This window comes from Pavona decussata, unplaced genomic scaffold (assembly GCF_977016875.1).
Source record: "Pavona decussata unplaced genomic scaffold, jaPavDecu1.1 SCAFFOLD_128, whole genome shotgun sequence".
Taxonomy (NCBI): Eukaryota; Metazoa; Cnidaria; class Anthozoa; order Scleractinia; family Agariciidae; genus Pavona; species Pavona decussata.
This window is the reverse complement of record NW_028145542.1, coordinates 3,243,544-3,382,500: the sequence shown is the minus strand read 5'-3', so window position 1 is coordinate 3,382,500 and position 138,957 is coordinate 3,243,544. Positions and strand designations below refer to the sequence as shown.

Here is a 138,957-nt window from a genome sequence, read left to right as displayed (position 1 = left end):
ACAAATTTGGGCAAATATACAATAAAAAAACCAAGAGAGTTTCAATTGGAATAAAAAAATTTGATGGTTATTTTAATATAACATTATCACAAATTGGTTTACAAAGAAAAACTATTGATGTTCACCGATTTGTTTACGAATGTTTTAATGGACCAATTTCTGATGGAATGCAAATAAATCACATTGACTCCAATAAACAAAATAATTGCATTAATAACCTTGAATTAATGACTCGTTCAGAAAATGCTAAACACGCTCATGAAGCCAAGAAATATAAAACAAAGATTGAAATCACATCTGATAAGCCCATTGAATCAATCAAAATGGAAATTAAATTGGAGAAATCAGACGAAGAGTTTACAGAAGATGAAAAACAATTAATTGATAAAAAATACAATACAATTATTGAAAAAATCAAAATGGGTAAATTTCCATACAAAAAACAACTTCAAGAACATTTACCAAACATGGAATTTTGGTGATTTTTGTAGTTTAGTTTGTAGTTAGTGACCTTAGATTTCATGAAAAATAAATGGAATTTGAGGCCATGTTGCCACAAAACAGAAACAAATCAACGAAGCCGTCAGTCCTTCCACAGATGACTGACATGGATGTTGCCTCCAGTCTTCATCCATTAGCAAATCTGGAATCACAAAATAAAAATAATCTGTCGTATAATATTATAATGAACAAATCTAATCTATCCAAATTGACGAAAAATCAATTAATTGAATTATTAATCGCTAAACAAAAACCGGTTCCAATGCCGAGAATTAAGAAAGTGAAACCAATACCCTATCCACGAAAATCTGTCAAACAAATGGTAAAAGAGTACGAGAATACAATCATCAAGCCGCCAATGCAATTCAGAGATCGACCAATTGTTCAACCAAGAAACAACATTATTCCACCTCCAAAACAATTTGCTGATAAACCCAAAGCAGCACCAAGGACTAAGAAAATGGCTCCGATTCCTAAACAGAGAACTCAAATCACAGAAGTTGCAAGAGCATTCAAGGGATATAACAAATCTTATGAAGTTGGAATTAAAAATGAAACAGATCCTTTGATACAAATGAGTTCAACCAGATTAGCTATTGCTCATTTTATGAAACAATTATTAACTCAAATGAAAGGAATAAAATTTATTGAAACTTTGACAATTTATTTTGAACAACAAAAAGGAAACCAAACTGTCTCCAGAATTGGATATTTTAATAGTAAACCAAAAACAATAACTAATGCCAATGATTTTCAAGAATCTTTGGATGTTAATGTTGAACAAATTATGAATGATATTCACAAATGGATTAGTGAAGGTTCAGCTTGGATAATTAAATCAATCAATGGACATTACATTAATATTATCAAATATCAGCCTCTTACTGGAAGTTCTTACATTAAACTTCCAACTGAACTTCAACATCACAAATGTGGATTGATTAATCTCAAGAATAAAGATAATGAATGCTTTCGTTGGTGTCACGTTAGACATTTGAATCCACGAGAAAATAATCCACAACGAATCAAAAAAACTGATAAAGCATTTATGCCACAATTGAATTACCAAGGAATTGAATTCCCTGTTTCAGTCAAACAATACAACAAAATTGAAATCCAAAACAGTATCAACATCAATGTTTTTGGTTATGAAAACAAACAAACTTATCCAATTTATGTGTCCAAAGAAAAGTTTGAGAATGTGATGAATCTATTGCTAATCTCAGAAGATGAAAACAAACATTACTGTCTTATCAAAGATTTTAATCGATTTATGCACCACAAAACCAAATCACATCAAAGAAAACATTTTTGTATGCATTGTTTGCAATGTTTTTCATCAGAACGAGTTTTAACCAAGCATAAGGAAGTATGTATTGAAATCAATGGTGTACAATCAATCAAAATGCCCGAAGTTGGCTCCAAAATAGAATTCAAAAATTATCATAAACAAATGCAAGCACCATTCGTGATATACGCAGATTTTGAAGCAATCACTGAACCAATTCATGGTTGTAATCAATCTAACCAACAATCTTTTACTGAAGCTTATCAAAAACACACTGATTGCGGTTATGGTTACAAAGTTGTTTGCTGCTATGATGACAAATATTCCAAACCAATAAAATATTATCGTGGAGAAAAAGCTGTTTACAAATTCATGCAAGCAATGCTTGATGAAGTCAAATATTGCCGCAATACAATCAAATACAAATTCAATAAACCATTAGTTATGTCTCCAGAAGATGAAGACAAATTCCAAAAATCAACATCTTGTCATATTTGTGGTAAAAAATATGAACCAAATGATAAACGTGTCAGAGATCATTGTCATATTAATGGAGAATTCCGTGGCTCAGCCCATAATCAATGTAACAGGGATTTTACAATAACTAACAAAATCCCTGTAATATTTCATAATTTGAAAGGATATGATAGTCATTTTATAATGCAAGAAATTGGTAAAATTATTGAGACCAATACTTATGTGGATAAAAAAGGTGAAACCAGACAACACAAAATTAATGTAATCCCAAATAACATGGAGAAATACATGGCCTTCATGTTGGGTTATAATTTGGTATTTATCGATAGTTTACAGTTTATGAATCAATCATTGGCAAATCTTGCAAAAAATCTACCAGAAGATGCCTTCAAATATACCAATGAAGTTTTCAAAGGTCGTAAATTACAATTAATGAAACAAAAAGGAGTTTATCCGTACGATTATATGAGTAATTTTGATAAATTCAGTGATACTCAATTACCAACCAAAGATGAATTTTACAGTCAAATGAATAATACAAATATTACTGATGAAGAATACAGTCATGCACAAAATGTTTGGAATACATTTCAATTGAAAACCATGGGCGAATACCATGATTTATATCTCAAATCTGATGTATTATTGCTGGCTGATGTTTTTGAAAATTTCCGTAAAACATGTTTGGAATATTATAGATTGGATCCATGTCATTATTTTACATCTCCGGGATTATCTTGGGATGCAATGTTGAAAATGACTGAAGTCAAACTTGAATTAATCACGGATATTGATATGTATCAATTTGTTGAAAAGGGCATGCGTGGAGGAATCAGTTACATAGCCAATAGATACGGCAAAGCAAACAACAAATACATGCAAAATTGGAATCCAAATGAACCCAGTAAACATATCATGTATTTGGATGCAAACAATCTATATGGATGGGCTATGTCACAACATCTTCCAACTGGGAATTTCAAATGGTTGAATAAACAGCAAATAAAAAACATTAATTGGAAAACAGTTCCCAAAGATAACAAGATTGGATATTTATTGGAAGTTGATTTGGAATATCCTCATGAATTACATGACCTGCATAATGATTATCCATGTGGCGCTGAACAAATCAAAGTGACACCAAATATGCTGTCAGATTATTGTAAAAAAATTGCAGACAAATTTGGAATAACAAGTGGACAAGTCAAAAAGCTGATTCCAACATTGTCAAAGAAATCAAAATATGTGTTACATTATCGTAATCTGCAATTATATCGTGAATTGGGTTTGAAATTGAAGAAAATCTATCGTGTTCTATCATTTGACCAATCACCTTGGTTGAAGACATACCTTGATTTCAATACACGTCAAAGAACTAATGCAAAAAATGCTTTTGAAAAAGATTTCTTCAAATTGATGAATAATAGTGTCTTTGGTAAAACCATGGAGAATATCAGAAAACGAGAAGACATCAAATTGGTTACCAATGAGAAACAATTATTGAAAATGACTTCCAAACCAACATTCATCAATAGCAAAATCTTTAACGAAAACTTGGTTGCAGTCCACAAAATCAAGGAATCATTGACTCTCAATCGACCAGCATACGTTGGTATGTGTATCCTTGATTTGAGCAAAACATTGATGTACGATTTCCATTACAATTTCATAAAAACCAAATATGGAAACAAAGCCAAATTATTGTTCACGGATACTGATAGTTTGACATACGAAATTGAAGCAGAAGATGTGTATGCCGATTTTTGGAAACACAAAGATATGTTTGACAACAGTGATTACAACACTGATAATCAATATTTTGATGCAACAAATAAAAAAGTTATTGGTAAATTCAAAGATGAAGCTGCTGGTGTACCCATTGTTGAATTCGTTGGTTTGAGATCCAAAATGTATTCATATATCAAAGAAAACAACAATGGTGGAAAAACAGCCAAAGGAATCAAAAAGAATGTGATCAAAAATGATATTCAACATTCTGATTACAAAGATGTGTTGTTCAATGAGAAACAATTATTCCACCAAATGAAAACAATCCGCAGCAACAATCATCAATTGGGTAGTTACACAATCAACAAGACATCGTTGTCATGTTTTGATGATAAACGATATTTGCATCCCGATGGTGTATTTAGTTATGCTTATGGGCATTATGCTATCCAATGATAGTATCAACTTGTGATCAAAACATTGCGACAAAAACTTGTGACAAAATTGTGATTTTATTGATTTTTTGATAAATATTTGATTTGGAGACTTTGACTCATCTTTTGTGATGAGATATTTAATTTCAATGTTTTTGGTGAATATTTGGTTTGTTTTTTGGTGAATATTTGGTTTCAAGACTTTGTATTATCTTTTGGAAAACATTTTTGTGTAATTATATTATATACTATATTTATACAAAAATGAAATCCAAAATATTGAAAAAACCAAAAGATGTTTCCAAGCAGGTGGAATCATCTCTGTGCCAATTCCTGCATTGCAAAGATGAATGTGAATTTTGTGGATATCATGATGAATCCAAAGTTGAGAAACAACCATCAATGCCTGATTGTTGTGGATCACAGAATTTGAAAAACATGGAATGTCAATTAACGTGTGTTGCTTGTGGACAGGTTGTTGGTGAAGAATACAAAACAGAATATATCAATTTTCATGCCAATTTGTTCAAAATATTCAAGAAAACAGTGTATAATAGAAAATACCATTTGTCACATACATTAGATAAAATTATTTTGAAAAACAAAATTGAAATCGGTTGTTCAACCAATTTCAAAATTCATAAAATATTCGTTGAAATAAACAAAATACTGCCACAAATCAATGGTAAAAGAAAGAGAATAATCAGTTTGAAATATCTTTTGCATAGAATATTGCAATTGATGAAAATTGATTCTTCCCAAATTGAGTTGACAAAATCCAAAAAAACAATGAAATTATACAATGTTTATTGGGATAAAATTATGGACATTATTGGCCCCCAAATCATGCACATTATTAATCAAACATGAGTGAATATCTGATATTTTTTATCATATTTGTCACCCCATTTATCGACAATCGGCGAATTATCCAAAATGAAATCATCATTTTGAGTAAGCTTGTTTGTCAAATCATCTCTATCAAAATGTCCATTTCTCATTATTTCTTTTATTTCATTTAATAAATGTCCATAAGTTTGAAAAGCATATTGGCATTGATAAAGTTTGATTTCAACTTTTTTATGCTTCATATAAGCTTGAATTATGACAGACACCGATGATATTGCCAATAATGAAGCTCCACTGGTTGCAACCGATGATGCAATACCACCAGTTGCAAATACAATGGATGAAATATTACCAGCAAACTCCCATTTTTTGAATCTTTTGTATGCAGTTTTGTACATCCACATCTTTTTGTGATATGACATGTAATAAGCTTTCAATTCATCAATTTCTTCTGTTGATAATCGATTTGAAATATGATTGAAATCAATTATTAATTTCTTCTTTTGCATATATTATATGGTTATCTTATTTTTGATGCAATAATAGAGACCAGTTATTTGACCCAAAAGCATGCATTTTTTCATCCAAGGATATGTTTTTTTCTCATTAATGGTGTACATGTATCCTTTGTCACGATGATATCTGTTGTAAAATTGGCCATAAGCATCATGTAATATTCCATGTGATCTGATATATGGTTGCCAACCAAATAATCGATGGAGAATAGCTGTTAACCATCCATCTCCAGGTCCAATTAATCCGATTCCATCATGAATTAACTCTTTGTAAACTTCATCAGGTAAACCTGTGTTGTAATGTTTTTCATACAAATATGTGAATATTACGATACTTTTTATCATGCATTCCTGTCTGGGTAATATTGGAAGACTCAATTTACGGTGAAAATCTATCATCGATGTTCGAATGTGTTCTTGTAATTCTGACAATTCTTTCATTATACAATTTGATTACAATATTTTTATTCATTATTGTCAGGTAATTGTATCCTAATATATTCAACAAAATACTTCATTATCCAATCAGATGGATGATTGTTGAAGTAGCAATAATAGTTTTCAAATGTCACATCAAAAAAGAATTCCAATTGATCAAATGATGATGACACCAAATCGGATTTGGAATGATGATATCTGTCATTTCTCCTGATATATGTGTTTGTCACAATAATCTCTTGCAATGTATTGATTCCTTTAATGTCATCTTTACTCAATAATTTTATCCATTTGTAATTTGTTTTTGGTATTGTACCACTTTTTCTTCCTATTCTCATTGCAACTTGATTGTTGAGAAACGTTACAGCTTCCTGAGCTTGTTGAGCTTTAAACTGAGCCAGAGCTTGTTGTATTTGTGTTTCAATATATGGTTTGATGATGTCTTCATTGTTGTTAATTAATTGTTGGAGTGAAATTGCATGATTTGAATTAACTCCATCTTTGATAACTAAATGTCTGTTTTCTGTATCCAAATGACCATCATCATTCACATGGATAGATTCTCTATATTTGAATCCATCTGGTAAGTTGTCATAAGTTACTATGTATTCTATTTTATCTCCATTTTCATCAAGAATATGGTTTCCATTTTCATCTTCAACGTATGGCATATCTATTATATATATAATGTTGATAATTCAAATTGATATTTACCTTGAAAACTACTCACTACACGTCGTCCATCATTTTTATCAATAATGGCAGCCATTTCTATACTATGTAATTTTGCATTAGTTGTCATACTATTAATTCCTGATTTAATTGACATTGAAAAAGTATGATGTGCACCCCCTTCTCGCGTCACAATGGATACAGCAGCATTTGTTACTGTTGAAGTTGTTGAAATAACAATTCTTTTTAATCTTATTTGTTCATAAACAATCATATTTGTCCCCACAAAATTTTTAAAAAAACCAAATTTTATTTCACCTTCAATTGTATAATGACATTCAGAATTAACCAACACACGTCTATTAATTGCATCTTGATCAAGTAATGCATCACCAACATTTATGATACGATTATTGTTTACATTAACTATTTTATTAAAATTTGTATGATATCTTTCAAAATAATCAGAGTATAATATTTTCAATTCAAAAGTTCCATTGATAGCAGTTCCTGCTCCAATATTATCCAATATTGACATAGAATCAATACTGACAAATTTTCTTGATTTGGGCAAATCAAATGTATTGCTTCCACTTATTATGTTTCCAATTCTGTGGTATGTGTCAGTGTTGGTTGTTTCACCTTGTTTTTTCCCATTTATCAAAATTTGTGCGTTTGCAACTTGTTGATTGCTTTGGAAAACAATGGAGTATAGATTGAAAAAGTTATTTCCATCAGCAGCGATTTGAAAATTATTTGTTGGATTTGTTCTTTGGAAAACACCACTGGCAATAGTTCCAGTGTATTTCGTTTTGAATAAGTTGGTAAAATAACCCAAATTCATTGCTTCAGAATCAAATATCGGATTTAATAAACCAGAAATAATCTTATTATTCATATCCATATTGACTTTCATCTCCATATCTCCATTTTTATATTCAAACATTACATTGTCCAAGCCATCATACACTCCTGGATAAACGCTATCTGACCAATCTTTGACACCGTAAACAACCAGATGACATTGTACTGGAGTCGCTGTAGCTGTTCCATGCATCGTCAAATAGATGTAATTTGGAGTTTGTTTGCTGTTGTTATTGAATTGAACCAATAGCTTGCTATAAGCAGTGAAATCACGCTGTACAGCTTTGTGGATGTATGCTTCAGAAGCAGTACATGATAATTGAATATTAGTCATTTCCGGTGGGTAGAATTCAAACACAATTGTGTATGTTCCAATAGCAAGAGTATAAATATTGAAACCTATCCTTGATCTGTAATCATTACTTCCACTGTCTTTAATCAATGTGATATCATAAGCTTTTTTATTCTGATGTGGGGATTGATTGAAAGCAGCTATTCCATACACTGTGATATTGTATTCTGAACTGCTTTCATCAGTATCTGTAAGATATTTGAATTCATTTGTTTTATGGCTGCTGACAAGATGACTTTGCTCCAATTTGTCATCAAAATATTTTTTGGTAGTAGCATCATTATCATCAGTTGGTTGAGCCATATCTTTTATTTGTTTATTATTCATATCAAGGTTTCCAGTCATTGCAACACTTCCATCTTTTTTCAAATATACACTCAAATCACTTCCAACAGATGGTATTTTAGCTATTTCTGTATCAACATATGCTTTAGTGGAAGCATCATTGGGATCGGAAGGATTTCCAAGAACGATTATTTTATGACCTCTCATATCTAATTCACCACCAAGAGCATTGGGTGTTAACCTGTTGAGAAAGTTATGATCAACGTAGTGTTTATTAACAGCATCGTTATCATCAGTTGGTTGAGCCATATCTTTGATTTTATGATTGTCCATATCGAGGTCACTATTGGAGACTTTTTGCAAATATTTAGTATCACAGAAACCTAAATTAACGACATCATATGTATTTTGTATATTGGCTCCAAGATTAGTAATTTGTTGATTACCCATATCCAGATTTCCAGTCATTTCAACAGTGCCATCTTTTTTCAAATATGTAGACAAATCAGGTGATGGTATTTTTTTAATCTCATCATCGACATATTTTTTATTCGCCGCTTGATCGTTATTATCAGGTTTTAAAACACTAATATCAAAAAATGTTTTCCGTCCAGTAATATGTTGTTCTGTTGATGTAACCATTATTTCGCTTTTAGCTCGTCCACCATGGCCATCAAAGTTTTTCAAATCTGGTATATTAAGATGAATGTTTTCATAAGACTGATGCTCAGTTAATAATCGTACATCATTGGAGCTGCCAGCCCCGTCTGGTGTGTCTTGTAGATAAATACTATTGGTATGAACACTTCCACTGTTGCTGTAAATTACTGCTTTATTAGCTCGCACATCACCAGGAGCATTATCCAACAATTGTATTTGGCTCTTTGTGACAACATCATTGGGATCAGCTCCTTGTTTAACATTAACAAGTTTTTTGTTTTGTATATCATAATTTCCATTTGGGGTTAATTTAAACCCTATTCCTTGAGGCCCAGCGGCTCCTTGAAGAGGAACCGTTGTGAAAGAAGACGATGAACTATGTTCGTTGAATATTCCCATTTATATCATTTGGTTATATTGTTCCATAAAAATTCCTGTTAATTCTCTTCATGGGCTTATCAACATATAGAAATGAAAATGGCTCTTTGGTTGCTTTAATGTATTTATCCTTTTCGACACCCAACTCACGGGATATCAGACCTCTTTCATTGCTGCTAGGAAAGTCATAGACACAGAAATGAGAGCAATTGAGTCGAATATCTTTTGGTGTTTTGTAGAACGATTGGCTCAGATAAATAACAGAGCAGTTTTTGTGTCTGCCACGAATGAAATAATCAATCAATGGTTTCTGGTTTTTTTCACAAATAAAGTCATCAAATATGACTATCTTCTGGGCATCTTCATCCTTCAATTCCTCCACTGGAATTATATCATCATTGCTACAAACAAGGACATTATACCCGACACTATTTGATATATCAGTCAATGTTTGTAGCATATCCTTGTATTTTTGTTGCTCCAAATTTTTGGCATATAAATGTATTCTATCATAATACAAAAGTGGTTTCATCAGCATATGATACAATAAATTTGTCTTTCCAGATCCTGAATTACCACATATTAACATCCGAAACGTGTCACTTGGCATGTAACCATACAATCTTTTGAAATTAGTGTTTTTATCATGTCTATCATAATTTGGGATTTCCATGTATATCAATACATTATATAAGTTAATAATATAATGGATCTACAAAGATTAAAACAACTATCTGAAGCCAAGATTAAGGCTGGAACAATAACCAAACAAGTTAGAGATACATTGAAGGAGTACAAGCATGATAAACAAGATTTACAACAAGGTTTAACAGAAACTTTCAAACCAATTATTAAAGCTCAAGAGGAAACAAAACAAACAATTGATGAAAAACAAGACAAACTGATTGAACAATTGGAGAAAAACCAAAAAGCGTTGACTTCAGGTTTGGAAGACATTGCTATGTTAACTTATCAGCCTGAAACACAATCACCAGAAGCAAAGCTACCAATTGGCTATAAACCATTAATGATGTCACCTGATGTTGAATCAAATTTGGATGCTGGTTTTGATATTGATGAAATCCAAAAATTGATGCAATACGATCTTGCACCTCCAAGTTCTGTTCTCCAAGCTTCTATGCAAGGAGATATTGACATCAAGGATTACGATGCTAATATTAGCAAAATGTTGAAAAAACTTGGAACAAAGAAGGGTCCTTTATCCAAGGGCCAAGGAAAGACCAAGAATAAAGACAAAATTGATAAAATAGATGAAGATATAAAATTATTGCAAAAATACAGAGGGCGCATTAAAATAATCCCAGAAGGAATGAAAACCATCAAAAAAGGTTCTGGTTATACGCAACCAAAGAAGAAATACAGCAAAAAATTCAAGAAATTGGGCTCTGGTGTTGTTTATTTCAATGATGCTAATGATTTGATTGACAGAATGGAATTGCTTGGTGGATCCATTTTGGCTGGCAATAATGGAGTCAAAGAGGAATTTTCACAAATAGCCCATAAATTGAATCAACTTGGCTTGATAAACAACAAACAACTCATTGATTTATTGCAACAATATATAATTCGCTAGGACGCGGATTATTCTTGCATAATATATAATCAAATAATATATGCAAGAAAGAGCGATACATATTTCATCTGTTAACCGTCAAAAAATAGGTCGAAGTCGGCCTGAAGACTTTATTATCAAATTTGATCCACCATTGAAGCTTGACACAACAATGAGACATGAGCTAGCTGTTGATCGAGTGTCAATGACATACTCGTGGCATAATGTCAATGCAGGATACAACAATAATACAATAAAATACAGCCCAGATAATGGTACAAAATGGAAAACAATCACATTTGTTGATGGAATGTATTCATATGATGACCTTGATGATTATATCACTCAATCAATAATTCAAAATGGAGATAAACCATCTTCCAGCAAGGGCATCAATCTATATTTTGTGCTTTCATCATATAGAGTTGTCATTGAGCTGGACAACCAATGGCAGCTTGATATTAGAAACTCTAATTTTGGAGCACTTATTGGATTTGAACCAAAGTTAATTAACCAAACTGAACATGGGACAAAATTGCCAAATATTACCAATGATATTGACATTTTGGACATTAATTGTGATATAATAACTGATAGCCTCAGTGATGGACGATTCACAAATACACTGATAATGATACCCACTGACAATTTAACAAGGAGTTATCCCTTTACTTTTGAGCCAAAAAGAGCATTATACAGCCCAGTTTCCAAGTCAATTATTTCAGAAATGGGGATAACAGTGACTGACGCTTTGGGTCGGCCAATTGACTTGAATGGCATTGACTGGTTCATGAGCTTGATTCTCAGGTCTAGTTTAATATAATATATCAATATATGGTACGACAAAGTGAATTTAAGCCACGTTTTGACCCAGAATTGGGTCGTTATGCGATGAAACATATCCATGGTGAAGGAATTATGGATGTTTTCAGATCAGTTGGATCAAAACTTTTCGGAAAAACAGCAAAAGAATTAGCTAAAAAAGGAGCCAAAACTGCAGCTGAAAAAGCAGTCACCAAAACTGGTGAGTTTGCTGGTAATAAAGCAGGTGATAAAATAATTCAATTATTGAGCAAAAAACAACCTTCCAAAACAAAATCAGTGACAATGAGCCAACCAAAAATGGAGCAGCCACTGACTGATTTTCAAATAGCTGAGAGAGTTAATAGGATGATATCTGGTGGAAAACTCAAAAGAAGGAGGAAATGAAAATAATGTAACATATCTGTATAAATGAAATCATTCAGAAATCCAAAATACATTGAGAGATACGAAGATGTCTTCTTCCAATTGGAGACACCATTGAATACTGGTAATCCAGGAAATAATAGGTCACAAAAGAAAGATGGTTATCGTTTTGTTGTTGACAACACAGGAGAAGTGACCCCATTTGATTGGTATAATGCAAGAATATCAGTTGGTTTTAAAGTCCAAACAATGCAGAATGCAAATATAGCAGCTGAAGACCATAATGGTATTGTTAATGGTTCACACAGTCTTATACATGATTTCGATGTAAGATTGAATGGTAAAATGGTATATGATTGTAATGATGCAAATCATTGTGTTAATATCAAGAATCTATTGGAATATAGTCCAGGATATGCTCAATCGACAGCAACAAATGAGTTTTTCTATCTGGATACAAACCGACACGCTGAAGAACGATCAGCTGAAGCTAACTACAATAAAGGATTTGCTGTAAGAAAAGCACTTTTGGGTCTTTCAGTGGTTGTCAATACAGAAATACCATTGAATCGATACTCATTCTTTGAAGCATTGATGGATGAGTTATTGCCATCAACAAGATTGGAATTAAATTTGCAGATTGAATCTGATACTATTCTAATATGGCAAGCTGGGGCTGATTGTCGTGTAATTATTACCAGAATGGAGTTGATTGTACCAAGAATCACTTTCAATTCAGAGGGGCAATCACTGTATATTAGTCAGTTTTTGAATCCACATAAATGGGTTTATTTGCGAGAAAATATTGAGAGAAGTAATTCTTCAACACAAAGAAGTGGTCATTTTCAGATAACAAGTGGGATTTCAAAGCCAAGGCATGTATTTGTTTTCATTATCAATGATGCAAATCTTGCTGCACAAACAGTAAATCCATTTTTGTACAATACATTTAGTGTATCAACAGATCCCAGAACATTGCTAAATTGTCATTTATCTGTGGCTAATGGCAATGAATATCCTGATGTACATTACACTCCAGAGGCTGATTTGACTCGAGTTTACAGAGATGTCCTCAAATATGTGCATGCAAATAATGAATACAGTCAGGGGACTTTGTTGAATATCAATAACTTCAAAACACTATTTCCATTCTTGTATTTCGATTTGACAAAACAAAAAATGGATATCAAAGATGGTACCACAAAGCTGACATTCCACTATGAATTATCTGGCACAACTGCAACTGCATATTCAGTTTATGCATTGACATTATACGAGCAAGACGCTGAGCTCATTCAAAAAGATGGCAAACTATTGTTTCGATAATTAATGTAACGTTAGTTATATAAAAGATATGACAACTTATCATTCACATGGAGTAAACCTATCAATTGGGCAAAAAGATAAACTAGCAAAAGCATTAAAAAACAATTCAGCAATAACAATAAGATTATCAAATTCTGAATTAACTGGACCGGATCAGCTGATGTTAACCAAAACACAAATAAATAGGCTGAAAAAGGCAATGCAAAACAAAACTGGAGCAGATATTAAAATAAGCAAAACACAGATACGAAAAGCTGTACAACAAGGAGGCAGTCTTTGGTCATCATTATTCAAAATTGGCACAAAATTACTACCAATGGCAACAAAAGCAGTTGGACCATTAGCTACTGGAGCACTTTCTGGGCTTGCAAATGTGGGAGTCAATAAAATATTTGGTGGTTTCCTCATTCCTCAAAATAAAATTGATCAATTAATAAAATACAAAGATTGGCTCACTGAAGCACAAAAGAAGCAAATTGTCAATGCAATACATACTGGTGGACAGATTGTAATTAAACCAACTAAGACACAATCAGGAGGTTTTTTGGGGACATTATTGGCTTCAATTGGCATTCCAATGGTTTTGAATGCATTAATGGGTAAAGGCTTGCAGGTGGATAGAAGTAGATCCAGAAGATCGGTCCCAGTTTTTGTTCCAAACACAACCAAAAAAGATGGTGGTTTGGTCCTACCACTTAATTATAGACCGCCTCCATTTTTCGGTACATGGGATCAGTATGGTAAAGGGAAAAAAAAAACCAAAAAAGGAAAAGGTCTGTTGTTAGGCAAAAACAGTCCATTCAAGGGGATTCCATTAATCGGAGACATTCTGTGAAATTCATAAATAAACCACTCAGTAACTTTGAACTCATTGATTGGGTCAAAAAACTCAAAATAAAACACTTCAGAGGCATTAACAGCAGAGATAATCTACCACAAAAGATGAAAAAAGATGAAGTTGGTATCATTAACCTGGATTCACAGATTGGACCAGGTACACATTGGGTTGCGTATCGAAACGGAGACAAATATGTAGAATATTTTGATAGTTTTGGGTTAATTATGCCAAAAGAAATTATGCAATTCATGTCAACAAGTGGCAAACGATTAATGTATTCAGGTGATGAAATCCAGGAAAGAGATTCAGTATTATGTGGCTATTGGTGTTTGTATTATTTATTTGAGAGACAAAAGGGTACAAGTATATTGAAAACAATCCACAATGCACATTTTGACATGAACAATCAAAGTGTCAATCATAATTTTATAATCCAATATTTTAAAAAATTATCTAATTAGTTTGTATAATGGTTGATATAAGATATTGTGAAGAGTGTGATGAATACACAGAATTTTCAGGAAAATTATGTTTATGGTGTACATTGGTAACAGATTCTGAGTCTGACTCTGATGATAATTAATCTAATATAGTGATATAAAATGGTCAAATCATATTGTGTTAAACAAAAGAAAGAAACTGAATGTGTTCAGCCTTCAGGTTACAAGCAAGCCAAAAATGGTCGGCTTATGTTCTTCTGTACCTGTGCTGAATGTGGTATAACTAAAACCAAATTTGTTAAAAAACAGGGAAACTAAATAGCCCCTCTGAAGGGGGGGGCATAATGGATACTTTAGCATCAACTGGTGCTGATATGTTAATTCAACATGCATTACCATGGATGGGAAAGAAAGCAGTTGAAATGGGTCGATATTATGGTTCTGAAGCACTTAGAAACCCTAAATTGCAGAAAAAAGCTATTGATTATGCTATCTCTAAAGCAACACCTTTTGTTCAAAAGACTGGATCAGAGATGTTTGATAAATTATCAACCAAAGTAAGACCAAAAAGAAGGTACAAAACTGACCGAAAAGAACTTGATGGTGGTAATTTAGATACAATTTTAGAACAATTTGGCACACCAGGTAAGGTTGCATCGAAGTCGATGGATGTTGTTGGAACATTGATTCCATCAACAAAGGAAGTCTTTGATAGATACAAATCCGGTGACATTGCCAAAAGTGCATTTAGCACAGACACTGGCATATTATCGAGTCAATTTTGGTCTGGCAAGGCTGGGAAAAAGACATTAGAAAAATACAAAAATTATCCATGTGAAAGCATGGTAAAAATTGGGAGCAAATTTCACAACACACCGAAATGCTCAAGCTATGATTCAATTGGTTGGCACCCACCAAATTGGGGTGAATATGAAAAGGGAATCAAAGGACGACCCAAAAGCGGTGGCTCAATTGATATACACAAAATGATTGGTAAGCTCCCAAAACCCAAAGCTGGGTGGGTATTACCTGGTCATAAATACACTGGCCCATACAATGATTTGGAAAATCAAGTCAAATATAACCCCAAAACAGGGCAAATATTGGAAATATACGATAAACCAACAGGCAAAACAGATGCAATAGCCATGCAACATGATGTTGATTATTCAGTCTGCAAAGATGACAAAAAATGTAAATTGAAAGCTGACAAAAAGATGGTAAAGTCATTGGATGCTGTTCCATATTCCGAACGACAATGGGGACATTGGTTGGCAAGAAATGCAATAAATACAAAACAGAAACTGGGTCTTGGGGTTCCAAAAAACGTCAAAAGCCGTCGGGTAAAGAGGAAAACTGGCAAGAAAAATTAGCTAATGAGCTGCATAAACCCATACGGCGTAACTTTACTCAGCGGCGTGTTATTGTAAATAATATTGATGAAATATGGGCTGCTGACCTTGTTGAAATGCAACAATTCAGTAAATGGAATAAAGGTAATAGGTATCTTCTCACGACTATAGATGTTTTCAGTAAATACGGATGGATTGTTCCATTAAAAGATAAAAAAGGTGAGACCATAACGAAAGCATTTCAAAGCATATTCAAAGAGGGTCGAAAACCAAAGTATCTGTGGACTGATAAAGGCTCAGAGTTCTACAACAAACATTTCAAAGACTTGCTCAGTAAACATAACATTACACTGTATTCGACTGAAAATGAAGAGAAGTCATCAGTTGTTGAGCGCTGGAATCGAACGATTAAAAATAAAATGTGGAAACGATTCACTGCTCAAGGCAATACAATGTATCTGGATATTTTGCCTAAAATATTGAAGCAGTATAATAACACTAAACACAGTTCAATAAAAATGACACCGACAGAAGCATCTAAGAAAAAGAATGTAGGAACTGTTTACTTCAATCTATTTGGCAATTTGAAGCAATTATCATCTTTGCCAAAATTTAAAGTTGGTGAAAAGGTTAGAATATCAAAGTATAAAAGAAAGTTGTTTGATCGAGGTTATACAGAAAACTGGTCAGAAGAGGTCTTCATTATCGATAAAATACAATACACGAATCCGATCACATATAAACTGAAAGATCTCAATAATGAAGAAATTAAAGGAAGTTTTTATGAACCAGAATTATTGAAAGCTAATCAGGAGATATTCAGAATCGATAAAGTTATCAGGAGAGATTACAAGAAGAAACAAGCTTTGGTAAAGTGGAAAGGATACAATGATACTTTTAATTCTTGGATCCCAATCAAGGATTTAGTCGATTTGTAAAATCATTTCACGGTTTCACGAGTATTCGATAGCGAGTCGATTCAATAAAAAAATCTATTGTTGTGTGCAAGATAAATGATATTCTTACCTCAAAAAGCGTCTACAAACATCAGAACGATGAAAGTGGAGAAATAAATGTCCAAAAAATCCCAAAACAGGAGCCATAAACATTAAAATACAACCTCTTCGCAAAATGGCAACAAAATGGCCGACACGTGTGTTAACAAACTAGTGTCCAGTCCGCTTTGGGTTGTGTGCATGAAAGCGCATGCGTGTTAATCCAAATCAAGCAATATACAGAAAAATAGCACCACAAGTGTAAAAATTTCAGAACTGAGTGTAATATATAGGTAATCGGGCCATTATTATATTAGTTCACAAACTCTGGTGAAGCTTTAGGGTGGTGTCAGCTGGCCCCTGACTGAAACCTGTTTAACGGCTTGTGCAGATGGTGAATTACTGAGTAGTGTGGGATGTCTTCCAGTAAACGGTACCTCCAGGGTGAGCCCGCTCAGGCCCTACTGGTTTACAGCGGGGTGCTCAGAGTTCGTCCCAGGACTCAACCTCGGTCCCAGAGGTAAACTGGGAAAGGGACAGCCGCCTTGTCAGCGGCGGGAAAAAGACCTGGCTGGGGCCAGGCAAGTAAACAGCCAACCGAGCACCCCTCGTTCAGGGTTTTTGTCCATTTTCGTGACAAGTCACACAACGTCACGCGTGACAGTAACGGCATCCAGTCACACAACATCCATAATGATTATTTTTTTATCCAAATTGGTGTTCAAAAATATTGTATTCATCATTCAAATCAGCGATTGATGAGTTGGTTGGATTTAATCGATGAATTTAAGCTAAATTTAGGTTTTTAGGTTTTTGACGTCTCCGTTGCAGGAGTTCATTGTTGAATTCAAAGGCTGAAATAGTATTTTATGTAGTTATTGGGGTGAGATAATGTGTTGTTTATGGGGTTTATAAGGATTTGTATGGGATTTTTTATCATTTTTTTGAAAAGTGGGCTCATACACCCAAATATCTAACTACTTTCGACGGAATTGCCGCCATCAATTAAAAATATTGAAGAAAGTTTGTTTTAATTTTAAATTTGCTTTGGAATTCCTCTAATGGTAAAAAGCTTCCACTGGTATTTAAGATATCTTGCACAAAGAGGACTTTTTGATTAAACCAGGATTTCCAAAATAACATGTTATTTTCAATAGTTATTGCTTCATTATTCCATAATAGGAATTCGCTGTGAGGAAAAATGTTAGTTATATTCTTAATTTTGCAGAAATAATGTAAGAGTTCTCGATAAAAGATAGGTATATTTTCGTTATTAAGGTTAATAGTCCGTGGGCCAGAAAGTGAAACCCTCCCCCCATCTCGGGATTTTTGCAGACATGTATCATTTTAAACCTCTACCCAACGGTATTCCAAAAATCGATGTTTGCACTTGATCGATTGGTGGGTGTGGCCGTATGGCGCCATTCTTTACTTTAATCAAAGTACCACAGGCTACCCAGCCCGGAATTTTACAAACAATCTTCTTAAAAGCTATTATTCATGGAATTAACACACAAAACTACCCATACTTACTCTTCTCCATCTCCTCTGTTAGATGATACCTTAACTTGCACTTTTAAGCTTCAAAGTTGACTACTGCGCATGTCACAAAGTTCATTCAGCCTGTGCAAGGGGTATATGTGAAGTGATGCTTAAGAATTACTCATGTTTCCTTGCTGTAAATAGAACTTTCACTTTTAAGCTTTAAAGTTGACCACTGCGCATAACACAAAGTTCATTCACCTATTTAGACTGTCTGAGATCAGAAGCCGCTTTGATTTATTGGAAGCTATTTTAAGACATAACAGTAATGTTTGTCTCTTTGACATTTGCAAAATGAATGAAGCACCTCGCAGAAATATTCATTTTACTTTTTATTTTCGTTGATTTAGAACTTTGATCCTTAAAGCCTTTTCATCTTTTCCCTCTTTCTCCATTACGCCCTGTCTGTAAAGTTAAAATCCTTGATCGTGCCAATTTATGTATTGACAGATAAAATAACAATCAAAAGAATTGTATGAAACATCCGAAGCTTTAGGTCTCTGGTAAACAAACTTTATTTATTTAATTATTTATTTATGTATTAAAAAAACCTCTAATGTACAATTTCAAAAACATATCTTCATTGTTTGTTTACTTGGCATGAGTGTTTTGTTGTAGCACTTCATTGCCTTCCATCACCTGCAGTGAAAGAGACAAACATTACTGTTATGGCTGAAAGAAGCTTCCAAAAAATCAATTGAAAGCGGCTTCTGATCTCAGACAGTCTATGGCCGGTTAAGACAGGTTAGACGACATCTGGTCAAATATTCTAGGCAAATTTTTGCCAGCCAGGTAAGTATACCATAGGTCATGCTATCAACGCTTCACAAATGTTTCCGACCAGTGAAACGCAAAATGCCGGCATCTAGTGGCAATTCGGAGCCCGAACCGGATGCTGTCAAAAGGCACAGATTATCAGGACAGTCAACATCAACACCATTGCGCCTAATGTCAACTGATAGGTGCCTTTTTTGCGACAAAAACCGTTTACGGAAGTTCGGAAAAGAGGAGCATCTATTCAAGTGTGTCACAAAAACAGCGGAAGATGTAATAAAGAGAGCCGCAGAGACAAAACAAGATGGAGATACTCTGCTGAAGATACAGGGTATTGACTTAGTCGCCAAAGAAGCGCATTACCATGCCTCATTCCGTAAAAATTACACTCAATCAGTAATCAGCAAAGAGGTCCCCAAAGAGCAGGAGTCAAATGAGGCCCAGATAGCCATGAAGGCAGCCCACAAGGCTTCTTTCGACAAACTGAGCATGTTAACAAATCAATCATATCAGGAGGTAATGTGGAGAGGATGTCGATGCTTCGTGAGCGGTACCTGGCTTACATCCTACAAAACAGTCCTGACTGCTATTATCCTGATTATAGACTAGATAATCTTAAGTCAAAGTTAGTTAAGCAGTTTGGAAGTTCAATCCAGTTTTGGCAGCCAAATTACAGAAGCGAGTTTGTGTATTCATCAGACATCAAAACGGTGGAAGCAATCGGAGTGGCATTTGAAGCGGCGGCTTCTGAAACCAAGACACTTGAAGAGGCAGCATTCACTTTTAAGAAGAGCTATTCAAAGTGCGCACATCGAATCTGAAGAAATGCCACGGCTTCCATCAGCAGATTTTCTTGTGAGTGATACGTACTACCCCCGCCATGCCTTCAAGAATTTCTGTCCAGTTTACTTGCCGTCAAGAATGATAGTTCTGCAAGTAGACAGAGACTGATATCTTCGTTGCCCAAGATGTCTGTAAAGCAGTTACCAATGGACAGTGGACAATGCCAAAACACCTACTTCTTAAAATGACTTTGAGGCATCTCCCTCCCCACGAGCTTACCTCTGTGCCCGCGTACAGCCGTGCAAGGGCGAGTCATGACTTTAAGATAAGTCTACCGTTCTCTTCACTTGACGCTTACAAACACTCATTTTATGTAAGATCAATCCCAGCATGGAATGCATTACCACCTGACATCGTCAAGTCTGGCTCCTACTCGGAATTTATTAGTTCTTTATATGTTCTGCATGTATAATTTAACCTATTGTGCGTCCGCTGGCCGCTCCATTGCCGGATTAGCTTTGCTAATGGCAATTATGCTAATTAAAGATTAAAGATTAAAGGCACTTGACTGGCAGTGCTGGGATTGTAACGCTGATTAATCGATTTGGCCATTGTGCTTCCTACTCGCGGGTTCTTCAGCTAGAAACAGCTATGTGCAAAGCTATTGATGAGCAAAAAGGTGTTATTCCATTCACGATCAGCCCAAACATGACGTAGTCACACACCAGTGTGCTGGGACAACTTCGACTTGAGGGAGTAAACGTCATCGGGCCCAAGCACAACACATACTGCTCACGGCATTATCATTCAGGAAGTTGTCAGAAGATACAAGAAATGATATAGTCACTCCTACAACATCTGATCAACCTAGAACAAAGGGCCGATCTGTTCGATGCTCCTCAGAAGTCTGATGCCTGATGCTGTATTTGAAAGCGCGGATCTGTTTTGAAATTTACGATGGTGACGCGTAACCAGTCGACCCCATTACCTGATGAAGACTAGCAGTAAGGAGTCGATACGTTGCGGACCACATCCAGTGACTACATAGTGAGACAAGCAAATCATACTGATTGTTTCCAGTGAATCTGAAGAGGTTGCAATCTACAAAATCTAGTAAAGGTGCGTTACTGCTCTGTTTTATTTACAGCAAGGAAACATGAGTAATTCTTAAGCATCACTTCACATATACCCCTTGCACAGGCTGAATGAACTTTGTGACATGCGCAGTAGTCAACTTTGAAGCTTAAAAGTGAAAGTTGAGGTATCATCTAATAGAGGGGGTGGAGAAGAGTAAGTATGGGTAGTTGTGTGTGTCAATTCCATGGATAATAGCTTTTAAGAAGATTGTTTGTAAAATTCCGGGCTGGGTAGCCTGTGGTACTTTGATTAAAGTAAAGAATGGCGCCATACGGCCACACCCACCAATCGATCAAATGCAAACATCGATTTTTGGAATACCTTTGGGTAGAGGTTTAAAATGATACATGTCTGCAAAAATCCCGAGATGGGGGGAGGGTTTCACTTTCTGGCCCATGGACTATAACATTGTAATTACATTTCAGAACGAACTGCAGACCACCATAATCAGAGAAATAATAATTTGGAATCGCTTTCCATGAGTCGTTAGTATCGCTCAAAAATTTACTTATCCAGGCTAGTCGTAATGATTTAACCATCGTAGCAAAATTGACGAAATGCAGTCCTCCCGCCTTGGGCGGTTGGTAAATGACCGCTCTCTTTATTTTTTTTTTTTGTTTTTCCACAGGAACGAGAAAAGTTCACTTTGAACATTTTTAATTATTTTGGCTGGAACAGAAAGCATAGAGGCTGCGTAAACTAATTGAGATACACCTAATGATTTAGCTGGTAGTGATTTTCCATAGAGCGTGAGATCTCTCGAAAGCCATAAGTTGAGTTTAACTTTCATTCTCCTAATTTTTTTGATGAAGTTTTCCTCAATATTCTTCTCTTCGTTGTACGATAGGAAAGTTCCAAAGACTTTAATTGGATCTTTCGTGGTTTTGAAACTTAGTACTTTAGAGTTGCTGTTTTTCATTGTTCCTAACCACATTGCCTTAGTTTTCTTTTCATTCAACTTTAAGCCTGACACATTCCCAAATGACTCGATTATGCGAAGGTGTGATTTAAGAGACTCTGGGTTGTCAGTTATGATAGTGGTGTCGTCTGCGAATTGTGAAATTTTCACTTCTTGGTCACCCGGAATTTGAATACCTTTACATTGTGGACTTTGACGTATCTTTAATGCTAACAGTTCCACTGCAAGGATAAACAGAGAAGGACTGAGTGGACATCCTTGTCGTACTCCTCTTGATATTTTAAAGTAATTAGTCATGTACCCTCCATTTAAGACAGAACTTTGTATGTTGTTATAAAGTACAGAGAACCACTTTCTAAAATTCGGTCCAAAATTAAAGGCTTCTTAAGTTTTTGATATGAAGCTCCATTCCAGGGTATCAAAAGCTTTTTCAAAATCCACGAAAAGGAGGATAATTCCATTATGTCGCTCAAAAGTCTGATATTTTGCCCTATATATCTCCCACGAACGTAACCAGTTTGATCAGAGTGGATTAAATTTGGTAGAAATTGTTCCAGTCTCCTAGCTAGTATTTTCGAAAGAATTTTGTAATCCAAGTTGAGCAGAGATATAGCGCGCCAATTCTTTAAATCAGTCAAGTTAATATCCTCTTTGGGTATTAGGGTTAATATTCCCCTTCTTTGGGATATTGACAATTCACCTTTATGAAATGCCTCGTTAAATGAATTAAGTAGATCTTCCCAGAGGAGACAAAAAAAAAATTCGTAAAATTCCTTGGTGAATCCATCTTCCCCGGGAGACTTATTGTCCGCGAAGGACGCTAAGGCAGCTTTTAATTCTTCGAGGGTTAGTTCTGTTTCCAAAGGCTCTTGTTCCTCTTCGCTTAATTGAGGGATATCAAGACCTTCAATAAAGTCTTCAAATTTATTATCGTAATTAGACACCTGGGTGCTTTAATCACCAAATTTAGAGGTGTACAAACTCTGGTAAAACGCTTCAATTTCTTTCTTCACTTGCACTTCATCTGTCACTGTCTCACCATTTTCCAATTTCACTTCTCGAATCAGTTTTTTCTCATAATTCGTTTTTTCTAGATTAAAAAAGTACTTAGTCGGCTTTTCTCCTTGTTCAAACCATTTAACCTTTGATCTAAACATAGCTTCTTTTCCTCTTGTTTCATGTATTATTTTTAATTCTTCTTTAGCGGCTTCATATTGTTCTAATAATTGATGGTCAAAGACGCCGCCATTGCAAATCTTGTGATCAAGTTCTTGTAATTTGCTTTGAAGATCTTCTTCTTTGTTCCTTAATTTAAATCTCTTTTCTTTTGAATATTTAATAGTTTCAAAGCGTAGTTCCATTTTTATTAGTTCCCATAGCAGTTGCTTTTCGGTTACTTCAGAATACTTTTCTAAAATTTGCGGGTATTTAATAGTGACGAATTCTTTGTAATATTTGTCTTCCAGTAGGGTGTTATTAAACTTCCACACGCCAGGTCCTCTTTTAAATTCATTTTTGATCTCAAGATTCAGATAAATTGATTTGTGGTCAGGTGCTACTGAGTAACCGGGGTTTCTGTTTTCCTTACATGATTAGAGAGAGGACGAGAAATAAGAAAAAAGTCTATTCTCGATCCCACTTTTAAGGGCTTTGACTCATAAGTAAAAGATTTAGTTGTGGGTTGCAATTGTCGATAAACATCAACTAAGTTTATTTCTTCCATAAGACTAACAAGTGCATTCCTGTAATTTGTGGCTTTCCAAGGTTGGCCGCCGCTTTTGTCAATTTGATTGAGAGTGGTATTCCAATCGCCTGAAATGATGACTTTTGAAGTGTCCGTTTTCGACGCTAGGTGTTCACTTATTGTTTTAATGAAATTATCTTGGTCTCGATAATCCGTGGTAGCATAAATATTTAAAATGAAAAAAGGTTTATTTTCTATTATGACTTTTGCGATTATAAGTCTTCCTTCGGCGTCCGTTGAAATGCTGCATAATCGAACCGAGGTGGAGCAAGGATTTTGCAGAATACAAACACCTCTCGAGTGCGCAGAGCCGTGAGAAAACAATATATTGTTACCCCATTCTGCAGACCACACTTTTTCGTCTTCAATCAATGAGTACGTTTCCTGTAGACAAAAGATTGTAGCTTTTTGCGCTTTCAAATAAGAGAAAATTGCTCTTCGTTTACTCGTATTACGTAATCCTCGCACGTTTAGTGCTAACAATTTTAATTTATGCGACATAGAATAATTAGGTTAAAGTTAGAAAAACAAAATTAGTACTAAAGCGTGTGATATTTTTCTGGTTGTATTTTGAATTATGAGGAAAAAGTAGTAGATCCCTAGATAAACTGTTGTATCTATGTATGTAGAGATCGATCTCATGGTAGAGCTTTCTGAGTGAGTAGGCAAAAAAAATGAACACATATGATATCACATCCAAATAACAAAAATAACGGCACACATAAAAGAACAAAATTTAAATAAAAACAAGTAAATGTGATGCGCATCTTTCGCTCCTCTCAAGTTGCACTCTCATTCAGTGCAAAATCTTCTCCAGTTACTCCAATTAAAGATTGTCTAAGTCATCAAGCGAAAAAATTCTTAACGGCGATCCTTCTGTTGATGTCTTGACGAAAATTTTTCCGTCTAAAGTCCAGGCACTCTGGATGAGTTGATCTTTTCTCATTTTATTTGCCATACTAATGATGCGACGGCGGTGATCGGTGAGGTTTTCATTGATGAAAATACGTGGCTCGCGGCCGGCTGCAGAAGAGTAGTTTCTGGATGGAAATAAATCAGCTGCTTTGATGTGCCTCAACTTTGTTCTGCTTTTGTAAAGTTCAGTTTTGACCTTGTGATTTAGAAATTTAACAATGATGGATTTGTTTCGAGTGTTTAACTTGTGCGATATTTCAATGTCATCCGACAGAATGTGTACATCCAGTGCTTCTGCTAGCTTTAATACCACTTCTTCGGTTGACGTATATGCATCTTCTGGTACTCCGTGAATTTCTAATGAGTTCTTTCTCGTGTATTGCTCCAAGTTGTCGAGTTCTTCAGTTAAATGGTCAGTCTCCTCTATCGAATCTGCTAGCTTCTTCTTAGTATGCTTTAGCTCTTCTCTTAACAAGAGGTTCTCTCCGTTCTCTTTCTTGGTGGATTCCAGAAAGGTTTTGGCGGACTCTAACTCGCGCTTTTGTTCCTGGTACGCGGCCTTCAATTCCGTTAATTCTGTTTTAACTGACTTATTCTCCTTTAAGATATTTGCTATTGACGTTTGAATATTCGCTGGCATTTCTCTAATTTCAGTTAAGCGAGGTTCCGAATTTTCTGTCGACTCCGTATTCTTTCCTGCTTCGCTCGCGGCCATGTTGCTTCGTTTGGCGTCACTGAGTTCTTCTTCCACTTCTAGAGAGCCTCGCTCATTCGTTCTTGCGCCCTTTCGTCATCGGAGTTTAACAGGTACCGTGTTTTCCATCAGATTTAAACATTTAAACGATGATTTTAGCCAAAGATGAAGGAGTAAGGAGACAGATTTTGCTCCGCTTAGGTGACACGTCCGACTCGGACGAACGCACGCATGCTCCTCCCCCGTGCCAACGAACAATGCAAAGGGCATTTTGGAAAAATTGAGTAGTGGTATGCACATGGCTGGGTGAGAGATGAGTCCCACCCCTGCCACGTTTCAAAAGCTCTGCTAGTTTCTCAACAAAGCTCCTGGGCTTCGTAGCTTACAATGTTCAGACTGTATCCTTTTTCTTCATCCCAGGTTGTCCAAACAGTAAGCCAGGCTGGTCTTAGTGCTTTTCTTAATGTTCGCATTTCCTGTGTCTCAAGTTCTTGTAGCTGTTTCGCGTTACAAGCGGGAAATCTTTCTGCCACTTTTCAAAATTAGAAACATTTCGGTTACCCTGGAAATTGTAATTTTTACATGTAAGTATTTCAAATTTGGGTGAAATACTACTGTTCTTTAGCCAATCACATTTCAGAGATTTTCTTTATTACTCAGCCTGTACTATAATGATAACTTAAATTAAGTTTGAAATTCAAACTCACAAACTGCACCAATAAATGTCATCAGGAGTTCCTGGATCCCTGTTCTGATCCTGTTCTCTCTCGCCCGGCCCCTGTAGTATTTTTATGACCCTAAGCCTGCTCCTTGTTTTCCTTAAGTTGCTCTCGTTTGCTTAATTCTACAGGAACTTGGAAAATCGGTCTTGCATTGCTCAACTAGTGTAAAATAAAATTTAGAATATATAATTAGGGTTAGTGAAAAAGGTCCCCCAGCTACCGCAGTCCACAACTCTATCTCAGTTCCCAGTCCGTTCACGTTTACTGACTTTTGATGAACACTTATACGACGTACTTACTGGTATTCTCAGCACACGCAAATCAAATAGGCTCCCGTAGCCGGATAGGGCGAAGGAAACGGCGAAGGAAAAAAGCGAGCCGAGTGAAGCTGGCCGAGGGGGGCACTGGGAGAGGGGAGCCTACGCCCCCTTCTTCAGAGCGGAAAAACGTTCTGCGCAATTTTTCTGCGCATATCCGTTCGCGGTCGCAACTAAACTGAAAACGCTGCCGTTCGATTCTGTTGTATTGGTCGTTGTATTGTTGAGCAGTGGCTTTTGTGGTAAAAATACATTTTATCATCTACGTTTTGTCCAATTTCATCAAATATGCTATAAAATCGGACCGGGCATTTTACCAACACCGTGTAAGGACAAGAACGAAAACTGGACTTGCGGTTTAGGTTCCGGTACATGACTATAAACACAGCAAAGGGACACTTCTGGTAACTATGCTACCCGAGCTTCATCTCTATTTAATTCTCTATGTTTCTCATTACAAGACAATTCATATTTGGCGTCAGCACAACTGAAATTGAAGTAAGATTCTATTTAAAAAGTTGCAGCTGGTCAACCTCTGCTCACTGGATGCATTTATTTATTTATTTTTTGTTTCTAAAACAAAATTGCGCGACAAGTGAATGATGGCAAGAGTGCGACCACGGAAGGCCTTGTGAAACAAATTCAAATCCCCGCTAAGCACAGTGACAAAAGGGATTATTTGCGAAGTTTCCGTATCTAAAGATAGTTTTCCTGCCTTCAGTTGACCTGTGCAGACAAACATTGTTACACATCAGTTGTGTAATTGACCTGAGCCTACTAGATAGATGCACACACACCGTGTCAAAAACAAACTTTTTTATTGTGTTTATCAACTTATAGCTAATTATACTAGACCGCAAGTCGCGAAAGCTAATCGTGGCGGGCAGTGAAAGACAAAAGAAATATACGATATATTGAAGAGACATAAACTAAACTAAATAAAACAGTACAATATACTAAGGGGAAAGTATCTGAAGTATTAGATGCATCGCATGAAATTGTTCCCTCGACACCGATATAAATTAGATCCTTGCGAAAAAATTAAAAATCCACTCTAGCAAACAATTATATACTTTGGCAAACTCAGGAATTAACGATTAACTATTTTTCTACTCAGGGTTTAGCTCTCGACCTTAAATATTCAGGGGTTTGCTTATATAGTTGCTTTTTGTAAAAAGATCCGTGACAATAACAGACCCGTAGAGGCGATTTGTTTACACGCCGCGGGAACAATGAAGGTTTGAAAATCTTTCTTTAAGTCTAAGAAGCCCTAAGAAAATCGAACCACAGCAAGGTTACATCTGCAGCTATCTTCTTGTGTGGGATAATTATCGCTACTTACCGAGATATCTGCGGTAGCATAGTAAATTGTTGAAAATAAGAAAATTGAAATTGCCGCCATTTTTGAAACTTTTGGTGCCCCTTTGGTGCCCAGCCCTCACGCAGAGTTCGCGCATGCTTTTTGCGTTTTTCCGCTCTGAATCTCGGCACAGTTTCCCCCCGGCTCGCTTCGCTCGCGGTGTTTTCTTTCGTCCTATCCCCAACCGTAGCCTGTTCACGGGCTAAAATCAAATCAGAGTTTCCAAGAATCTCGATCCGCGTGAAAGTAATCATGCCTCTTTTTGATCTGATAACAAACGTTAAAGAAGTTCCTGCAAATTTTCATAAGGAGACCACAGAGTTAATCGCAAGTCAACTGGGAAAACCTAGTAGCGTAAGTGCTGTAAATCTAGCCACATTTGTAGAACTAAGCTGACAGACCTCCCAAGTCTCATGCGTGATTTTGCCATGACACTCAACGGTTTTCAGTTCATTCTCACGGTCTCACGACGAGACACAAAAATCTCACGATAAACAGAGTCACAAGCTGAAAGGATTCAATTTCCTTCTATAATTTCATTGTTGGCTTGCTTAGGTGACTTTCTTGCGCCAATTCTATGCAAATCAATCCATAGTTAGTAAACAATAGTAATAGTTCATCCATCTGTTCGCTGGAGTAGGGTTTTCAATACTAGTCTCTCGCATTTTCTTCACTCACGTTTTCAACATGACGGAAGTTGCTGCGCTGCTAAGGTCCACACATGTTTTAAGTAATTTATAAGCAGGAAACAAGCATTTTCTGTTGATTAGCACCTGCGTTTACTTGGTTTTGTCTGCCGGTCGATCAATCTCCAGATTTTTACTGATCCTCCAGACTTTTTTTACCTCTGTCACCAGATTTTTGGTGTTTTGAGGTTGAAAGGTCTGTAATGCGTGGTTCGATTCTACCTGTTACCACCCCCCCCCCCCCCGGGCACACCCCCGGGAAAACCCAGCCCGTCTGGCCCGGGGGTCGGGAATTTGCTCAAGCGGTCTTGCCCAGGGGTAGGGGAAAAGGGCAAATCAAAATAACTACTCGCGCAAGGACTTATGGGGTGACACAATGGCGGCTACTGGAACCACGCGGAAAAGGCCACGTTTTTCATTTTTCACATGTCGGAAATTTGCAGTCAGAGAGCTGACGTAGACCTGATGAAAGAAAACAAAAAGTAATTAAATTCAAAAGATAAAAGAGGAAAGGATTTCCTCCAGAACAAAAATTAATAATGGTTTTGTTTTAATGGAATTCACCCGCTTCAGCTTGTTTCAGGCGCAGATTTAATGTTGTAAATATACTGAGTTAAACATTTTGATCTTCTTGTAGAAAAGCAATTTATTTGCACTGAAAATACAAAAGACGTTATTCCATATTGTTTCTAGGAATTTAAGAGTTGTTTTGTAGAGATACATTTCAATTTTTGAGGCAGTTTGGTTGAAACGCCCTCCTGGTGTATTAGTCTGTGTGTCAAGTTTTATAATATTCACTTTACTTCGGAAGGGAGTTAATTGTTCTAAAAGTTTAGGACTTTTCAGATTCCTGGTTTTGTTTAAATAAAGAAATAAATCATCAAAACGAAGCAGTTTATTTTTAGTCCATGTCATGAGTCCCGGAGGCGGGGAATTGTCTCTTTCTGTGTGCCCGGGGGTGGGGAATAGGACGTCAAGTACACAAATGCCCGGGGGTGTGCCCGGGGGAGGGGGGGATGGTAACAGGTAGAATTAAACCACGCATAAACATACAAATACGCGCACGATATGCACGATAGGCTAATTTTCACGCGTAAACAATATTTGAAAACTTCGAAAATACAAAATTTGAAAATTAATCCTTAATTCTCAGCGAGTCATTGCAATTACGTGTTTATAACATCAAGGGCAAAATTTACAGACAAACCAGGAAAAGTTTTGTTATACAGCTTTTTAATTGACAAAGGTTTGTCCAGAAAAGCGTAAAAGACAATGCCGAAAGGTAGTTTGGAAAATACCCAATAAATTTCAGTAAAAGCTCAGAATCCATATTGCCCACCATCTCAAGTCTTTGCTTTATGGTCAAGGTATTATGGATTCTAAGCTTTTATTGAACTTTATTGGGTATTTCTCAGACTACCTTTTGGCCTTGTCGCTTACGCTTTTAAGCTTTTTTTGGACAACCTTTGTCGAAACAGCTGTATACGGTCGTAAACATAAAATACAAGTTTAATTCATGAGCAAACTAACGATGACTAAACCAAATCTTAGGCATCGATGGTTGTGGTCGCACTACACAGACTACAGGGTTAAATCGTGATTAAGGCATGCTATAAATAACACTTTAGCTAAAGTTTGTGTGTGACCACCAAAAAGTCTATAAAGTGTGAAATAGTAGGCCTTAAATCTCGAGCAAGCCAATCATTTGCGAGCTCAAAAATTACTGCTGTCTGGTTATTTTTGGCATTGAAATTGCCTTTTTGTCACACATGCAAGAAAATGTTTGATCATGCCATTGGTCCTATGCCCTTTTTACAAGGTTAGACAAATTTGAAACAAATTTGAAACATGTCCATTTCAAGTTAAGAACAAGAATTGATCCACTAAATGATCATCAAGTTATGTCCCAACATTGCCTGCTTTGATGATTTTGAAGTAATTAAACACAAACAAGGAAAGTGGTAACGAATGTTTGGTTTATCAGCAGAGTTGATAACTAAATGTAAATTGGCCAAAATAAAGAGATTTGAGTGCTGACGTTTCGAGCATTAGCCCTGCTTCGTGGTAGTCTACGTTGTGGGTCAGCAGCAACATTTGAAGCCTTGTGAGGCAACAAGACCTTCGTTTCCCAGATCGATAAATTGTGACTCAAAATAGTGCCTCCAGGAAACACGAATAATCGTCGACATGGAAAATTTCAGGAAAGGTTTAAGTCACTTGGGGAACGGTTTTTATAGGTCTTAAAAAATTTTAATATCAGTCAGGAGCCCAGTGAAATTTTCAAAAGTTTGCCCAAGATTTAAATTGCTGCAGTTAAGCCTATGGTGTTTATTCTAAGGCAGTCCTTTTAAAGCACAAGAACGACACTTATCTATGTATTTAAAATCAAAATGCCAAAATCTGGAAATCAGAAAAGACTATTTATTTTTAGTTTTTTCTTGCTTAGATAGAGGGGAATATTTTAAACCAAATGCTTCTACAAATGGTCGATCTCTTTTCAGCGGTCATTTTGTTTCACCAATTTTCCTGATCCTGGGCAAATCCATTTTTAAATGGTACGAAAAGTTTGGGGTCAAAACGTTCTTTTTAATTTTTGTGTAGTTATGATCTGCTGCAATTAGCACGATTTATTTATGAAACACGTAATTCAGTTAAAAAGAAAGTTGTTTGGCTATGAAATAGTGTAAAATAATAAAAGTAACATGTTTCTTTTCTTTCTTTTTTTCTTTTTCTGTGTAACTTGTTGTATGCTGATTGGCTTGTGAGTAGGGGATTTTCGTTCTTTTGGAAGAGCAAGGGGCGAGAGATGTGTACAAATGGTGACAGTATTTTGACAGGTACAAAGCATCATGGGGAGATTTGTTGTAGAGATTTGTTTACTTTACGCTTTAAAGGGACTGCCTTAGAATACTAATGCCATAGGCTTAACTGCAGTTATTGAAATCTGAAGCAAAGTTTTGAAAATTTCACTGCATGGGTTCCTGACCGATGTTATAATTTTTCAAGATCTATAAAAACTGTTTCTTTCCTAAGTGACTTTAACCTTCATTGAAATTTTCATGTTGGTGAATTTTCCATTTTTGTATTCCGGATTCTGGATTCCAGATTCCGGCCCTTTAGGTAAACCCCCACTATTATGTTTGGTTATCATTTGTTGGAAGAATTGGTAGCGAGGTGAAAGCACTTGGTGGCCATTACATGTGATTTAATTCAGTTTTTCAACCAAACAAATCCGATCCAAGTTTTTAGCTTTAAACAGGGCTTAAAAATTCAAACTCCAAAGAACTGAAATCTCAAGTGTTTGACTGATGACCCCAACAAGACCTTGACACTCGATATTTTTCAACCATCACTTGGCCTAACTAATAATTGTAATATCATGTCAATTACCAGGTCACCCTTAAAGTTTCCATCTAGCTATATGCTTTGTAACAGTCTGTAAGAACCAATTACTTTTCATTAATACCTCGGTGTTTTTGTCCAGGGTAACCTAGAAGTGGATTGTCATGTCAATCTGTTAAAACTAAGGCTACAAAGAAATGAGGCCTACTACATGTATGTAGAAACGTTTCTCAAAGTATGTTAAGACCCAAGCATATCACAATTTATTATTCTTTTGTGAGACCTCATATAGAATATGTGTCAGATGCATGGAATACTGATATAAGACAACACATAAATGGACTGGAAATTGTACAATGATCTGCTCCCAGGAGGGGGGGAGGGGGTGGTCCCCTATATGGCCTATACGGGGACAAGCCGCTGGATAGGGTGTGGTTTTTGGTCCCTCTGCCCTGAACTGGGTAATGTATAATTTCAAGCGAGTCTGCCCTAATCAATCAATCAATCAATCAATCAATCAATCAATCAATCAATCAATCAATCAATCAATCAATCAATCAATCAATCAATCAATCAATCAATCAATCAATCAATTAATCTATCAATCTGTCAATCAATCAATCAGTCAGTCAGTCAGTCAGTCAGTCAGTTAGTCATTCAGTCAGTCAGCCAGTCAGTCAGTCAGTCAATCAATCAATTAATCAATCTTTATTGTTTACACATACTTTATATTGTATCGTGCTACATGATCTTTTTAGAAGTCGTGTGAATCAGGGTCTGGACCCATCCTAGACATGATATGGCTGCAAGACTGTTGTTAAGGATTTCGTGAATCTGAGATCAGAGACATTTATCTGTATTAATTTTATTAAACAGGTCATCACTCAACATTAGATCATTTTCAGGACAAGTTATTAGTGCTATTGTTTTCAGTTTTATCTAAATAGGGTCTTAAAATAGAGGGTGTCGCCTTACACAGGGTAGGCTGGTATTCAAGGTTATTTTGTCCGAAACAGGGTCGGGCTTTCAAACCCTTAGTGGAACTGTATACCCAAACATGGGTCAAATTCCTGTTTTTATAAGATTTGCCTGTTCAGACTATTTACTCAAGATTTTCCGGTGTTACCATGCTGCAAATATTATGTAAAAAGCAGTCCATAATCTAGCACATTTAACATTTCCACCATCAGTCAACCTAGCTCATGGTGGCACTCATTCTAGCCTTAGACCCCTTTGCCTAATTTCTCTTCTTTCCCTCGTACAATCCCGTTAAGGAACAGCCTAACTATGTCTGCCATTAATGCAGAGTCAACTGTAATTGTTTTTCAAAGGAATGCTCTTAATTAGTTAATAACTAAAAACAATATATTGTGTAGTTGTGCAAATTATACTCTATTGTTGCAAGTAATGTAATGATGTGATTAATTCACATGTTTATTTATTTACTTCGCCTGCTATAGTTTGCTAGCTAGTTAGACATATATATTTTTGTTCTGTTTTCTTTTCCCCCTGACCGCTGCATGTTTAATATTCTTTATGTCCTGTATAGACTGCTAGGATTATTAACCTGAAAGAACTCTTTCTCCCAGGCACAAAAATAAAGAAACCAACTTAATGTAGAAATTGCATGCTAAGCCAATCAGGAGCAGGTATTTTTGCTGCTCGACCAATCATTAGTAGTTTTGTCCTTGGTGAATTCTCAGTGAAAGAAAAGTTAAGAAAAAATGGCCTCTATATTGACCAAGCAGCATTCAGTAATTTTGCCCTCTGTTATAAAATTTTTAAAAGAGACCAGTTATTCATTGACATGCAAAGTGTGGATGGGTACTCTACAGTTTAGCAGAAAAGACAAAACATGCTGCACCATAGTGCAAATGAAAAATAGCTCAGTGAAGGGAAGTGCCAAGAATGCGCATTGGAGGTTAGAGTGAGGGGGGCGGGGGGTGGGATCCAGCACAACACCTCTTTTAACATAGCTGGGAGTCACACCCTGTAATTATCATGACTTGTGCCACATAGCTAAAGCAAAGTTTAAATGTTAAACTAACTTGAGCAGTTTACAAGTCTGCTGGAACTGCCTCACTGGTGGAGCGTTTCCTTGTATTGTATGTGTTCAACTGAACACAAACCGAAAGGGGACTCTGGAAATAGTGGAGTATTTAATATCTGACATGATAGGAACATAATTTGACAAAACATATTCTATGTTGTATGCAGGTGGTTGGAGTTCATGTCAATGCTGGAGCGCAGTTGACTTTTGGAGGCTCAGATGAAAATTGTGGGATGGTGCATCTGTATTCAGCCGGCAAGCTGGGGCCAGAGCAAAACAACTCCTATACTAAAGCCATCTCTGATCACCTTGAGAAACATTTAAAAATTCCAAGTGGCAGGTATAATTTTTTGGTCAAATTACTTGCAAATTCATTGGGAATTCTTTATATTGGGTCATTGAATTTTTTTTTATGAACAATTCTGGGCAAGGCCAAAGTATTTCCTATTTCAAAATGTGTGATTTTCTTCAACTGTTTGGACCACACCCTTAAATCCTCCAAACCATCATGTGTCTACCCATTAGAAAAAAATCAAGAAGCTAAATTGGTGGAAAGACCAAGGTGAAAGGCCTTAACCAATTTCATACCAAAAAGGCTTAAAACCCACTACCTTGATGACGCATGTACATCTACCTGTATATACTACCCCTGATATTTGCCCAAGTTAAAAAGTTTTTCTTTATATAATTTAAAGACAAAATATGGGGCAAAAAATGACTGCTAAAAACTGTATTGTTGTCCCAACATTTTAGGAGTTTGTCTCCTCTGAAAGAGTTCTCTTTAGAGTTCCCTTTTTTGACTTTTTACAAAACAGATACCTAGCCATGTTTTAATTCTATGCTCTTAATTTATTGCTAACTGAATTTTTTGCATCATTCCCTTTAGGTTGTTAATTTGTTTCCATGATATTGCAAGAGCTGACTGTGGCTTGAATGGCAAAACCTTAGCCAGTTAAAAGCACACGTCGCTCCAGTCTTACATTTAGCACATGGGATGATCCCACGGCCGATCCAGAAGGATAGTGTAATAAAACCTATTTGAAGTAAAAAGTAAAGAATTAAAGGCATTTGCAGAACAAGCCATCACTGACCAGGGAAACTATCTTTTGCATGATGGATATATGATGATTACAAATTAAAGGACCCTAGTCAGCCTCGCCATTATGCCATCGAAATTATTGATGTTGCATGGTGAAGTGAAATCTTACTGCTTAACTGTAAGTTGTGTTCCTGAAAGTATGTTTCATTATCTTTAGTAGTTTCACAGTGATTTCGTTCATTTTGTTCATAAATTATAATTGCCAAACTCTCGCATATAAACAACAAAAAAAAAAGGTGTGGCTGACTAAGGCCCTGTAGGGACTGTGCTTCCGTTTACTACTGCACATACTTTCTGCGCATCTTGAGATGGTCTGATTCAAAGGTAGTTTGGTACAGTTTATGACTTTATTGCATAACAAGAAGCTGTTTCCAGCTTATGCTCGGGCCATATTTGACTGTGTGGTGCGTAAAGCCTACAATCTTTTAACAGTGATAACCTCCAGCATCGCCAATTCCCCCAAATAGACAGCCTGCGAGCAAGCTCTCTTGGGGGTGGCTCCTCTTTCCCCCTTCCGCCCCCCACCCCCAAGTGAGCTTGCTTGCAGGCTACCAAATAGATAGCTACAAAGATATAGTGAGGCAATAAGTAACCACCAGATAGCATTGCATTTCTTGCAGTCAGAATGAAATACAGGGGAAAACGACATTTGTCATATGAATGCTTTTTACAATCCCTGCGCTTTCACCCTTACGTTTTTTCATTTGTACGGTCCTAATATGTATGTGACACCGGGTCAATGAAAAATAGTAATTTTCGGTATGATCTAGACCTGGGGGAGGGGGTACTCCCTTATGTGACCTTAACGGGGACGTGCGGCCTGATAGGGTATGGTTTTCAGGGTGTTTTGTCTTGAACGGGGTATCTATTTCATCGCTTTCTGTCTTAAAAAGGGTATCCCTACATGACCTAATGGCTTAAACAGATTGTGATTGCCAGTGCAGTAAAATACAGTAAGAAACTAGTGTATTCTTATTTCATTCTAGTCATAAAGAGGGTGTGATTTTGGGTTAAATGTCTTAGAAAGGGCCTGAAAATTTTGAATTGTCTTAAACGGGATAGGGAAATCGGAGAATTGTGTCTTAAACAGGGTCAGGGTTTGAACGCCCGGGCCGCACCTCCCTACCCAAGCATCTGTTGAGTACCCCCCTCCCCCCGACGTACGTTTTTCAATGTTTCGCTGTTTATATTTTCAAATGAATTTCAGGGGAAAGCATTTGTTATACACCTTTCATTTGAAGACAGAAACCTTTTCTACATTGATTGTTTTTCTATCAGCCGAGGCTGATTTAGTTGCCAAATTTTCGGTTAAACAAAACTAACCTTGAGGCACTCAGGTCAGCCTAAAAAACACTCCGGTTAGCCTAAGGAGCACTCCATTTAGCCTAAATAGCACTTAGGTTAGCTTAAATAGCTCCCCGGTTAGCTTAACGGTTAGCAGTTTATGTTGGGGTTGTTCATGCCTCGCATGTTTTGTTCATGCCTCGCACGTCTGGCTTGCATATTGTAAACACTCCTCACGGCCCGAAAACAAAGAACGCGACGGAGAATTTAAAGAATTTGATAACACGACAGAAAACGTAACTCGTACCAGCCGAGTACAAAAAACGAGACCAAGAACAATAGCTTGTGGCCCGAAGTCTTATCTCTTGGCCCATCGTAACCCCAAAAAGAAAAAAGAATTTGATAATGCTACTGAACCTTAACTTGGTCCGCCTTACGGACCGAGTAATTATCCCACCTAGTCACAAACTGTACAAAATACCTTTGAATTAGAACAAAAACAAACAAAGCAATAAAACAACAGAACTCTGTATCATGTTTTATTTTATTTCCGATATGTTCCATGTTGTCTGATAGCAACCTTTCAGGATAGAAGACACTTCAACAGTATATAACCTAGTTACAGGCTAAACAAATTCAACTATTGTACTTCACCATTGATCAGCAGCCTGGGGAAAAGGTATAGTCCTGTGCTCTTTACACCTTTGGAGACCATGCCATAACCTCAAGTACCTGCTATTCTAACCACATTTAATTTGTGGTTAAAAGGTTGTTACAAAGCACAATAACAAGCCACTTATGATTTAGACTGCAGCATTATTGTGTTACTGGTTATCTTCAAAAGGAAATGGCAAGATGACATTATTATTGGTGTTCAAGCAAACAAAAATCTCCAATTCCCTATACTAAATTGCCCTGCTATAGTTTACTTAAAGTTTGACCCTTATTACAAGAATGATTGTTAGGCAGCTAATTCTTTACTAGTTTTAAGTTGTAACTTAATCCCTAACTGAAACTTTTAGCTGTCGGAGATACTCTAATACTGATGGTCGGCAACAAACAGGCTTTGTCCTCCAGCTACACTAGATCCTCCTGTAAACTTGCCTTGGCATGCAGCCCCATTAGCAGCAGCACGCTTAAGAAACTCTTTCTGACCAGCTGTCACTTGACCTGCCTTTCCACTCCATGCCTTTAGGGCACTTGCTTGTAAAGCTCGACCAAAGGAAAAGGTCAGGGCCCATGGCTTCTTACCTGTAGACAAAATATATTATTATTATTATTATTATTATTATTATTATCATTATCATTATCATTATTATTATTATTATTATTATAAAAGGTCACTGGACCTCAAGCACTGAAAGTGTAAAGGCACATCACAACAGTACCTTATCTAGTTGAAAATTGGGAAAAAAAAACTCCAACTTTTATTTTGTAATAGTTTCAGAAAGAAATCACATGAAGCAACATCTGACACGATTCAACTGAGTGCGTAACTCAGCATTTCATCCACAAACTCAAAACTTGGAACCACGTTAAAAAGAGATGTCATGTTCCTGTCAAAATCACAAAGCAATCATTTCCCACTGTGATATATACATGTATGTATATATAATTCCCATGCAAACTCATTGGATGAAACACTCCATGTGTTGCTGAAGCAGACATTGGTTAACTCAGATAATAATAGTTGTCTGATATAACCAAACTGAGATCATTCCTTGAATTGCTTGTTTCATTTTCAAAAAATTATTTTTATTTTATTTATCTATTTTATTTGTTATTTTATTAGCTTCGCCAACAGATAATACGTGACAATGATGATCAACAACTTACAGTATACAATAAGAACACAATATGGCAAGGAACCCGCAACAGTGCAAGGCAATTGCTATCCTATAGTTTATCACTTTTCTTCTTTCTTTTCTCTTTCAACAAAATAAGGCTTCAAAATATGGTCAGACTGAACTGTATAAGAGGTCAATCTTCATGGTTATCTTCAAGAAGTGCAAATGACCTTTCAAGAAATAAGTATCCTGCACAATTTTTTGTCAAGTTTCAAGGGTCTTTGCATTATCAGTTTTTTTCACATAGTTGCTTTAGAGCCTCAATTTTTTACAACCGTAAGAAAAAATCGGGCTCACCAAAAATGATAGGCTTGCTGTCTTGAAATATCTTCAATCTACCATCCCACCACCCTGGTATTCAATGCTTGAATGTTTCACATGAGCACTGCACACTGTGAAGTATGCCATGGAACTTCAACCCATTTGTGCTGCTTTGTCTCTCATCTTTTAAAGGGACAGTATCATGCTATTTTTAGTAACACATCGAAAATCGGAAAGACGCTATTCGGTTGATAGCAGCCAAGATATAATGACAAAATTCCATTAAAAGACTATCAGAATGCAAAGAAACTATCCACGGATATTTTCGCAGGTAGATGACCAAGACAGAGAGGGGTTCAAATTTGAAAACGTCTGGCGGACGTTTTCAAATTTCGCTGTTGTAATGCACTAAAAATCACCGTTTGTACTATATTTTGGTTCAACCTTTCGTCTTAGAATCACTATTAATATTTCTTTAAATTAGCGATTGAGAAATTAATTAACACAGTGTTCAAAGTTTAAATTTAGTGAATTTTGGCCAAAAATCATGATATCTCCCATCGATCTCCCATGATACTGCCCCTTTAAGCTAGGAGCCAATAACCTTTGTTGCTTTGGGGGTGACATGACCCCCTGCCAGACAGAGATCAGTAAAGACCCATAAAACAACAAAGAAAAATCGGGGCTACAAGGAACAAGAGGGTACTTACCTTGATACTGGTTGATAGCATTAAGGTTGACAGATGCTTCTTCCTCTGACTGTCCTCCAGACAGAAACACAATCCCAGGGACAGCAGCTGGAACAGTGCGTGACAGTGCTGTCACAGTAGCCCTAGCATTCTGCTCTGGGGCATACTTGGAGGGACAGCTTTGGCCTAAAAAACAAAGACAACTATTTCTTGTATTTATACTCAAACAATTGAAGGTTTCTATTTTGTTTTTTGTTTATCTTTCGTTTTATCTGTACAGGTGTAGGTAGTCTAAAATCAAAGAATTAGCCAACAATTTTCAAAAAAATGAAGTTACCTAAGAGAAGCATGCTTTGTTTGAACCAACTTTCAGCCTTAGAGAAAGTTTGTTTAGACCTTAATGGAAAACAGATGAAGACTTTTTTAAAAATTTGATAAGAGATCAACCTTTCTAGAAAGCAATTTTTCAATTTCTGCCTTTAGAGCTGAAGGGTGTTTTGAACCAATACAATCAAATAAGCACTTATCTTTTGCTTCGGAAAATATTAAAGCTCAGTTTGCAAAACTTTTTCCCCTTTTGTTCAACTCTGACAGCAATTAACTTCCAGCTGCATTTGTACTTTGTGATGTCTGACACCAATGACCTTAAAACAGCTACTGTGCAGGGTAATTTCGATTTCACAATTCGTGCAAGTTGTTAAGATTGAGTGGTAGAAATAAAGCAGTACATTTTCGTCCCTTGTGTAATTAAAAATTACACAGTAAATCACGCCTTATCAGACTTTCAAAATTAATGAAGTTGTTTGTGCGTCATCTGGTTTCCACTGACCACAGAAAGTCGTCCACGACACGTTGTCACTTTCTGAATTTTCCCAAAAAAATCTTTTCTATAGACTTTACAAACAAAACATCTCTCACTTTGGCATGAGATCATTGGCCATTGCTTTTACGAACAAATGTACAGATTAAGCTTATAATTTGCAATAAATATCTATGTTTGTATACGGTTTAAAATAAATTTCCAAAGAATAATTTAAGTTTAAAAAAATGCTGCAAAGTCATGCTGGAAACAAAGGTCACAAAGTTTATAGCAATTATCCACACAAAGGCCAATATTCAGTATCTAAACACAGTTCTTCTCAAGAACAGAATTAACAGCAAGAACTTTGAAACTATCTAGATAAAGTGCAATAGATCATATTTTCTGCCTACCAGCTGTGACCATGTTGGGTTTAAGCAGAGTTCCTTCGAGGTAGACATGATGGTCGACCAAAGCTTTGTACTGAGCAGAAAGCACAGCTTCCGTGACTTGCTGACACCGCTCCAGTGAATGATCACCATCGCACAAAACCTCTGGCTCAACGATGGGTACAAGACCGTTCTGTTGACAAATGGTCGCATAGCGAGCGAGGACATTTGCATTTTCTTTCATAGCCAGCTCCGAGGGAGTATGCTCGGTGATTTTCAGCACACAACGCCATTTGGCGAAGTCGCAACCATCCTTCTTGTACTGGGCACACCTCTCAGCGAGACCGTCAAGGCCTTGCGTGGTCCCTTCTCCTGTTGTTCCAGCAAGCGGCACAACGCCTTTGTCGACTTTGATACCCGGGATTATTCCCTGATCCCGCAGCATTTTCACAAACGGAGTTCCATCATCTGCCTTCTGGTAAACCGTTTCATGGAACAAAATAACACCACTGATATAGTTAGCCATTTCGGCGCCTGAGGTGAACAGAAGTTGGCGATACTGCCGACGGTTCTCTTCGACATTCTCCACTCCAATTCCAGCAAGCCGTTTGCCCATCGTGCCTGTGCTTTCGTCTGCTGCCAGAATTCCTTTGCCGGGAGTCACAATGGTTTCAGCGATTCTCTTCAGCTCCGCTTTCAATTCTAAAGTTAAAGGAGCATCCATAGCGAACAGCAAAAAGTCTTTCGATTCTCGAAAAAATCGGCTCGATACGACCTCCACTCGAATGCAAAATGTAGAGAACGAAGGTCCGTCGTTCTCAGGGTTTTTACCTTCTTATGAAACGTTTTGATTGGTCAGTTCAGAGAGGGAGATGTTACTCTCAACCAATCAGAGCTTATCTTAGAACGTAATCTTCAAAATTCTTTCGAACGTGACAACTGACTCATTAATTTATCAGAGCTTGTGTAAACGTGTCATTTTGGGAAAATAATTTCCGTTGGTTGTATCCTTTTGTGTGTACTTTTGTCTCGAGTTTTATATGTAATAACTCTCGACGAAAAAAAAAAATCAGTCCCTTTCAAGTGTAAACTGGTAGACTTTTTGTTTTGAATTATGAACTCAAAGCAGAACTTCGCCCTGCATAGGGTCTGGCGGGCCCAGAACTCCCTCTATCTCCGCCCTGCATAGGGTCTGGCGGGCCCAGAACTCCCTCTATCTCCGCCCTGCATAGGGTCTGGCGGGCCCAGAACTCCCTCTATCTCCGCCCTGCATAGGGTCTGGCGGGCCCAGAACTCCCTCTATCTCCGCCCTGCATAGGGTCTGGCGAGCCCAGAACTCCCTCTATCTCCGCCCTGCATAGGGTCTGGCAGGTCCAGAACTCCCTATATCTTCGCCCTACTAGAAAGAGCTCTTTCTGCAAAGTTTCATCGTATCAGGTGTAATATCAGCTGAGAAAATGTAAGTTAAAAAATGAAAAATTTAAAGACGTTTGTATGACTGGGAGTATGACGCATACCCCCAGTCATACAAACGTCTGTAAAGTTGTCAAATTTCATCTTACATTTCCTAGGCTGATAAAACACCTTATACAGTCGAACCTCCCCTTGCGCTCACCTCTCTTAAGCGACCACCTCTCATTAGCTACCACTTTTCCAAAATTCCAAAAGTTTTCAAGTCAAATCACTATAGATTGAACCTCTCGTGACTCTCGTAGGCGACCACCTCCTGTAAGCGACCACTTTTAAAGATGATTGTTTACAAGTTTCAATTGTTTTTAACCTCCCATAGGCGACCACTTGACACACAATCTACTGTTTCTCTCACGGGCGAAAATTGCAAAATGTGTCGCTGTAACAGATTGGCCCGGGCATATTGGCCCACAGCATGACAGCGGACGCTGTATTCAAATCTCACAGCCGGAGATACTGAAAACGTCTGCCGAAAAAGCTTAGCATTGAAACAATTGATAACATAGACATGCACTATAGTGTACACTGAAATAAACTTTAAGAATCCCTTGTAGGAAAGAAACTCTTTTATCTTGTAAATAGCATGAATGTACATGTATGAGCGGTGATGACTCTCTCAACTTTGTATTACTTAACAGAAAAGTAAACAAACAAACAAACAAAGGCAAAAGTTGTAACGCTTGAAATGTAACATTGCAAAAGTGCCGTTTACTGTTTGCTCCTAAATCAGGCAGCCTAAAGAAAAGTTACTACTTTGGGTTCCGATAAGCAGTGGCAAAAGGGTTTGGTCTCCGCAATTGCCATATGTAAATTACCCGAAATTTAGACTCCCTGTGGTCAGACCTCTGGTAAGCGACCACCTCCCGTAAGCGACCACCGTATCCTTGAGTTATGGGTGGTCGCTTACGGGAGGTTCGACTGTATGCTGAAACTTTGCAAGGTTACTAAAGTAAAGGTGCACTTTCCGTTGCTGGTATCAATTTTTCATTCAGTTCAATTTTAACTCATTAAAATCTGCTGGCGCCATTTTGGAGAAGGGTCTACTGAACTTTTGACTGAAGCTTTTTTTTTGCTTACGACTGTGACATAGCCTCTCTCCGTTAAGACTTATCGGGCCGGTTGCTTCAGATGTATGACGACGAAAAATACGACTCTTTAAAAGGTTTAGGCTTGGATATCTGTGAAAGAATCTTTCGAAATTTGAAGAATTTCTGTTCTCTAGAATAATTTCAGAATTTTTCCCTAAATTTTTGGCACTCACGTTATGAAGGTTAATTTTCAGGACGCATTCAGAAATGCTATTTGGGAATTATGTTACGAAGAACGGATTTTTTAATCTTTAAAAAAAAATTTTGGGGATAAAACACAGACGAGTTGTGGATACGGCCTGGAGGGTGTGCGTGGGGGAGGAGCACTTTGTCAAGGGAAGTACTGGGTAAGAATCATGAGGATCAGCGGTAAAGCGCAGGAACAAGATGGCGACGAAACTTCTTCAAAAGTGTACGGTTTTCAGTGGTCGTTGTATCACAATTCCTTCACAGAAGCCAGCAAATTTCTTGAACAAATGTAATTTTAAGGTATGTAGATATAATGACTAGTGAGGTTTCGTCAATATACACTGTTCATCAATTTTGATCTCCTGTTGTTACGTTGTTGTTTTTTTCTGCAAACCTTATTCTAAAGCGTTTTTATTCAATATAACGGTGTTTAGTTAGACAACTCATGTTGTGCATTCTTGTAACCAAATGGCAACGTAACACGCAAAGCAAAATCTGTGGAAAGGAAAGACAACCAAATGTCAAATGATAACGAGCAATATATAATGAACTTTGGATTAAGGTGGCTTACTACAGTTTTAATGGAGTATAAGGGCACAACTTTTAACTCTTTTAAAAAAGGTTCCAAGCTGTTTTTCCCTTCACTATTTACTGTTTGCTTAAGTCTTTTACGATTCTATGTGAAATTTGAACAATTAAACGTCAACAAATAGCCAAAATGAGCGACCGAGTATCCAATGAGAGACTGGGCACTAGTAGGTTAAGTCACGTTTTTCTCAAATTCTACCCGTATGACCCCACCTGAAAATTTCAGAAATAAGAAATTGGGTCTGATTTAACATTCATGCAAAGTAAAATAAAAATCTGTGAGACAGTTTTTGCACAAACTAAGAGAATGTGAAATCAAAAATAGCTCAAAATCTGTCTTACGGATTTTTCAAAAATTTTGGCTCCAAACGTGATTCACTCGAACAAATCAACCGTGAAAATTTCATCGTAAGTTGTAAGGTAAGGTCTCGAGCAATCCTCGATCAAAGACAGGTTTTTACAACCTCGGACGAGAACTGAATTGCGCATGCCCTTTATTTAAGCGCGCGCTCATGTATCGCCATGCATCGCGTGCGAGAAAGGTACCGTAAATTAGAGCTCTTTTACCGAATGTTTATCAATTTTTTTTGCCATATTTTTTTGGTCCTAGGCTTGATTACATGTTTGAATGGAGTTTTGAAACTATCGCTACATATACCAAAGAGATTTGACGCCTTTCAAGTGCTGAAGTGGTTTTTGTTACTTCTTGAGGTTACTTGCGTCATTTTTGCACGCGCGACAAATACTGACGTGTGGGAGGCTATCATAGCGCGCGCTACTAAGTCTCGGAAAAAAAAACTGTAGTAAGCCACCTTAATGCCACCAGCATTGGTGCCACCAGGGTGGTGAGTTGAGGGGGGGACAGGGATGGGGGTATAAAAGGTAGCCCTTTCATGTACCTTCCATAGATAAGGGTTCTCGTTTCACATATACAGCTACAGTAGGAAAACTGCATCCCTTTTTGTTCGGTTTGTTTGAGATATTTCAAAAGGTCCTATTTAAATACCTAGTAAATTATAGTTTTCCCTACCATTTGCTTAGTGTCAGCTTGTGAAATCCCAACCCTTTTATATACCTTGAACCTGAAAAAGGTAACCCCTTTTGGGTGGATTCTCCCTGTAGAGGGACTATGCCTCCCCTACCCTCCCCTGCAGTCCAGTTTAGATCCTCATTAGCATTCTGCTTCCAGTCGGAAATGTTTTACTTATTTTCCTGAATGAAGTATACCATCCTTAAAATCAATAATATTGAAGACCAAGACTGGTTGTGAGTGTCATTTTCTATTGATTGATTAATAACAATAAAGATATTTTAACAGGGAGCCCACATTACAAAATGTTAAATAAAATGTGGTTTTCAGAGGGGCCCTGCATGGGATAAATTACAATTTAATAAAATGGCTAAACAGTGAAAGCTAAGAATTGGAAACATTAAAAATTAAGATTTCAAATAATCAGCATAAAAATGGAAAATTCAAGAAACACTCCTAATGTGTCTTTTAAAAGCTGGAATATATGAAATATTTTTAACTTCATCAGATAAGATGTTTCAGTCATCAGCGGCTTGACATATAAAATGGTTTTGGCCCCAAGTGCAACATGATTGGGGTTTACAAATGTTGTTTTTGTTTTGAGTATTGTAAATTGCGAGTGTCTTTATAACTATGAAACTTGAAATTCCAGTCAATCAAGCCATTTAAAGCCTTAAAAAACAAAATCAATCCATGAAATCTTCTTCCTTTTCATCAAGTTATCCCAGCCAATCTGATCAAGTTCCTCGCTAGCAGATGAATGCTTTGGCATATCAAGAAAAATTTTGTCAGCTACATTTTGCAGCACTTGGACTTTTTTCATCACATTAGTTTTTTTCTCCCTACATGACATCCGCGTAATCTAACAAGGGTATTATTGTTGATTTAACAAAACGTTCTCTGATATCTCCTGGTAGGAAACACTTTATTCTGCGTAGTAGGCCCAACCTTTGCAAAACTTTGCTATGGAGGTATTCAACATGGTCTGACAAAGTCAGGTTCTCATTTGTAATTACACCAAGGTACCTATAAGAGTTTAGATGATCCAATGTTCTTTCATTGATTGTCAAGGCCACATCACTAAAATGAGTAAGTTTCTTTGAACCACCAATGAACATACAGTTGAACCTTTATAAAATTTTTTTTTTTTTTTGAAATGGCCCTGTATTAAGCGACCACCGTCTGTTAAGCGGCCAGTTCTCAAAATTCCTGATTGTTCGCTCATACAAATGCTGCATTTGTTACCTGTGTTAGGTGGCCACCTCTTTTAAGCGGCAACGGCCACCCTACAGCAGTCCTATGTTTGTCTTTCTTTATTTTTTTACCTGTATTAAGTGGCCACCCTTGAATGGAAACTAAGCCATATGTTATTTTATGCGGTATTTTATTGTGTTTAAAATGCGATCCAGCATCACTATAAAGAAATAACATGCACAAAACAACTGCAAGCTGATACTCGGCCGTTTAATATCGTTAACGCTTTTCAGATGTCTGCAATGTGCTGAAGTACAGTACCATATCACGAACGCTAAAAAAAGTTTGTTTTGAATATGCTTCACTCTTTAGCAAGAAATTCCTCTTTGAGCGTAACAACTATGAAATGACGGAATGAGATATTTTGTTGTGAACTGTAAGTCATAGAAAAAGAGCACTGTATACCGTAGAAGAGTAGAGGACAATTTATTGCATAGAACTTTTACACAATGTTACGTATATTATACCATTAAGTTACAAGTTGGCACTGAACTTTGTTTAAAGTATTGATCGCTTGAAAGAGTGTTGATTGTCCTATTGTTTCCTTTCATAAAGTGTTTTTGTATGATACGCCATAATTGAAATTGACATTAGACAACGCCCATTGAGTATTTTTAGTGATCCTGTATTAAGCCGCCACCTGTATTAAGCAGCCAGTTCCTCAAGTCCTGAGGATGGCCGTTATATACAGGTTCGACTGTAAGTTTCGATTTCAAAGCATTTAAATATGTCAGTTTATGCTGGTAGAGCCATTGTGCTAGCCCAACTAGATCTTCATTTAGCATGGTCTGTAATCCAATACTTATAGCTGATTCTGAAGAACAGTGTAGGGCTGTCATCAGCAAATAAGGTAACAGAACTGTTAAGAAGAACATTAGGCAGATCATTGACCATGATAAACAAATAAAGGCCCCAGAATTGACCCTTGAGGAACATCCACTGACACCTTTCTAGTGGAGGACGTAACCTGTCCAATAACTGTTTTGTGACACCGAGAAGAAAGGTAAGAATTGAACCAGGCCAGAGCAGTGCGAGTTACTCCTATATAGTCTTGAGCTTTCTTAACATGATGACATGGTCAACAGTTGTCAGTATCAAAGGCTTTCTTTAAGTCAATAAAAAACCACTCCATTCACTAATCCTTTATCCATGTTCCCTAGTACCTCGTCTGCAAATTGAGTCAAAGCCAGACTGGTAGATCTCCCACAGCCAAAACCAAATTGATTAACGAAACATTATTCAAAGCAAGGTAGTCATAAAGTTGGGAATGCATAGGTCTCTCAATGACTTTGCTAACAGTGGGGAGGATGGTAATCAGGCGATAATTATCTTTATCAGTTCTATCACCTTGCTTAAAATTTGAACGATTAAATTCTGACATTGTTTTTTATCAATAATAATTATTATTATTATTGAACACATTCCATGTTTTCATTTTTGTTTTAAAGATTTTTACAATTCATCTTTCCCATGCAAGAAGTGATGATGCTAGTAAAGCAGGGCAGACGCAGACAGTTCCACAATCAAGGAAGGCACGGCCAAGGACAAAGTCACCATCCCACAAATTAAGAGCACGTCCTAAAGAGTCAGATGAACATGTAAGTCAATGCAATTGGTGGTCTACTGTACATGTAGACCCTGTGAGTTGTTTATTCACATTTAAAAGCACATTGCAGTCTTTCAACTCAATTACGTCTTTCTATTCACAATACTAAAATCCAGATCGTTCTATATACAATAAAAGGTGGGAAAATATATCATAATAAACCAATAAGAGACATAACTGTTGCATTTACAATGTAGAGATGAATAATACTAAAAATTATTGCTGTAGCAGCGTCAGCTCCGTTGTCGGAGAGATCCGTGAAACTCAAAGAAAACTAAATGACTCACAGGTTCCACAAGGCAGAGAGGTTTATTGTGCCAACTCTTACAGCAATCCTGTGTAGTAGGACATGTTGGGGCGAACGCTCTAGACTAGCAGTTTCTGAGTTAAACAGCAATAATTGATCCCGTGGTTCCCGTCGGTATAAAAGCTAAGGACACTTGACCTCTAGCAGAAAATCCTTGTGATGTGTTGCGGTTACAAAAGGGAAAATATCTAAAAATACCATGAAACAAAACTAAGGCACGTGGGTGCCGTTACAATCGCCATGGCTAATGATGAAAAAAGATCTAAACATAGCGATTAGTGTCTGGCAGATAATGTAGAGATGACAGCCCTTTCTAATGCTTCACTGTACGCTGTTGAATACGCTCTATTTCATGTTGATATTCTAATTTCCATCTATTTGCTTACAATTGAATCATGATTTACCACTTTTGTCTGGCCTATCTTGAACTTGGTAATCAATGTTAAATCAGTGTATGACATTTGCAGACTGCAGACTGCAGACCGCAGACTGCACACTGCAGACTGTAAAATAATAACCCTATAACACTGTATACTTTCGAAAATTCTCAGACCACCGCAATAATTTATTTAGGGGCGAGATATTATAAGCTTAATAAATCTCTAAGAGTTTGGTTTTCACCCTGAATACGCCCATTACTCATTAAATAACCAGCATCACATTAAGAATTATACTAAAACTACCCACTAGAGCCTTTACATGATGTTATTTCCTTCGCGCAAAAACATTGGTTCAGTGCGTGTTAACACGAAATGGTTCTGCGAGCGGTGTTCATATTATTAATTGCAGATCGAGCGGATAGCATCTGTTACACATGGTTTCTCATTCACAGTATTTAGATTCCTTCCACATCACAAATACGGCCGACGATTTACTTCCGGTATTCTAGGGTTTAGTTCATTTCTGGTATATTCTAACATTCCACAGACAAATTACTCAAACAAATCGGATGTCAATATCCCACCGCATTCCGAACTTTCTTTGCTGAAGAATTACTCAATAGACAAGTATTAGTTGGCTACTTGTTTTATCATACAACGATAACCTATTAAGAAGAAAAAGAAAGAATCGTACCGAGAATCCGTCGAAACCATTTCTTATGAACCTTTACAGCCAAAGACAACTTGGGAACGAGGTTGTTGTAACTTTACGCGGGAAAAATCAACCTCGTCGATTTCCAATTTTTTTCCTTTTGACGTTGCTTTATTGATGATGACGTCACCTTTATTCTTATGTCTCAATGTGTATTATTTTACAATTAACAGTCTTTGGTCTGCAGTCTGTGGTCTGCGGTCTGCAGTCTGCAAATGTCATACACCGATGTTAAATTTCCTGTTTATCAAACAATGTTTGATAATTTATAGAGAAATACAGGTGTAGATGGTTCTTTGAAAGAACTTAATCATGCCAGCCTGGTGTACATTTTCATGAATTTGGATTAATTGTCTGTTCAAGATAATGTAACAATTTCATTATAACAATTAAGGGGAAAAACTTTGTACAATATTAATATGTATATTTTATTTTTTAGGGTTTAATGCACTGTACTGCTTATGTAACCGGTGAGAGATACAATATTCATGGTATTCGTAATTATTTGAGCAGCATGCCCAAGTACCAGATTACTTTTATGCCAGAAGGTAAATATTGAATTGATATGACAAAAAAGATATTAATTATATTGCTTAGTCAGGTTAAGTTGGAAACTGTGACACTGTTGACAGTCCTTCTGTTCTTTTGTGGCCAATTTGGTAAAACTCTGGATCTGAGCCCTGACCTTTTTTTATTGCATTTGAACCTCTCCACAATGGCCACCTTGGGGACAGAAGAAAGTGGCCGTTGTGGAGAGGTGGCCGTTATGGGTTGGTAGGGGTGTAATATGACACCTTTTTTTTCGGAAAGTACAACATGTTTATTATGGCAATCCAATCTTAAATAATATATAGAGGTGAAATACACAATAAAACGTAAATAATGTTTCGAATCAAAATGTTAAAAAGACGAAACGAGCAAGGTTTGCAACATTAATTCGCTATATTATTGTAGACAATTTATGCTTACTGCAGCATATAAATGGACACAGTCAAAATACGTATATCATTAAAATGGATACAGAAACGTAATGTTCCAAAGTCAAATGTGGATTACTGCATCGGTTTATAAAAAATGTGTTTTTGACCCGGTTTTTTGACAAAAAAGTACTGTACTGGCCGTTGTCGAGAGGTTATTTTGGCAGTTGGGGACGCACTTTGGTGGCCGTTGCCGTTGTAGAGAGGTGGCCGTTGTAGAGAGGTTTAAACAAGAGCTAATTATGGACTGTCCGCCGGGACAAAAAAATGTGGCCGTTATAGAGAGGTGGCCGTTGTGGAGAGGTGGCCGTTAAGGGAGGTTCGACTGTAATTTATTTTCGAAGTACTTTGTTCAAGGTTTACTGTTTTTGACACTTATGTCCAGAAATGCACCTATTGTAATTACCTTGAATTTGGGTACTTTAAATAAGACAGACCTTTTTGTCATTTTCATATGACTTTATGTTGACAGAATTATTTGTGTTTTAGGAAGAATTTATGGTAGGGGATACCTTGTGTTGTCTATCATACAGTTCATGCATCTCATTAGTAAGAGTGTATTTCTGGACATAGCTTGTTTTTGAAGAGGCGTAATTAGTATTATTGAAGGGAATTAATTAAGTTGCATTTTAAATTTGGTTTGCTTTGAAAAGAAAAACAGCTTGAAACACTAAACTAACAGGTTAAAACAACTAACTCTAATAGCTGTCCATGGAATTAAATTCAGGGAGGGCTTATTAACACTGAGAAAGATTAAGTGGGATTTTGAGATTTGGGGTGCGTTATATTTGAAATATTACCGTATTTCTTGACACATATAGTTACACAACCCAGTCAGGCGATAACAGTTCAAATTGGTTGACCTTGTTTAAAGTTCTGTACATCAATTACAGCAAATCCTTGTATCCTGAGTGCATTTTTATTAATGAATTAAAGTATTATCAACTCTTGCATTTTTTTTGCTATATCATTTGTATTTGTCATGCCCACTTCCCCTCGCTGGTTAAATTAAAGATCAGGGCCCAGTTGTTCGAAAGCCAGTTAACGCTAATCCCCGATTAAAAGTTAACCGAGGTTTTCATCTCGCTTGTTAAAAATAACAGCTGCTTTTAAGCTAAGGGCAAAGAAAAGTCTAAAACTGAAGGGAAAAAATCTTTTGGAGAAATGCTTATTAAAATTGTATCAAACTTCACGTTACTCCATGATTTGCTCAATCAGGCTGTGAACAACTGGGCCCAGGAGCTAATGGCACTTGAATGTACAATTTACATGTGGCTTTGAGCAGCTGTGTTCCTTGACACTGATCTCATGGTACATGTATATATTATAATATATTACAATCAGGAAAAAATAGTTCAGGCTTCAGAAGTGATTCATCGTTTTATTTGAGCGCTCTTTGAAAATTGTTCTACACAAGGAATATTATAATGTATTATATATGCCACTCACTGATTCAATACAAGCCACTTTAACTGGCCCAGCATGTAGCAGGCAGCACTCAGCACCTGGAAAATACTTACATCTGCCAACCTTTTTCCCCTGAACTGTGTATATTTGTGTTGTTTGATAATTTATGCATTAAATAAAAGTCTGGTAATTTAACAAAGATGACCATATGAAATTGCAGATGAAAGGAATGTCCTCCGTGTGTGTATCAAGGACAAGAATGGTGAAAACACTGCAGATGTGTTTTTCTTCAGGTATAACTATTGAGCATTCCTTTCACTGGGTTATTATTTATTTATCAGTAAGTTCTTTGACTTCCTTTGTAACTCATGGTTCTAAGCTTAGCTGGTAGATCACTATCCTAGTTAATTACTGATGTTTACTAACTGAGGAAAAATTCCAGTACTGCTAAGAAAGAGTGGTAAGAGAAAGACTGAGTTATGATTTGAAATATGCCTTTGCTGATTTGTGGGGAAGGGGCCAAGGAACTCACCAGAGGTGTAGAATAATCTATTAATCCATCTCAATAAATTGCATGTACTAAGATCTTGGCGTTACAATTAGGGACAGTTGCAGATTACCAAATTAAAAGTTGGGTAACTTCTAGTTTTAAAACATTAATGAGTCAGAAAACTTAGAACAGTCAAGGGCTTGAAGGGTAGTTTAAGGTGCCTTGATAATTCACTGTTTTGTTTTGTTTTGTTGTGCTTTTTAAACAGGTGGCTTGGCTCAGTGGTGTTATGGAATGTTTCTAGCTCTGAGGTATGAAATAATAAGCTAACTGCATGGAGCACAAGCATCCTGGCTTAATTCAATCATAAGTGTTGTGTGGCTACTTATAGTGAGTGCAAAGAATAAGAATTTCACATAATTTAGGACGCATTTTATTATAAAGTACAATACTCAAAGAATGGTTACATTTTAGGATTTCATCTACGACTTATAAGTTAGAGCCACCTTGTACCGTATATGAAAAAACAACATGTAGTAACCCGGCCAACAATGTGGTTAAACACAGACAGAATTTATTACAGACGATACGCAAGTTACAGAGCGCATGAGGACCATGACTGGTATGCTTGCAATGTCACATTCTACTGTCACGCTGTACAACTCCAAATTACAACACAACACCACAAGAAAGTGCTACTCATTTGCTTATATTTGAATCCATGGTCATATCCACAGACTCAAACATTAAAACCATCTTGTGGAGCTGCATAATAAACAGTGTTACTAACAGGAGAGTAATGTTCAGTAGCTTTTATGGCCACTCTTCAGCACGTTGTTCCTACTGTTCCTACCTTGTACAGCATTACAATAATAAACAACACAAAAAGGAAAGCAGTTACCTGCTACAGCTTTTATTAAAATAGGTACACGTCTGTAAGATCATTAATGGCCTCAAAAGTAAGAACTGGTTACTTTCAAATTTTTCCCCTAGGAGAAATACTTAATAAATGTTGCAAAGCTGTTTCAGGAAGGGGGATTTGAAACAGCACTTGGTGAAACAGAGGATGAACAACTTCTTTATTCATACTCCAAGTGAGTGGATTCACAATAATTATTATTCTCAATAATTTGGTTTGGACAGCCAATAATATAATTATTTACTTCAATGTAAATATATACCATAAATTATATATATTATGTATTTTTTTTGTGAAAACCATTCTTTTCTGTGACTGTATATTTTAAATTAATTTTCCTTGATGACATTTTTGTCTTAGAAACTCCACTTCTCTTGTTAATGGAAGGATTGTATTGAATGAGAATTCCAAAGAGGACCACATGGCTTTGGAAAAATATGCTTTCTCCAATGCTATGGCTTTATCTGGTATGAAAAACTGATTTTAATTTGTAATATATATATTATTACTTTTTGTCACCATCTTCTCTCTAATCTCATCAGTGAAAGAAAAGGTATTAGAGGGTTTGCATGGTTGCCTGGTAAACTGTTAAATAGCTTATCAAGGCAATTGTATGTGTAGGACTTCAAGAATAGGTTGCATCCCTATAGTTGTTCTGTAAGCATCTTTGCCAAGTTGATAATGTAGAGATGCATAAAGAACAACTGAACTAGCATTGCAACCCAGTTGGCTATGCTGGTACCTACAATTTTGCTCTTGTGGAGTTGCATGGCTATAACTTAGTAAAAACATTTACCATTGCCTTGGGAAGACTGCTTCATGTTTCATTTTTATCAAATTATGGTATTTATACTTGAATGATAAAACCCCAGCTCTGGCATTTACTATCACTGAGTTCATGAAGGGGATGTTGTTTCAAACTAAGGCAATTAAAAGGCAAACACTCAGAAAAAATGTTTTATTATGTGTATTGACCTTAGTGGTCTGAATAAACACATCCTTTGTGTAGTGCTGTATAGGAAGTAGTCCAAGAGGAATTTTGGACTAAAAAGACAGGCGTTTCGTAAATATGGTACAATGATGTTTTCTGTAATTCATTCAATGACTACTCTTTTGATTTGCAGTTAAACTTGCTATTTGGGAAGATGTGTTAGACCAATATGTACAGTCCATAAGATGGGTTCCGGAGGTCAGTAATTAACTACTGGTAGATAATTATAATTTTCATTAGTTGAATGCAAAATCCCCTCAAGTCACAGAATAGCTTTAAATTTCCTGTAATAGTGCCTACATACCTGCCAACTCTCAGGCCTGCGGGTTGAAAACTTCAATCTCATGCCAGCTCATGCTTATGGACCAGTTCCTCACACCTGGCTGAAAATGTGAGCTATTACAGTTTAAACTGACACACTTTCCAAAAACATGTAAACGCAAACCAATGCGAGAAATGAAACGTCCATGTGAAATGAGTAAATTATGATACTTTCCCCGAAATCTCTGATTTTTGAAGGTCCATATGGTGGTTAATCATTTTCTTGAGAACTTCAGAATTATTTGCAACGTCTTTGGAAATCTTCGGGTGTCTTTGGAAGTCTTCGGAAATTTATGGATATGTTAATGAGTTGTCTTTGAAAATCCTGGAACTCCCAAGATAAAAATCTGACTCAGAAAAAGTTGGCAGGTATATAATATAACAATAGAGTTGATGTTCGCAGGCGTAAATATGTTTTTGGCCCGACTCAGGCTCATTTTAGCCTAAGCTGCAGGCGAGGGCTAAAATGAGTTCTGAGAAGGGCCAAAAACATATTTACGCCCAAGAACATCAACTCTATTACTATTATAATACTTTCAGAGGGCATTAACAAAAGGAATCAAAGACAGTACAGTAAGCAATCACGATATCTTCTGTGAACGCTGCCGGAATCGCGTTGGCGTTTATTTTATTGTACAAAAGCTTTTCTAGTCACAAAAACTTAAAACTTTGGCAGAACACCGCAAAATTTGTCAAAAGAATCTTTGCTTCTAAGTTTTCAAAAGGAAAATAACAGAATTTTGTAAACAGCGAAGAAATAGTCACTTGCGACTGTTAAAATTAATTATGCAATTGCTTAACTAAGCGGGTTTCGTTCAAAGGAGACAAATTACACTCACTCGTCTCTGGCCGTGGGGCTACTACAGGCATTATTTCCACCATCGCCCACAGTTTCCATATAAAAGTCCTCTTCATCTAGCTCAGACGACTGAGAATTTGCTTCTTCGTTAGGTTTTCCATCGATTTTGTAGCTCAAAACAATTTCTTTGCAGATGGCAGGGCTTCCGGTCAAACAAGCAAGAAAACGGCGCGAACAGTTGAATGGCTTCCAGTTCTGATTGGCTGGCTACATTATTTTCTTCTTTCTTATTGGCTCAGAGCAGCTGGCTAAAATATATTCTAGCCCGCAAAATACGCCGCAATGCCCGATGAAATTATTATAATAGATATTAATGAGCTTAGTACGCAGTAGGTTGTGTGAAAATAGAGGATAGCAAATTATCCATGTAGGACCAGTGTGGCAACTAATTAGACACATCCTGATTTGAACTTGCAGCCTACCTCTTTTTGTTTTTATTTCATTACCAATTAAAGGACTCGACAACAGTTTAAGTCAAATTACATAAGGTAATCAGGAGTCTCGTTGGTTACGCACTAATATTTAGATATCCTTTTTCCTCAGCCATGCTAGTTTTTTCATGGGCTCTTTTTACTATTTGATCTGAGACGTTAATTAAAGAGATTTTTCTATCACTTTCCCTAAGAACTCAAGATATTTTAAAATAAAATTATTTTTATGTTGTTTATTTATTCATTCATGTACGGTCAAATCTCCATGAGCAACCACCCCTTGTAAGCAACCACCTCCCATAAGGGAACACCTATCCAAAACACCAAATTTTTCCCAGTCAAAGTCCTATAGTTGGAACCTCTCGTAAACAACCACCTCTCTTAAGTGACCACGACCACTTTTTGAGGTGACGGCATTACAATTTTCACTGTTTTTAACCTCTCGTAAGCGACCACTTGACCCATGGTCTGATCTCCATGTTCGCTGTATGTACTACGCTACTCAAAGTTTACAAGGAACTTTTAGTAACAACCCAACACTGCTCGTATTGCAACTAGGAAAATGTATGCAATAAATTCTCGTCTAATAAGTAAATGTGTCAATCGAGATCTGTTCCCTGTCAGAGACTCCCTCTGGTTGAACCCTCGTAAACGACCACTTCTCGTAAGTGACCACTAAATCTTGGCATTTTGGGTGATCGCTTACAGGAGGTTCGACTGTATTTTATTTAGTTTTGCTCATTCATGTACCTACAAGTGTTAGTTTTGTATATTTAATTTCTTATTATTTCTTATCACAAGGCTCCAACAATTTCGAAGAATTTTTTCTTGTTTAAAGGACCATTATTTTATACAGCAGCTCGTCAGCAATCAGTCGATCAGTTTATATTTTTATCTCCTATTTGAAAGAAAACAAAAGAAAAAAATTCTGCCAGATTAAATGCCAATCCTAGAAAACAATATAAGTTGTAGCAAAACAAAATAAATAAACTAGATAAACTAGAGAGAGATTCACATCTTGCATAACACCATACTTATCATGTGAAAGATTTATTCAAGTTTGCTTTACTGAGATGGGATATTCTTCCTTGGCTGATATACACTGGCATTCTGCAAAGCTCACCTGTTGTGTTACTAATCATTAGCAATTTCATCATATTTCAGGCTTTGAAAAGAGGAATAAAAGTTAGGATGTCAAGGAAAGAAGTTCTAGAAAAAACAGGAGAACTTATCTCCCTCAGGTTGATATCTAAGGCATACATATGTATAAAGCTGGAACTTATCTGTAGGGATAAAAGGAGGGCCAATGGAGTTCTTGGGAAGAAGAAATAAATTAACCAGCTAAAATAAAAATGAAATAAAATAAATAAATAAATAATTAAAACTGGGATAGGGATGTAGTACAATTTAAAATAAAACAAAATAAATCAAAATAAGATTAAAATCTGGGCGACACATCAAAATCAGACAGACAACTGAACCATCCAAATAATTATTAAATTTTTATTACAATTAAATGTTGGAATCCCACACTGTATGAAATCTCAATCTGCAAATACTCTGGTGACGTACCCTTCATACAGCTGTTTGTTCATGGTGACACGACTCTATTGTCTGTCTGTTCAATCACAAGGTTAACTGTTCATTCATTCGTTCAGTTTACAAGGGTTGTCATTTCTGTTCGTTTACTTAGCGGTTTATACGGTTGGTTAGGGTGTGGTTCCACTTGTCTTTGTGCACAATTTGGCACAACACTTTTGTTAGTCAAAATCTTGACTGCTCATTCATTCATTCATTCATTCATTCATTCATTCATTCATTCATTCATTCATTCATTCATTCATGCATGCATGCATGCATGCATGCATGCATGCATTCATTCATTCATTCATTCATTCATTCATTCATTCATTCATTCATTCATTCATTCATTCATTCATTCATTCATTCATTCATTCATTCGTTCGTTCCTTCGTTCATTCGTTCATTCGTTCATTCGTTCATTTGTTCATTCATTCGTTCGTTCGTTCGTTCGTTCATTCATTCATTCATTCATTCAATCAATCAATTAGGGCAATTCAGTTGTCTGTCTGGTTTTGATGCTTGGCCCAAATTTTAATTTAATTTAATTTTAATTTATTTAACATTTGACTACACCCTACCCCTCCCCAATTTATTTTATTTTAATTTTGTTCTTTTCCGAGATTTCCTACGGCCCCTTGTATCCCTATAAATTTCTTAGATGTTTTAAGTTATTTAAAGAACAGGCTTGAGTGACAAGTTTCTTGACCAGATTAATAAATTATTATAAAGTTAAGAAGTAAGTTACAAGAATTTCAGGCTTTTGTGTTTATACTGCCACATTTTATTCAGCTACTGATTACTAAAGGCTGACAGCTTGCCAGAAGGTCAAAGTTTGTGTAATGATATGCCTGCACTTTAATCTGTGATGAAAGCCTTTGTTGTTAGTTCTGCTTGTTTTCTTCATTTTTTTTTCTTGTTTTTTCATGTACTCTTCCTCGTTTCACCCTCCAATGGTGAAACAGTCTAGCGGTGTATTTTTTTTTTCTGCAGAACACAATCAATTTTAGAATAGTTTAGTTGTGTGGAGTATTTGTATCTATACGTTGAAGTGTTGATAAATGAATTTCAGAGGTGGATTTAGGAGATATGAAAATACGGTATGACTCAAGCATGGACGCCAACCCCCTTCTCAACTACAAAGAAGGCCAATTCCATAGCTAATAGTTCGATTCTATATATATTTTGAAGTTCAATCAAGTGCTTATATTTTTCGTAGTCTTTATTTGATGAATTGAAGTGTGCTTTTTGTGTTTCCATGCTGGCAATGAAGATTGAGAAACCCTTTGAAGTCCCAGTTGTTCCTAATGGCAAATCATATCAGTACTAATTAACTATTTTCTTACGTTGCACCTTGCTGATGATGTTAATTGTTTTAGGTACAAGATCAACCTGTCATCTGACCTTCTGATGACGCCAGATTTTTATTGGGATCGGCCAGAAACCCTGGAAAACTTGTACGATAAAACTTGCCACTACCTTGACATCTATAAAAGGACAAGGGTAAGACATTTGATCTATATTAATCTGCAGTTTAACAGGTAGATGGTTCACCTGGGTTGAAACCTTTTGCCAGTCCTTATACCCATTGGCTCCTGGCTATGAGGGGACTAGACTCCTTGTATCACTTGTGACTGCATGCCTTTTGCGCCATGACGTGTCATTGGAAGAAATGTGTTGGAATATTTTAAACCCGTTGAATAAATGAGAATGAGGTATTAATCAGTGAATGACACAGGCATACTCGGAAAAAGTCCGAGTGCCCCTATCAGGAGTCGAACGTGGTAGATCATCCGAACTAGTAATCGGAAGGTCTTAGGTTCGACTCCTGATAGGAGCACTCGGATTTCCTTTGTCCGAGTATGCCTGTGCCGTTCACTGAATAATACACCATTCTCAATGTGTCATTTTGCCACAGACAGCCGATAAACCAGGAAACCATCTTACAAAGCATGCCTAACTGAGCTTGATAGAGTGAATTGAGCCAGAGATACACACCTAAAAATCATTGTGCAAATGCTTACTCACACACAAAGACAGCCATTAAAAGTTTTGGTTAAAACGTTTCACATTATTCTCTGATGTTTAGGTGGGCGGAAACTTTTTCAACGTGAATAAAGGTGACTGAAAGGCCAAAAAAATAAATAAATAAAATAATAATAATAAAATAACAGAAGAAGTTGAGAGGGAAAAAAGAACTTGGCCATCTCCATCTTTCCTCGAAATTTTGCTTTTTGCAAGTTTATGCTTTGAGTGAAATCCTTGATATCATTGCTACTTTATTGGAGTTCTGTTCGGGTTTTCAACACCTCTCTTTAATATGTAAGTATTGTATATTTTTCATGCGCAAACGAACATGTTTGCAGTTTGTTCAATAACAAAGAGAAAATGATTAATACCCTAGCTTCATTTAGGCTGTAATTTATTGAAAATGAAGTTCTTTTTTGATGCCTCTTTCACAAGGTGATGAATGAGAAATTGAACCACTGTTCAGAAATGGTAGAGTTACTAAGGACGCATCTGAGTGAAAAACATTCCTTCAGACTGGAATGGGGCATTATAGCACTTATAGCAGTTGAGGTAGGGCATAGTTCACGCAAGTAAAATCAGTTTTCATTGTACTGATAGGTTATTTTTACTATTTTACTTCAAAGAAGGCATACCATCAGATTAGTTGAATTTCTTTGGTAACTCACACTGTCTGTTTGGTTGTTTTTATAGGTGCTATTTGAGACAATATACTTGATAGAGAGGTACTTCCCCTTCAGATGACTTTGGCTTTTTAACAAGAAATAAATAATTTAGAAACTCAGCTTAACCATCCTTGTGTTCGATCAGCCCAAATCTCATAACAACACTGAGAACATCGATGGATGATTTGGACCATGGTTTCGGCGATGGGGGTAGAGATGTTTGCTATGAAATAGCATTGTAACAAACTTTCTTTTCAATTTTTTTTTATGTCAAATAAAAAGTATAGGCTTTCTAAAAGCCCTTTCCAATGTCATGTTAAGTTGGTTTTGGTTCCCTCGTTGGAACGGACGACTTCTCGCTTCGTTCATCGCTCGCTGTCGTGACTTCGTCAACCACTTTCGCGACTTCTTCCCTTAAAGAGGTCGACTTGTGGTATGTCTATAAAAAGTACGAAAGCTATGAATCCACTAATGGGCACTTTTGCTTGTAGACGAGCCATAGTCGATCGTATTGTACCATAAAATCAGACTATGTACCGCTAAAATACCAGAGCCTAAAATCCTTCTGTAAGGTTGTTAGCTGTTTGAAGCTGTCAGCTTGGTGTTTCAAGCTGTTCTTGTTGTCACACAACCAATTTTGCAAAAGCAAAATTCTCCCCAAAAAGAAGCCCCGCCGAAAATAAATGTACTGAGAAACCCAGGGTTTATATTCAGAATGTCACTGTATTTTCAATATGTAGATTAAACTAACTGTTGTGTAATCAAAGATTTTGGAGTCCGTTCGAAATGCCTTTTTGGGGAACTACAATATGACGTCATTCAAAATGGCGACGAACATACACCGAAAAGATCTGCTGATGTGCAGAGGACACGCACATGACAACACGGGCACACCAACAGCTTACTCCTTCGTCGAACGCAATAAACGCGGGGTTTGATAGTGAAGTGGTGAATAGACTTATTCACTGCGTCCCTGATTTTAATTCCGGACTTGTGTTAACTAAGTACAGTGGAACCTCGATTTAACGAACCTCTATTTAACGAAGTCCTCGACATAACGAACGATATTCCATGTCCCGGCCAAAGTTACAGTAAAATGTATGGAATAGAACCTCGATATAACGAACCTCGTTATAACGAATTCTTCGATATAACGAACATAATCCGGAATCCCAAACGTAAAATCTACCTCGATAAAATGAATTACAATGTCAACACTTTTAAATCGCTACTCTGAAAGTGTCGTTTCTTTGTAAACAAAAGCTGCGCGTCTGCTCAAAAGTGAAAATAATTGCTACTGAAAGCCACCATGCTTAATAATGCATCTCAAAACGCGGCACTTCTGGGTGACGAAAATTGCATTGAATTGCGTGTCAGAAGTCACCTGTGTTACAAATCAATCATTAACTATGACCTCGATATAACGAACATTTTGGTCGATTCCCCTCAAGTTCGTTATATCGAGGTTTTCGATATAACGAACCCTCGATTTAACGAACAAATTTGGCCGGTCCCCAACGACTTCGTTAAATCGAGGTTCCACTGTATAGCTTGGATTTTGTGGAACTTTCTGATTCTCGCCTGGCGGCCGGCGAGGGTTTTTATCAAGAGTCCTGATTCACAATTGATCATGTTGATTTCGAAATTCCAATTCGTGATGAAGATACAGAGGATCGACCTGCATGAAAACCATGAGTGGGTAATACAGCTTTCCTGCCTAAATATAATTAATTTATCAAGTAATCCACCACATATTCTCGCTTTCGACATTATACCAATACTCGGTCACTGATATCCTATAGCGGTATTCCTCAAGTGATATATCATGCGGTTACAAACAAGAACTCAACATACTGTTGATAGGCAGTGGCGGAAAACACTGAAAAGTTTACATCCTCGAAGCGCACAGTTTTCGTCAAGTTTTCTTCTCGGGAAAACTGATCGCTTCTCACAACAGATAATGTCCGGACAAATTTCTGTGAATATTTTCGGGTTATTTTTCTGAAATTCACTCATAACTCATAACTAGTTTCCCCGGGGCACTCAACAGTTCATTTTGGTGGATATCCGCTTCTTTTAAAATTTGTTTCCTTCGAAAAAAGATAATTTCAGATGGAAACGTTGGATTATTTTTGCAAAAAGTAAATGTTCCAGAAAGTGGTCATTTGACGTCCTGGTCCAGTTGTTCAAAGGCCGGAAAACTTTATCCAGTGGATAAGTCACTATCCGTCAGTTTCAATCTGTTCAAAGATTCAGTATTTCCTCTTGTACAAGCGAATATCATTATGCACACTCTAACTACAGTTAAGTTTGGGAGTGTACGAAAACCTTGGACAACGTTTAACGTGAAGTATATTTAAGACCCTGAATAGTGCCTTATCCAGCGGATAAAGTTATCCGGCCTTTGAACAACTGGGGCCTGGGATGATCACATGCGTTTGCAATTTCGTTTAGTCAGTCTCAAGACATAACAAGGTTTACTTGCAAATTTCTTTTTGCTCTAGTTCAGGTCTCCGAGCTGTTTTTAGGTGTAGCATTTGATTGATATTAGTACGTTGCGAGACATGGCTTTTTTTTGGGCAAACCTTTGTACAGATGACATCTGGCCTACCCACGAACATTCCTAGAAGCCTGGGGCCAAATTCACCAAGCTCTTCTAAGTTAAGGTATATCTTAAGTATTGGTTCTTGACAAAAGTTTATTGTTGGAATGATAATAAACTACTGTTCAAAAACAATACTTGTTACATATTAAATAAAAACCGTCATACTTCCTCTTCCACCAAGGCCTTCAAATGCAAAAAATAAATACAATCGACTGTAAAAGCCTTTCTTTCAAACTAATTTGTTTATTGTAAACAAATACAGAAACGACGGGAGCAAGGAATGTCTTAAAAGTTTTATTCATGTCAGAATAGCATAATTTACAGTCTTTCTTATGACCTCTAAAGCCCGTACCACTTATATACCCTTGAATACCTAAGTCTGTCTAACAAGGCCTTTATACATATTTTTACCTTACATGTACTGGTCTTTCAGTATAGTGAACGACATGAACGGTGCATTTCATTGTGACGTATCACTGTTGAAATTTAATCCCGTACTACTGATCTTGTACATTATGCGCCTGAAAACGTTGAAGCAAGTCGTTATATTTTTCGGTCCTTGGCAATCGAAACAACATAGGTTTATCTAACATGTCGCAATATTCGGAGTATATCGCAGTAAACACACCCCGAACACTCTTTGTATTTGATGACCATACCAAACCAAAATCTGCCCTAATGCCTCCAGTTTAATTTTCGTGGGGTAAATCTAATCCGGCAATATCGCGCAGATTTCGCGGGTTCGTTCAAAAACTGAGAAAAGTACAAAACACACAAAAATGATTTTATCGCCAAAAATATGTACAATGACCAGACGCAACTGTTCACTGGCCAAGTCCTTACTGCGTTACATTTGTGTTATGGCAGGCTATGGTTTTATTTTCGCGATGTGTAATGCGTGGACATAACGACACTTAAAACTCACGCCTCTAGGCTTTAGGGTAAACTAGTCTACCCTCAAGATTAACCCAGTTGATATAACTATTGGGAATTTACAAGTCAAGTAGGGTTATTGGATGATATACTATTAAAAGATTTGCTTTTCAAGACGATTAGCAGCAGCACGGATTTCAGTGGCCTTCCACTTCACCTACAATAATTAGAGTTCTCTTGACAGAAGGAAAGTTTTATTCAACTACTGAAGGGGTCCAAATGGTAAAGGAATCATCACTCTTGACTCCATTCGACGGATGAGTGGAACTAAAACACACAGAATAGAAATGATAAATATAAATCGGTAATTACGGTAATAAAGCGAAACGTCGCTTTAATACTTATCGTGTATAAATAAAGATGATTGATTGATTGATTGATTGATTGATTGATTGATTGATTGATTGATTGATTGATTGATTGATTAAATAATTGCAAGGATATCTTATCCTTACCAGTATTAGCAACGCAGTCATCCCAGCCAGGCCTGTTCCATAGATTGTGCCTAATTTCCTGCCTGGTTGCAAGGTCGTCATAAGCTGTGAATAGACAATCAGTCGATGAAAATCAATGAGTCAATCAACCTCATTCCCAGGTCGTTTCATCGCGTCACCCAATCAATCATTGAGAGAGTCATACAGGCCCTTCGAAAATGACGCCAAAACCCTCAATCTCCCTGAAACAAGTTCTCAAGCATTTTTAGATATTAAAATTTATTGCACAGTGCATTTCGTTCCTTAGTAACAATATCACCGTTATTATTATTATTATTATTATTATTAGTTCTTTTTTGTACTTTTAACTTGTAAATATCGATTTTGCTCGGAATATTTCAATAAGGTTTAATTATTTTTAATTATTATTATTATTATTATTATTATTAATTATTATTATTATTATTATTATTATTATTATTATTGCTTTTTATTCAGCTCAACCTTTGTCGTCGGTTTGTCACGTATTCAGTTAAATTTAGTCTGAAATGTCAGCCGTCTCCTCCCCCTAACCCACAGGGGGCGCGGGAAAGAGAGACGTCTGAATTCCGAGCGTTATAATGTCGTCCGTTGACGTCACGTACTTTTGCGAATATAGTAGGTAGTTTTTGATTGGTTCTTCCCTGATTGAAATAGATAACCATCTCTTATTGGTCGAACTTGCGAAAACAGATATTTCATTTCGGCGGCGAATATAAAGTGTTGACAGGCAAGACACAACTCGTAAGTTCCTGGTGTGAAAAGTGACTTCTCGTTTAACGTGGTTTTGCTCTCGCGAGTATATCTCTTAAAGATTTTCCTTTCTCGAGCCGGGTGGTAAGTTGTGAAGATGGGAAGAATTTTATTTCGCACTTTCTCGTTTTGTTGTAAAGCCGACTTCCCTTCAGTGAATTTAAAAATCTCACAGGTAATTTTTTTTCAATGAGATTGTGTTGATAGCCTCTTGCCTGAAGGCGCGTTTTGAAGTTGGTGGTATTGCAATAGAATAATTTCACTGAGTAGTTGGTTCTCAGCAGTCGCAGCGATTCTACAATCATGCGGGGTTTAAACCTACAGAGACCTTCAAGTACACATTTTTCTTCCTGCCTCCCACCGGGGTCAGAAAAGGACTAATAAAAAATGAAGCCTTGAGACTTCTTCGAAACACCTGCAAAATCATTCTATTACAACATCATCCACTTCAAAACGCACTTTTGGGCTAGAGGCTACCCTCACAATCTCATTGAAAAAATACCCTCCGATTTTCGCTGAACGGAAGTCGGATTTACAACAAAACGATAAAGTGCGAAACAAAATTCTTTCTTTTGTCACAACTTACCACCCGGCGTTGCCTAACCTCAAAAACATCTTGAGGAGCAAATGACTTTTAATTCAAAACCAACCATTGCTTCGAGAAATATTCTGAAGGACCTACTCTTATTTCATACAAAAAAAAAAAGTCCAAAAAAGCAAAACCATAACGAGAAATCACATTTCATACCACCATACCACGTTAATATGAGTCGTGTCTGGCCTGTCAACACTTTTACTAATAACATTTATCGGAACATTTTTCAATTCATCTTCGGTGGAAAACGAAGTGCGATCCCGTTCATACATTCTTGATGCTTTGTCTTCAAATTTTAGGGCTTACAAAACGCACACAACCTCCTACATTTTGCATGCTGCAATGCTTCCATGCGCTTCCATGACTCGTGGCCCCCATTTGGTTTCAAAGGTTTTTATTTATGCAAATTTGCATAAATTACTGTGTGACGTCAACGGACGACATTATAACGCTCGGAATTCAGACGTCTCTCTCTCCCGCGCCCCCTGTGGGTTAGGGGGAGGAGACGGCTGACATTTCAGACTAAGTTAAATTCAATCCCAATTAATTTCAATTTTGGGATAAATGAGTAACATGAACCTGAAAGTGAAAATGATTCGTATGATGTTCGCTTGGTTTGCTTTCTTGATTATTCAACATGTTTAATGTAAAATGAAGTAAAAAGGTACAAGTACAAGGTCCATTTCAAAAGTTTGCGTTTTCATAAAAAGAAAAAAACAAAGTAAAGATTAAAAGTTTTCTGCGCCCCCTCCCCCCCCCCCACAAAAAAAAAAAAACGTTCTCGGGTCGCCTTTTCTGTCCACACGCAAACAATATGAAATACGATAAAGAAAGAATCACATGACCACTCATTTTCAAAAAGAACTGTTTACTACATTTTGTTGTATGACCTGTGTGGCACAGATGCCTGAACTCTCAGGATGGGAAAAGCAATTATTACTCAGGATCAAGGGCTTCTTCATTGTGGGAATTGTGTGTGTAGAGATTTAAACGACTTACTTTTTTGTTTGAAAGAAGAAAAGAGACATTTCGTGACAATTTTACGGTGACAATTCACGTGAACGATGCGTGTGAAATGACCATATTTGGTAGTAAGAAAACAAGCCGTATATGAAGAGCTTTTTGGCGGGATTTCAGATGCGTGGCAGATGCGACGATTGTCAGAACCGATTACGATTTTTGATGCGAGAATTTCGAGGGCCAAGAGATTGTAAAGAGATGCGAATATTCTGAAGATATGAATTAAATATCGTTGTGTTTGAGCTATCGATACAGATTGATACAGTGGATGAACTACAGATTTTTTTAAAATGATGTGGGACACTACACGTGTATCTGCTATATAAGTAGTTATCGAAAAATAAACACAGAACTGTGTAAATTAAGCATGCTTCCGGATATGAGTGACAACTGGTAACAGATTTCTAGCACTTTCCAGAAAATACAGCATATGCTGTAATCTCTTTTTCCAGTCCTCTAATTTGGCCAAAACAAAATTTCCCGACTTCTGAGAATTCCCAGTGTCTATACAAAACCTGGCATTATATACAGTCAGTACGTTTCGATCACTCACACTGATTTATGACTGAGATGGAAACAAATCAATTTAAAACTCACCCCATATGTGATGAACCACATACAGTTCACCTATCTGAGAAAATAAGCCTGCCACAGCGTCATCTTCTTTTTGGCGGATAAGAATCGCCTTTCCCCTGCAAAAGAGAAGATGAATTGAAAAATAGTGATCAGAAACAAAAACAGGCACAATACAAGGGAACTAAACATCTTGATGAACGTTTTCAACGTCGTTACCAGGGCTTTTCCCTTGTAAAGTATGAGGGGCAGGAAAAGACCCTGGCATCGGCTGATCACGTGCTCAATTTAAATACAGTAATTTAGAGACGGCTAATTTATGCAACCCGCTGGGTAATACTCTATTATCTTGTTCAATTTTGACCAGGCTAGTGAATAATTTCGTTGATTCAAATATAAGAACATGGCTAAACAAAGCATCATGAACTCATACTTTGTCAGCAAATGAGAGACGGAAATTTATGGTGGTTCAGAGCCTAGCCTGCATAACAGGTGCTTATTGAGCCGAGCGGGAAGAGAGAGACATTAAGCCCAAAGCGTGACTCGCGAGCGCGGAGCGCGAGATGAGGGGGTTACTTTTCTCTCCCCCTCATCTGGCGCTCGTGCTTAATGTCTCTCTCTTCCCACTCGGCTCAATAAGCGCCTGTTATGCAGGCTATTCAGAGCCATTCCAAGCCGACTGAGTACAGATCTATAATTTCTGCCATCTTGCTATGCTAATTATAGTAATAATGCGCAAAATTCAAGACTCAATGCAGCCTGCATGGATAACACGTGGTTTATTTAGCCTAGTGTAAAGCGAGAGTCGATTTCACACATTATGCATAATTTGGTCATCGCTAATTTATTAAACCCAATTTTCGGGTGTTTTTATGGCACTTCAGTCACCAGCCGATGCCAGGGTCTTTTCATGGGAATGAGGTTGACAGGATCTTTTGACATTGCTGATGCTAGCAGTATGCAAGACACATGCTACATACAGTGTATGAACCTAGTAAATGGTAAGTGACTATAGCGCAGTGGTTAGAGCATCCAACCAGTGTACAAACCACTTATTCACATCATGGTTTTCATAGACAAAGGTAGAGATACAGTAATGTCAGCTGGCTGGAACATACTCTAGTTTCTGTCCCCTGAATGGGATGCTGCACCTGTAATAACTGACACCAACTATTCTACCTAGCCACACAATTCATCCCAATGACAGGTGTTGATGAAACAATTGCAGCTTTCTTGTGTACAGAAAATCCTTCACTTAACAATATGTACCATTTGCTTTAGCTACATGTTGATTTTGATGAGTTAGGCACAAGGTGTGTACCCTGCTAGCAGAGCTTTTCTTACTGGCAAGTCTTTTAGCATGTATGAAGTCGTTCGCGTCTCTGGTTAGATTCCCGGCCCGAACCAACACTCAGGGTCTTAAAATAACTGAGGCGGTAGTGCTGCCTTTGCTCTGTCATCTGCAGATGGTTAGACTTTCTAGTCTTCTCGGATAGGGCCGAAAAACTGTAGGCCCGGTCTCACCTTCACTGATCACCCTTGTGGGACATAAAAGAACCCACAAGGGATGTAACAAATCTTTGGCAGTGACCACCCCACTGTCTTAGAATCACATGTTTGTTCATTTCACTGTATATTGTTTCACAATCCTAAAAAGGAGTGGGACCAACGAATGGACTGACAGAGGCACCCATTGGCACCTGTATAAGCTGACAACCAGTCCTATTTCCCCTACAAAAATAATTGTAAAACAGACATGTCTGCTACCTGTTCATCTAGACCATCATATCACGAAAGAATGCACTGTGATAAACTAACTTTTGTCTTTGAACTGCCTTACCAGTTGTTTCCCCACTCAATGAGAGTACCAGGCTGGTGATAAAGTAAAACAAGAATTAGCTTTTTGATTTACAACAGTGGCTATTTAATCTGGCATCAGAGTACAATGTCTGCAGCCCTAGCTGCTGCAGATAATGTCTGAGCAATGTTGTTACCATCAAAATTATTCTTGTTCATTCCTGATGTGCTAAGTAGACTACAATAATATATAGACTTGGATTTTGAAGTAGCTGTGGTCTTTGAATAAAAACATACAGTCAAACCCATCATAAATAACGAGTGTCCGTATTAAGCAGGTGTGTCCGTAAACTAAAGCGGGGTTTCACTGTATCGTTTAGAAAGTTATGACAGCTTCATAAATCTGTCCAAAGGAAGAGGAATTTAAAAAGGATCCCCTAAGTCAAGATGAATCCTAACTAGAAAGGACTGGCTCTGGTTATTGAAAGAGCAAATAATTTTATCCAGTGGATAAATTGCTTTCCAGCAGATAAAATGTATTCCAGCTAGTACATTTTATCCACTGGATAGCAACTTATCGACTAGATAAAATTATCCAATCTTTGAATGGGTGGAGCCAGGTACTCTTATTCAACAATAGGCTTTCATATTCAAATGATCAATATTTGGTTTACATCTGATATTAAATTGTGAGTGCTTCATGAATATGGCAAGGGTTTCGTTTCAGGCCGGACACCAGACACAACATCCGGTTGTTTGACATGTAATGTCTGGTAGTTCACACCCAGTTCACACGGTAGTTCACACTCCAAATAATATTTTTTTTTAAGTGTAAAAATCAGTTTGTTTTGCATTCATTGATCAAAGGTAGAGTTGATTATTTTGCTCACTTATGTAACACATACAATTGGAAAAAAAAGAGATAATTGCTGTCATATATAATAAAATCATTATTCATTATTCCCCATCCCCTCCCCCCTCCCCTGCCATCTGTAAATCATGTCATATCAGGGATTACACCACTCTCTTTCTGATTGGAATCCGTTTTGGAATCAAACTATTAATAATCAACTTTATAATTGCCAAATCGAATATTTTTGTGTGCATTTTTTTTATACCTTAAAAGACCCTCCCGGTTAACCAATTCCGGTCCAGGGAATGCAGGAAATTGCATTTTAGAGAGTCCCAAAAATTTCCCGGGGGAGCATGCCCCCGGAGCCCTTAGAAATTTGTGCCTCTGGCACTCGAAGTTTGCGCCTTTGGTGCTCAAGTTGGAAGTCCGCCGATTTAACCTCCGAATCCGGTAATAAAATGTTACCAAAAGCCCTGACAAGGTGCCAGGTCTAAAGGCAAAGTTTGTTGGCCAGATATATTTAATATCCAATTAATATGTATTTTAGTAATTTGAAGAACAACTAAGGTCTCAGAAATTTGTATTTCAATAACAGAGTAATTTGGGGGTCAATTCAATTGGATGTATTTCAGAATATTTGAATACAAGTCATATGAAAATCTGACTTTTTAAAATTCCTCGTATGAGGTTTTGAGGGTACCTGAGAATGCACAATATACCGTGAAAGCAAGCAATTCTAGATATACATTTTCCCAAATTAGCATCAGACTTGACATTTAAAGGGGCTTCCATTAAATGGAATCCCCTTTAAATAAGAATAAATTTTATTCTTATTCTGGAATACACAACCTTGGACAATATTATTACTAACAAGATACCCATGCAGACTTCACATGATTGTACCTTAGAAATAATACACCCAGTATAAACTCAAGTCATCACACCTTTAAATGATATGTCCTCAGTTCGTAGATGTGGCTTGGAGGACGAGCTTCTGGTTCACCAAAGAAAGAAAACTCATGAAGCAGCTGATTTTCTCTGTTACTTATCAGAGCTCGCCTCTTCCTTGCAAACTCAAGAAATTCCTAACAAGTAATATTAGTAACATTATTTATAATCCATCCAGTAAAAGATATAATCTGCATGCACATAACTGGTAGCGTAATATATTGCAGCATTATACCATGCCTGAGAAATAGAGACCATTAAATTGTCTTCTGGTTGTCCTTGCAAAGTGAAATCAACAAGATCTAGCAATATTTCTTGACTGTTTTAATAAAACAATTTATTATTCCACTCTGACACACTTGTTAGATGTTAGATGATTATAGCCAACTTGGCGCTACAGTCACCTTGTTGACTATCATCTAACATCGTTACTTTTTAAACACTGGATCATCATATTGCAATTCCAGGGATTTGATTGGCTTAGCGGCCATGCTATATGAGTCATTGTACCATGCCTGAGAAATAGTGACCATCAAAATGGTCTTCTGGTTGTTCTTGCAAAGCGAAAGCAGCCATAACTTACAATATTTCTTTATAGTTTTTAATAAAACAATTATTCCACTCACGCTTGTTGGACAAGAGATGATTATGGCCAAATCGGCACTTTGTGCCTCGTTGGCTATCTGATATCTCATATCCAACGCGCGCTCATGGAATAATTGTTAATTATACCATGCCTGAGAAATAGTGGCCATCAAATCATCTTCGGGTTTAATTAATTCTCAGATTAAATGGTCGTTAAACGAAGAGACGTCAAGTGCTCTAAAAGAACACACTGATCAAGTCCAAAAATTAATGCATATTTTCTCATTTTCTCAAGTTCCCACCTTGTTTTCTCTGATGTACTGTTTTGCCTTCACCACTGACTTGTACCCTCCTGTGTACTTCCAAAGGTGAACTGAATAATCAACATTGGTTTTTAAGTTATATGGTTACAGTGAAACTAAAAAAAGATTCAAAATTTAACTCTCAGCTTTCAAAATATGCACTGCCAATACAGTGCCAAAAGAAAGGACAAGTGAAAAACTCCAACACTACAGTTTGTAAATCAGGATAATACTGGAACTGGTTTCTAAAAGAGCAGACAAAGTTTGCTATCCTTATCCAACAGATAAAATGAGAAGAAATATATACATTAGGTTCATCCACATTTATAAACTAAGATTTTAATTATTCATTGGATTATATTACCCATTGATTTTGTAGTAACCATTAGGCCTGTTTAACAAATACAGTTTTACTAAATACTGCCATATTTTTGAATTTGACTTTTTTGGATTTCTTCGCCTAGAAATTCCACTAACCATTCTATATAATTATTCATTGTACACTTACTTGCTTGATCAAGTCGTCCAAACATAGTTGTCCAGGCTCCAACCAACTCTCCAGGAAATTGATCATCTTCACTAAGTTTGGGTAAAGTGTCTCCTCTGGAAAAGAAATATAATTCCAAACCTGTCATTCTAATACTTTGAATCCAGCAAGAAAATTGGAAATTAGTAGCCTTACAGGTAGGTAAGTGTCAGTAGTAAATTTCTTATCTAAAAGAGCACCAAGGAGCAGGGGTGGTGCAGTGGTGAAAATATTCACCTAACAAAAAATTTGGCCCAGGTTCAATTGCAGGAGTTGACATCCACGTGGGCAGAGTCTCCTACACTGTAAATATCCTCCTCCAAGGGTTTTTCTCTGGATACTCCAGTTTTCCTCCCTCCAGCAGACAAACACCAACATTTCCAAATTCAAATTTAGACAGGAAATAATTGTGGATGACAAACCATGCTGTAAATGTGTGCCTCTCTACACTCCTATAATTTCCTATAAGATCTACATTTTACCAACATTAACATCTGAATCTTTGATTGTCTATAAATAAGATACCCGGCATTGAATCACATATGAAACCTGACAAAGGTTTTATATGGAATGGACTTCAAAACACAAGTACAGCATGTAACCATGGTTTAACGAATACAAATGACTGCAGGTAGGTAATTCAGTACTTACACTAAAGCAACATAATCTTCAATGCATTCTGGTTTTACGTCATTGACTACAAAATAAGGAAGAGAACAAGGAGAGAGTAGTTTGCTTCTTTCATAGCTTAACACTATTTTTGGTTCAACTTTTTCAAACCAGTTTCATTTCATTTTCCTTTGTTCAGAGATTCAAACCCTCCCAATTCAGTCAGAAGTCTTCGATTTGATGTCTAACCTCCCAGTCTCTTGATTTTTATTACATTCTCCCAAATTATTTAAAAGTCTTGGTCCTAGTACTTTTTGCAATATCACTGTGCTGGAGAAAACATGACAAAACTGCCATTGAAGTGTCTCCATCATGCATGGTAATGGTCGCAGTTGTTCAGGCTTGTATAGACTGCATTCACACCAGTTCCAAAAATTATAACAGACAAGCAGGCTAAAATGATGGATGAAGGAAGTTGACCCTCAAAACAAGTAGGTAAAGAATACTAAAACCAGCCCCTTCAAAGACGGCATGGGTAAAGGCATGTACATTCCTCAAAGCTTATGTTACCCATGTTTTCCCTTTGATGGCAAAGCTGATAGTCAAGACTTGCTGGTTGCTGGTGTGATTTGTTAACATGAATTTTACTGAAATTTGTGAATTTTCTATGCTTTGAAGGGGGAGGTAAAGAAAACCTATTTATCGTGTTTAGGGGTTGGAATCGGGTCCGGATAATCTGCGAGCCAGCGAGGCATGCGAGCCGTGCGAGCCGTGCGAGCCAGCGAGGCATGCGAGCCATCGGAAAATATAAATTTTTAAAAATATTTTAATTGGAAATAGTTTGTTTTGTTATTGGAAACGTGCTTTCAATCGCGAATATGTTAAACCGCGATGGCTCACGCGGCGGCCATGTTATTTTGGATGCGAACAGTCTGGGTCGAGGGAGAGCGACAAATTTTGACTTTCTCTCCCCTCTCCGATAGTCTTTCTGTCCTGTTTCGATCGTGCGAACCGTTCAGCGTGCTCGTGGCCGGATCTTCATAAAATCTTCCATCCTTGTGGACAATCCAGTCAACAACATGAATTTCAAAAAATCCATGCTACAGATTTTGCATCTAAATGCACTCTACCCATCGGCTTTTGTTTCATTGGAGAAAGATCTAAGCTGTGTGAGTTTATAGAGTTTATTGTTCACGTGACTTACCGAATATGATCATGACTACCGAAAGTGAAGGTGCTGTAGCGTGGGGCTCAACTGTCTGGCGGTGTTTCAAAACATATTTTCTTTCTTTTATCCCTCCTTTAAACCTCTTAACATTACACTCAATTTCAGGTGAAATCCCCCCTTAAGGAATAACTTTCCCGAAGCTTTTTGGGCATTTACATCCAATTTACAGCACTAAAAGCACTAAATACATCCGTCTGATATAGAAACAAGCTACAACGCGCTTTTAACATGTTTATATAACAATTGAAAAATATGAAAAATAATTCGAGCAAAAATGCTCCCCCATATCTGCTCCCCCCTACCCCCCTCCCCCCTTGTTTTCGGCCTATAATTTCATAAAATTATTGTTTTTATTTCGAATTGCCGCAGAAGTATTGAAATCATGGATTTCTTGACGTCAATGAGCTTGCAAGTCGGTTGCGTCTTAGATTTCTTGAAAAGTGTGTCTTAAGCAAGTAGAAATATAATATGTTCTTGTTGTCATTTTTCTGTACGAAAATATACTTAACGCTTTAAATGCTGGTGTTCAAACATTAATTGTCTTTTCACATTGGCTTATGGCTGTTTGCCATAAGCGGTGCTGTTCAAACCCCGTAGAAAGTTTTCGATTTTTACGATTTTTTTTCACATGGCTCGCATGGCTCGCAGCCATGGCTCGCATGCCTCGCATGGCTCGCTTGTATGACTCGCATGCCTCGCATGGCTCGCTGGCTCGCACTGTATCCAAACTCGTTGGAATCTCTGTATCTCATATTCACAGCTATAATCTGGAACAAAGGAAAATAAATATCATACTGGTTGGTAAAATAAAAAACCAAAATTAACGTTAAAACCGGCATGTATCAACAAAAATAAAGAATGTTGGCTTATTGCTCACGTATTGAGCTAAATTAATTATGTTTATATATTCATGTACATGTTTATAAACACGTATATCTTAATCTATCAAGCATGAAAATCTTAATGTAAACCTTACTTCAAATAACGTACTATAATGGCTAGTAGCAGCACTTTTACAAGTGCGTAGTAATTTAACTTAAATTAAACTTAATTAAGCCTTACATTCAAACTCGTACAGGGTCCCACGTTCTGTCAAAACCTTCGAATGAGCATCTGTTGCCTTTTCTACAGACCCGGAACCAATAATTTTTGAAAAAAAACTTTGTGAATCCTCGTTTCTTTTATAGCTGGAAATTGACAGAGCCCTAGCAGACACAAAACTTTCTCGAACAGGGAATAAAGATCGCCGTAACAGCGAGAATGCTCGTTTTGTCACTGATACGGTCGCCATCTTTAATTCAATATTATCTTCATGTAAGTCACCTTGAAATGTATCACTTTGCTGTTGTGAACAAATTGAACTTTGGCCCAGGCATACTTTTGCTACTGCACATACGTTCTGTGCATCTGGAGATACTCGGGTTTCCTATGGGTTGTGCTTTAATTCGATTTAATACCAAGAGACTATGAGTCTCTTGTGCTTACTAATGCAGGGACATTTTTGCGCGGTTTAAAACTAAGCGGAGAAAGTAGAACTCAGCAAGTTCTTTTAGAATCCAAAATAAAAATCGGGGGTAACAATGTATTTCTCAGAGATAATTAAGCTTCAATTTGGAAAAAAAACGCCATACATTGCTTTCTAGAATAATTATTGCTTAATTATCTCCAAAAATTGCGTGGTTACCCCTCATTTTCTTTTTGGATTCCAATTGCCCTTGCTAAGATCTGCTTTTCCCGCATAGTCATAAACCGCGGTATTGGTAGAAACCGTCCTTAAATTACGTGATGGAAACTTTTAAGTGGTTCAAACTTCACGTGTGCAAAACCCTTCCTGCAAACCTCAAATTAAACGTAATTAACTGGTGTTGATATTTTTCATTGCTGTTCAAGTTGATTTCATTCATAACCGACACAACCATTTAGCCTTTTGTTACCTAGCGACGCGTATAAAAATTATACGTGACGTTCGGAATGCATGCGAAGTAAAATGTGATGCTTAGTGAAGTCATACGCCGCACACTCAAACACTCCACATGGTCGGTGCCCAATTCCCCTGAGGTGAAATTTACTGTGTTGAATTGCTGTTTATTCCCGTACTTTTCAAGGAGGATAATGATCGTGTATAAATAAAGGACATGACGATGATGATGAAACTAAAAATGTAGGTATCATTCCGAGAAAATTATTCAGTGTAAAGTAAGCGTCTCTTTGATATGGTCGCAACCACGATAGCTCTGAAGGATTGACACATCACTGATCTTCCCCGGCTGATGGTGTTTTGTTACCCATATTGCATATTGTGAAAGCGCAGTGTGACTGTGTGGCCGCCCCAAACTTTAAAAACAGTTGCCATGCAAGGACGCCTGTGATGACGTTCAGTTTTCATAAAACGTTTTTCTCCTCAGTTCGAAACCGCGACGCGTACAATAGAGCTTACTCAATTCAAAACGGGAGTTGTACATCATTCTCTTACTTACTCAACTGGAGAATATGGCTTCTCCCCAAGTCACCAAGTCGCTCTTCAAAGCTCCTGATCTTCTTGTTACTCGTTTCCAGCGGATGCCAGTTAAGGTCGATCTGTGAACTCTTTGTCAGTTGAGCGTTTCGACTCTTCCTTGAGTTCAAGCAAGTTACTCCTGTAGCTTTTTGTTGCATTGTCTTTCATTAGTTAGCCATGACGTAATTTAGCGATTCTAGACAGCAAATTCCAAGTATGTCAGCTAGCAGGAGACTTCTAACTTCACTTCGGACCGCTTGTGGCGCCATCGTCAGCGGATCGATGGTCGACCTCTTTAGCTTAATGTAAAACCGGAGAAGCTTCATTAGTCTATTTTACGGAATTTTTGTTTTATGCCGGTGGTTTCGGAGAACCTACAAAACCGCCGGCCCGTAGAAAGAACATCGGAAATGTCCCTAAAAATTTCCCCTAGCGACAAAAACGATGCAAAGGAGGACAAATTGAATGAATGAATGAATGAATGAATGAATGAATGAATGAATGAATGAATGAATGAATGAATGAATGAATGAATGAATGAATGAATGAATGAATGAATGAATGAATGAATGAATGAATGAATGAATGAATGAATGAATGAATGAATGAATGAATGAATGAGTGAATGTTTATTTCCCACAATTATAAATAACATAATAAATACATATTGCAATTCACATTGAAGTCGGGAGGAAGACTAAAAAAATTATGTAAGTTAACGCCTATATCATAATCATTGAAAGAGAAGGAATTGCTTCATTTTCTTTTTGAAAACATGTATAGAAAGAGATCGTTTTATTTCTAGAAGAGTTTTGTTCCATGTATCAACTATCTTACTTCTTAAAGAGTATTTTCCATAGTTGGTTCGGTTAAAATACTTATGTAGATGTTTTGAATTCCTGGTATTATAACCATGGACTTGTGTGTTTTCAATGCAGAGGTCACTGAAATAGGTGGGTAACGATTTACTGATAAGACTAAAACTGAAAGATCCGATTAGTAGGTCATTAATGAATTTGTTGAATATTTAAGACACCCATCTTTATAAAAAGAGGAAGAGATGGTGCGGTATATGGAGAGAACGTTATGGTACGTAGTGCTTTTTTTTTGTAATTTGAACAATTTCATTAGCCTTGTGGGGTAATTATTTGCCCAGACGATATTTCCGTAATGCAGGTAAGGGTAAATCAAACTATTGTATAATATTTTCAATAGTACTTGACTGACGTAGAAGCGAATCCTACATAGCATACCGGTGGTTTTTATTATCTTCTTAGTGATATAATCAATATGATTCTTCCATGTTAAGTGCTGTTCAATTATAATTCCTAAGAATTTAGTTTTATCTACTCTCTGGATCTCCTTGTTATCAAGCTTAAGAGTCAGTGATTTTTTTTAACTGTTTCTTTGTTGTTCTAAATATTATGTAATTATCGAAAATTATTAATTATGGTTTGGACAGATAACTGAAATAATATGGATACCCAGAGAAAACTAATCGGTGGACCTGAAAGTTGAACTCGAGAACAATTTAACAGTCTGAGACTGACTGTACATACACTGAGAGTTCGGAAGAATCTGACAGCCTTTTCGTTCAGACGAAGATTCAGAACAGAGTAAAGTTATCAGGATTCAGTTTCAGAGAAAGATGTTTGGCCGTACGTGCGGACGGCAGCATGCCAGCCCTATGTTGATCTCATCTCTGACCATTCCAGCTAAGTGTGTGGATTTCCGGAAACGGATTGGAGAAACGGTCTAGAGACTGAAAGTCCAAAGTTTTGCGGTAATACTCTGAAAGAGTATATTTTGAACATCAGAAACTACTAAAAACCGAGACAACTTAGCATGCTGCTTTGGCTACAGAGTACGTCATGAAAGTTCTATCATGCTGTTGTCATTGTTCAGGAATCGATAACTTTGTGCAGTTTTTAGAGGATAAATTTACTATCATATTCATACAATTTGCACCTTGCATGCAAGACGATTCATATAAAATACCTGAAATCATGTTTTGAACTTCGAAGCAGTTTTATTATACTATTATGTTATGGTGTTACTGTTCAACAATGTTGAGCAGAATGCAAAGTTTTGTGCCACTGAGATTTGTAAGCGTACAGGTTTAAAGTTGAATCCTGCTACCTGCAAGGGCTTTTGGTGTCTAAAATCAAGGCCCCCCTTGATTATAGACAGGGCAGACCCTGTCTGTAACCAAGGTCCAAAGAAAATCAAGGCCGGTGCTTGGAGTTTTGAATTGAGACTGATCTGTCTTGTTCATTTTCACTGGATCAGTCGCTTTGTATGCTCCCAATATAATTGTGACGCTTTAGTTTTTAATCTGCTAACGCTCAGTAGGGAATTGAAGTGTTCACATTCACTACAGAGCTACTTCTAGTCCTCCGATTCATAATTTGTGTCAATAGCCCGGGGGGGGGTGGGGGGGGGGTGGAAACTCTCATATCATGGAAAAGATCGAGGATGCTCGTCGGAAATTTTGAATCAAACCCCTAAAGGAAACCAATTTGGGCGTTGCCCAAGCTTTTTTGACCCCTAAAAGAAACCATTTTAAAACACAGACAAATACAAATTTTTTAATTTCTTCGCGTGCAACCTTAAATGAGACCTTCATGCCTAAATATAATGGCGTTTTGCCCAGAACACCCTAAGTGAGAGCAAAATCCGAAATTTACACCCCTAAGCGAGGCAACGAGCATCCGCGCCCCTTTCATATGAGAGTCCCCTCCCCGGCGGTAATTAGTGCTAGAGGCACAACATTCGTTGTACCCTATATTTGTACAGACCACAAGGTATTCTATTCTAGAGCCAACGTCGGAGTGAAAATGTCGAGGGAGAGAGTTTTTTTTTTAAATCTCCGCTTTCAGTGCGAATGAACGTGATTGATAAAATTATTGTGGTCGGACGAATGAAACAAAATGAAAATCGCCAATTTCAAATAACAATTGTTCTACCTCATTTAACTTACTGATATTTCGTATGGGATTTTTACAAATCATCGAACAAAAGGAAGCTTGAGCGAATACAAAAGCGAGAGCTGAGAGCAATGAGATCCTAGTCTGACACATACGAAGAACACTGATTGGCTGCCTCGTTGTACAACAGACTTTTGCAAAATATTGAAGTACTTATTCAAAAATTCAAACACGGCCTCACACTTGTTACCGTTTCGGAACAATGATTTTATTTTCTCAAACTCATTAATAATTCTTCAAGAGAAAACGAAGAAAATCACTACTGTGACCCTGGTTGGATATGTGTTCCAAATTACCATATAATTTTGCCAATTTTAGCTTTGAATTTCCCCAACTAAGAATTATCGATCAATTGAGAAGCCATGTCAAATACATATACCAGAAATTGTGTTTTCTCGGATATTCAAACACCTCGGCGAAGTCCGGTTTAAAAAAGGAAAACGCGGCTGCGCCTCGTTTTTTCAACCTACTTCTTAGTGTTTGGATATCTGCTGAAACATGCTTTCTCGTGTTTGCCCCCCATCAGTATATTACCTACCATATTTTAACACTACACGCTATGGCAAACATGCTGCTATAGGTACCTTGGATCATTCCTTTGGTCAAAACTTAGTAAAGTCCAAAGAAATTCGCCTAATTTAGCCGTTTTTAGAAACAAAATAAGAAAATTGAATCTCTCTGACTACCTTTCTAATAACAGCAATTGCTGTAACCTGTGCAGCCAATAGCACAAAACTAAAAATATATTTTGTACATTAGCTTACTTACATTTCGCTTGTTTTATCTTTTCTAGTATTGTAACATATACAACTAGTATCCCCATGTACATTTACCGACATTATAGCTTATAACTTGTTTTTAGAACTCTATCAATGTATTTTTAAGTAATGTTTAAAAAACGAGTAGCAGTGTTTTATCGGGTTTAAAACCACGACGCGCAGCCGAGTGGTTTTAGACCCGATAAAACACGTGCTGCGAGTTTTTTGAATTGCTTAAAGTGCCCCTAATCCTTCAATTTGTTTTCTTTGGTAGATTTCCATTTCTTTCAAGAACTCATTTTCGAAAAAAAAATTGAGAAATATTGAATCCTTTTTTTATTACGAGCGAAGGCAGTCTTGTCGATATTTTCACCTATCGTTCGCATTAGTCTCCCACTCGGCCAAATGTGTCCAAATATGGAGCGTGACGTAAGAAAAGGACATCGTGCAAAAATATCCGAAGATTCGCGGTAATGCTCCAATTGTAAACAGAGAAAATGGTTGAAAAATGAGTGGTTTTTGGATGCAGCAACTCTCAAAATGTAGAGAAAGGAATCAGCATGCATAAGATTCCTTCTGAATCCTTCTGGTGTCCTTTTCTTACCTCACAGCTAAGAAAGTGTCAAGTATCGGACGCTTCTCATTGGCTCGTTCCTAATGAGCCCACGAGACAAAAATTTGTCCAGCGGGGCTTAAAGCGCGCAAAAATTTAAAAATTCCAGTAACTTTTAGCGCTCGTAAAAAAAGGATTCAATATTTCTAAAAAAAATTTTCGAAAATGAGTTCTTCACAGATATGGAAATCTACCAAAAGAAAACAAATTGAAGGGTTAGGGGCACTTTAAAGACATTCCTGGAAAAGCGTGTGTCAATAGAGTTCATAACAATTACGCTTTTGTGAACGTCGGAATTAAATTAGCATACGAGAAAAACACCACATACTAATGAGGAGTGTTTTATCAGCTGATAAAACACCGCATGCTAAAAACACCTAATAAGGAGGAGGTTTATCGATATAAAGACACTGCACGTGATGTATTATCGACCATTTCATAGGTTAATGGGCTTATAAATTATTAATGAGTTTTTGAACTATCGTGATCTATCTATCTATCTATCTATCTATCTATCTATCTATCTATCTATCTATCTATCTATCTATCTATCTATCTATCTATCTATCTATCTAACAACCGCGTGCGTGGAACCTTTGCTGCTTTGTAAAAGTGGATATTCATGTTTTTAATTGTGTTGCATATACAATCAACCTTTATTTAAACACGATAAAAGTTCAAGCGATAACGTTTGTGGGGTCATGTATCTACTAAAATACTAACAATAAGAATAACAGTTTAAAAGGGTTATTAATAACAAGGCCACACGCCTACCACGTGTTTTTAAGTCTTTTCCCGATTCTTTTAGTGCAGAGGTGCTGTAAACAGTATGTCTTTAATAAATCGCCCACGTCTTATGTGAACGAAGTGAGTTTAGTTTCCATTAAAAGGTGATAGAATAATAAAGCACTTATTAAGGTTAGGGAGTATGTTAAACAAACCCTTTTATGACTTCCCCCGCATGATGTGGTATGTGTTAAGTGGAGTCGCTAACCTTGAGTCTTCCGGTAACGAAGGGAAATATTTTTGCAAATTACAAACGTTTAATTTTTTCCAACCAAATTTGTACATTTAAGTGTGTAAAAAAGAAACCGCCCTAACTTTGAAAACAAAACAAAAATGCTCAAATATGTTATTGCAAATTCAGCTAACATTTTCTTTAATCGATTCGCCTCCCCTATTCAATGTGAGTTCGAGATATCGAGGGTAAAATTATACGGAAACTTTCCCGTGCCACTTGGGTTCGAATAAACCGGCAGGGATTTAAAGATATCCGAGGTGAAATACTTAGCCTTAAAAAAGGTTCGAGAAAACGGGGAGTTCGAGACCGGACTGTGCTGTATGAATCCCAGTTCAAGTAGCCTTGGTCGCGTACTGAAAGGAAAAATTCGACTCCCCAAAATTTTAAAGGAGGGTGGTGAAAGTTGACTGTACTTGACACATGTTAGAACGACATTGCAGAGAATAAAAAAGGCGGCATATTAGGAAAGACCAGTTGCTCTCGAAAACTTTCAAAGTTATTTTCTTGTCATGGATGATAGCAGCGAAAGCTTTCCTTTTGCATGGCTATTCACGGGTTATTTACCATATAGTCCCATTGTTTGTAAAGTTGTGAAAGTTTTACCTAAAACATTTTCGGGTCAAGGTTGTTCGATATCTGCAAACTCTACACTTTGGGCGAACCTACAAACATGAATCATATTTTTTGCGGGATTTGTAAGTTTACAAGTTTTAGCTTAAAAGTGGCCGTTTATAATAGACGATCTTTGAAAGAAAATGGTTGAACAAAACACCAAATGTTAGCAGGTGCAATAAATAATTGAAAAAAAAATGAAAGCCCATCGCAGTTTGAAGTGCAAGTTAAGCAGTAACAAGCAAATATCTGCGATGTAACAAGCAATTTACCCATTTCACACATTTCAAAAATTTTGACGACACAAATTCAGTGCAAGTTACTCGACACACCCTCAATTATATGACGGCTGCGTTAAACAACCTCAAAACTTCTTGATTATTCAATTTTACGGCACATAATGACATGCAAATAACAAACACGACATTGGCCTTTAACAGACCATTTTTAAATTAACATACAAATGAATAAAAATTAACTCCTTTTTACCGACCCCCTGCCAACATTGGCGTCCACTTGAAACAGAAAATTGTTTTTTTAGGAAGTGCCTTAAAAATCATTTTGTGATGATAAATCTTCTTAATGTAGATCTTTTGCACCTCCTAGACAAAATTATAGGCGTGTTTCTATAATTATTTCGAAATAAACAATGTTAAATTGCTGTGAAATAGCTTTATCTAAAATACGAAACAACGGCGAATTTTTGTATATCTTAGTTTCTTCTTTGCACGTCATGTGATTGAAACGTTTTAGTCCGTTGAAAATCGAAGATATTGAGAAGGGTGAGAATTCATACAAGTAAATTATAATGAGAGAGAGGATTATCAAGTTTTCTCCATTTCGTGACAATAAACAAAGGACAATGCAATTTAAATAAATTGTCAGACGAAGAAAACAGCTAATGACTAGGAGCTTTTAAGTGCTTGTAAGATCATAAAATTCTCTTACTCGACTCATTAAATTTAGGTTTTCGCATTTAAGACATGAAACAAATTCTGTTCTTGAAATTTGTAAAGGCCATGTACATCATGCATGAAAAGACTTTTAAAACATGCAGAAACCCGTCAGTCCACCATATAAGCGGCAGATGGTAGAGGCATCCAGGCGGTCGCACTCCACATCGAGCGTATTGAAATCAACTGGAGACATTCGCTGTTATTTATTTAACCACGAGCAGCCAGAAGGTTTTATCTTAATTAACTAACAGCCACAAAGATGAAGAAATTTACATTCTTGAAGCAGTATTAGTCGTAGAACTGGTCTAGATTTGGGTGTTAAGTTTTGATCATAGTTGTCAGAGCAAAATTTCGCCAAAATTAAGACGATGGATTCTTTGATTCATAATATATATTTTTCTTTTTTCGTAATAGCCAATAGACGCCCATCCAATGCTTAAGTCAATATAATCTTAATGAATCCGGTAAGTGCTCTTCCCAGTTTAATAGCCAGGAGCTACAGGTGTAAATGGGTGATTTAAAAGCATCCTTTCGCTGGCATATACATCAGTTCCATCGAAAGATTGTTATATAAGCTCTCTAGTATGCTTACACATTTTACACCGACTGGAAAAACTTTAACGAGACGCAATCGTTCGTTTTTACAAGATGTCGTGCATTCAAAACACTACCAATCAGACAACATCGTGTCAAGCTACGACTAACAGCAGTTCATTTTCCCTCGCTCCTGAACCAGAAGCACTAAGAATAACTCGCACGGTCGTGTTTAGTCTGATAGCAGTACTTGCTTTGGTTGGAAACTATGTGGTTTGCCGAGCAGTATGGAGAAATCCTGGCCCCAAACCCATTGCACATTATTTGGTCAGCAACTTGGCTTTTGCTGAAATTGTCAGCATGGTTTGCTTGGTATTTACGTTTCACGCTTACGAACCGCCATGGTCTTGGAAGCTGGGGCATGTGATGTGCAAGATTCTGGAGCCTCTACAAATAGCAAGTCTGCTGGTCATCACAACAACTTTGGCACTCCTTGCCGTCTATCGCTGTGTTTTGCTTATCAAGCCAATGGTAACAAAACCAACTCGTAGACAAACATGTTGTGTTATACTTGTCTCGTGGGCAGGGGCCGTTGGGCTGTCAGTTCCTACAGGACATTTTCGTGTGGTGAATTCATACGGAGACAAAGGCGAGATTAATCATTGCGAAGAAGTGTTTCCTGAAGGATTCAAGCACTACCAGAATACTTATACAGTCGTTCTTTTTGTCATCAACTTTGCCTTGCCATTTGTCATTATGGCAATTTCTTACTCGTTGGTCGGCAAGAAGATCAGAGAGCATATCTTCGTGATAAAAAGGCTTCAAAGCGAGCAAAGCATGGCGCTCTCGTCCGTGTATCAAACATCAACCGTTGTAGAAGAGATACAAGAATCAGAGGCCAACAAAATAGGCGAAGACCAAGCAGCAAATGAACGAGTTAACAATACAGTCGACGCAGAAATGGCGGCCAAGAATTTACAAAGCTCACACAGCCAAAACAACAGAGACACTATCGAACTGGAGAACGATTTGCTCCGAATGGTCTATGCATTGGTGTTAACTTTCATAGTTTGTTATATCCCTTATCAAGTTCAGTTTCTCATGATTGTATTTAATTTTGAGGCGTTCGTATGGTGGCCTCATAGCTACACTTTTAATAGGCTTGTCTTTACCTTGACCTGCTTACCAAGTGCCTTGCATCCTGTTTTTTACGGAATGATGAGCAAGTTTTATCGAAAGGCTTTTTTCAAAATGATAGCCTGTAGGTCTACCAAATAATTAAACTTCAAGCCCCGGTTCAGACGAACAAAAGAGTCGAGGAGTTTAGGAAGACTTTGAATGTGCTCATATATTCATTAGACTCTCATTATCATTTGCTAGCGTTCATTCAAATACTCTTATTCACTTTCTCGTCCTTTCTTCAGATTTTAAAAACGTTAAACTCTTGTAGTCTTTATTTCTTGAGCTTCCTCTTGGTCTGGACCCAGTGCCTTAATTTTCGCAGCTTTCAGGGCTAGTTACAATGAGTGTCTTGTCAATTGGCTACGTCATTTTGAGTAAGACGAGAAAAGGAGTCGACATATTGCTATTCTTAGTAGTTTGTAGCTGTTAAATTTGTTTATTTTATTCTAGTTTATCATTTATTTATTTATTTATTTATTTATTTATTTTTCACTTTATTTTATCTTAGTGTTATGTTACTTGTTTTAGTTGAACGTTTAACGTGATAACCAGAACATTGTTGCTCTGCTGTATTGGTTTTAAGAAATCTGAACACTCTCAAAAACACCTGAGGCTCAATCTCAGACTCGATGGACCTTCAATGTTTGGAGCTGTCTTCCCGTCATTAAAGGGATGTGTCCAGGCTTTTTTGCAATGTGTCCGCATTAGTTGCTGGTGTGTTCTGGAGTTTTACGGTATCCCTGTCTTGTTTCGTGTTATGACTAGTTTGTTTTACGGCGTTTTCCTTGTTTCGTTGTGTGTTCATGCTGTTTTGCGATGAGGCTGCCCTGTGTCTTTCCGTTTGTTTGGTAGGGCGGCTTTGTTTCCCGATGTGTCAAGGTTGTCTCGTGGTCTGTCCTTTTCCTTTCCAGGTTGTTTTACGTCGTGTCTTCCTTGTTTCCTGGTGTGACTAAACTATCCTTTAAACGCTTTCCCCCTCTGTTACGGACCATTTCTCTGGATATTAAACGATTGATTTAAAGGCAAAAACTTAAAAATAACATTGACAATAGATAATATTGATCAATATGCTTTAAAACGTAGTCTTTAATCGAACTTCCTCTTGCTCCTTGAAGGAAAACCCCTGGCCAGCGTTATCTCATAATCAAAGGCCTCCCTATCTGCACCAAAAGCGAGCGTTGCCAAATACCTAAGGCCTTGTAAACAGAAAGACGCCAAGTTACACTTAGTGATCTTTTGAAGAAGCACTTAACCAACTGCCTACCCCTTATTTTCTTCGATTGTTTTATTTTTTAGATTCACCAGGAAAAAATAATGTGAATACAAATGAAAAGGAAAAAAGATATAGGCAGGGACCCTACAACAGCGCGAGCCTGTTACTGCGGGCCCAGGACACATAAAATAGGATAAGATTATCCTTGGATAAACTAGATACAACAGTTTATGTTCCTCATTAGGTTGCAGGCTATGTTGCATGAAGTACTGATATGGACTTGAAAAATCGAGGGTCTTCAGGGTCGTATGATACTTGGATCGGCTGGTGCGTAGTAACGTTTCATAAAGGCTTTGAGTGAATTGAGTGTACAGTTAATGGGGACTCCAAGATCTTGGGCTAAGGTACTCCATATCCTAGTAGTTATTTTCCAGGAAGACTTTGAAAGGACGTAGTTTTAAACTTATAATAAAGAGAGTCATGTTGAGGTGTGGTTCGCCGGCGAGACATGGTGAACCAAACCGGTCTTAGCTTTGAAGAAAAACACCATATCTAGCTGTTCATGCAAGTACAAATGGGGAGAAGGTCCCGTTTGATGAACCTATCCTTATAAGTTTCTTGACTGGAAATTAAAGAAACTGCTGAAGAATGTACTTTGCAGCCAGTTAACCGGCCGTCGCTTCGTCTTCCGAATCAGGCCCTTCGATCGAGATGCCCATACCTGGGTAGCATACCTGCCCTCGGTTGTTTATCCGCTGGATAGCGATTTATTCACTGGATAGTGTATCCCGCTCTTTAAAAGACCGGGTCTAGGGAAGCCAGCATTTGCTGGCAGTCGAGGCTCCCAACACTTAAGGGGACCTTTCTTGGTGATATCAGGCACAATGTGTTTAATCGCCTCAAAGCCTTACTCCTTAGGCCCATAATAAATTCGGTCTTATTCCCTAGTATGCTTACATCCAAATGCCGGTTTACGGTCAGTTGCAAAGAAAAGGCCTATTGAAATTAAACTTTGCGTTTCCTAAACATATTGGTATGATGGCAACGGGACAAGTGATGGGCCTTGACTCTGCTAAAACAGTTCGTGCATGCCTCATGTAAAAAGTGTCTTGTTTACCTCATTAAATAATAAGAAAATGTTCTTGTCGATTTAAGTGACAGACCTGACAAGTTTGAGACATCATCGAATCGATGAAAAGCAACAAAAGCAAGCAAACGTACATAAAACAGAACATGAGTGAGCAATGTCGATCATAAAGAAAAGTCGATTGAGTTTTGGAAGTAACTTATTTTTCCAGCTGTGGAACAGTATTAGGGTCCCTCTTAAACTTTTGGTTAGTCAGTCGCATTCATTGAGCCCCAGTGAGAAAGTCCTCCACCAACGGATGATCTGTTAGAGATGGCTTACCAGTCGACCCCCGAGAAGAAACTTTCTTGACGTAAGCTTGGTGCTTTGCTTGAAGAGTCCGGAAGAGACTCGGCTGAAGATGCTAAGTATCCATCACGGTCTGAGGTCAGAATCACGAGGCCTTCGTTAGTTAAGATGTATGCTATTGATTGTTTATTGTGGGACTAACAATAGGCTGTTGGCAAGCAACAATTCTTACGGATAAGGAAGGTTTCTTGAATCTGCCCCCCCCCCCCCCCCCCCTGAAGTCCAGGAGTGTTGTTGTCGGCTTGAAAGCATCCGTGGAAAACAAATCAAACAAAACACAGAAAAAGCATATAAGATATACGAACACGATCAATATAAAAAAGAACAAAAATAATGGCCAAAAACTCAAACAAACTTGAATGCTGAAAGGCGATACCGAGATGGAAAACCTTGGGTTTTTACACTTGTGTACTCCAATCACACTTCCCAGACACTAACACACATGTACATATCACAATCAATTCAAACATTGGATATCCATAAAAGACATAAAAGTATATGTGGCTGCTATTTCTATAGTCAGACATGAGGAAGTGTTTTGTTTCTGGAAGCACGATTAAGCTATCATGTAGAGTTTTGCCACCAGCTCTATATATTGAGTTTCACGAGTGTTTAAAAAAATTTATGGTTTATCTTTGCACTTTGTACTAGCTCAATATAAACTTGTGATCAAATCAAATAGTCATTTGCGCTGTATTTTATAGTTGTAAAGGACTGGTTAGAGACATAAACCACGTATCATCTAAAAAACTCCACAGTGCATTGAAGGTGTGCCCATTCTCGACTCAAGAACTCTTCCCTTTTGCGCATGACTGACGTATGATGTAATCAAGCCGAGAGGCTCTGGGGTCTAGAATGAGGTGTGCCATAACAAAAGTAAGAGAACGCATGCGCACTGGAAACTAGGATAGAAAAATGTGGCGCGTTTTAATAAGACAAGATATCATTAGAAAGGCAACTCTTAAAATTCAGGACAGTGAGTCAGTGAATTTGATGGGCTTAAGGTGTTCCAGTTTTTGGGCGATCATAACTAGCGATTTGACAGGCTTTGAGGCAAAATTTATTCGAAACGACATTACAATTCATCGGTAAAATCGTTATTTCCATGAACACCTCAAAAACAGTAAAACTTCAATTTTTCTCAATCAAGATTTCTACAAACATCGTTAATGGCATATGGCAAATAAAATATTCAAGTCAATCGAAAAAATTTATCAAACGATAGTGTTTACATGGATAAAGTGAATGGACGTAAAATGAACACCGTTATTATGAAATGACTTCAAAATATGGCCAAAATGTGTGCTGTAGGTATTATTTGATGCCATATTTTGGCATTATTTTGAAGTCATTTCAGCAAAGTGGTGTTTATTTTACGGTCCATTCTCTATTGCCATAGTAGTATTAAGGTTTGAATGTTTCTTGCGATTTATTTGAAATCAGTCATGGAGATTTTTTATGCCGTTATGTTTTATTTGCCACATACCATAGTTTTTAAGATATTGATATTAGCTTTTCTCATTCACAGACGGGATCGTCGTGATGACACTAAGGATTTTACCAAAATCGATCGCAGCAAAAGTAAATCCATAACCAAGACCGAGAGATAGTTTCACATTAACCGATATCGAGGAAGACTCGCGTGATGAAGAGAAAGCGTGTCGCGTATCCTCGTGAGAGGCGACTTTCGCGCTCGATCGCGTGTTTCCTTCGCCTTAGTTCAGGTTTACAGAAAACTCAACTACACCAGATTGAAGATGGGACAAAATGTGGCTGCTGATTATGAAGTTTTGAAGGAGAATCGATTATTCCTTGTCTTTGGAATTCTTCTCGGACCTCAAGAGCACTGAATCGCTCACATATCATTATTTTTTATTTTATAAATTTTTTAATTTACATCCCGGGACCCGTGTAGAAATCCGAACTAGTCGATGAGACTATCGTGTTTAAATTAAATCAAAGTTACTTTTACTGTCGAGGGTCTACCAGTTTTCGTTTCAGCGCATTTCAGATGATCATGAGACGGGTAACGATAAACGCACTTCCGGTCCGAGAGTGCGCAGTAGCACGTTTCAGTTTCTAAATATATCAGCTGAAGTCAGCACTTCCTCGTGGCGTATTCTGTCCTATTCTCTATATGAGTGTTAGCTCGGTAGTGGAACGAAGTCTCAAGTCTCCATGCCGTTCCTGTTTGTTGGCGTTGAACAAACAGGTTGCATGTTCCACTTATCACCTTTTAAAATTGGGCAATTCGAAAATTAACTCTCCGAGCTTCAGGCTGCAGTTGAAAAACTTTAACTTTTTATTGCCAACAGCTAATTTGAAGGGAGCGTCTTTACGAGCTTTACCAGTAATTCTTCGTTTACTACATCATGACTGGTTCGGCAAACGGAACAGCACCGAGTCCCGATGTTGTCTGTCTTCTACCATTGACGCATTTAATTGCGTTAATTCCAATTAATATTTTGTCGATCATTATTGGAACGATCGGAAACACTCTGGTGATCGCAACAGTTTACACAAACACCTCCCTGCGGATTATTTCAAACTTCTGGCTCGCGAGTATGGCCGTAGCCGATCTCCTGGTTACCGCGCTTGGTCAGCCTCTACTCGTTGCGTTCTGGGCTTTACAAGTAAATCGCGAATGCAACGAGCCAGTGTCTGAGACGTTTCGCCTGATCGGTAACATGTCATGCTCTGCATCAGTTCTTCACTTGTGTTTTATCAGTATTGATCGCTGCTTGGTAATCGTTCGACCTCTCGAATGCAAGAAGATTCGAACGATGAGAAGATTCAAAATAGCGGTTGCCATTGCGTGGACTGTTCCCATTATTTACGGTGTTTTACGTATGACGATCAACAGGAAGGTGACATCTTATTTTACAGTCATCGCCGCGGCCCTCTGTTACTTGGCAATCATATCCTGCTACACACTGATCATCATAAAAGTTTGGAACCGGAAGCCAGAGACTCTACGTTCATCATCAACATCCGGTCACGCCAGACACTTGATTGAGCGTCGCATGACAGTCACAATAGCCATCGTGGTAGTGGTTTTCACAATCAGTTGGGTTCCTTTAATGTACCTTCGTTCTGCGTATGCCTCGAGTAATGTTGGTGTGGCCTACAACTGGGCCAGGACAGTGGCCTTGAGTAATTCAGCAATGAACCCGTGGATTTACTGTTTTCGTATGGCCGAGTTCCGTGACAGTTACAAGAAGCTACTGAGATGTGGCGTGAAAGCCAGCAACCGTGACCGTGACAGATCAAGTGAACGGTACGAGCTAAACAAGCCGCAATCAAGCAACTAAAGCAAAGTACAGAAACTTCGGCATCAAGAGTTAAACGAACATTTCTTTGGACTAGTGTCTCGTGTATGCATCCAAAGAGCAGTAGATAAATTCTAGGTACTCACAACTATGTTACAGCCAGGGACCAGAAACAAGCCCTTGCCTGACACAAGGCGTAAAATATCACTACGTCATAGGATTGTTGTAGGATTGTAAATATTTAGGTTATACTTTTGTAAATTAGCTTTTTAGAATTGTAAAGCGCTTTGTACAGGGGCTCCTGCTTTGTATTATTATTATTATTATTATTATTATTATTATTATTATTATTATTATTACTACAAGTTAACCGGCTGAAAGCAATGTATAATTTAATTTTCATAACGTGAAGAATCAATGTCTTGGTTGTCAGAATGACTGCGGTTGTTTATTTGGTAAAAGTGTTTGCAACATCGCATCCAGGTTGTAACATAAAAAGGGCCGTTAGATTGTTCTCGTTGGGTTTGTGTAAAAAGTTGAGACGTAATGCATACTTAACTGTATGGTTATGAAGGTTTCTTTGTCATTTCTTGTGTATCAATTGCTAACCGTACTTTCCATTTGGTAGCCCGTACTGCACATTGAAAGGTGGCCTTTTAGTAAGAAAGGTGTTATTTCCACTCATCCCCCTTTGGAAGATTGACAAATGGTAGAAATATAAAAAAAGCTTTGGATTCACCTCTCCAGTTTCATTTAATGGTTAATTCTCACAACGTCCTACCCAAGCTTTGTTTTTAGCGCTTGAAATTTTAATCGCGTCGCTGTCGAATCATTGAAGCAACAAAAATCAGAAACGCGAAGTTCAAACCAAAAGGCTTTACAGTACATTTAATTAGAAATTTAACTAAATAATTCAGAATATAGGATTTATTCTGAAGCAAATAAACATTGATTGAATAATTGATTGATTGATTGATTGAAAATGGTAACAGAATTATTAATTTCCTTTGCGCGCTCTCCACGTGTGATGAAGTCTTTGCGAAATGGAAGATGATCACGGTGGTGAGGCAGTGAGTTCTGCCTTGGATGATCAGAGGGTAAGTGGACAGGATCTGTTTGTTTATAAATGTCCTTTTTTCAGTGCTTTCACTTCTTTTTTTACTTGCTTGTGCTTCCCAGCGGATAAAATGTATCAATTCCGTTATCGAACGACAGATAGCATACAGTGTTTTTTTTTTTTACACGGTTCTTTTACTTCAGTTACGATTCACAGAATGCCTCTGTTGAAATTTTTGGCAATAATTTATTTCGTGAAAGCTTTCTAATGGACAGTTTGGCCAGTGTTTGGTGTATGTTGGAATCGCCAGCGTTGAAAACAGGACCGACGTTCACATTGCCAAACATGTGTACATCTTCCGAAGATATATACATGCCTGGCAATGTGAACTTCGACGAATTTCAACTTTATTTTACACTTTACTCCGCTGACTTCAAGGATGGTGGAGTCATTTTATATGCCCGGCAGCCGGGCAAGGTCTCAAATAGACTAAATTCCCGGCACAGAGTCAGAAATTTCTTTGAATTTCCAATGAAAGTCACGATAAACACTCTTGAGAGTATTCGATGTTTGTTTGGAAATATCAAGCGTTTCCAAAAATTATTTTGGTTTTGTAGTGGACGAATTTCCAAGCGCCCATCGCATTTCCACTGAAAGTCACAACAAAACACTCTTGAGAGTATTCGATGTTTGTGATTGGAAACTGTCGTGTTTTTTTACGCGCGGAATGCCCTGCGGCAGACCGCATTGAGGTGTCGAGTTTCTTTTTGTTTTCTTGTTCTTCATCATAGTCACAAATTGACATATTAAACCTGGATTAAACCCTCTCCTCCCATAGAAGGGATATTTTTGTCCAATTGTCTTCAGCAGAGACTGACCAATCAGAATCCATTATCTGTAGGCCTTAGTGGGGCCTAGGAAAGAACGCTTTTGTCCCGGATCCTTTTTCCACTTTTAACTAACTACAAATCATTCATCTGTGATCTGATGCGAGAATAATTAAATTTTGGAAAATGATGCGGTGGCATTTCGTGCCTTTACATCCGACAAGATTGATTTTAAATCAACTGAAATCTAGAAAGTAATTAGCGGGCAAAAAGGTAAAGATTATACAACAATGCGACCTACTTGCAATGTATCTCTTATCAGTTTTTTACTGACTTAGCAATCGGCTTAAAAAATAATACTGACTTGGTGAGGAATACATATGGTACCTAATTTTCTTACAAATTTCCACGTTGCTTACTGAGTCCGGCAACAATTTAAGAATTCGCCGGGGAGTGCTCAACATAGCCGATATGCAAAATAACCTCCCTCAGGCTACATAGTGCTGGCTGGGAATTCTTGGCGCTAACCAGATACTTGCTGAGAAACGGATTTTCGGGCTGGAAACAATTTTTGTAAAGGTCTCTTCCTTGATGGCCGCAAGTTCCTGGCTTGAAAAATACATAGGCGGTAACCGAATCGCTGGTAAAATAAGAGTGTTTGCGTACTTTTAGCGCGCTTTTTTGTTTGCCTGTGGCCAGGAACTCGATTAAAGCAACCTGGCCTCTGGCTAAGCTAAGTGAACAATGCGCACAAAGGTTTTACCTTGACTGCTGTCAATTTAGGGGGTGTTTACATGTGAAAACTCGCACCGGTGCGAGTTTGATACCAGTATGATATTGTGATTTCATACCGTGTTTACATGAAGGGATACTTTTTGTCGACCGCCGTGATTTTGGCGCCATATTGAATTGAATATCGAAGACTACTCATGCGCTATACGTTCTAGACTCTCAGGAGAGTGATTTCATGCTGCAGCGAACGGCCGTACCGCGTTTACATGACATCGGAAAGAGTTTTCGTACCGTAATGAAAATCTCGCCCCGGTGCGGTTACCGGGGTGAACTTGCACCGGTATGACTCGCTTCGGTACAAGATTTTGTGCTGATATCACGTAAACGAATACAGAACCACCAGAGGGAACTGGAGTGAACTTGCGCCGGAATGAAAGTCGCGCCGGTATCATGCAAACACCCCCTTAGAAATGAAATGAAAACGCTTCCGTTTTTGCACGCTTGGAACCGTCCGTTGGGCCGTTGCAATCCACCGCGTATTTTGCGCTATTTTCGGGGATCAGAAAGTTAGATTTACCTCTAAAAACTAAGTTTCGATTTTACGCATCTGCCTTGAAACCCCTGACCCAATTTTGATATTTACGATTTTTAGACTTGCCGTGTGTATAGTTCATATTCATTTCTGCTGCTGGCGATGGCGCATGGCATTCAACTGTGGAAGGTAGGGACCAATCTCTTACTGATTACGTTAAGATTCTGATAACCGAGTAGATCCGCAGCACCCTTCAGTTCAACGACCGAAAAGAAAAGTTCAAAACATAAGTTTTCTTTTGTCATCACACTAGTGTTAAAATTTAAATCGCAACTAGTCTAACAGCGGATTTGGGTTTGTTAACGTTAGGCCAATGTTTATTTCTGAAAACCCAACGCGTTCCATATTCTCTTCGAGGAAAACTACTCGATACTAGCGAAAATTGTTTAAAGAAGAAACAAAATACGCATAAAATGTCTGAAACACTAACTTAAATTGAATATATTCGCAAATTACCAAAATAAAATAATAATTTTAAATTATAACCAGTCCCGCCTTGGGCATGTTTTTGTCTCAACCTGGCTGTTAACCGTTGGGTTTTTTTATGCGCCAGTCCCTTACGCATTCTCCGGTTTTATTCTGTTAGCTGAGAGGTAAAGGCCACTATTCTTTTTTCGCCTTTAAGAATAGAAATTCTCGGTGTTTCTTAAACTTTTCTGGCCGGCCGAAATATTGTTTTGAAGTATATTAACACGTTGTATCAGCTTTGCAGTAGTCCTTGGACTTCTCGTATTTTATTTCAAGTGAGGTTGATTAGATCTCTCCCGAGATCCAACGTTGATCGTGGACGGCAAGCAGGATGTTCGTCTTCAGTATTTTGCAGTTTTTTTTTTTTTTGAAAACATTAGCCTCGTTTGGGTCCAACAATTTTGCCCAGGCTCCCGTTATCAATTTTTCTCGCTCGTTTCCAGACTACCACAAAAGGAAAAATTACATCTATTCTAGCCATGAAGAAGTCAGAGTAAAGAGAAAATCGTCGAAGCCATTAGCAAGAGCCTACATTCAAACCTCGTTTACGAGTTTGCTTTTATTTTAACTTGATAAGTCGCTGAAAAGGACACATTGAACGGGTTTGTCTGAGTAGATCTCCTGCTTATTATTTCAAATAATAATAATAATAATAATAATAATAATAATAATAATAATAATAATAATAATAATAATAATAATAATAACAAAAACAACAATAATAATAATTATTATTATTATTATCTTAATTTTCGTAATTTTAGTTGTTTTTAATGACCCATATAATCCGCTTTTTCGTCATTAAGGACCGTATTTTAACTTCCGAGTTTTCTACTCTTAACTTGTACATAAAAATTTCCTTGAAATATTTTAATAAAGTTATTGTTATATTTTTAAAAATAATAATAATAATAATAATAATAATAATAATAATAATAATAATAAAAATCATTATTATTATTATCATAATTATTATTATCATTATTATTATCATTATTATTATTATTATTATTATTATTATTATTATTATTATTATTATTATTATTATTATTATTATAAGGCCCTTTTAAAAGTTTTACTAAAATATCTACAACCCGCGACCTACCGATCGCTCTCTCATTGGCTTCAATGTAGTTAACAAAACTCTCCAAAAATTTCTAGCGTCCTGGCAACGTGAGCGTCACCATGGTAACATTGACATGGATGGTACTCCAACACATGCAAAATTATGTTGCAATGCGCATTAAACTCAACAAAACATGCCTGTCGAATTAGTCCCCAGATTTTCGAAAGCGTAGCCCGGTCCTTAATTTAAAGATGCAAGACCGTTAATGGCCATTTCTATATAACTCACACCAGTCTCTTTCTGACATTGATTATTTCGAAATGACTTCAAACACGTTTTTGGTTCGCGTGACCGTGCACCAGCTTTGTGGTTTCAGCGAGAAATTATAATGTGTCTTTCTTTTCAACTGTCATAAAAGGCTTTCTCTCTTAATCAAAGTGCTGGTCTTTGCTTGCCGCAATATTCGTGCTAATTTGTGCACGGAAAGGCGTGACTGATGTAGATAAAAGATTTTTAAAACGATTTAGAATCAGTGAATTGACATGAAAGTAAAAACATGGTTATGTATCCTTTTAAAGGTACATGATTTTTAAAAAGTCAACAAAGACCAAAAGTAAACCCATGGTTGCAACAAAGCTTTATTTCGAAAGCCAAACGTAAACAAACTATTTATAGTTTCAACGACCTTCAATTTGTTTCGCTTAATTGTAAAGTGGCTAATTGTCTCGCTATGTAGTGATACACAATCAACACGTTTGTCTTTAGAGTTTGTATAACAAAAAGAAAATTTCTCACACTGTGTCTTCTCGCATATCAAGATAATTTTAAAAACCTGGTACATGAAAATGAAACAGATATTTGCATTCCCTCTCGTTTCCATTGTATAAAGTTATGAAATCGTACTATATTGCAGGACAAATTCTTTGCAAATTAACTTCGCCATTTTGATAGCACTCCATTTTTGAGGCTAGGATCGATTATTCCAAACGTCCTTCTGACTGAAAAGCAGCTATCTAATCAATATCAAATATTTGAAATAATTGAAAACATTAAAGATAGCAGATAGAAATTTCGAGAGATAAATAAACAGTGTATTTCAGGGTCAAAATCCTAACTTTTGAAAATAAACATACGAGTAAACAGGTGTCCCGCCTTGAGTGTTTCTTAATTTATTTTGGGACACTCCAATCCTGCCATTCCTCCGTTACAATTTCCAAGAAAGAGTGACCATTTTTACACTGTTTAAAACTCTGTCCTAAGATGTATTTGCGGCAATACTTCTTTTCTATTAATACTTTGTAATAAGATGTCTTCTTTTCGAAAAATATAAATTTTTAATTACCCCCTTATCACTAAGTCAGAATTTTTAAGTAAACAACATAGCACTCAACAGCACTGTAATACGAAGAAATTTCTTTACAGGCAGAGTGTAATGATGATGATATTAAATGGTAGATAATAAATAACACATTTCCATGGCGTAGGTTCAAACAAATATGATCTCCTTCGCCTTGCATCAAAAACCAACAATTTTACCCAAAAACAATAACAAAGAAAGAAAGAAAAAGGAAAGACTAATAACATCAAAATCAAAACATTGCGTGAAACTAATGAATTCTTCTAATTAAAATACGATGTGGCTATTGGTCAAGCTTTTCTACCAGCAATATGCTCAAGAATTCGTCTGATTATAATACAGAGAAAGCACTCGTGTAAATATAAAACAATTTCATTGCACCACTTTCATCATAATTTACCTACGGCATGGATCCAAGGTAAAGAGTTTCTCTCGAGATTCTTTGCTCCATAAATTATCTTACTTCGTTTAATAGCATGCAAATGAGCCATGCTGCTTGAGGCAAAGATCATTGTATCCGATACTGTTCACCAAAGTTACTGATTAAGAATGTTCGAGCACAACGTTCAGCTGAAAGAGAAGATTCGTTTATTTTGAGACTTACTTCATCCATATGCTAAGTAGAAACAGTAAAGACGGTCTTGAGAATAGCATCTCTGTAAATTAAGGAAGCGATGTTGTGCATCGACAAGTCTGTGAATCAATCAACTGCGGATGCAACTAACAGCAGTTCATTTTCTCTCGCTCCTGAACCAGAAGCATTAAGAATAACTCGCACGGTCGTATTTAGCCTGATAGCAGGACTCGCTTTGGTTGGAAACTATGTGGTTTGCCGAGCAGTATGGAGAAATCCTGGCCCCAAACCCATTGCACATTACTTAGTCAGCAACTTGGCTTTTGCTGAAATTGTCAGCATAGTTTGCTTGGTATTTACATTTCACGCGTACGAACCGCCATGGTCTTGGAAGCTGGGGCATGTGATGTGCAAGATTCTGGAGCCTCTACAAATAGCAAGTCTGCTGGTCGTCACGACAACTTTGGCCCTCCTTGCTGTCTATCGCTGTGTTTTACTCATCAAGCCAATGGTAACAAAACCAACTCGTAGACAAACATGCTGTGTTATACTTGTTTCGTGGGCAGGGGCTGTTGGGCTGTCAGTTCCTACAGGACATTTTCGTGTGGTGAATTCATACGGAGACAAATGCGAGTCGATCCTTTATTGCGAAGAAGTGTTTCCTGAAGGATTCAAGCACTACCAGAATACTTATACAGTCGTTCTTTTCGTCATCAACTTTGCCTTACCACTTGTCATTATGGCGATTTCTTACTCGTTGGTCAGCAAGAAGATCAGAGAGCATATCTTCCTGATAAAAAGGTTTCAAGACGAGCAGAGCAAGGCGATGTTATCTGTCACCCATTGCTCAGTGTGAGTAGACGAACTAGGAACAGCACAAAGAGACAGTAAAGACCAGGCTGACATTGGCCTCGAACATCTTGTAGTCGGCAAGAGCATCAACAATCAACAGACCAGACGTGCCACTCTCTCATTTGAAAACCAAACACCACCATTGAACGTACAAAACAAAACTACCATGGAACTTGAGAATGACCTACTAAAACTGGCGTTTGCATTAGTGCTCATTTTTTTCATTTGTTATATTCCTTATCAAGTTTAGTTTCTTATGGTCGAATTTAAAGTTGAGGCGTTTACATTCTGGCCTCACCGTTACACTTTTAGTAGAATTGTTTTCACTCTAACCTGTTTACCAAGTGCCTTGCATCCAATATGTTACGGGATGATGAGCAAGTTTTATCATAAAGCATTTATGAGATTTATAACTTGTAGAGATCACAAAACGTGAAAGTTTGAGTTCAATTTACGTCAATTTAAAGGCTGTACTCTTTTGGCTAACACACGTTAATACTGTAATTTGACACTCATAGGTAGTTATACATCTGATATAAACGGTGTCATAACAACAATATTATGGTCCTCGTGGAGTCACTCATGGGAAGAAATATTTCTGACTGCGGTAGCTTTGGAACAGGTGTAACTATTCTCTTGCTGCTTGAAAAGGTTAGCATTGTACAGTAGCACTTGTCACTTGGGAGTAAGACGATAGTGGATCTCAATACAACTTGTCGCAGCGTCAGAAAAACAAACATTCTTAGCATTCAGATGATAAGATGTTTTGTTGACAGCTACAATTTTGCCTTTCGACCTATTTACCTGGCTTAGAGTAAAACCGATTGTAACTAATAAATTGGGTTGGGTTTATTTTCAGTGTCAGTTTCCCTCTTTTCTGGCAGTCTATATGTACAACATCGATATACCATAGTTGTTAACTCGTAATTTATTTCATGCACGTGCTGTGATACATGCAATTCAATTCATGCACCTACTGTGATACAATTCAAAAAAATGCTAATTTCTTTTACCACCCGCCTGGAGTACTGGTTACATCTATCCGGTGGGTGGTGCACTTTCAATTGTATACACATTTAATTACATACTCATTATTCAAAAGTTGAAAATAATATTTTATTACGAGATTATGGGATTCATCTATGGTTTACAGCGTCTGATAACGTAAGTTTGCTGGCCGAGTTCTAGAGGATTGTGAATTGGCTTGATTTGAGTAAACTATGCCTTGGTGTCTTCAGTTCGCCATTAGACAGACACAGTTAGCTATTAGTGTAAGTTTCAGCTGAGACCCTCAACTGTAAGCTGTTTAAGTACAAACAGTCGGTCGTTAGTTAGAGTTACCGTCAATTATTTCACGGCCGTTCACCCACTAATTCCAGTTTAACTAATACCTAACAATCATCTTTTAAGAGAACTTGCACCTGAGTTTGAGTCGTACTATTACATTAGCTAACCTTATGATTTCATATTTTCTAAAAAAAATACACAATTTCACAGAGTTAATTATCACGCCAAAAACTAGGAGGTATGGATACACAAGCGTATTTCACTCGTTCAGGTCAAACACATGATGCAGCCCCGATTGTCACTGGAGTGGGACCACATTGGTTTGCGTACAGCCGTCCTCTTTATTGTTTTCATTGTTTTTTCATTGTTAACCTATAGCGATTCGATGCCAACAGCCAGGCTTGTTTGCAAGAGCTCTTCAGATAAACCTTACCAATATAGGAGATAAACTCAGTCTTTGACTATTGTTCTTGGCCGCTTTTGAAGTCTAAAAGCATAAAGCGTTTACAAGCTAACAACTGACACACGATGAGAAGGCATAAAAGCTTTGCCAGAAGTGAGGGACATATGAAGGCTAACTACAGAATGTTTGCTATAATTACGTAAGCGAAAAGGGGCGGGTTGATTGCTTGATTGTTCTGAAATTTGAAGTTTGAAGCCTGAAGACTTAGAGTGGAACCAAACGCTTCACCCTCTTTTAAAGGGTCTTCGCCAAAGTGTGAAAACAAGGGTAAGTATTTTTACAGTAGTGTTTCAACATTTGGCCAAAAGGCTTGTGTTGCTCTCTATTGCCTCATAATATTTAAAGACTCCCCTACCCCATGTCATAAACTATGTGGAAGAAAAATAGGACCAGAACGTCATTAACATCATCATCATAATCGATGCATAGACTTGATAACTCCTGCAGTCAAAAGTTTGCTTATAATGGGGTTCCGTAAAGATTACAATTTGCTAAAAAACTTTTTCAAAGGGATAGAAAGAACGCTGTGTGCTGTGTTCCGTGGGAGGAAGAGTTTGATATTAACAGATAAATTTGTAACATTTGATGCACCATCATAGTATTAAAGAAATCTTCCAGCTTAACTTTCGAGAGAATGATATCAGCATTGGGAGATGTTATGCTTTTAAGGTGCTGGACGTTACTCTGGCAACGTAATTTGAAACAGTACTATCTGATGTATATATAACCGCCATAAATACAACGGAAGATTGTTTGGACTGCGTGATACTGGTATATTGAACAACTGTAATATATTCTGGTCCATGCGCCGTTATATTTAGAAACTGTTTTAAACATGCGCAGTTGACATTAAAATGGCGAGAACATGGTTAATCTGGTTGTGAGTTTTTGTCTAAACTATAGAATACAAGGTCACTTCATCTGGTATAAATCCCGAGCTGCCTCGGTGGCTCGTCAGTCATAGGTGAGCCACCATGCCCCCGAACCACAACGCGGTCGAGCCGCAAAATATTTACTTTCAACGAGAATGGCGTTTGCGGGTCAAGAGGGAGAGTATGTGGATGGCAAAGGAGATATTTCCCGGCAAATGGAGCGAGTGGAACTGTATTTGCTATTAATAACGTTGACAAAGATCACGGGGACTTTACGTTTTTGGCTTGGTCGTGGCGGAAACTTAGTATGGAGATCTTCGCAATACCTGAGCGTCCAAAAGATAGGTTTTTTGGTGATTGTACGGAAGTTTTAATTGCACATTATTCTCCAAGTCGAGTTTGATAGCAGAACATTTTAACAGCTTGAGGTCGAATCAGGTTTTTGGCTGAGTTAAACTGACGACGTTACGGGATCGACTTGTTTGGAATTGTGAACTGTAAAACGACCTGCCTATAGAGGAGGTTCTTGAAATGTTCAAGATAGTGTTTGGAACGGCACAATCCATGTTCTTGGCAAACAAAGAAGTTTCATGACGTCAACGTTCCTACATATGAATTGCTTTACATTTTCCAGTGTTAGGCGAGTGGCTGTCAGGTTCCAAAAGTTTTGGGGGTCATACAATGATGGTTAGACATGACTTGAAATGGAACGATCGTGTGGAGAATATCACGGCTAAGGCGGCGAAACGATTGTATCTCCTGAGGCAGCCTAAGAGAACTGGCATTAATGTCGCTGATTTGGTAGCTTTTTATTGAAGTGTTATTAGATCCGTGTTACAGCACTCGTGTCAGCTTTTCCATAGAAGCCTTCTAAAATACCTGTCTAACGATATCAAACACATCCAAAGGCGCGCTATGCAACAATCTTTCGTGTTTTCCTAGTTTAACGTACAGTGAAGCGGTTGTCAAGGCTGGTGCCTCTATCACTATCAACCTGTCAAACGTGAAATATTATTTAACCGAAATGCAAATGATAACATCATAAGATCTCTGTGTTGTCACCCGGCTATAGCCACTTCTAAAACTAGCCATTTGTGGAAGAGGTGTCGTTATATTAAGCGATCTTGTTCGCACTGATAGGTTCATTATCATCCTCTCTTGACATTATGCATCATGCAGCTGGATGTATTGAATAGTCAACAATTTCTACCGCTTAAATGCTTGTTAAATTTATATAGTTTAAATAGCTGACAGAGGTTTTTGTACATTATTGTCTTATTTATTTCCTCTAACGAAGCCATTTTGTGATTGTGTAACTTTAAACCTATGAAATTTAATCGTTTTGATTGCAAGATTTTTTTTAAAGGATCTTGTCTCTTCTGTGGTCCAAAAGCAATAATCCTCCATAAAAGTGTTGGTGTAAAACAGCTCAGTGCTACAGATTTCAGAATAGGGGTCGTATTACCATGCCAAACTGTGTAACCATAAATCTGAATCCCACTCTACGTGTTATGTTGACAATGCTTCCCCTGTGGATACTAGTGATGGGATGGCTTGTTTCGGGTTCCACAGTGAAGAATTGATCGGGATACCAAGTTCAGTTGTTACTGGGGGGACCAGAAAGTATATATGGAAGCTAACACTGGATCTGCTGTGTCTATTTTTTCTGATACTGGAAAAACAAAAACTTATTTAAGCACCTTCAGTGGAATACAACACACCTTCCGTTGAAATTCAAGTAGCTGTGAAGAATCAGATCCAGACCCAGGCTGTGGCTCAAGTAGAAAAGCATGTATTGTTGACATGGAACTGGCTGGAGAAACTGAAGCTGGATTGGTAAAATATTTTAAAGCTGTCTCAATAAAATGCTCTGAAAGGAATTATATTTAAGGATGAAGCTCTGTTTGAAACTGGGTATGCATACCACAAGGAATTTAAAGCTGCCATGTAGTACATGTTCCTGAAGGCGCAAGTGGTCTCGTATACCCTCGACGGAAGGGTGGAGCTAGGGTTGCAGAAACTGAAGGATAATTTACGGGGTAAGCCAAAGAAATCCGCTGCCCTTCTTGGTACCAAAGAAAGGTGGTTCTTTGCGATTTTGTGGTGGCTACAAGCCCACAGTAAACCATTGTATCGATGTTCATCAGTATCCATTGCCAATACAGACGATTTGTTTGCCTCTCTGTCTGAGAGTTAGGTGTTTACAAAGACTGATTTACTTAACCCCTATCAGCGGGTTGAACTAGATTTTGAAGATTCCCAGAGTTACCTGACAATTAGCAGCCACAATTATTTTATGGATCAGTCTTCAAGGAGTAAAGTTCACCGCGTGTCGGTTAGACGATGTTCCCCAGCGGAACGTTTGCTGGTTATCGAGGAAGTTTTTAAGCGGTGAGAAGAACACTATACCAGGTGGAATCGTACCAGGCCGGGGTTTGAGTTTCTGGAGCAACAGATAGACAACGACGGAATTCGACCCCTTTCACAGAAGATCGATGCCATAATAGAAGACAAAAGACCCACCGTCAATGTCACAGAATTGAAGTCGAATTCCGAATTTGGCCACGACCCTTTACCCTCTCCATGACCTTTTACTGGGACGTGCCTTGGACGGTGCACAGAGGAAAGTGAGTTTGCTTTTGTGAGGACAATTCAACAGTGGCAAGATTCCCCCTGTAAGTGCGTTATGACCTTCAGAAACTGGTACGCCTTGCTTCTAATGCATCACCCTATGGGAAAGAGGTTGTAATCTCCTATCTGAGGGAGGTTGGAGCGGAAAAACCAGTTTCCTTTGCCTCTTGCACTCTCTCTGCTAGTAAGGGTAGCTATTCTCAGATTGAACAAAAGCGATTTTCATTGTCTTTGGAGTGAAGAGGTTCTATTGGTACCTTTGCGGTTGGAACGTTTAGGTTGATCACAGATGATAAACCTTTAAAAACTATTTTGGGGCCCAAGATGGGTGGATACCCCCATTGGAAGCAGCGAGAATGCAGAGTGTCGGAGTCTCCACGTTTGAAACCGTTTTCGAAAGTCTCCGTTTTCATCGGCGTTTTCGGGCATTTTAGTGTTGACGATAAGCGAAAACGCATCAAAAAGTATGCGTTTTCAAACGAAAACGCGTTAGTGTGGATGGGGCCTTAGTTTGAAACACCTCATTCTGAACCGCAACACGTTCACACTGTCACTGATTAAGGTTCTGTTCTTACGCTGTTAAAACGTTGAGGAAGAGGTTGAACTCCTGGAGTTCAAGTTGATCAGGTTGTTCTCGTTCGAAATTGGCGACTTGGAGCTGAAAGGTGGATTCCTGGAGCGATCATCCAGGCGAAGCGGAGTCCACGCACCTATCTAGTTTGCTGCGTAACCAAATACGATTTTTTAGGTAGACCACCTGAAGAGGACAGAATGCAACCTTTCTTCAAGTCTTGCTATTTTAAATAGCCATTTCAAACACAAGAAAGGGTTTGGGAAATCTCAGGCAAAGATGGTGAGTGATTCGTTTGTCTCCCCCAAGCCCTCTCTAAGTGAGACCACTCGGAAACATTCTGGGAGACGTTCTGATGCAGGAAGAATGGAGAATTTTCCAGTCCCGAGTAGACAACAGGAACAGTGATAGCAGACACTCCAAAGGAAACCATTTATCTCCAGGTTCACAGTTGTCAATAGGCACCCTCGTCAAGAGAGAAAACCGCCACAGAGACTGAATCTTTGAGATATATTTGTGAACATTGAACATTACTCCTAGATCAGAAGTCATTTGATTGAGATCATATGGAGCACATGGTTGATCTGGTTGTTTTGTGTGCATCGACTGTCACAACAGTACAACAGTTACAAATAGTACCTGTTTTAGCGTAGAATCACTGTCTGGTAAAATTAGTAATCTCTTACAGTAGGCGTTTATTCGATCATTTGCGTCTTGTTTGATCATCCGTCGAATGTCCTCTCAGAAGTTAAAAGTTTTCAGTTCCAATTGTTCTATATTTAATCATTTATCGTTATTTTATTCATGTCTGGCGTATGTATCTCACTGTTCCAATCCAATCAGTGTAACCTGACTGACGAAGATAATAGCATTCATCCCAAGTCAGCATAACGAAAAATATCACCCAACAGCGACATAAGTTATCCAACTGAAAAGGCCTCAAAAACGGGAGTGATTTAACCCCGGTGTCAAATAACACATTTGAGCACTGAGTGTGTCCTGACCTGATCATGGTCGGTAATGAAGCTGAAGGGCTTAAACGTTGCAGAGAACGAGATGAGCATCAACCAAAATGTCCATTTAACATTCCATACAGACAACTGAAACATTTGACATTTAAAAAAGCAAAGTATGTTAGTAGCCAAGAAAAACATTGCTCTTCATTTTGTAATTCAGTTGTAACCTCAACAGTGCGGTCTGTGAGCGTGTTTTTCTGTGTTCCCTGTTTGATTTCCAAGGCGTTACTTATAACGATCATTCAGATAAGCTTGGCTGAAACATTCATATGTTTATGCTTACATCTGTGGAAACATAACTAAAAAAAATTAAAATATATTTTGAGTTATTTAAAAACATATCATGTATTATAAACACAAAATAGCTAATGTTAATTTAAAACCTCAATCGCCACCCAAGCACAAATCCCTGCCACCCATAAATGATATTTCTATTTACCAGGCAATAAATGTTCATGATGTTCTTGACGCTAGAAGAAGTAAGCCTGTTGGCTAAGGAAAAAGTATGCAATTGAAATCAATGTTTGTGAAACGCAATATCTGCTCATATGCATAGAGGATTTAATTTCTGAAATAGGGAGATACCCTTGTTGCTGGTTTATACCTTTGGTCGGATAACTCACAAGTCTCCAAATTTTGATGGACAAACTAAGAAATATATGCATTCAGTGATGTTCGAACAAAAGGACCCTTTGCACCTAACGGTCACATGGTACAAAAGGACCTTGCTGGAGAGCAAGCTAAGCACTGGGCCATCCAAAACAAAGAAAATTCAAATTTGACTGGATCAAGTGGCTTTGTTTTGGATGTACCAGTGCTTAGCTTGTTCTCCAGCAGTTTTTTTGTACCATCTGACCGTTAGCTGCAAAGGGCCTATTCTATCGTCAGGCACTATAAGAAAAATATAGAGAACAGTTAAGAGGATTTGCATGTTGATATAGTGGGAACTGAAGGATGGTTTTTCTTGTATGCTGTCTATGGTTTATAGACAGTACATGGTATAAAGGATGGATGTGAAATTTATGACGGCAGTTCTCAACACAAAAAGAAATGCAAGCAAATATCCACGTCTGGCTTAAAAAACATAGAGCGTCTGATATTTAGTTATCTCGTGAATGATTTTCAAGAGCAAAGAACATTTCTTGCGTACCTTTAGGAAATATAGTTGTATGCTTATTTTTACATGATCACAATCCCAGTGAGTGGCCTGTTTTGTTTATTTATTATACTTGATGTAATCATTTAGAAATATAATTTTATGACAAACAAGCACAAGCGTTAACCTCTTGGAAAGAAAAATATCTCGCATCAGGACCTCAACAAAAGAGTATTGTTGTTATCTTTAAAGTGAAACACTAATTGCCTGCTGTGAAAAAATAAAAATCAGTAAAAGAACTCCTTTGTTGGTATTGCTAATCAAGCAGTTTTCAAAACACCTTCTCAGGGCGGAAAACGTAAAAGCAATGCATGGCCACACGCAAAACCGGAGGCACGGCAAGAAGTAATGTTTCATACACAAGACACCAAACGACACCTGCTAATATTTGAATGGCAATTATCTTATCCGATCAAAGACAACAAAAATGTTGGCTTCTAGGTTTATTTTAGGGTCCTAAATCATGTCTACCTACGCCTGTAGTTCCAAACTAATAGACCTCATACAAAAATGACTGATATTTTAATATTATTTTGTCTGTGTTCAAACTAGCCTCGTTCAAAGGTAAAACATTATTTTCATTTTTGAACTCAAGAACGAGGTTAGCAGAGCTCATTTGAATGGAATGATAAAAATCTGCGAGTCAGCGAGCCATGCGAGCCAAGGTGTGAGCCATGCGAGCCATGCGAGCCATGCGAGCCGTGCGAGCCATGCGAGCCATGCGAGTCACGCGAGTCATGCGAGCCACAGTATAAATGTTAAGAATTTTTATTTGTTGTATTTTAACATTCACATAAGAACACGAACAAGAGCATCGGAACAAGATGAATAACATCGCAATATTTAATTCTTACAGTGGGACAACGCAAACCATCATATTTCAGTTTTTTGTTACAGTCAACCCAGGTCACGCGTGAACGATATTTTTGAAATTTGAACGGAGTTTTGAAATTTACATGTCAGTTTTGAAAATCGCCAACGAGATTTCGGAGTTCCCGTATAAATTTCCCTAGCTTATTGACGGTGTAAAGCTATGAATTTTTCTTTACACTGCAAAATTGAATATTTCAAGAATAACAATTGTTTCCCAAGTATTTTGAATCTTTTTTTTTTTTTCAGTTAATGCGTCTTTTTCGGAACGATTTCCAGAGAAATGTCCAACATTCCATTCACACGTCGGACATTACAAAGAGAAACTCGAATGTTCATTTCATTCTTGGAAATACTGTTCACGCGTGACCTGGGTTGACTGTAATTGACACGTCAGGACTGATTGTCAGTGTCATTCCAATCTTGTAGGGTATGATAAATGAGTGCTCAAAGATGAGCGAAGTCAATATTGTCGCACTAAATTCAATTTGAAAAGAAGCAGCGTAACAGAAGCATTTGCCGTCAGCTGGTGGGTCGAATGCTATCTCGAAACCAGCCTCTGCCACTCTAGTGGCGAGTTTAGAAGAAAGACTTGTCTAAGGGAAAGGACAACCACATGCAGCAGTCAGCCAACCGACAGAGTTCTGATAACTCTGATTCTCGACTAAAGACCAAACCTGTTAAAATGGCGCGATTTACTCACCATTCTTGACGCCAACACACGGAGATCGAAGTGCTGTTCTTTTCTTCTTTTTTTTTTTTCTTGAATGAAGTTCCACGTGGATATCAATAAATGACATGTGTCAATTGATACCTATTCGAGTAGCGGTGCAGCCGTATGTTTTTCTCGGAATTTTTTTTTTCTGAATTCTTGAACCTTAATAAATTTTTGCGTAATGTTTTTATTTTTTTGCGCATCTTGGGCGATTTTGAATGGGCAAAATTCTCTCCAAAATTATAACAAAAACGAAAAAAAAAAAAAAAAAAACAAAGAAAAAAATTCGTCCAAAATTTTCTCACGCGAATGTAAATAAAACAAATAAAAATTCTTAACATTTGCACTGTGGCTCGCATGACTCACATGACTCGCATGACTCGCATGACTCGCATGGCTCGCACGGTGGCTCGCATGGCTCGCTGGCTCGCAGATTTCGTAGACCCATTTGAATGCCAACAAAAGAATGTTAAGAGCAAATGCACAGAAAAAGTCGAAAACCTAACCTATCCTCATTTTCAGTCTGTAGATAGATATTAATGAGTTTACAAACCTGCTGGGGTTTATTTTTCGAAATACAGCCGATTTTTGGATTTTTTCGAGATTTTCGATTTCGCCCGTCTGACGGCTGAAATTAGCCGCCTCACAAGGGAAAATCGACCGCCCGAAAAAACTGCTTCGCGTAACCAAAAAAGCGATTCTATCGGCAATCTAACGCTCAATTTCTATAAAAGGGACATCTAACGTCCTATTTATGACAGATTTCTGGTTCTGAAATGTAAAGTCAACACTTATCAAGCGGATTCTAAAGGCTGGTTTCCATATGATCGCAGATCGCAATAAGGTCTGCGATCGTTTGCGATCCTGCGATCGTGATCGCAGACGATCGCAGAAGATAGAACCATGTTCTATCTAAAGGCTGGTTTCCATATGATCGCGGATCGCAGATCGCAGATCGCAAACAATCGCAATTGATCGCAGGAGATAGAACATGGTTCTATCTTCTGCGATCGTCTGCGATCACGATCGCAGGGTCGCAGACGATCGCAGAAGTAGTTTCCATATGATCGCAGACGATCGCAGACCTTATTGCGATCTGCGATCTGCGATCCGCGATCATATGGAAACCAGCCTTTAGATAGAACATGGTTCTATCTCCTGCGATCGTCCGCGATCACGATCGCAGGATCGCAGACGATCGCAGACCTTATTGCGATCTGCGATCATATGGAAACCAGCCTTAAATGGTCAGTTGACAAGAGCTCACGAATGCGAAAATTTATTGGCAAAACTAAAATCGAACTCTTAATAAGTGGGAATCCTCCAAATTGCCCCAAATTCTGGTTTTGAAGCCTTGAGATATAATATTTTCACGTACATTAAAAGTTTGGTTGGGTTTTTAGCGAGCGCTTCAGAATCAGTCGACCAGTTTGAAGAAATTTTGCGTGATCGCGCGCTAAGTGACCTAAAATTGAGTTAAGTGATTGTTTACACGAACAAGTTGCATCGATCACATTGAAATGAGCGCCCCGAAATAACTAATTTTCCCATTCCATGTTTAATTTAAAGAAAGAATTTAACTCACCATTTATATCATGTTCCTGTTCGCTGGAGTGAAAGTTCGCTGTGACCTTGACTACCGACGTTGATACGCCGTTTGAATAGATTGCCTCGATGACATTCGATGAAACACATGAAACTACCTGTGCTATAATGAAAGCCATTTTCAAAACTACTTGACTCCTATTTTCTTGTCGGTTGTGGTAAATTGGAACTGACATCAAATAATAGTTTAAAGCTGAGATATATCAGCGTTTCGGATAACAAGCGATAGCAACTGCTGGTTTGTATGCATGTGACAACAATACGTCACGCAATTCACTCTGACATACCTGCCAGCTTAAAATAAAATAAATAAATAACCTTTATTTACCCTCGGCAGTGTTCATAGCACAAGTGCTAGTGGGGCCGAGCATTAAACTTCACAAAGAAATAAATTAAAAAATAACATGGCAAAAATCCCAACTGGCAGGAGGCAGACCAGCTGGCTATGTACAAGCGCGGCCGAGGAGTTGAACTAGGGGCTACCGAGAAACAACTCCAGCTAGTGTTCAGAGCGGGACTTGAACCCGGGACTCGACCACGCTGCTTTGACTGGTAATTTACCTTGTGCCTGATATGTTTTCTTTAGGATTCTTGCTATTCTATTTTTATTCTGGCAAATCCCCCACCCCCTCGATATTTCAGCCACCCAACCGCTCTGCTGTTACAGATATTTATTCTTGGTGCTACATCGGTATATCGAACTAACAATCACTGCCTGGGAAACTAAGTGGTCTACACTCTTTGCATCAGAACTAACCGAAATTTGCTGATTGAAGATTCAATGAATCAGCGGCATATGCCGAAGTGGCTAATGCTCCACCTACCGTGGACCGGTGGACCTTGTAATAATATAAAATAAAATGCTTAAAAATCAACGCAAACGGCAGCTTGATAACGTGACTGCAACGAAGCGCCAATAATAGGCGAGATGGGTCACGTGCGCAATGGGCTAAGACAGATCTAAGACACGGATAGCGTGCGCGCCAGGTATGGTTTTTGCCCCCCATAGAAGCGTTAATGTCAATGTGTGAAAGTTCAGCAGAGAGAAGAAAGGCTTTGAAATAGCCAAGGTAAACTCCAGATGTTTTTGCTGGTCTGATGGGCACCAACATGGCGTCCCATACTAAACTCTGTAATTTTCCATGGTACATTTTCTCGAATAACTCGATTAGGAGATATCGCACAGCCCTGTGGCTTTCACACGTTGTTTATGTATCACTCTTCTACAACATATCAATTTCTTGAATTTATCTATAGAATGGTTGAGGATTTTATTTTTTCACTGGCGTGACCATGTGTGAGGTGAAAACCACCTATACGAAAAACCAGTGTAAGCTGTTGTGTCTAGATACCATGACAAAAGTGAAAGGGGTTTTTGGGCTGCTATGGAACAAAATTTTATTAAGCACCTTATAGGTAATATGTGTGTGAATTGAATTTAAATAAACTAGTAATAATGTAAAAGCCCTAGTTCGTTCACAGAAAAATTGTGTTTCGTGCATAAACGCAACACTCTCGCTTTCTCAAATAGCAGCGACATTACTGAGTGAATGTCAGGTATTGATGCGTCTCAGCACTAAAGGGGAAAGAAATACCTGCAATTTCTCTTACTCTATTTGTTAATTGAACATTTGTTAGTGGAACGTTGATGTGGCTCAATACGTTGAGGTTCTCATTGCATCAACATTGAGCATCATACAGCATGATGATCCTCACCCCCTAACCCCTCACCCGTACCCCTCTTTCCTCACTCCCTACCCCTCACCCCTCACACCCACCCCCGGAATAGAATTGCCGCTTGGTACTTGATAAACGTTTACAAAAGTCCATTTTGGAGAGCATCTGTGATGAATTGACAATGATAACAGTGATGTGTTTTGCATACGGTACACATAGTATTGTCTTAAAACCTTATTTCGGTTGCACATACTCATTAAAAACCAGGAGCTTAATGGGCTCCTGTTAAAAACCAAAGATGTTATCAAATCCATTGAACGCGACTTTCTGAAAATCGCAAAAATTATTTCCCACCCGAAAAACCACGCTGTTCTATTCCAAAAATTAGTTACCGCGAAACACGTGACAAAATGCAAAAGTAAACTCCCGCAAAAATTTCCTGCGGTCAGCCTGTGGGGTGTTTCAATAGCTGTCACGCAATCGACCGTTCGAGAGTGCAGTGAGCTCTTATTAGCTCCAGACGAAACAGTTAACCGGATCTAAGTGTGTCACAGTCTCTCAGATGGCTGAACAACTTACCCAAGCATTTGATTGAAGAACTGCAGCGTTTGTTACATTAAGATAGAATTCTAAGCAAATCCGACAAAGGAGTTTCCGAAACAGTGTGTATCAGATCCAGTTTGGACAACCGATTGCAGTCTCCATCGGCTTTATTCTGCCGCTGCAAGATATAGATAGTCAAGAACCCACACTCCAATTCGACTATATTAAACACTGGTAAGTTAAATTTCTTCTCAAATGAATTATGGTATGAGAAAATGAGTTATTTCGGAGGTCTCATTTTAATGTAATCGGTGCGACTGGTCAATGTAAACAAACACCCTTAAGGTCAATTTAAGTCACTTTTAGCACAAATTTCTTCAAATCGGTCGACTCATTTTGCAGCGCTCGCTGGAAAACCCAACCAAACTTTTAATGTACGTGAAAATATTATATCTCAAGGCTTCAAAACCAGAATTTGGGGCAATTTGGAGGATTCCCACTTATCAAGAGCTCGATTTTAGTTTTTCCTATAAATTTTCGCATTCGTGAGCTCTTGTCAACTGACCATTTAGAATCCACTTGATAAGTGTTGACTTTACACTTCAGAACCGGAAATCTGTCATAAATAGGACGTTAGATGTCCCTTTTATAGAAATTGAGCGTTAGATTTCCGATAGAATCACTTTTTTGGTTACGCGAAGCAGTTTTTTCGGGCGGTCGATTTTCCCTTGTGAGGCGGCTAATTTCAGCCGTCAGACGGGCGAAATCGGAAATCTCGAAAAAATCCAAAAATCGGCTGTATTTCGAAAAATAAACCCCAGCAGGTTTGTAAACTCATTAATATCTTTCTACAGACTGAAAATGAGGATAGGTTAGGTTTTCGACTGTGGCCGCCCTATGCTCGATTTTCCTGTGCACTCGCTCGTAAAATGTCTTCCATTTTTGCATAGCAGGTCTGATAAATCCTCCTTCCGTTAAAAATAATTGATCACCAGCGAATGCCCGTCATGGATTTAATATCTTGCACAATGATAAACGAGACATTCGAAAACAATTTCACTACTGAACCAGAAGCATTAAGAATAACTCGCACGATTGTGTTCAGTCTGATATCAGCACTCGCTTTGGTTGGAAACTATGTGGTTTGCCGAGCAGTATGGAGATATCCTGGCCCCAGACCCATTGCACATTACCTCGTCAGTAATTTGGCTTTTGCTGAAATTGTCAGCATAGTTTGTTTGGTATTTACGTTTCACGCTTATGAACCGCCATGGTCTTGGAAGCTGGGGCATGTGATGTGCAAGATTCTGGAGCCTCTACAAGTAACAAGTCTGCTGGTCGTCACAACAACTTTGGCCATCGTTGCTGCCTATCGCTGTGTTTTACTCATCAAGCCAATGGTAAGAAAACCAACTCGAAGACAAACATGCTGTGTTATACTTGTTTCGTGGGTAGGGGCCGTTGGGTTGTCACTTCCTACAGGACATTTTCGTGTGGTGAATTCATACGGAGACAAATGTGAGATTCATTATTGCGAAGAACTGTTTCCTGAAGGCTACAAGCACTACCGGAATATTTATTCAGTCGTTCTTTTCGTCATCAACTTTGCCCTACCACTTGTTATTATGACGATATCTTATTTCGTAGTCAGCAGCAAAATTAGGCAACATGTCCTTGTCGTGCAAAGGCTTCGGGACCATGCAGGCAATGCGAGTAAATTTTCCTTAGTTCTGCCATCAACGGGTGGCAAGGAACAAATTGGCGTCATGAGCCAAATGGCGCATGCAAAACACGAAACAATAGAACTCTCGAAAATTGTAAAAAATGTTATCACAGAAATGAAGGAAGGAGAGCCGCAAAGAACGAAACGGCACCTGAAACAAAACGACGTGAGGAGTGGAATCGGCGAAAACCTACAACATGACCAAACCACGCCGTCAACAGAGTACAACCAACAGAACAAAGACACGTTTGAACTGGAGAACGATATCTTAAAAATGGTTTATGCACTTGTGTTAATTTTTGTAGTTTGTTATATTCCTTATCAAGTTCAGTTTCTTCTGAGAAAATTTAATGTTGAAGCGTTTGCATTCTGGCCATACCGTCAAATTGTTGCCAGAGTTTCGTTTACTCTAACTTGCGTACCAAGTGCTTTGCATCCGGTGTTTTATGGTCTAATGAGCAAGTTTTATCGCAAATCCTTTATAAGGATATTTTCATGTAGGTAGTGAATGCTATGATTCACTTTGTTAAAAAATTGGCCTGTATGGTGTACATGTACGAGTTAATCTAGCAAAATGCATGAACGTTTTTCTTTCCAAACATCAAATATCTGTGAATAAAATTCTTGAGCACAATATGAATATGAATATATGAAACATATATTTTGAACTGCGGAAGAAAGATTTAATAGAAGAAGGATCCTCGCAGTTAGAACTCAACTTAGGCAGTTGCAAAAAGAAAGCCTAAAAAAAAAATTCAGGCTTGAACGGGATTCGAACCCATGACCTCCGGTGCAGTGCTCTACCAACTGAGCTATTAAGCCAACTGGTAGCTGATCATATTGTGAGTTCGCAATATACCCGTGAAGGATGAATAAATGAATATGAATATATGAAACATACATTTTGAACTGCGGATTCAAAAGTAAATAGAAGAAAGATCCTCGCAGTAAGTATGCAACTCAGGCAGTTGCGAACAGAGGTCATGAGTTCGAATCTCGTTCAAGCCTGAATTTTTTCAGGTTTTCTATTCGTAACCGCCTAAGTTGCGTAGTAACTGCGAGGATCTTTCCTCTATTTAACCTCTCATTCGTAGTTCAAAATATATGTTTCATATCATAAATTCATATTCATTTATTCATCCTTTACGGGTATATTACGAAATCAAAATACGATCAGCTCCCAGTTAGCTTGAGAGCTCAGTTGGTAGAGCACTGCACCGGCATCGCAGAGGTCATGGGTTCGAACCCCGTTCAAGCCTGAGTTTTTTTCAGGCTTTCTTTTCGTAACTGCCTAAGTTGCGTAATAACTGCGAGGATCTTTCTTCTATTTAATCTTTTATCTGAAGTTCAAAATATGTTTCATACATTCATATTCATTTACTCATCCTTTACGGATATATTACGAACTCACAATTTGATCAGCTACCAGTTGGCTTCATAGCTCAGTTGGTAGAGCACTGCACCGGCGTCGCAGAGGTCATGAGTTCGAATTCCGTTCACGACCGGTTTTTTTTTTTTTTTAGGCTTTCTTTCGCAGCTGCCTTAGTTGTGTACTAACTTCGAGGATCTTTGTTCTATTTAATGAGCACAATCTATACCAAATATCCGTTCACAGTAGCGACCTAACCCCCTCCTACCGAAAAAATTGATCGTCCTAAAGTCTTTGGTACACTAGCAAGTTTCCCTTGACACATGTTCATGTGACCAGGTTTCTTGGCAAATTATGTTTCTTTTTGTAAGCGACTGCCAAGCTTGCTTGAGACTTGGTAACTGTGGCAAAAGCCTTTGCACACGATCAAGGTTTCCTTAACGAGTTTAAGTCTTCTCGTTCAACAACTGTTTTCCCAAGGAGACCTGGAAAAAATGTTTATTTTGTTGTACGTGCATAAGAACATATTGTCAATGAAATATTCATCGTGTGCAGCCACTCTGGAATATGAAATTACTTAATAGCGACTCCAAAGTAATAAGACCCAAAGGTAACGAGCTCAAATGTAACTTGACCATCTGCATTTCTTAAATATATCATATGCTGTGTACCAAGACGGACGGGAGCGAAAAGGACTTTGCTAGTAAAACCTGTACAATGCACATATACTGCTAGAGGAAAGACTAACCTCTTTAACCCCTTTTAACCTCTCTTCAAAGAGGGATAACTGTTAGCTTTGATAGAGGATGAGAACGTTAACCCAGACGTCATAGTTGGCACCGAGTCGTGGTTCACTTTTGCACTTAACTCTGGCGAATTGTTTCCACAACAATATCAAGTCGTCGGGAAAGATAGCTGGACTATCTGATGCACATGGAAGTGCTTTTATTGGCACAAAAACGACCTTGTGGCATCACTTAGGGAACATCTCTCAAAATGATAGTGACCTGTTATGGGGTCAGCTCCAAATGCACGGCTCAAGTTCTACCCTAGGCTTGTCGAAACCTTCTATAGACCATCATCCAATGAAGCCTATGTTGAAAATCTGCGGGCTTCCCTCGAAAGAATTCCTGTTCAGGATACATCAAAATTACCTAACATTGACTGGACTCCCAATCGGTTCAGGCCTTGTGGTAGACATCCAGCTCAAAGTAAAGCTATGATTGTTATAGCGCTTGACCATAACCTACAATAACTGGTGATTGAGCCCAGACTGAAGAGGTGTGATTATACCGAACCTATTCTTTACGAACAATGAATCACTGGTGCAACACGTGAACGTCATACTCATCTCCAAGGACATCTCAGCTCTTAACGAAGAGCTTACTATGTTGTCATCCTTCCTCCGGTCAGAGGATGTTGGATGTATGTTGGAACCAGTTTCGCTCAATTCGTGTGGAGTGTATGGTAAAAACATTCTCTCCAGAACTGTCACCAATAAACATTCTCATCCTTGGATTGACACTGGCGTAAGGCGTGCTTTGAATAAGAAACGTAAGCTTGAAAATCGAACTCTGATGCTGATTGGGTTTTCTTTTCGGAAACATATAGACGGTCTCTCGACCAACGCATCAGAAACAAACACTGCGATTACGTGTCAGGTACTGTTGATGCTTCACTGGAATGAAATAATACCAAACCTTTTTGGAACTATATTCAATCGTGAAAGCTTAACTCTTTTGGTATCTCATCATTAACCAGCGAATCTGGCAAAGTAGCTACGTAATCTAAAGACGGGGTAAACGCGCTAAATCATCAGTTTCAGTCTATCTTCTCATCCAAACCATGCTGCCTGTAGAAGACTTAGGTATCCCAAGCTTATCACCGTTGGTGATCAACACGGCGGGAGTGTACGAGATACAGTCAGACCTTCAAGAGTGCAAGGCCTCAGGACATCCCTATTCGTGTGCTACCCCAATGTGCAGGAAGCGTTGCTCCTGTACGGCAGAAGGTTTATCAAGCTTCTATTGACACAAAATACCTATCCTCCGACTTGCGAACTACACATATTACTGCGGCTGTTTTCAAGAATTAAATTAAAGACCTGCATCATTTTAAACATCTACGCCTTGCATGACCTCTTGCCTGATCGCGGTATTTAGCATGGATTCAGACAATGCAGAAGATGTGAAATACAACTGGCTTTACTCATAGAAGATCTTGCCAGTGCACTCGAGCTCCATCGTCGATAACAGATTGATTTGATCATCTTAGATTTTTGCAAGGCCTTTGGATGGATTCAGTGCTTCCTAACTAAAAGTTCTCAATAAGTAGTACTTGAGGTTAGCAGTACTAAATCGTCCCACAGGGAACCGTTTTGGGGCCACTCCTGTTCTTGGTCTATATTAAAGCCAACTATTTATTTATTTATTTATTTATTTATTTATTTATTCACCACGACATACAAACATAGAAAGTTACAATGAATAATAGACTAGGATTACAAGTACATAAGTTTAGAGTAAATAAAAATAGTAAAAGAAGTAAGAAGTGGCGAGGAGACCTCAAGAAACCCCCGGGCTTATACTGAGAGGTCTCCTCGGAGATATGTTGGGACTTTAAGACCAGTAAAGACATTGTGTTGAGATTTTTTAACATACGGTGGTGGTAAGACTATAAAAAACATAACAGAGTCGGACGTTTCATGCAATTAACTGAGGAAATCAAGAAGCTTTCTTTTGAAGGTGGATAGACTAGGGGAAGACGTAATTGATAATGGCAAAGCATTCCATATTTTTGGCCCTCTATAGAGTATAGTAAATTGCTTGATATTAGTTCGGCAGGTGTGAGGTCGAAAATGAGCTGAGGTTCTGGTATCATAATTATGAATTTGACCACCAGTCGGAAATAAATTTAGAAAGGGCGAAGGCAGCAAACGTTGGTGATAGCAAAAAAACATAAATTTTGCAATATAAAAGGAATTCACTTTAAAAAATATCTAGGATATTCAATTGTGCAAATAAAGGTGCAGAAGGTGCAAGGTGATTAGAATTTGTCATAGCTCGCACAGCTCGTTTTTGAAGAAGAAAAATGCGATTTAAGTTTGTTACGTAAGTAGAAGACCAAACTGTAGTACAATAAGTTAAATAGGGATAAATTAAGGTATAATACAAAGATTTTTTAGTGTTTGATGACAAAAGGAAACGAAATCTGTACATTATACCAACGGACTTAGAGATTTTCTTGCAAATATAACTGATATACGATTTCCAGGTGAGACCTTCATCAATATAAATACCTAAGAACTTAACTTCTGTTACTTGCTTGAGGGGTATACTGTCAAGTGAAATTTGGGAGCTCATGCGGACAGATTTTTGTTTGGGTTTAAATATAACATAATTGGTTTTCTTTATGTTAACAGAAAGTTTGTTTGATTTCATCCATAAGCTAATCTTAGTCAGTTCACTATTCATTACAGAGGCAACATGATCAGTAAAAGATACTAGTGTCATCCGCAAAGAGCAGGCATTCTGCCAGTCTGGTTGTTTTGGGAAGATCATTGATATATAATATGAAAAGTAAAGGGCCTAATATGGAACCCTGTGGAACACCGCATCTAATTATCTGTTCGGAGGAACGGGTATCGTTAATCTGGACGAATTGGGTACTGTTGAAGAAATAACTTTTAATCCATTGCAATGCTAGTCCACAGACACCATAATGTTCAAGTTTCTCAAATAAGATTTGGTGGTCTAGCGTGTCAAACGCTTTAGAAAGGTCAAGAAAAACACCTGCCGTGATTTCATTTTGGTCAATGGACGTTGCAATTTTATTAACAAGGTAAGTTAGCGACAGCGCAGTGGAATGGTTTTTACGAAAACCAAACTGGAGTTGGTAAAAGATATCATGGCTATTTGCGAATTCTACCAGTCGATTGTGCATGACCTTTTCGAAGAATTTCGAAAAATTAGGAAGTAGTGAGATTGGTCTGTAATTAGTGAATAAATCCGGTTCATCACCTTTAAATACAGAAATCACTTTGGCAAGTTTTAGCTTGTCTGGGAATATTCCTTTGGAAAAGGATAAATTAATAATATTCTTAAGATGTTCCGATACTACTTCAAAAGTGTTTTTGATAACATACATAGAAATATCGTCATATCCTGGGGCTTTCCCAGACTTCATGGACATACAGATTCCATTCAGCTCTTCAACAGTCGTCGGCTTCAAAATCAGAGACTCATTGAACTGATCATTCAAAAAAGAGTGGAAAGAAGAGTTCACCGGAGGTATTTTCGCTGCTAAATTAGGTCTTACGTTAGCAAAATAATTACAGAATCCATTTGCTATTTCTACAGGGTCGGTAAGAATGCTACCATCAGATTTAAATGACGAAGGAAAAGGAGGTCTACATTTACGCTTGTTGATAACTTCATTGATTAATTTCCAGGTCTCCTTTAGGTCATTTTTAGCCGAAGCAAACCTTTGGTCATAATAATGGCGTTTGGCAATTCTAATGAGATGGGTTAATTTGTTTCTGTAAGACTTATATTGTAACTCCCTCGTTGGATTAGGTGATCTCAGTAATTGTCTATACAGCTTGTTTTTCTTTCGAACAGAAGCTAATAAAGATTTGGTTATCCATGGGGAATAAGGCCTTTTACAATTCTTAACTTTATGAGGCTTCAATGGGAAACATAAATTATAAAGCCGCGAATATTCGGACAAGAATTTATTGTAAGAATCATTGGGGTCTTTATCATGTAGAAGTTCAGTCCAATCGACTTGAGAGAGGCGAGTTTTGAAATTATTTAAATTTGCCGTAGAGAAGTTTCTCACAGGTCGGTTGCCAATTCTTTTATGAACATGAACAAAAGAGTCATCAGAGACATACGCAAATACTGGTAAATGATCAGATATGTCACTTATGACAATGCCTTTTAAAACGCTAGGTGAGAAATGATTTGTGAATATGTTGTCAATTAAAGTGGCCGAGTGTGCAGTAATACGAGTTGGTCTGTCGATTAGAGGAACAAACATGTGCGAAAACAGACAATCCACAAATTCTTGAGTGGGTTCGTGGTCGGCGTATCGCAGGAGGTCCAAATTAAAGTCGCCGGTGAGGTAGCAGCACTTGTCACTTCTAGAGAGTTTTGAGAGGATGTCATGCGATCAGTGAATTTTTCCATGAAGCCGGTTAGGTGATGATTTGGAGGGCGATAGATGACGCCTACTATTATATTTTTCCCATGGGGGACTGAAATTTCTACAAACAACGATTCAATGACATCTGGATCAGAGACATTACAGTCTGAACAAATTTTGTAAGATTATCTTGCAAATAAAGACCCGTTCCACCGCCAGATCTAGTACCACGGTGATTTGAAATAAAAGCGTATCCCGGAATATTGACTAGATCAGCAGATAGATCATTTAGCCAAGTTTCAGATACCGCAATCGCAGAAAAAGGCTTTTGCTGACGACCTAGTAGGAATTTAAACTTGTCAAAATTTCTAATTAGACTACGTGCATTCAAATGAAGTACAGAAAAATTCGGGTTGTAATCAGTAGAGGCTTTAGCATTAATTTCATCTTCGACAAAATAGTTACTAGAAGTAGAACAGAATGAAAAGTTTCTGTCTGGGTCAAGTTGACTAGTATAAAAGTCGGAAGACTTCGATTGATCAGTTGGGTTAAATAAAAGACTATTTAAGCGTTCAGTGTCATAGTTTAAAGGTCCATGAGATAATTCGTATAAAACTGTGTTGAAAGAAGCATTTTCTAAGTGATTGAAAGGAAGAGATGACAGATCAGCATCGTTTGCGATCGGCATAACATTGATAATTTTAATATAAATGAGATAACTTATCTTGAGCTGGTCGGTTCAGCGAGACGCTGGAGTTCACTAAGAAAGCCTATAAAACTCTCGGGCTTCTCCGTAGACATCTTGGACACTGTACCCCCTAAGATTAAAGAGACTATGTAAAAGACACAAATGGGATATTGCAGCTCTGTGTGGGATTTCTGTAAAAAACGTGATGCTGCAACACTAGAGAAAATCCAACGTAGGGCCGCGCGTTTCGTTAAAGGCGCCTACCGTAGAGAATCTAGTGTCACACAAATGTTGATCGACCTAGAATGGCTGAGCCTCGAGTTGCTGAGGGTTGTTAGCTGCCTAACCTTCATGTTCAAAATTGTTCTTGGCCTTGTGATGTTGAAAGCCATGCAGATCATCAGGAGTGGGCGTGCCACCAGGCAATCCACAGGACCGTCAACACTACAGGAACGCACCGTCCCAGAGTGGAACCATCTACCTGGCCTCATATTCGGAATGCTACATCTGTTCATACTGGAAATAAATCTAATCTTCACATGGCAAGAATAACTTCAAAGTCTAGCTACAGGTCTTTTACATACTCAGCTTCTAAACTATACACTAGTCTAAATGCTACTTCAAAGAGCTCTAGCTCACTCAGGTCTTTTTCTGCCAATTGTTGGTCCGACGCGTGTAGATTTCAATGATAACGGTTTTGTATTGTAAACTGTTATGTATTATTTTGTTTTATAACCTGGATGCCTTTAGTGTTGCTATTTTTTAATTTTTATTGATTAACTGTAGACCTGTTTGTAATTAGTGTTCCTATTTTAATATGTGGTATTTTTAATTTCCATAGATTAACTTTAGACGCAGAGCTTCATTGTAAATAAGTGTTAGCCTTATGAATTCTGTGCTTAATAAAGTATTTATCTATAATTCAGATATAGTGCTTCAAATCCTCTCTTATACGAGACCTAATGAACTAATAAGCAAAAGCCGTCACTATGACTGAATATCTGCTGACCGCGTCCCTGTGTGCAGATATCCCGTTAGCGAGATTTTGCACAGTGTCGATTTAAATTTAAATATGGCTTATTAGAAAACCACACTGGATTGCCTTTTCAGTGAAACTTAATGACCTACCGTCCTGAACGTAAAAAAATAGTTGCCCCGAAGGTCACAAGGTACAGAAATGTTGTCGAGCAACTTGTGGCTAAGCCTTCTTCCTTTCCACAGTTGTCTTGTGTCAGATTAGCTGTTAATAATGGTAATTGAATTGAGTGGAGTGCAACCCAAGGTTCATTACCCGACAGTTGAGGTGTGGCTGAAAATTTGACTGGTAGCTGAGATTCTAGCGCCCTCACCCAGACCCCTTAAAGGCACCTTCTCCCTTTACATGAGCACCAGTCGCTCGTATGTCAAGTCATGGACATAAATTTTACAGAAAGTTTTTAATTTATTTTTATACATTGTACAGTTTTAGATTCTCAGTTACGCTTAGTTAGGTGTCCCCTATTAGCTGAGGGCATACCCTCTGCTAGATATTTTATTGACACGTTAATAAAGTTTATTCATTCATCCATTCTGGCCAGATTTTGTGGCATGCTTTACAAACCCACGCGCACAATATAATATGATATGGACATATGTTAGCGCCAAGAAATCACTAAGCTGATTAATTGTCATCAATTTGAAGCCAATGCGAAAAGATGAACATGCATTTTAAAAGATAATACACTAAATATCGAAGCACAATTCCCAACACAAACTCGCAGCGAAACAAGCAACACCACTGATTATTTCAAATTCAGTTGGCGAAAGTGGAGGTGGTGGGAAAAGGATGAATGTACACGAACCAGGCTTCCTTGACAAGTCGGCATTTAAAAAAAGTTTGATGTTCTCGTGTGCACGACCGAACAAATCAAGTTTGCCTTGACAAGTCTTCTTGTGCAAACAAGTTTACGGAAAAAATTTCTACTCTTTACACAGGAACACGTTGAAGCAATAGAATAAAAAAAGTTAGTTTTCAACAAAAACGTGCTCATGTCAAGAATTAGCCGGTCAGCCTCTAGCCTTGGCGCTCTTAAGGAAAAAAGGCAGACAAAATCTACAGAAGGATCTTGCCTGTAACCTCGCCGAAACCACCGTTACACATATCTGACACATAGTGAGGTTCTTCGTAACGCAATCATTTTTTCCTGGTATAGATGAATACAGTATGTTATCACGTGGGCATCACATAACGACATAAATAAAAATCAAAATAATAGTATATGTGGCCCGAACGTTCGCCTGTTTACGTCATATTATTTCGTAATGGTCAGCTCTTCCAGTTTCATGCTCTGACAAGACATTAACTCCTAGATGGACGATTCTTCAACATTTTTTCATCAATGGCAACGAAAATGTAGAAAGTTTAAATATCATTTACAACAAAAAAAGCGAGAGATATGACTCTCCAACAATCGTTCGTTCAAATATTAAGATTGTCAGTTTAATATTAAATAATCTGTGAGTTGTTCACAGTTGTCCTCCGTAGGACAAGAAAGTTACCGTTAAAATATTGTACTACGACTGGACAAACTTTATGTGTTTCTAGTTATGTGAATAATCCGATGACTGATTTGATGTGTGATATGAGTAACCAGGTTCAAATATTAAAGAAAACCAATTCACTCAGTGACTAGTAAATGCTTGAACTGTTAGGAATAAGGCGAAAATGGGAAGAGAAAGCTCAAACACCCATTTACAGATAGCTTTTAGTGGCACCCAACTTCAATTAAGTGCCCCTCATCTCAGCGTGGTTCTGGGGGCAATGTACCGCCACTGCCTCGCATCCAGACCTTTCTCATTTTGCAAATTAGCACGCCAAGATGAGTGGGTATTACACCTTCTCACGGTGCTTTCCGCTTCGTGCTCGTTCATTGCGACAGGCGTGTGGAGAAGGAAGGCATTGCTACGATCGCAGACGTTTCGAAGATGTTTGAAATTTGTTGCAATTTGGTAACGATTTCGGTGAAAAAGTATCCATTAGAGTGACGTTTAACAAGGAGCCCGCATTACGAATGACATTAAAACTACTTTTCATTCGTTGTCCAATGACTCCACCAAAGGTAACACTTCATTGTCAACCAAACGAAAATAATACTTCACGCCTGGCTAAACCTTTTGCTACGCCTTCAATGTAGACGTCGTGTAATTTTTCTTGTTCGATACAACCAATCACAGAACGCAGACACCAATGACGTACGAAAACTTAGTTTTAGCTCGTGCTGACCTCTGATTGGTTGATTTTAATTTTAGACGTGAGCATTCACGCGCGGCTCATCAAAGTTTGTTTAGAAACCTGGATAGTTTATGTTAAAAAAAGGTGTTAAAAGTTAAAATTGCTAAATGCCGAATGTAGGCATATATAATGAAGGGAGTCCTCATAGGGTTATGGCCAAACTACGATTGCCTTTATTAAGCAACCTCACTGGACTACAAACAGCATGCTATTCGCCCGGCAGCTTTTTTAGATTTCAAAGAGGCCTTGGCTGTTAGAACTTCGCTCCGACATCGCACTGAAATAGCAGCTGGTTTACACGTGCGACTTGAAGTAGAAGTGCTCAGTTGCATCATGTTATTTTACATGCCGAAGAAGCAATCTGAGCCAAAAGAGGCGGAATTCTTGAGTACTGGAAGCCTTTTCAGGGCACCAATCAGCTTGACGATATGTTTGACAGAGACGACATTTAATTCGAGAAAATAAAACACTTTCTTATTTTTGCAGTTGAAAAAAGTCATCTCACAGACACCGTGTTACATCCCTGGGGAAAATCGACCATGTTCTCCATCAGCAAGGACTGAAGAGCAAATACAGGAACAAATAGCAGCAAAAAACAATGATACTAAAGATATTAAGATTTAACTTTTTATTTCTATAGTTAGATACCTTAGTTTCTTTTTTTACATTCTGACAGCACACAATATCATCTACCTTCGCTGGCTATACTAAACAATTAGCATTTTTTTTCTTGGTTACAATGTTCAATACAATGGTTAGAAACAGTCCCACTCGACAATCGAGCAAAGATTGCTTGGGATGCTGACTCATTAGAGTCCGAACGTTGGGTCAATTTGGGATTATTTTACTCAAGTTTTTTTTACTATGTACTTATCAACTTAAGGTCTCAATTCATCTCTCCTGGTTATCAATTTAATCAGCAAACAATCATTGTTGTAGGGTTTTAGTTCAGTTCAGTTCGGTTTATTGTTTTGCCATAAAAAGTGTACAAATATGAACTATTATTATTTAACACTAATGGCGAGGAAGCCCAAGGGAAGCCACTGGGCTTATAAGGAATGGGCTCCCTCAGTTAAAGTAATTGGAACAAAGTATTATAATAGTTATACATGGGACCAAAATCGCAGAGCTACAGTAAATCTTAAAATATATTACTTGGTTATGTTAATCATAGTTAGGCTAAGAAAAGCGAAAATGAAAGTAAAAAACAGAGGTAAATAAATAGATAAATAAATAAATAAATAAATAAATAAATAAATAAATATATAAATGAATTTTATGATAAGAGGAATGCTTTCAGCTTACTACAAAAGGAAGCGGTACTTGTTGCATTTCGAATTTCAGGAACGAGAATTTTTTTCAGTTACGAAAATTAAGACACAAACGTTGACAAGAAAGTGGAATTCGTATATTTGCATCTTTTTCTTCCTTGTTTTTTTTTTTTTCGAGCGGGCCTTCGTTTTCGAGTGGGTCTTCGTTTTCGAGCGGGTCTTCGTTTTCGAGTGGGTCTTCGGTCTTCGTTTTCGATACTACCTCATTTCACTGGCATATACATCAGTTCCATTGAAAGATTGTAACATAAGCTCTCTAGTTCGCTTACACATTTTACACCGACTGGAAAGAACTTTAACGAGACGCAGTCGTTCGTTTTTACAAGATGTCGTGCATTCAAAACACTACCAATCAGACAACATCGTGTCAAGCTACGGCTAACAGCAGTTCATTTTCCCTCGCTTCTGAACCAGCAATTGTGTTCAGTCTGATAGCAGCCCTCGCTTTGGTTGGAAACTATGTGGTTTGTCGAGCAGTATGGAGAAATCCTGGCCCCAAACCCAATGCACATTACTTAGTCAGCAACTTGGCTTTTGCTGAAATTGTCAGCATGGTTTGTTTGGTATTTACTTTTCACGCTTACGAACCGCCATGGTCTTGGAAGCTGGGGCATGTGATGTGCAAGATTCTGGAGCCTCTACAAGTAGCAAGTCTGCTGGTCGTCACAACAACTTTGGCCATCCTTGCTCTCTATCGCTGTGTTTTGCTCATCAAGCCAATGGTAACAAAACCAACTCGTAGACAAACATGCTGTGTTATACTTGTTTCGTGGGCGGGGGCCGTTGGGCTGTCAGTTCCTGCAGGACATTTTCGTGTGGTGAATTCATACGGAGACAAAGGAGAGATTCATTATTGCGAAGAACTGTTTCCTGAAGGCTACAAGCAATATTTATTCAGTCGTTCTTTTCGTCATCAACTTTGCCCTACCACTTGTCATTATGGCGATTTCTTACTCGTTGGTCGGCAAGAAGGTCAGAGAGCACATCTTTGTGATAAAAAGGCTTCAAAACGAGCAGGGCATGGCGCTCTCGTCCGTGTATCGGACAAAAACTGTTGTAGAAGAGATACAAGAATCCGAGGTCAAGAAAATAGGCGAAAACCAATTAGCAGCAAATGAACTGTAAACATTGCAGTCGACGCAGAAATGGCGGCCAAGAAATCACAAAGCTCACACAGCCGAAACAACAGAGACACTATCGAACTGGAGAACGATTTGCTCCGAATGGTCTATGCATTGGTGCTAGCTTTCATAGTTTGTTATATCCCTTATCAAGTTCAGTTTCTCATGATTGAATTTAATTTTGAGGCGTTCATATGGTGGCCTCATAGCTTCACTTTCAATAGGCTTGTCTTTACCTTAACCTGCTTACCAAGTGCCTTGCATCCCGTTTTTTACGGAATGATGAGCAACTTTTATCGTAAGGCTTTTTTCAAAAAGATAGCTTGTAGATCTACCAAATAATTAAACTCCAAGCTCAGGTTCAGACAAGCAAGAGAGTCGAGGAGTTAAGGAAGACTTTGAATGTGCTCAAATATTCATTAGACTCTCATTTTCATTTGCTAGCGAACTTTCAAATACTGTTATTCACTTTCTCGTCCTTCCTTGAGATTTTAAAAACGATAAACTGTTGTAGTCTTTATTTTTTGGGCTTTTTCTTGGTCTGGATCCAGTGCCTTAATTTCTGCAGCTTTCAGGGCTAGTTACAATGAGTGTCTTGTCAATTGGCTACTACATATTGAGTAAGATGGGAAAAGGAGTCGACATATTGCTATTTTTAGTACTTTGTAGCTGATGAATTTGTTTATTTTATTCTAATTTATTATTTATTTTATTTTATCTTCTTCTTTTGTTTTACAGTATCCCTGTCTTGTTTCGTGTTATGACCAGTTTGTTTTACGGCGTTTTCCTTGTTTCGTTGTGTGTTGAAGCTGTGTTGCTGTGAGGCTGCCCTGTGTCCTTCTGTGTGTTTGGTATGGCGGTTTTCTTTCCCGATGTGTCAAGGCTGTCTCGTGGTCTGTCCTTTTCGTTTCCAGGTTGTTTTATGTTGTGTTTTCCTTGTTTCCTGATGTGACTAAACTTTCCCCCTCTCTTACAGACCATTTTTCTGGCATTAAACGATTGATTTCAGGCAAGAACTTAAAAAATAACACCGACAATGGTTAATTAAATATTTTATTCGAACTTGCTCTTGCTCCTTGGAGGAAAGCCCCGGGCCAGCGGTACCTCATAAAGGCCTCCCTGGCTGCGCCAAAAGCGAGCGTTGCTAAATACCGAAGGCCTTGTAAACAGAAAGACGTCAAATTGCACTTCGTGATCTTTTGAAAAAGCACTTAACCAACTGCCTGCCTCTTATATTCTTTTATTGTTTTATTTTATTAGCTTCAGCAGGAAAAATAATGTGAATACAAATGAAAAGGAAAAAAGATACAGGCAGGAACGCTACAACAGCGCGAACCTGTTACTGCGGGCCCAGGACACATAAAATAGGATAAGATTATGCTAGGATAAAATAGATACAACAGTTTATGTTTCTCATTAGGTTGCGGGCTATGTTGCATGAAGTACTGATATGGACTTGAAAGATCGAGGGTCTTCAGGGTCGTATGATACTTGGATCGGCTGGTGCGTAGTAACGTTTCATAAAGGCTTTGAGTTAACTGAGTGAACAGTTAGTCCAATATCTTGGACTAAGGTACTCCATATCCTAGTTGTTCTATTCCAGGAAGACCTTTGAAAGGACGTAGTTTTAAACTTATAATAAAGAGAGTTATGTTGAGGTGTAATTCGCCGGCGAGACATGGTGAACCAAACCAGTCACAGCTTTGAAGAAAAACACCATATATAGCTGTTCATGCAAGTAGAAATGGGGAGAAGGTCCAGTTTGATGAATTTATCCTTATAAACTTATTGACAGGAAAAAAACAGATGAAGGATGTACTTTGTAGCTAGTTACTGCAGTCGCTCCGTCTTCCGAATCAGGCCCTTCGATCGAGATGTGCATACCTAAGTAGCATACCCGGTCCCGGTTGTTCAAAGAATTTAAGCTTTTCCTTGTCTAAAGATATTGGTATGATGGCAACGGGACAAGTGATGGGCCGTTCTGAGTTCATGCATGCCTCATGTCAAAATTGTCTTGCTTACCTCATTAAATAATTAGAAAATGTCTTTCTCGATTTAAGTGACCGACCTGACAAGTTTGAGAGCTCATCGAATCGAAGAAAAGCAGCAAAAGCTAGCAAACATACATAAAACAGAACAAGAGCGAACAATGTCGGTCATAAAGAAAAGTCAATATTTGGAAATAACTTATTGTTCCAGCTGTGGAACAGTATTTGGCTCCTTCTTAAACTTCTGGTGAGCCAGTTGCATTCATTGAGTCCCAGCGAGAAAGTCCTCCACCAACGGATGATCTGTTAGAGGTGGCTTACCAGCAATCATCGGTTGGATCCTCGAACGGTCGACTCCCGAGGAGAAACTTTCTTGACGTGAGCTTGGTGCTTCGCTTAAAGAGACCGGAAGAGACTCGGCGACATGCTAAGTATCCTTCACGGTCTAAGGTCAGAATCACGAAGTTTTCCTAAGTTAAGATGTATCCTATGTATTGTGTCGTAATAAAATACTATTGTGGGACTAACAATAGGCTATTGTCAAGCAACGATTCTTACGGATCAAGATAAGGAAGGTTTGTTGAATCTGCCCCCTGGAGTCCGGGAGTGCTGTCGTTGACGTGAAAACATCATTCTGTGGAAAACAAATCAAACAAAACACAAAAAACCACAGAAGATACGAACACAGTCAATATAAAAAGAACAACAATAATGACTAAAAAATCAAACAAACTTGAATGCTGAAAGGCGATACCGAGATGAAAAACCTTGAGTTTTCACACTTGTGTACTCCAATCACACTTTCTAGACACTAGTAGCATGGGCGGCCGTTACCACCAAAAATACATGAAATTCAAACGGTACAGACGGACAACAAAGAGATGGTTCAAGTGTTCATTACAAAATAGCACAGACAATTGAAAAGTGGCACAGCCAAAGTAAAAACTGTTCAACTTTCTATACTGGAATAGGAAAGTGTAAAACGAAACGGTCTAGCCAAAACACAAACAGACTAGCAACTCATATCGAAGTAGAGCATGAAATAGTTAAACAGTCGAGTCAAAGTGCGAATAGCTCACCCTTCATTTCCAATGTAGAACAGTCAAAACGAGAATGGACTAGTTCCCGATGTCCAAACAACACATTGTAATCGCGAATGGTACAGCGTAACATGAAATGAATTAGCGATGCGTGAAATAGCTGAGCGTAATGTAGAATGGTTGACCGTAGCGTCAAATGACATAGCGTTTCGTGAAATAGCTCAATGTGATGTCGAATAGCACGGCATAACAACCGGTCCAGCATAACTTGATATGGTATAGCTCAACAAAAAATTGTTTGGCAATGCAACGTGTTTTCGTTTCCATTACTTTCTCTCCCGCAAAGTCGATCAGTCGATTGGTAAAACAAAAAGAAGAAGAAATAATAGTAGTGAGGGAGGGACCACGGTTTCCGGATTTTCGCGATGGTTTCTGATTAATACGCGGTGGCATACATTAACGACGATGACGTCACCGCCTATTGTCTTGATCACTCATTATAGGATGACGTCATATTTTATTTTAGCCTTACCAACAGGTTATGAACTGGTTTGACAGGTTTATCAATGATGTCATGCTCTATTTTTAACTTATGGCAGTCATGGTCGGTATCACCGGTTTGACAGGTTTTTGAAGTTATTTTTGGATACATGATGTCATATAGTACATACATAAATACTTTATTGTATAGCTCCTCTTTGGAGGCCCTTCCGCCATACGTGAAAATAAAAATAAAAATAATTAAAACTATTAACATTTGGATGGTAACATAGAGAGAAAGAAAAAAAAAATACGATAATGAAAAAACTATGAATTGAAAAGATTCTCAAAAAAGTCTCTTTTTAAAAACGCTAAGTTTTCCCGTGTCTCTGAAATGCTTTGATAAATTATTGTAGATTTTTCCTCCACGGAAGGCGAAAGCCCTTTGGCCACTCGCAAGCTCCAGGACCTGTGTGTTTAAACACGCACAATTTAGGAGCAAGGAATTTATGAACCGGAACATTCTTAGTCCGAGCGCTGAGATAAACAAAGCCAACAAAAGACTGTATTAACTCTTTAATCCTCAACAAAGCTCAACCTGAAACGAATCTTTTTTAGTCATTAGGCGAGAAAGGTGCTTAGTTAATTTAGGCGAGAAACTCACACGACAAATATTTTTCATTATCTCCGAGTTTTCGGTAAAAGTCAGGTTATATAGAGTGTCAGAAAAGGCCAAACACAGGCCAGAAAGGCCATAACCAGGCCTGAAAGACCAAAACCACGCCAAAACGGCAAAAAAGAAAACAAACGGGCCATTCGTCGTTATGTGTCTTTATTTTAGTCAGACACACGCGTGGGTGTCGCGCGTATTTGTGTTTTGTTTTTTCTAAAAAGACTTCCGAATGCAGATTCTTTAGCTTAGAAATTGTAGATCCTGGAGCTTGCGAGTGGCCAAAGGGCTTTCGCCTTCCGTGGAGGAAAAATCTACAATAATTTATCAAAGCATTTCAGAGACACGGGAAAACTTAGCGTTTTTAAAAAGAGACTTTTTTGAGAATCTTTTCAATTCATAGTTTTTTCATTATCGTATTTTTTTTTCTTTCTCTCTATGTTACCATCCAAATGTAAATAGTTTTAATTATTTTTATTTTTATTTTCACGTATGGCGGAAGGGCCTCCAAAGAGGAGCTATACAATAAAGTATTTATGTATGTACTATATGACATCATGTATCCAAAAATAACTTCAAAAACCTGTCAAACCGGTGATACCGACCATGACTGCCATAAGTTAAAAATAGAGCATGACATCATTGATAAACCTGTCAAACCAGTTCATAACCTGTTGGTAAGGCTAAAATAAAATATGACGTCATCCTATAATGGGTGATCAAGACAATAGGCGGTGACGTCATCGTCGTTAATGTATGCCACCGCGTATTAATCAGAAACCATCGCGAAAATCCGGAAACCGTGGTCCCTCCCTGACTACTAATAATTCAAAGCAACCCTTGTTTGTGCCTTCGCCATGAAGGGTTCAAAGACATCTCTCTTTTGGAGGGTAATTTAGATGCCAGAGTGACTTTAAGATGTGCACAAAGCACATCAGCTTGGACTCAACAGATGAAAGGGGACAGGTAATCAGAAACATTTTATGGTAGAAATTACAGCTTTCCATATTTAAGAAAACTGACCACCAGGGCCCGGTTGTTCGAAAGGCGATTAACGCTAATCCCCGATTAAAAGTTAACTGAGGTTTTCATCTCGCTCCTTGATAATGCTTTTAAAGGCTAATTTTAAGCTTAGGGTAAAAGGAACGTCCGGGTCAAAACTGAGGGACAATTATCTTTTGGAAGCATCCTTACTGATTAGCAATTAAACTCCAATTAAAGTTCACGTTAATCCAGGATTAGCTTAATCGGGCTTTGAACAACCCGGCCCAGGAAGTAAGTTTTCCGACTAATCTGTGCCGGGGGAAGGGGGGTACTACCTTATAACCTATGTGCACTATATGTGGATATGTGCGGACCCCGAGGGTATGGTTTTTAGCCGTTTTGGTCTGAAATAGGTCATGGATTTTAAGCATTTTAGTCTGAAAGTCTGAAAACGGATTTGTGATAGTAGCTCAATTTGAATTTATATCCAATCTATACTGAAGTCATTGATTGTGCAAAGGATGCAATTCTAGTGTCCGCCTTAAGAGGTATATTCTACTGGAAGTTTGCTAAAAAGTGTCCTTTGTCCGCTTTAGAGAGGTATCCCCTTGTAGAGAGTTAACTTACAGAGAAATATGGGAAAGTTGGGTGGGACCAACCATCACTGTCTGCCTTAGTAAGGTGTCCGCCTTGAGAGAGTTGACGATACCTTCATGAGCTCTGGGAACGAGGTCGTGTTGCTTGCGATTTCGGTAGGATCGACTATGAGTAGTCTCACAGGCTCTTATTTTTTTTCGTTTCAGCAATAATACTAAGCGAGCAGAAAACTCGAGCGCGTACAAAACTCGCCTCCCGCGCTCCCTCCGGTGAGAAGACGCGATCCGCGTGATGAAGAGAAACCGCGTCGCGTATCCTCGCGAGAGGCGACTTTCGCGTTCGCTCGCGTGTTTCTTTCTTTTTTGTTTATGTCCTTAAGAAAACTAAACTACACCAGATCGAAGACAGGACAAAATGTGGCTGCTGATTATGAATTCTTGAAGGAGAATCCATTATTCCTTGTCTTTAGAATTCTTCTCGGACCTCACTCACAAATCATTATTTTTTTTTGGTAAATTTTTTAATTCACATCCCCGAGCCCCATGTAGAAATCCGTGCTAGTCGATGAGACTATATATCATGTTTATATTAAATCAAAGCAATTTTTACTTTCGAGGGTCTACCAGTTTTCGTTTCAGCGCGTTTCAGATGATCATGAGAAGGGTGTCCCTCTAACGATAAACACACTAAACTGAAGGGAATGATATTATTAGGAGGAAGTAGAAATCACAAGATCTACTGATGACATAACCATATAAAATCCATTTCGTTTAGTTAAGCAATAGACCGTACTTTCCAGAAGTTTACCAGCGTAATAAAACCACGCGGGATGTTGGGAAAACACGAGAAAGCTTGTAAATCACGAGCCGCAGGCGAGTGAGTTACAAGCAAAGTGCCACTGTCAACACGTCGCTGCACTTTCGAAGCTGATTTACTTATGGCTGATTGTGATAGCTTCGCAAGCTCGCTTCATTGCGGTGGCCAGAAATTGCCATGATCTCTCGATCTGTTAATCCGGCGTTGGCCCACAGGGTTATGGCTGTCGCTCTCACCGAATGGTTGGTGTAGGTACGGGACAGACCTGCTTCGGCACTGATTTCTTTCATTAATGAAGACAACTTGCTCTTTCCGAGTGGCCGATTTTCATACCACACTTTATCTGAAGGGCGCCAATTTCTCTTCGGATACTGAAATAGTGCATCGCATTGTGGATTGAGCTTTGTGAGGAAGACTTCCAGAGCAGAATAGCCATCGGTTGTACAGGTAGTTTTGTACATTTGGCCATTTTTTTCGAAGCTCTCCACTTCTGAAATTCCCCCTGGATGGTTTTTTGTCGTTTCGTCGTGCGTCATGGTGACGAAAGGGCAGCCTGTTGCATCTCTCTCAAACGCAAAGCTTGTTTTCTTGAGGTTTCTCTGGCCTTCAAACCCACGACGACACCAAAACAGAGAAACATGAAACCAAACGGCTTGGTGAGTGAAAAAACTTCACTTGTTTTGAGCTTGGCGAGGTCTTCTTTTTCTGGTTTGTGCTTGGTGTTTTGCATGCCTTCTTGCTTAAGCTGCTTAATTTTGGCGTCAAGCATTTGGTTTGAGAGGACAAAACGTGGGTCGTGAGTGAACCTTATTCCTAAACTGTGTGGTGGTGTGTTTAGATATCTCTCAATGCCATTTCTTAAGGAGAGAAGAGTCGCGCGGCTGTAATTTTCGCCTTCTTTATTTCTTGCTTCGGCATAGAATTGCCTCAGATTCCTGTCCAGCTCTTCGACCGCCATTTCCGCCAGACTTACGCCAATAGCCTTTTGTTTACTCCACGCTAGGTGAACAGAGAAAGAGGAATTGTGATTTGAGCAGTTAATATCAAATACCTTGTACTCGGGTTGAAGTCGGTTTAAATTGTTTTAAACGCTTCAAGTTATTTGTAAACAACTTGACTTTGGCATATAAACCTTCAATAAATTACAAATTTTGTACTGTTTATCAATCCTTTTTGAGCCGTTTATTTTATAAAATAACAGTTTCAGTGAAAAGCCAGGCTAAAAGATTATTCATGTAATTAAAACCAACCTGTGAATACGGAAACTGCCCACTGTGTTGCCTGCTTGGTTTTTTTGGCTGGTGCATTTTCGACGATCGAGTCAAGTTCTTCGTTTTCCACATCGGAAAATCTCAGTCTCTTTTTGCTCGACCTTTCTTCTTCTGTCTCAGTATTTAAGCTCTCTTTTTTAGAATTTGGCTCCAGATTTTTATTGTGCGGCAAAAGCACATCAAAGCCTGACAATATGTCGAAGTTCGGAAAGTTTTCGTCGCGCTCGTCGGCCATTATCGAGAAATCTCCAGCGGGAGAGCAGCGGGAGTTTACCGGTACAATAGTACATAGGTTTGGCAACTCTATTGACCGATCAGAACGCGCGTTGTATGTTAGTTATTTTATAACTTTCTATATTCAAGGGATAACGGACTGAAAAACAGAAAGAAACACAAGCTAGAGTGGAGCGATACCCTTTTGGTTTCACTTCTGGTCCGATAGTGCGCAGTAGCACGTTTCAGTTTCTAAATATATCAGCTCTAGTCAGTACTTGTTCTTCCTCGTGACGTATTCTTCCTGTGAGTGTTAGCTCGTTAGTGGAACGAAATCTCGAATCTCCATGGATTTCGTGTTTGTTGGCGTCGAACAAACAGCTTTAGCTATGCGTGTTCCACTTATCACCTTTTAAAATTGGACAATTCGAAAAATAACTCCCAGTGCTCAGTTCAGTCTTCAGTTTTCGACCTTCGATCTTCAGGCTGCTGTTGAAAAACTTTAACTTTTATTGTCAGCAGCTAATTTGAGGTGAGTGTCTTTGCGAGCTTTATCAATAATTCTTCTTTTACTACATCATGAATGGTTCGGCAAACGGAACAGCACCGAGTCCCGATGCGGTCTGTCTTCTACCATTGACGCATTTAATTGCGTTAATTCCAATGAATATTTTGTCGATCATTATTGGAACGATCGGAAACACTCTGGTGATCCCAACAGTTTACACAAACACCTCCCTGCGGATTATTTCAAACTTCTGGCTCGTGAGTATGGCCATAGCCGATCTCTTGGTTACCGCGCTTGGTCAGCCTCTACTCGTTGCGTTCTGGGCTTAACAAGTAGATCGTGAATGCAACGAGCAGGTGTCTGAGACGTTTCGCCTGATTGGTAACATGTCATGCTCTGCATCAGTTCTTCACTTGTGTTTTATCACTATTGATCGCTGCTTGGTAATCGTTCGACCTCTCGAATGCATGAAGATTCGAACGATGAGAAGATTCAAAATAGCGGTTGCCATTGCGTGGACTGTTCCCACCATTTACGGTGTTTTACGTATGACGATCAACAGGAAGGTGACATCTTATTTTACAGCCATTTGGTAGCCCGTACTGCACATTGAAAGGTGGCCTTTCAGTGAGAAAGGTGTTATTTCCACCCATCCCCCCTTTGGAAGATTGACTGATGGTAAAAATATAAGAAAGCTTTGGATGCACCTCTCAAGTTTCATTTAATGGTTAATTCTCGCAGCGACTTACCCAAGCTTTGTTGTTAGCGCTTGAAATTTTAAATCGCGTCGTTGTCCAATTATAGTAGCAACAAAAATCAGAAACGCGAAGTTCAAACCAATAGGCTTTACAGTACATTTAATTGGAAAATTAAACTAAATAATTCAGATTATCGGATGTACCCTGAAGCAAATAAACATTGATTGATTGATTGATTGATTGATCGATTGATTGATTGATTGAAAAGGGTAACAGAATTGTTAATTTTCTTTGCGCACTATATATGGTGTTGGTAGTAGGCAGGATTCCTACAGTGACGTCACTTTTACTTCACACTGAAGGCATGGTTACTAAGTTAAGGTCTCCACGTGTGATGCAGTCTTCGCAAAATGGAAGGTGATCACGGTGGTGAGGCAGTGAGTTCTGCCTTGGATGATCAGAGGGTAAGTGGACAGGATCTGCTTGTTTATAAATGTCCTTTTTTTCAGTGCTTTCAGTTCTATTTTTACTTGCTGGTGTTTCCAGCCGATAAAATGTATCCATTCCGTTATCCAACGACAGATAGCATACAGTGTTTATTTTACACGGTTCTCTTACTTCAGTTACGATTCACAGAATGCCTCTGTTGAAATTTTTGGCAATAATTTACTTTGTGAAAGCTTTCTAATGGACAGTTTGGCCAGTGTTTGGTGTATGTTGGAATCGCCAGCGTTGAAAACAGGACCGACGTTCACATTACCAAACATGTGTACATCTTCCGAAGATATATACGTGCCTGGCAATGTGAACTTCGACGAATTTCAACTTTATTTTACACTTTACTCCGCTGACTTCAAGGATGGTGGAGTCATTTTATATGCCCGGCAGCCGGGCAAGGTCTCAAATAGACTAAATTCCCGGCACAGAGTCAGAAATTTCTTTGAATTTCTAATGAAATTCACGATAAACACTCTTGAGAGTATTCGATGCTTGTTTGGAAATATCAAGCGTTTCCAAAAATTATTTTAGTTTTGTAGTGGACGAATTTTCCAAGCGCCCATCGCATTTCCACTGAAAGTCACAACAAAACACTCTTGAGAGTATTCGATGTTTGTGATTGGAAACTGTCGTGTTTTTTTGCGCGGAATGCCCTGCGGCAGACCGCATCGAGGTGTCGAGTTTCTTTTTGTTTTCTTGTTCTTCATCATAGTCTCAAATTGACATATTAAACCTGGATTAAACCCTCTCCTCCCATTGAAGTGATAGAAATCAAATCTTCGCATTAATTTATCCACTTTGCCTTGAGAATGGTGTGCTGGTCTTTGCTTGCCGCAATATTCGTTGCTAATTTGTGCACGGAAAGGCGTGACTGATGAAGATAAAAGATTTTTAAAACGATTTAGAATCAGTGAATTGACATGAAAGTAAAAACATGGTTATGAATCCTTTTAAAGGTACATGATTTTTGAAAAGTCAACAAAGACCAAAAGTAAACCCGTGGTTGCAACAAAGCTTTATTTCGAAAGCCAAACGTAAACAAACTATTTATAGTTTCAACCACCTTCAATTTGATTCGCTTTATTGTAAAGTGGCTAATTGTCTCGCTATGTAGTGATACACAATCAACACGTTTGTCTTTAGAGTTTGTATAACAGAAAGAAAATTTCTCACACTGTGTCTTCTCGCATATCAGAATAATTTTAAAAACCTGGTACATGAAAATGAAACAGATATTTACAATCCCTCTCGTTTCCATTGTATAAAGTTATGAAATCGTACTATGTTGCAGGACAAATTCTTTGCAAATTAACTTCGCCATTTTGGAACTGATAGCACTCCATTTTCGAGGCTAGGATCGATTATTCCAAACGTCCTTCTGACTGAAAAGCAGCTATCTAATCAATATCAAATATTTGCAATAATTGAAAACATTAAAGATAGCAGATAGAAATTTCGAGATATAAATAAACAGTGTGTTTCAGGGTCCAAATCCTAGCTTTTGAAAATAAACATACGAGTAAATAGGTGTCCCGCCTTGAGTGTTTCTTAATTTATTTTGGGACACTCCAATCCTACCATTCCTCCGTTACAATTTCCAAGAAAGAGTGACCATTTTTACACTGTTTAAAACTCTGTCGTAAGATGTATTTGCGGCAATACTTCTATTCTATTAATACTTTGTAATAAGATGTCTTCTTTTCGAAAAATATAAATTTTTAATTACCCCCTTATCACTAAGTCAGAATTTTTAAGAAAACAACATAGCACTCAACAGCAATGTAATACGAAGAAATTTCTTTACAGACAGAGTGTAATAATGATGATATTAAATGGTAGAAAGACTAATAACATCAAAATCAAAACATTGCGCGAAACTAATGAATTCTTCTAATTAAAATACAATGTTGCTATTGGTCAAGCTTTTCTACCAGCAATATGTTCAAGAATTCGTCTGATTATAACACAGAGAAACCACTCATGTAAATATAAAACAATTTCATTGAACCACTTTCATCATAATTTACCTACGGAATGGATCCAAGGTAAAGAGTTTCTCTCGAGATTTTTTGCTCCATAAATTATCCTACTTCGTTTAATAGCATGCAAATGAGCCATGCTGCTTGAGGCAAAGATCATTGTATCCGATACTGTTCACCAAAGTTACTGATTAAGAATGTTCGAGCACAACGTTCACCTGAAATTCGTTTATTTTGAGACTTACTTCATCCATATGCAAAGTACAATCAGTAAAGGCGGCCTTGAGAATAGCATCTCTGTAAATTAAGGAAGCGATGTTGTGCATCAACAAGTCTGTGAATCAGTCAACTGCGGATGCAACTAACAGCAGTTCATTTTCTCTCGCTCCTGAACTAGAAGCATTAAGAATAACTCGCATGGTCGTGTTCAGTCTGATAGCAGCACTCGCTTTGGTTGGAAACTATGTGGTTTGTCGAGCAGTATGGAGAAATCCTGGCCCCAAACCCATTGCACATTACTTAGTCAGCAACTTGGCTTTTGCTGAAATTGTCAGCATGCTTTGTTTGGTATTTACATTTCACGCGTACGAACCGCCATGGTCTTGGAAGCTGGGGCATGTGATGTGCAAGATTCTGGAGCCTCTACAAATAGCAAGTCTGCTGGTCGTCACGACAACTTTGGCACTCCTTGCTGTCTATCACTGTGTTTTACTCATCAAGCCAATGGTAAGAAAACCAACTCGTAGACAAACATGTTGTGTTATATTTGTCTCGTGGGTAGGGGCCGTTGGGCTGTCAGTTCCTACAGGACATTTTCGTGTGGTGAATTCATACGGAGACAAATGCGAGCGGATCCTTTATTGCGAAGAAGTGTTTCCTGAAGGATTCAAGCACTACCAGAATACTTATACAGTCGTTCTTTTCGTCATCAACTTTGCCTTACCACTTGTCATTATGGCG

General features: G+C 37.9%; 9 protein-coding genes and 4 pseudogenes across 9 annotated transcripts in view; 9 read left to right on the top strand and 4 right to left on the bottom strand.

The window, feature by feature from the left end:
* Window positions 1-23,883: 23,883 nt before the first annotated feature.
* Window positions 23,884-25,682, bottom strand: LOC146469013 (uncharacterized). Its single transcript, XM_085124103.1, has one exon. The coding sequence runs from the start codon at window positions 25,680-25,682 to the stop codon at window positions 24,879-24,881; it is 804 nt and encodes a 267-aa protein (XP_084980229.1). The 3' UTR covers window positions 23,884-24,878.
* Window positions 25,683-28,233: 2,551 nt separating this feature from the next.
* LOC146469012 (macrophage migration inhibitory factor homolog) lies at window positions 28,234-35,221 on the top strand. The gene is made up of 3 exons (XM_085124057.1): window positions 28,234-28,414; window positions 34,306-34,478; window positions 35,025-35,221. The coding sequence occupies exons 1-3, from the start codon at window positions 28,313-28,315 to the stop codon at window positions 35,092-35,094; spliced, it is 345 nt and encodes a 114-aa protein (XP_084980183.1). The 5' UTR covers window positions 28,234-28,312; the 3' UTR covers window positions 35,095-35,221.
* A 1,826-nt stretch (window positions 35,222-37,047) lies between these two features.
* LOC146469011 (fructose-bisphosphate aldolase C-like) lies at window positions 37,048-41,311 on the bottom strand. The gene is made up of 3 exons (XM_085124055.1): window positions 40,531-41,311; window positions 39,340-39,504; window positions 37,048-37,772 (listed from the first exon to the last, which is right to left on the bottom strand). The coding sequence occupies exons 1-3, from the start codon at window positions 41,228-41,230 to the stop codon at window positions 37,558-37,560; spliced, it is 1,080 nt and encodes a 359-aa protein (XP_084980181.1). The 5' UTR covers window positions 41,231-41,311; the 3' UTR covers window positions 37,048-37,557.
* A 2,091-nt stretch (window positions 41,312-43,402) lies between these two features.
* LOC146469010 (required for meiotic nuclear division protein 1 homolog) lies at window positions 43,403-59,918 on the top strand. The gene is made up of 12 exons (XM_085124051.1): window positions 43,403-43,553; window positions 47,574-47,723; window positions 49,570-49,678; window positions 51,735-51,807; window positions 52,273-52,315; window positions 52,998-53,098; window positions 53,284-53,390; window positions 54,048-54,112; window positions 56,690-56,766; window positions 58,486-58,609; window positions 59,570-59,686; window positions 59,828-59,918. The coding sequence occupies exons 1-12, from the start codon at window positions 43,452-43,454 to the stop codon at window positions 59,876-59,878; spliced, it is 1,119 nt and encodes a 372-aa protein (XP_084980177.1). The 5' UTR covers window positions 43,403-43,451; the 3' UTR covers window positions 59,879-59,918.
* A 2,764-nt stretch (window positions 59,919-62,682) lies between these two features.
* On the bottom strand, window positions 62,683-74,899 carry LOC146469009 (protein NipSnap homolog 1-like). Its single transcript, XM_085124054.1, has 9 exons — window positions 74,662-74,899; window positions 72,414-72,459; window positions 71,745-71,839; window positions 71,237-71,307; window positions 70,346-70,486; window positions 68,592-68,623; window positions 66,776-66,870; window positions 63,793-63,876; window positions 62,683-63,604 (listed from the first exon to the last, which is right to left on the bottom strand). The coding sequence occupies exons 1-9, from the start codon at window positions 74,888-74,890 to the stop codon at window positions 63,540-63,542; spliced, it is 858 nt and encodes a 285-aa protein (XP_084980180.1). The 5' UTR covers window positions 74,891-74,899; the 3' UTR covers window positions 62,683-63,539.
* Window positions 74,900-83,349: 8,450 nt separating this feature from the next.
* LOC146469008 (orexin receptor type 2-like) lies at window positions 83,350-86,625 on the top strand. Its single transcript, XM_085123973.1, has one exon. The coding sequence runs from the start codon at window positions 83,692-83,694 to the stop codon at window positions 84,853-84,855; it is 1,164 nt and encodes a 387-aa protein (XP_084980099.1). The 5' UTR covers window positions 83,350-83,691; the 3' UTR covers window positions 84,856-86,625.
* A 2,705-nt stretch (window positions 86,626-89,330) lies between these two features.
* Window positions 89,331-91,640, top strand: LOC146469007 (somatostatin receptor type 2-like). Its single transcript, XM_085123968.1, has one exon. The coding sequence runs from the start codon at window positions 89,780-89,782 to the stop codon at window positions 90,716-90,718; it is 939 nt and encodes a 312-aa protein (XP_084980094.1). The 5' UTR covers window positions 89,331-89,779; the 3' UTR covers window positions 90,719-91,640.
* A 5,809-nt stretch (window positions 91,641-97,449) lies between these two features.
* LOC146469006 (neuropeptide Y receptor type 2-like) lies at window positions 97,450-98,895 on the top strand (annotated as a pseudogene).
* Window positions 98,896-112,614: 13,719 nt separating this feature from the next.
* LOC146469005 (orexin/Hypocretin receptor type 1-like) lies at window positions 112,615-113,835 on the top strand. The gene has a single exon (XM_085124102.1). The coding sequence runs from the start codon at window positions 112,615-112,617 to the stop codon at window positions 113,833-113,835; it is 1,221 nt and encodes a 406-aa protein (XP_084980228.1).
* An 11,495-nt stretch (window positions 113,836-125,330) lies between these two features.
* On the top strand, window positions 125,331-127,428 carry LOC146469004 (neuropeptide Y receptor type 1-like; annotated as a pseudogene).
* A 5,467-nt stretch (window positions 127,429-132,895) lies between these two features.
* LOC146469003 (uncharacterized) lies at window positions 132,896-134,336 on the bottom strand (annotated as a pseudogene).
* A 332-nt stretch (window positions 134,337-134,668) lies between these two features.
* Window positions 134,669-135,756, top strand: LOC146469002 (octopamine receptor-like; annotated as a pseudogene).
* Window positions 135,757-138,312: 2,556 nt separating this feature from the next.
* LOC146469001 (orexin receptor type 2-like) overlaps window positions 138,313-138,957 on the top strand; it is a 1,217-nt gene continuing 572 nt past the window's right edge. Inside the window, exon 1 of the mRNA XM_085123996.1 lies at window positions 138,313-138,957. This exon is cut by the window's right edge and continues 572 nt beyond it. Within this exon, the coding sequence (XP_084980122.1) occupies window positions 138,313-138,957 (645 nt within the window).

Bases quoted from the DNA above. Each gene is read 5' to 3' on its own strand.
- LOC146469013 (XM_085124103.1), bottom strand. From the start codon at position 25,682: ATGGCCGCGAGCGAAGCAGGAAAGAATACGGAGTCGACAGAAAATTCG.
- LOC146469012 (XM_085124057.1), top strand. From the start codon at position 28,313: ATGCCTCTTTTTGATCTGATAACAAACGTTAAAGAAGTTCCTGCAAAT. The intron at 28,415-34,305 runs GTAAGTGCTGTA...TGTTGTATGCAG, and splicing joins AACTGGGAAAACCTAGTAGC to GTGGTTGGAGTTCATGTCAA. The intron at 34,479-35,024 runs GTATAATTTTTT...CATTCCCTTTAG, and splicing joins TTAAAAATTCCAAGTGGCAG to GTTGTTAATTTGTTTCCATG.
- LOC146469005 (XM_085124102.1), top strand. From the start codon at position 112,615: ATGGATTTAATATCTTGCACAATGATAAACGAGACATTCGAAAACAAT.
- LOC146469008 (XM_085123973.1), top strand. From the start codon at position 83,692: ATGTCGTGCATTCAAAACACTACCAATCAGACAACATCGTGTCAAGCT.
- LOC146469009 (XM_085124054.1), bottom strand. From the start codon at position 74,890: ATGGCGACCGTATCAGTGACAAAACGAGCATTCTCGCTGTTACGGCGA. The intron at 71,840-72,413 runs GTAAGTACTGAA...TTTCTTTTCCAG, and splicing joins GAAGATTATGTTGCTTTAGT to AGGAGACACTTTACCCAAAC. The intron at 66,871-68,591 runs GTAAGGCAGTTC...TCTCTTTTGCAG, and splicing joins ATTGAGTGGGGAAACAACTG to GGGAAAGGCGATTCTTATCC.
- LOC146469007 (XM_085123968.1), top strand. From the start codon at position 89,780: ATGACTGGTTCGGCAAACGGAACAGCACCGAGTCCCGATGTTGTCTGT.
- LOC146469011 (XM_085124055.1), bottom strand. From the start codon at position 41,230: ATGGATGCTCCTTTAACTTTAGAATTGAAAGCGGAGCTGAAGAGAATC. The intron at 39,505-40,530 runs GTAGGCAGAAAA...TTTGTTTTTTAG, and splicing joins ACCCAACATGGTCACAGCTG to GCCAAAGCTGTCCCTCCAAG. The intron at 37,773-39,339 runs GTAAGTACCCTC...TTTTGTCTACAG, and splicing joins TGCTATCAACCAGTATCAAG to GTAAGAAGCCATGGGCCCTG.
- LOC146469010 (XM_085124051.1), top strand. From the start codon at position 43,452: ATGGCGACGAAACTTCTTCAAAAGTGTACGGTTTTCAGTGGTCGTTGT. The intron at 43,554-47,573 runs GTATGTAGATAT...TTTGTTTTAAAG, and splicing joins TGAACAAATGTAATTTTAAG to ATTTTTACAATTCATCTTTC. The intron at 56,767-58,485 runs GTTGATATCTAA...TAATTGTTTTAG, and splicing joins GGAGAACTTATCTCCCTCAG to GTACAAGATCAACCTGTCAT.